Genomic DNA, 118,359 nt, shown 5'->3' with positions numbered 1-118,359 from the left:
GGATTTTTGCGCTCCCCAAGTTAATGTGGATTCAGCTACATGACTCTTATATAGGTGGTTGATGAAACCTTGTACTCCCATGTATTTCCACAGACCTGTGGGCCCTATGTGAATTAAGGGAATTTGGACTGTTTGTGGTTTGGTTCATGCTCAGCTAAAATATTTCTGATTGTTAAGAGGAATCAACAGCCCATTCCTGATGGTCCTACTTGCAGAAACAGCATGAACAGAAGTGAATAAAGATTAAGTAATCATGTTAGTTATTTAGCATATATTAGCTTCATTATTGTGTTGTAGTGAATTCTGCCTTACTTCTTCCAGAACTACTATATTTGAAACATTATTATTTTGATATTTAGGCTTGCCACTCTTAATGTGTTAAGAGTAAGAATGAAAAGAGTGAATGAAACTCATAAGAGAGTGAATGAAAGCCTGACAAATTCCTGCTGACTGTTGGCTAATGATTCTTTGCCTTGGTAACTCAAATAATACTATTTGATGTAGCAAGACCATTGATACTTAACTCTGTCCTTGGTTATTGCAATAATTGTTTTTATAGGTGCAATAAAATAATGTATCTCTTTCTGTAGAAAAATTCTTCTCTCTGTCTTTCTAGTTTTCTCTGTTCTGTAATGTCTAAAATCAATGTTCATTCCACATAACTTCCTAACCAATTTTCTAAAATGTATATCTAGAAAAAAAAAACAAAACAAAAAAAAATTTGGTGTGAAGTACAGGTATGATACACAGTACTACACTGCATTGCCTGTTGCATTAGCAAATAATAGCTATCAGAGCCAAAATCTCCTTTTTCATTTATAATGAGATGTGACTTGAAGCAATTATGCTGATAATTACTGTGACTGCCAATATGGGGTAGTTGGGAGACCTTTGAAAATGAACATCTTCTATCCTTTTCTGTGGCAAATGTAGTTTGTCTGAATTGGGTTCAAGAGTGGAGCAGCTGTGGCACCTGGCATTCTAGTGGATTGGCTGGATTTCCTGCAGTAGGATTTCCCATTTTTAGCACCCACTCGTTTTCCAGTCTCATTTTCCATCTAGTCCATTCAGCATTTGGAGAAGGCTATCACAATAAAGCAGTGTTCCCATCTGTTGGTCATGGCTTGTTTAACGAGCAGTTGATGTCAATTCAGCAATGCCTGCATCTGTTCCTTACTGCAGCTGTGTGTGGCTAAGGGCTCCCCAGCAGCAGCCAGATTTGGCTTTTGTCTCTTCATACCACGATACAGCTCAGCCAGAAACATTCTGTCTTCTCTCAGGGCTGTCTGCTCATGGAAAGAGGAAAGTGTGCTAAACTGTCTGTCTCTTTCCCCATAAAGAATGAAACAGGCAAGGGGGGAAAGTGCAGTTCCATTGGTTTAGGAGGCGTGTTTGGGGGTATCTGAGGGCAGATTTGGAGGACAGTTCAGTCCAGATCCTAAGAGCAAGAGTTGAACAGATTCTTTCAGCATCTTAGAAAGAAACAGAGAGAGCCTGTGGACTGGCTGAAGACAACAAACAGAATGTGAACTGTGTCTGATGGGGAACACTCATTTAATAGTGCAGCTTTCACTTTACTCAGGGAAGCAGTATGGCCACAATACCTTTCAGTATTTCAGTCTGACAATGCTTTTGTACTGCAGGCAGACAGGACACAGTCAAGAAATTTCCTGACCTTTACACATGTGAACTCTAGATTTCTGTCTCTTGGGTGCTGAAGAAGAATCAGAATGTTTCTTTTGTGTATGTAAGTGCTGATGGTGCACATTTATTAGGCAATTTTCAAAGACACACTTTTGATTTTTGAACTGCAGCTTCAGAGTTTCAGTGGTAGCTATGGATGAAAATCACTCCTAAAACGAATCATACTCAAATCTCCTACTCTGTAACTATTCAGTCTGGGCTGCTGCTCCCCCAGCCTGTACATCATATACTTATCCTTCTTAATTCTTTTGATTCCTTCCACAGTTTTTTTTCTACTACACAAGTGTTTTTAATATGATCATTGAAAACAAAAGTCTGAAGCAAAATAGGGTATATGCTTTTGTTTACTTTGTTTCATCCGATTTTATTCTCTTTTGTTTTTCCTCCAGCTTCTGGTCTTTTGTCATTCGTTATGATTGTCATCATTTTGTGCCAGGAGGGTACCCAGTAGTTGGTGGTCTCATTTGATATGACTAAAGAGTGACTTTTTAGTAACCCTTCAAAGAAGGCTTAGACAAAGCTCCATGTAGCCTATTCCCTATCCCTAGCAGTTCCTGGAAGATGATCCCTGAGTAAGAGTGAGATCAAAGATTGGCCTGTGAACACAACAGCTACAAGCTACAGACTTAGAAAATGAGAATACTTAAAAATACCTGAAAAACAGACTGGTTTGAACTTGTGAGGAAGAAAGCAAAAAATCTTTATTCAGAACTACTGCTTTGTTAACACAGTCATTGAGTTATTTGTTTCATGATAAATTCCAGGGAGTGTTTGAACTGTGACATCCAAGCTCATGGTGGGTCAGTGTTTTCTCTCACTAAAGAGTCCTGGTTCTCTCCTAGCATCTTCCCTCTCCATTTCATCATCCTGGTCTTCATTGAGGTGTTAAACTCTGCAGTTGTTAAGAGCTTCACCCTCCACCCCACTGAAGCCTCCCTGAGGCTTGCACAGTCCAGCTGTAGGAGATTCTCCAGAGCCAGGCAAGAGCTGCATCCCCAGGGTTGTTGGAGTGAGCATGGAGCAGTGAGGATGGGCAGGACATTCTCCAGAGCCAGGCAAGAGCTGCATCCCCAGGGTTGTTGGAGTGAGCATGGAGCAGTGAGGATGGGCAGGACAGCCTTGGCACATGCACAGAGCAAAGGAAGCCACAGGAAGGGTGCAGCAGGAAAGAGCATGGGAGGAATGGATGAAGCTGCAGATAAGAAAGGTTTTAACATCTGTAATGGTGAAATTTTGGTTCTCTAAGAAAAAATAGGCTTATGAATGAATATTAAATTATTTATGAGTTTGCTGACTTACTTTGGAGGTTGAAAGTGAAGCAGCAGCAGAGGGTCAGCTGTGCTGTTGAAGAGTTTCAATATCAGAAGAGAAGTGAATGGACATTAAAAAAATTCTCAAGGTTGACTCTGCAATTTCCAGGTAGATGTGTGTATTTTTCTTTACATCTGAAGTAAAGTGGTGTTGAAAAGATACATTTAACCACATAGAAAGAGGTGGAAAATTTAAGCATACACAGGTATACATTGTAACCCAGTGGTGCATTTATATTGGGTGAATTCCAGTTTTTGTGGGAGCCAATTTGATCACAGATCTTTTTTGTGTTCCAGACGCATGATGAATTTATAACTGGGTCTGACTATTTGGATGTTGCTCTGCTTTGACATAGCAATAATATCTCAGGTCTTCTATTTTCCTTTATTACCTCCTCTACATTTTGATTCTTCTATTTTAAATGCCTTTATCAGATGAAGAATATTCTTAGATTAATATCACATTCTGAGCAAATTAGCAAATATTAAATATTGCTGCATGATTAAATAAGGAGTAATGAGACAAAAGTGAGAATAGCTTTGTGCAATCATTTAATAGACAGTATATTAAAAATACATATTTCTATAGTCAATGGAGGCAGAGTCTTTGAGGATATATTTACATATCTTTTGAATGCTTCCTTTAGGCACCTTTCAATTGACTCCTCTAGGTAGCTAGTTCAGGTGTTCGTGGCCAGGAAAATACTACATGGTGGCTGTGCAGATATTTCCCAGGAGAACTGTATTCTATTTCTGAATTTCACCAGAGTAATATTCTGAAAATATTTCACTCAGAACTATTTCACTGGAGATCAGTTTTGGAAAAATCATGAGGGTTGGATATCTGTTTTTGTCTCATTGTGGAGGAAAAAAAAAAAAAGAGAGATTTTTATTTAGGAAAGGAGAAATATAGAGTTTGTGCAACCAAAATAACTATGAAGCCAGGATATTTCGGTGGGGATGTGAGAGAGAGTGTGGAAATTTTTGCCTGGCCTGATTTAAGGAAGACTCAAACCCAGGAGAAACTGAAATGGTCTATCCTGGAGGCTGCAGTTTGCATAGCTCATATTACGTTCTGGTTTTTTCTTCATCATGTCCTAGAGTTTTCTCTTGGAGAATGGAGCTGGCACTCACATGGAGTCCCTGGTTACTGTACTCACTGAGGGTCTTTTATGTACAGGGAAGAGATATCACTATAGCACAGCATTCATGAAATTTTAGGACAAGGCATCTGGAAAGAAATACTTTACTGTGGATATGAACATTTCATTTTGTGAAGGAAATGGCAGCACAAATGGATGGAAATGCCCCATACCTGATGGTACAGAAGATATCTAAATGAAAAGTTTAGATATCTGTTTTATCCCCAAGAATGGCTTTCAGCCACACAGACTTTGGAATCTGCCTGCTCACATTTTTTGAGGAAGATGTGTCCCAATCAAATTAATCATTGACATGATCATCTCACCTATGTCTTTTGTGATTACTGTATGTTTGAGGCTGAGCAGGTGCAATTCCAATGACATGAAGAAAATGGAGTGGGGGCCAATTTTGCATGTAGATACTGTTAAGTATGTGCAGATGGATTATGTGCCGTCCCACTTGACAAAGACTCAGATCCCATTTCAAAAAAATGGCTGAAGAGACTTAGTAATACACTGGGTGCAATACAGACTTGTGAGAAATACAAACATGAATGTTAACCAAGCACAAGACCAAAACTGTCAGCACAGGTAGTCTGAATGGCTAATTCTTCTGCATAAAGGAGGGCCATCAGTCACTGTTGATTATTTTAAAAAAGTTACCTTTAAAATCTGATGTATTATAGAAATATGGATGATGATGGATGAGTTTCCTTTTCACTTGTTATTAAGGATCCATTGCACTGTTCCATTCTGGATGTGCAGTCTGACCTCAAGAAGCCTCTGTCATGGGATAACATTTATTAATTTTTCCTACTGTGGCCACAAGACTTGCCTGAGTTTGGTTAAATGTTTTGTTGCATTGCTTTGCAGTAAGCTTGGGAATTGTTAGGTTGATTTATTCTTTTCATTTAAACATTCCTGTTGGTGAATTTGCACAGGTGAACTCTGCCCTGAGATCCACACCCTGGTGCAGATGTGTGGGAAGTTATGCTTTCATATGCTTGTGTCTGTCCTCCATCCCTTTTAAAAAGAGAAGTAGCATTATGATGATTTGCCATAAACAAGATGAATTTTCCAGATTTTTTGGATTTACCAGATAGTTGAGCCTGACCAGGAAAGCCTAATTTCAGATTCTGCCAAGGGAGCATAAGCAGACCATCAAAAACCCAGGTTGCTACTTCATCACACTGCCTCACACAAGGCTGGCAGGGGTGGGGTTTAGGTTGCCAAGGCTATGCTCAGACTACTTCTTTCTGATTCTTTCCCAGTTACTAAGATGGAACTTCTCCTACTTGCTAAAGAAACATAGCTTACACAGAAAAACAACTAAACCAAAGCCCCAAACAAACAAATAGAAAAGGATATTCACCTGCATATGTATTCATCATTCTGGATATTCACCTGCATATGTATTCATCATTCTGGATCAAGCCTTGGACCCAGGGGTTGGGACTCAGCCCCTGGCATTCAGCTCTACATGAAAGGCATAAGAGAGAACACCTGCTAGCTGTCCTGTTGGTACCAGTTGGTACAGCAGGAAGCTGAGAAGTGTTTGAGCCTGAATTCCTTTAGAAAGTCATCAGTAACTTCCTACTCTGTTGTGAAAATGGGAAATCAGATCATTGTCCTATCTTCTGAGAACAAGGGAAGCTTCATGGAAGTTCACATAACAAACTTTGACTCAATCTGCACAGGTATGCAACGGACCATTCCTTCCAGGGCTGTTTCCTTGCTTGCCTGGGGCTTGGCTGCTGCATAAATACAGCAACACTGTGAGAGAGCACATTGATCCTCTTAATCACACATCCCCATGGCCCTGAGTGCTCCAGGGCCAACTGTAACCCTCTCCTGTTGATAAAATGAGTGTTGGCATCAAAGGTGAGGTTTTCCTCCAGCTGGGAGGTGCTTCTCCTGGGAAAGGGCAGTGCTCAGCAGGAAAGGATGCAGGTTTATGCTGAGTACCCTTGAAAACAGAGAGTTAGTGATGCCAGTCCTCCCCACAGTGGCTCTGGAGCCAGGCCAACAGCATTAAGCAACAGCATTAAGTGCTGTCCCTGCCCAAGCTGTGAGAGAAGGTTTGTGATGCAGCCTTGCTGCTTCTGCGCAGACATACCTCAGCCCGGCCCAGTGGTGCCCAGGTTCCGATTTAACAGTAAACATGCTGAGGGCAAAACTGTGTGAGGGATGATTTCAACACATTGTAAGCTCAGTCTTCTAATTACAGGGCTGTAAGAAAAGGCCAGAAGCAAACAAATACAAACACATCTGTGGCCTAAGCTGAACACCAGCTCTTTTTGCCCAGCTCTTCCACTCCAAAAGCTATTAAGGTTGGGGTCTCAGCACTGGCAGTGTCATCCCATCCTGTGAAAGTTGCCCCATGTCTCAGTCCTTAGCAGGTTTAGAAAAAGTAATTGTCCATCTCCAGTGGCATTCCCTCCTCCAGACAGTTTCCCTGACAGGTAACTCAGGGCTGAGCATCACAGCATCCAAGCAGCTGCCTCTCTGACTCTTTTCCACATGATCTTTGTTTGCTTGTGGGTTTTGAGGAGAGGATGTTGGGAAATTTGTGATACGGGCTTTGGCATGTAGTGACACCGACTGGCATGCATTGATCTAGAGCTCAGATTTGTGACTGTAAGCTGAGCTTTTGCTGCATCAGACTGTGATGAGGAGATTGGAGATCCCTGCACACCTCACCTTTGTTTTATATGGTATGTATGCAGATTTTTTTTGCAAACAGCTCTGTCAGTCCCCTAAATCAACCAGAAGCCACCTGACAGTGGCTGTTGCAGCACTGATGCTACATTGATCGGCCCAGACAGAAGCAGCCTGCACTGGTTTAAGACCCTCTCTACAATACTGATGCTACACAGTTGTTCATAGGCTCAGAGTTATGTAGAGCTTGGGTGCTTCTCCTTGGAAACAGAATCTGGGACAGCAGTAAGTAATAAATATTTGGGGATGTTGACTTTTCAAGCCCAACATTCTCCTCAGACAGATCACTGGCATGCCACCCTCCTTGGAGTGTCCTGTTAGCCCGAGCCTGCAGGCACAGCCGGTGCCACTGTCCCTGCTGCAGCCTCTGGCTCTCCAGGCCTTGGAGCACTGCTCTCCCTGCTGGCTGGGATGTGTGGGACTGGGCTGGAAACATGACAGGGGGAAGATGGTCTCCTGACATGCCAGAAATTCATAGCATCACCATCTCCCCATGCTCTTTCTAATACAGCATGCTGTGAATCTACTCACTTTTCACAGACGAAACGGCAACCGAAGTCTTTAACCAAGAAATGTGTGAGGGAGTACATTCAGGGAATGCAGTGAGTACAGATGGCAAATATAGAAGAATTGGGTTTTATTTTCTTTCTACTATACTTTATATTTTCAACCTTCTCCGCCTGTCTGCAGAGCCTGGTTTTGTTCTGAAAGTCTTCTCATGCATAGTGCATTCATTTACCACAGATGCTGCCTGTTTATTCTCTTCTGTTTTCATTGATCTAACATGAAAGTCACCTTGAACTGAAAGAGCTTTGCCCTCGCTAGGTGTGCAAAGTATTAAAAGGTATAAATACAAGCATACAAATACAAGGACTAAGCAAGTTTTTGTAGGGTTTACTGTTACAGGAAGTCATGGGTACCGAATCTGAATTGCCCATAAAAAGGCAAGATGCTCTTGGATTTAATGGATAGCTCATAGAATGGTAGCAGACTAGACACCAAGGCAGGGTGTGCTATATGTGTTATACCTTTCATTATTTATCGTGATCCTTTTCTTCCTGAACAGAAACATATTTTGGCATTTACTGACCTTTTTTTTTTAAACTTATATATTAATGGGTGACATGGGGTAATTTGCCTGTGGATACATTATAAGACGTATGGCACCAGAGAAAATTTCTTTCACAAGAAAATTCATGCTAGGATTCACTACCAATCTTTATTTTATGCAGCTGCTTTACAGATGAAGGAAACTCAGAGCCTCCCTCAACAAACAAGAGGCAGCACTTCAGCCTAACAGCTTTGTATTGAGGGCCTAAATATCTTTTGCACGTGAATTTAACAATATGTTTCCAGACAATTACATTGTGAGTATGCCTGCAGGGCTGGCAGCTGAGTGTTGGCCTGTTTGTTGCCTTAATTAAATATATGGCTAAATGCACTCAGCCACATTAGTTCTGGCTGGGATGAGCAATGTTGTACTTGCTGATCCCTTCAGTTCTGCCAGCCCTTGTGGTCAGAGAGCAGCAGCACTCTGTCACTGTGTTTTCAGCCCGAGCACAAAAGCTACACACTCCTCCTTTGTGTGCTAAGGACAAAATTTAATTTTCTCTGCCTCTTCTTTCTCATTATGGAATCTTTAGCTGAATTCAGGCTGTAAGAGCAGCAGGAGATTGCAGGTTTTAACTCCACAGAGAAATGGGTTACAATGGAAAGCTTCAGGGGGTGTGTTTTTTAATTGGCACAAAACAGCAAAACCCCAACATTTTCCATGGTTGGTGGCAATTTTGGGAATCCTTTCTCTCATAAATGTGTAACATTTTGTGCAGGGTGTCTGATCCACCAAGAGGAACTTTCCTAGTGACAAACTGGCAGCTGACTAATAGCTTGTGGTCCTTTTTTTCTCCATTTTCCAAGCCTACCCACGTTTGTGTTGCTTTAAGAGATCAATACAATCAAATGACCAGTCTGACCAGTTTTGACCATTACTCTCTCAACTGGGCTGCAGAAGCCTGGAAGTTCTCAGCATGCCAAAGCACTGAACACAAAATTCCTCACCTCCCACCAGTGACTAAACTGTTGTTCCTCCATAAATGTGACCTCGTGTATACGTGGTTTGCAGTGGCAAACACTATTTAACTTCAAAGAAGTCAGGGGGAAGTTGAGAGGACAAGGCCACTCCTGCACAGAAACCAGCAAAGACAGAACTCAGAATATTTATGCACACTTCTGCAAGGGCTTTGGACTTCTTACAAGCTTGTGATGCTGAGCTCAGTGGCACTGCCCTTTTGATCCTCCCAGCAGTGGCCCCAGGTAAGTGTGAGGGCTTCTTGTTACAGGAACGCTGGACACAATGTGACTTTGGTTAATTCCCCACAATACTTACCTGATTATATATGCAGTAAAATACAATACTTCAAAAATGTGTCTCATTTGTGATGTTCATGGGGTTTTATGAATTAAGATGAACATTGAAATATACAAAAATAAAGGTACCCAAGTTTGTGGTAAGGCCTACACTTGACAATTTTCATCTAAGAGTTGAAATCTAAATGCAAGCACTTGGTATGTGTCCAGGACTCAGATTTAGCATCTAAGTGAATGGGAAGGGAGGAAAGTCCCATGATTCAGGATTTCACATGTTAGAACAGCATGTGAATGAGCTACAGCTTGGCTGTAGCCACAAATATGTTTCCTGAGCACCTATAAATAAATAAAGGAATTTTTAAATCTCTCTATATATTCTTCCTCTTCAGACCCACAGAATTGAAACAAACAGGATGAAGTCCAGCTGCCTAAGCATCAGTCCAGAGCCATCTGAGATGTTTACGGGTGTCCAAGACATCCGGTTCAGGCTGGCATATATGACATAATACTTATTAAAGTCTCATTTTTTTTCTGGCTGCTAGATGCCGGGGGAAATAATCCACAGCACCTAAAATAGCACTGAGCCCTGTCAGTAAAGTCACTCCCTCTGGTGAGTAGTGCAGGAGAGGCTTAGGTTTGTCCATTTATATCCATTACCATTTATATCTGCCTAATTATTTGAAGAGAGGAAGAAATTGTTTTGACATTAGGAAACTGCTGAAGACAAAGGCAAATCTAGTGGTACTGAGACATGCTAGAAAAAAAAATCAACTTGAAAACATTTTCTGAGCTGCTGTCCAGAAAGTCATCAAAAGAATAATTATCCAGTCTGCAAGCTACATTGAAAAAGCTTTCAAGTCAATTAATTATTCATGAATGACATAAAAACAGAGAGGCAGTCTCTTCTGCCAGGTAACAAATGACAGAATGAGAGGAAATGGCCTCAAACTGCGCCAGGAGTGGTTCAGATTGGATATCAGGAAAAACTTCTTCCCTGAAAGGATTGTCAAGCCCTGAAACAGGCTGCCCAGGTAATGGTGAAGTCACCATCCCTAGAGGTATTTAAAAGATGTGTAGATGGGACACTTGGGGACATGGTTTAGTGGTGCCAGATTAATAGCTGGACTCAATGATCTTAGAGGTCTTTTCCAACCTAAATAATTCTAAAATTTTATTATTTTAAGAGGGGTTTGTTTGCAATTGTTTTTTTTTCCCTTTACTTTGCTCTTGAGGTGAGGTCATGGACAGGTTCCCTAGTGCCATTTACACCAAGACGCAAGGTACTTCCCAGTAGTACCTGATTTTTTCTTGTTGTGAATTGTATTAAACAGGACATATTCCACAGAGTTAACTCAAGTTTTCCTTTAAGCTAACACCCTCTACTGTTCACTCCTGCATATTATCCATAAACAAAACATAGCCACAATTAAAGGGACTACTGACTTTGGTGTGGTACAGCAATTTCCAAAGTACTGTCCTAATTTTAGTTTTGTTATTCTTTGAAATGAGTGCAGCAGTGACTTAGTCACCTGACCTCCCTACATCTTTCAGAAAAAGAAACAGGCTGCAATGTCCCTTTTCAATAGTTTAGATGTAGTACACATATTTGTGATTTATTTTTGAAAATAACTGTGAGTCCTGCAGTGCCAAGAACAGCCTGATCACAATTTGATGTTGTTGAATGCTGGGGCTTTACTTTAGCAACTAGAAGTTTCTGAAGTTGACTTCTCTCATTTTTATGGTGTATTTTTGACATAGTTATGAAAATTGAATGGAGTTTCCTTGTGAATGATGATAACTCACATTTCAAGGTTTTGATTTTGGAGAGGACAGTCCTCTTCTGTCTTTAGAGTCCATGTGAATGAGTTATCTGAGTCAGAATTGCCATGCAAACCAGATATCTGGCTTGCCTATCTCTGAATAGCAGCCACATGTCAGTCACCAGCTGTTTCTATACTGATCAGTCCCAGAATTAAATATTATTTGTCACTCAAAGAAGGGTTCTAATGCCAAAAGGACTCTTAGCTCTTCTCTAGAAAAGACAGCTGCATGGCAATGGAAGGGGCAGAAGAAACTGCAGAGCTCTCCTTGCCAGTCTCTCAGTAGCGTGACACAAGTGTCTGAAGCTCAGTTTTAATCACCTGCTTTCTGTATAAAACACCTAGCACATCATGCTTTCTAACAATCCCCACCTCCCTTGGCAAGAAAAAGGTTTAAGGATAAACTTTAGGAATGCTGCTTGCTAAGCTCATGAAACTCGTCCTTCAGGCTATTCTTTATATGTAAGGCAATAAATGGGAAGCAAATCTTAATTAATATATTCTGTGAAATCATTCCTTCCCCTTTAACCATTACCAGCATCAAATCAGCCCCAGCCCCTATCTGTTGTTCTGTGCATGGGAAAGTGCAAGCATTGTTAAGTCTTATTAGCCACTCAGAATTTTAGCAGTGTTAATCTCATAAATTCTTCTGTCTTACTGCCAGCCTCTGAAGCTTTTCCCAAAAACTCTCTGGGTCTGTCTATAGCTCTCAGGAAAACCACTCAGAGTATTCTTTGAGTTTCCTCTGTGCTGAAAAGAAGGCACCATTCTGGAAGATCCCGATGGCAGCTGTGCTGCCATGTCTCATTTGACTTTCAAGTGACATCAGAAGGTTAGTTGCAATCTCTTTGCAGGCTGGTAATCCAGACTGCTGCATTACACTGCCTTGATGTCCCTCTGAACCTGACATCATTTGACAAGAAACAGAATAGTGTTCATAGGTGCTACAGAGATATTGGCAAAGACATCTTGATACCCATGAGGTCCCAAAAAATTAGCTGTAACACCCCCCCAGGCAATTCCCCAGGTCTGCCTGGGCAAAGAGGCACAACTTGAGGCTGTTGAGGCTGTTTTGTCTTGTTCTGTCACTAGCTGCCTGGGAGAAGAGGCCACCCCCCACCTGGCTGCACCATCCCCTCAAGTGGCTGTAGACACCAATAAGGTGCCCCCCGAGCTTCCTCTTCTCCAGGCTAAACAACCCCAGCTCCCTCAGCTCCTCCTCAAAAGTCCTCCTCATTCCTCATGCACAGGCAGCACCAACTTTGAAACTTAAGTTTTGCTGGTAGTTACTGCATGGAAGGTCTTTGAGCACTGTAACAGTGCTTTCAAGTGTGTTATTAGTTTGCTGAAATAAAACTCCTGTTGATATGGAACTAGGACAAGCTGGCTTGGAACCAAGATGATTTCACTGTCTGGAGGAATATCTGCATTCTGGTCATCTCTGATGGGCTGTGCCAGGCCATGGTAAGCTATCATGCTGTAGCCATGTGTGTGTGTAAGCCAAAAGGGGACAGGGCATGGATAGCCTGGCACTCACTCTACAAAAGAAGGCATCTCCCCCAAAGAGAGACAAGAGTATCCAGCAGAAACCTGTCCCTGCTGCCAGGATTAGAGTGAGAGCCAGTAACCTGCTCAGATAGATACATCAGCAGGGCAGCACAGCAGTCACTGACCCCAGCCCTCAGACAGCTTGTTTGTTTAAGCAAAGCCTGTATACAGAACGTTCCCATTGGCAAAGATTTCCTGAGTCTTTGCCTTTGTTGTCTGTGGTGTTTCCACTTCATAAGACAACAGTTCTCACCTGTCCCAGCCAGTGATATTTGCTCTTTAAAAGCGGTTTTTATTTCAGCATTTCACCTTTGCGTTATCTAACTTGCATGAGGTGGACTGCTCCTGCCCTGCTTTAATCTCTGGTCCACAGAAACCTTAGAGAGACATTTAACAGTGCCAGATAAATAAAGATTCAGCAGAACTCAGCACTCTACTGCAACATTGAACTTTCTGTCACATTTTCAAATACTTGCTTTTTATGACTACAGAGACATATCTTACACCTTGAGCCTTGTATACAGCAGATGGAAATAAAGAGTGTTGCCTAAAAAACTCCAAGACAAATCATAGAATCATAGAATGGCTTGGGTTGAACCTTACAGGTCATTTAGTTGCAACCCCTAAAATGAAGTTTGGATAGGATAGGATTGTCACTGATATCTGCAAGATAGCAAGAGGCATTTGACTACTCAAACTGCTGTTGAAATGAAGGTCAGAACAAGGACACTTGGAGCTGTTAGCTCCCAGTAGCCCTCCTATACACATTTTTTAGTTCTTTCATTTCTGTAGTTCTAAGTTTACAACTTGACACAGTGCTTACAGACAGCAGTCAAGAGATCTACCACTCATCATTTGTATCCTCTATCTCAGAACAATCCATCACAAAGCCTGTGCAGGCTGCTGTTAGATCCAAGTAAAGATATTTCTGAGTTCATGAAAGGGACGTCTTTAATCTGTGATTACCAACATTTGGCTGCAGACTTGTCAGCTGGCTTTCCTCAGACTCATTAGTGAGGCCCAGCAATGGCAGTGACTGCCATCATACAGCACAATGGGAAAGGTTTTTAAGCCCTAATTTATATTTCACATAAGTGTCTCTCTTTCCTGTGCTTGCTGCTAATGGACCACCATTATGTGAAATGGAATTCACAAAAATGGAAATGTCAATTCATTCTGTTTGCAGGAGCTGGGCTGTCTCCCAGCCTGTGCCTCAGGCCTGACTAGCATTTTGCTGAAATTCCCCTGAGACAGCAGGATAGTTTTATTTTCATTAAGAGATAGGATTGTCCTGAGAACCACAATAACAAAATAAGTGCTATTGTGTATATTAATTATCTGCAGCTAGCCACCTGGGGAACACTAACAAGGCTGCATTTGCAAAGGTGTTTGTTTAAATAAAGGAGCATGAAACTCCACAGGAGAATTCCACAGCTCCCTCCTTGTCTGCAGGAGCTGGTGTCTTCAGGCAGTGTGATTCACACAGGATGGTGAGGGCGCTCACAGCTCGGCTTGCAGTCAGCAGGAATCTCCACACCTCTCCTGGGCCAGGAGCCAGAGTCCCTGCTGACAGGTGACCGTGTGCTCCCCATCCCTCGGGGCTCTCTTGTGACAGAGAGCGGGCTGGGGCGCCTGTGAAACGCCGTGAGACAAAACTGCTCCAGCCGAGCAGGGCTGCTGGGACGGCAGGGGGAAGGATCCTCACCTGTCCCTGCCCTGCTCTGCTCTTGGGCAATGCCTCCGTTTGCTGCGGCAGGAACACCAAGCAAAGTTAGAGGGTTACCATTCATTCTTTGCAGAGCTTGCACTGTGATTTGGCTTGAAAAAATGGCTGGTTTTAGGGGGATGGTCAGGCTTTTGTGTGTGTAACAAGGACCCAACCCTGTTACACCAAAACCTGGGCATGCTTTTCATGGATTTCAAAGGGACACAGCAGCTACTTGCATTCAGCATTTATTTTTACTCAAGCCAGGTAAAAGCTCATTAATTTTGGTCAAAAAAGAATAACAGACTTCTGTCTTGCCCCCTTACTGGACCTCACCTCAGTGGTGCAGAGTAAGGTAAAATAAATAGAGCTTGTTCACTTATACTTAGGACAACATGGAGATTCCAGCGTAGGACACCACACAGGTATGTGGGACCTTTTGCTTTTATTTATCAGGACATCCTTGGCTCTGGTGGGGCTAGTCTATGAAAGAAGCTCGGCTATGTTCAGTTTTCTACAATCGTCAGTTCCTCACAGGATCAGGCTGTTCAAAAACTGTGAAAATACCTATGATGTGGATTTCACATGCCTCATTTGGATGTTTCTATTGTTTGTTTCTATTTATTCTCTCTTTTGAATCTTTTTGTCTTGCATTTGCACATGTTGACGTCACAGTTTTGTTCAGTGGAGCTCCAATCCTGCAGGCTCTCTCCGAATCATAACTCACATTGTTCAAATGAGAATGGCTTTCTAAGGCAGATCTAATCAGTGTTTCTCTTGGGAACAAAACCAAATGAGCTTTTCCAAGGTTGGCAATTCAGTCCAATTATTTCACAGATCTTTGTTCATTTAGTTCCTCTGAAGTGGAACAATCAGAAGAAACAGGGCAGAGCTACAATGCAAACAGGAAATTATGGTTTCTCAATTTGAAGAAAATGAGATTTTATAACACATTCCTCTATTTATTTATTACACCTTACTCTTTTGTCATGCATCCTGGCAGCGCTTCACTGCAGAGCACAGCAGTCTTGAGAGAACTATCAGAGTAATGTCAGAGCTCCTCAAAAGGGAGCTGTGTAGACAAAGCCACAGGTACTGTAATCAACTCAACTCCATTGATTACCTGGGACCTATATCAGTTTACAGCAACTGAGAACTTGCAGTTTACTGCAGTGAAAAGATGCCTTTTTCGCTCCTTTCTGTCATTATACAGAATCATAAAATATCCTGAGCTGGAAGGGACCCACAAGGATCACTGAAGTCCAACTGTGCTGGAACTCCAGATTTTCCTTTTCTTATTAATTATAATTTCCAGTCACAAACTATCATGGAGGGTTTGCTTAATTGCATAAACCATGGTACAAAATTATTCTTTAGTTTGCATATAAAACTGAAAAATGCTTTGTTAAAATTAGACATGGTAATTCATGGTTGTGTTTTAAAGAGGTGTCTATCTAAGACCAATAACTTTAGGCCACTGAGATAAATCATCAGTAGTGCCTTGATGAACATAATAATTTTGATGGATGATACTTGCAGCTGTCAGCAGGCTGAACATACTTGTTGATGGCTCTCAGGGAACTGGCTTAATGATTGTACAAATGAAGCAAGAACTAAACTTGGAAAGAAAATTTCATGGAAATTATGTTGGAAAGAAGCAGCATTTTCTCCCTGAATAAGCATGTTTTAATTTATACTTAACAACTCAGAAAATGGAAAAGGAAAACAGAATTTTTTATTCCTGTCATCTTCAATTCCTAGGCAACTGGTTTAGAGGTACTGTGAAGATGTATTACAACTTTAACACAATCTTTTCTCCAGAATTCCCTTGCAGCAGTACTACCGAATTCAACAACAGACTTTGGACAGTGATGCCATTCTGGATGTGGACATTCATTTTTGTTGGTTCAGCCTGATCCCCTTAATGTCCATATCTGGGACCTTCTGGAAGTCTCCATAGCTTTTCCTGTGCTCTATTCACAGGCTTCCTTCATGTAGCAACCAGAACATAAGAGCAAGATGTAAAACCTTGTCTAAGGAGGAAGCCAGGCCCTGCAAGGCTCTACATGGAACACCTGGGAAGTGCAACCAGTGCTTGAGTCTTCGGAGGGACAACAGCAGCCAGGCACTTGGTGCACACCTGGCTGGTTAGCTGCATTCCCAGTGCTTCCCAAATGCTGCCTGGAGAACTCCTGCGGAGTCAGCCCAGCAGCACAGGACATGAAAAAGGATGCTCTTGAAATGCTTTCTGCCTTCTGCTTTCCTGCCTAGGGTTTATGTTCTAATCTTTAAAAACCCTGTTACTCTGAAGACTGGTGTGACAGCTATAGGAGACAGACACCTCGAGATTCTGATGGGATTTTAAGTTTTAGCCATGGTCTTTTCCTCTCCTCAGTCCTTTTTGTGTGATGTGGTTCATCTTTCTTGACAAGCACGATAATAACCCGAGCACTCAGAATGCTTTTCTAATGTCCCGTTGTGTTCAATGTAGCTCAATTGACATGCAGCAAAGTGCAGCAGCCTTTCAGTTAGGAATGACATGGCTTCTGCTGACATTTCCCAGCTGAAGAATCATTTTATGAATCATACACACTCTTTGTTTCCAGCTCTTCTGAACCCTGTGAAAAGAAGAATCAGAACTAAACAGATGGAGTTCGGGGGAGTGTGAAAGTCTGGAGGTAACTCCAGCAGAGGAAAATGAGGGTCAGCACCCTCAAGGAGGTCAGGCAGCGAGGGCCAGAGAGCTGCAGAAGAAACCTATCCATCGGTACGGCGAGGAGAAGCGCCTCTCACGATGGAGAGGGTGCCGGTCCCAGCAGCAGTGCCGGGAGCGGCTGTGGGGCTCCATCCGTCCCCGCGCGGTTCCCCTCGGGCAGGACCCGCAGGGACGGCGGAGCCAGAGCCCGGGAAATGCACTCCCCGACGGCTGCCGAGAGGGAAGCGCTTCGAGCGGCAGCGGCACGTCCCAAGCCGCCCTCCTGAGCATCCCCGCTGCCTCCGGCCCCTCCGCCGGCGGCAGATGCCGGAGCCGCGGGCGGTGTGTGCGAGGGGAGGGCGGCGGGGAGCTGGCTCTCCGTGCCGGCCCCGAGCTCTCCTGGCTCCCGCTCCGCACGGGCTCTCCCGGCAGCACGGCCCGGCAGGGGCGGATGGCGGCAGCCGGACCCTGCCCGGCCCAGGGGCGCTGGGGCCGCGGCCCCCGCCCCGGCGAGCAGGGGTGAGAGCCCGCCCGGCACGGGGGACAGGGGTGAGGGCCGGCCCGGCGCGGCTCCGCCCCGCCGGGGCACAGCGGCTGCCGCGGCAGAGGGGCGTGTGGCCGCTCCTTACGGCCCCGCCGCTCCTCGTCTCGCCGCCCGGGGTTGCGGCTCCTCGCTCCGCCGGCGGCCCCGGGCCGGCCCTGCCCTGCCCTGCCCGCGCCGGGCTCCCAACTTTCCTCGGCGTGGCACGAAATGTGCCGGGGCGCCGCCGAGCCCCTTTGACGTCTTGATCCTCTCCGAGAACTTAACAGGATCGCAAAGCCCTTCGAGCGGCTTTTCCCGGTGAGCCGGGCTTAGGCGCTCGGGCTGCGGCCGTAATCCGCCCGCGCCGCGCGGAGGGGCGGCTCGGCGGGCCCTGCCCTGCCCCGGCGGGCCCTGCCCTGCGCCGCCGCCCCCGCCGGGCCGGGCGGGCTGCGCTGCCCTGCGCCGCTCCCGGCGCGGCCCCAGCGCGTCCGGGCCGGCCAGGACGGCGCTGCCCGCAGCAAGAGCGCCCCGGGGCCCGCATCCAGGCACACGGACCGACAGACGGACGGACGGACGGACGGAGCTGCAGAGTTCGGATGCTGCGGAGGAGAGCGTGGGCAGGTGAGTGTGAAGCAGGGGGCAGTAAGCCTTCTGTCATGCCTGTGAGAGTGGCGTCATGTCCTGCACCAGACTTCAAGCCTTAGCTCAAAAGCTTGAAATGGAAACGTAAACTTTGTTTATTTGTTTAATTTTAAAGAAAAGTGTTAATTTGATTTATTGATGCAGTGATTTATGTACTTAAAATTAAACTGGGTTCAGGGCACAAATCTGAACCGAAGTGGGGCTGAGGGGACTTATTCCATTCCTGTTGACTGACACTTAATTTTACTAGCTTGATCCATGTGTCTCTTCACTTCTCCAGTGTCTGGTGCCTGTGGTTTAAGCATGAGGCTATCAAACCCTGTATTTAAAAAATGCTAGCAAATACTACAAGCAGTGAAAGAGACTAATTTTCCAGTGATTCCTGGTGCTTCTCATAAATTGACCTTGGTTCTAGAAATATGACATCTCTTGCAAAAATCCTGTACTGTAATCCAGGCCATAGTCTGCCTAAGAATGTGGAAGATACAGTACTAATCAGTGTCTTTCTGTAGTGCAAGGTCCCCTCACTTGCCCAGAGGAAAAGCCTAAAGAAGATAAGGATAAGGGAAAATGACGTGAACATTACTTTAGATCTCTGAAGAAATTATGTTGGTACCTGTTGATCTACCTGTTTTAACTATATTTTGTTTTCCAGATTCATAGTTGCTGCATTCAAAGTAAATAGTTAAAGGATTGTTGTATTTAAAATGTGTAATTTTCATTTTTACTACTGAGTAAAACTACATCTGCAGTTTCAGATGTTACAGATTTTGGAATAGCATAACTGTGTGTCTTCAGTCAGCACAGTCTTTGGTTTTTCCCCTCTGGTATTTTTCATGTTGTTTTCCTTGAGTATGTATGCTAAAACCATCAGATTAGAAAAATACGTGTTGCAAATGAAAATGGGACTGTCAGGATGTTGAATCAGCAAGGGTAATCATGGTGAACAAGTAGTGAATGACTTGAGGGAAGAACACATCAGCTTTAAAAAATTGTACCTCATCCTTCCACCTCAGGTCAGCATGTATCGGCTTTGCTTTCTGTGTATGCCAGCCTTTACCATCCAATTTGCACCCGAGCTCAGTCATTTCGGTTCAGCACGTTGTCCGGCAGCCTTCTGCAGTGTTGCCATCTCTTTTCATTAGCATCTCTTAAATCCTCTTCGGTAGGTTGCCTCCTTACGGCTTGTGAAACGTGACACGATTTACCGACCCCTGTGCTTCCCTTCCCCAGGCAAATGGGGTGGCTCCGATGGTTCGCATAAAGTGGGCAGGGAGGGAATTTAAATGGGTGACAGTCACACGTATGCAAGCATACAGATTTATTTTATACATTCAGGACTGCAAACCTGCTGTGTTCATGCTGTATTCATGCCCCTGCTATGTGCACTTTTAAGAGTTACCTTGAAATATGAATGCACTGACAGGAGACATTGGCAGAACCAGTGACTTTTAGGCAGTGGCTTCAGAAGCCTTGCACAGAGCTTATTTGCTGTATAGAAACATGGACACCTGTGCTGTGTTAACCATAGTGGCAGCAGAAACAACATGATGGGACTTGCTTGTGCTGTCAGCTGTAATTTTTAATTTTCTGTGTTTTAATTTACAATATTAAATTCAATATCCACAGCTAGAATGGATATATAGAATGGATATATAAATGGAACTATATTGCCAATAGTTCATAGTTACAGAAGGAAAACTCAGTCCCAATAATTCAGTTTATTTGAATGATTATTTTGGTACTAAAAGGTACCAGAGACTCAGCCATCAAATAGATCAAAGGTAATCATGTGCATTTCATTGTAAAACTATAAATTATACATACATGAATAATGCAATGCTTTATGAAGTGCATGCACATCTAAAGTACCTGTGAAAGGTAGAGTATTTGAAATCCTTGGTTGGTCCTGAGGCTACTGGGCTATGCATATAAATTATGTGCATTCTCAGGAGATGTCAGTGATCATAGACTGTAGAAAATGCAATACGATGTAGCAGAGAGTAATAAATTTTGAAAAGTGTGCTTTTAAAAGAGGCCCTAGAATTTAAGAATTGTTGATTTAAACTGTAATGAATTCATGAGGGTAAGTTGGTACAGCTGATTGTTTTTTCCAACTCCCTGAGTTTGATCTAATGGCCTTCATACAAAGCTGATTTACAGATGAGTGTGCCAGAGTCCAGTGTGCAGGTGAATTTGCAAACCTCCAAATCCTTGAAGAAAAGGATTTTGTGCCTTGTCTTCAAACCATGTCATCATTTAGAAGTTCCAGTGTGCAGTGTTTGATGTCCATTTGTTGCCATTAGGGGTTGCATCACTGGAGCTGCAGCCTGTCACACAGAACACACACAAGATACATAATGCACAGCTGAGCCACAACTATTAGCAAGTGATATAACAAGGATCATGTAGGTGGAGGTCAAATCCCAGAATAAATCCCAAAGGCTTATCAGGGTTGAACCTGAGAGGCTGTGTGAGGATTTGGAACGTGTCTTAACTAAAATGATGTTAGTGATCCTATGCAGCTTATCACTGCTTCTACAGCAATAACATGCTGAAAGCTTCAAGAGCAACAGTGTTTTAACTACACAAACACACAGGATGCATTATAAAACCATATGTAAAGTCATCTTTTACTTTGTGGCGGTGATATATATTTCACCTTGAAAAGCTCTTCTTTGAATTCTGCCATATTTTCTTTCTGTAGTCCTTTTACTCTAAACAAATAAGCATTAAGAATACTAAGTGGTGGTATAAATAGCTTGATCTGTCATTACTACTTGATGAACAAATACATTTAGTTTGTATCAGGTGTATTAATTCTTGGTTGGTTAACAATTTTGGATTAAGTTAGGTTGTGTTGGCATATTCTGCCCCAGAAGGGAACTGCTGGAGTAGCCCAAACATGAACTCTCTCAGTGCTCTTGAGAGGGAGACTACAGTGATTCAAAGATCCTTCACAGATATTAGACAGGCTGCAGAGCTTGCTTTGATGCCTTAGTGGATAGCTATCAACTTCCTAAATTTGTTATAATTTGTAATATTAAAGTGTGTACCTGTGTGTTGGGTTTTTTCCCTGCTGAGAGGGTGCAAAATTGTCTGAAACTCAGGCCACAAAGCTGCTCAGAGGCCTTGACTGTGTCCAGATTGCAGTGGGTGCTGAAAACAGGTACTGCTGCTGCCATAGGTGTTCTAGAGTGCTGAAAACCCATAAGAAAGCTATTTGGAGCCCATAATCTACAGGTAGCAGGCTCTGGAAAAAGGAGGAAAATTGTTTTTTTTCTTGCTTAATTTGAAGCAGACTTGCAAAGGTTTCTCATTTTTGAGGTGCAGCTGCTCAGCACAATGCCATTTGCTGCAGACAGGTGAATTGACTTGAGAAATAGGGGAGTTGTGGCTGTGAATTGGGTGCCACTGCTTTGGGCTTGAAGTTAGAAGCCCAGTTATTCTCCATATCCCAGTTTGGTTTCAGTCATTTCACATAGGTAGCTTCCTTCTTAGTGCCATGTTCCTGCTCACCTGCATTTCTGCATTCCTGCTTCAGGAAATTCACTGGATGGCAGAGCTCCTAAAATTTAGATACTGCAGCCTTTGTAGCTCTGCTTCTAGGTCTTTAATGATGTAGCCTTAAAGAGACAAGTAGAACTTGATATTCAAAACTAGGAAATACTCAAGTGAATCCAAAATTTTCATATGTTACTTGAACTCATACTTGTTGTAAAAACAACTGGCTGTCTTGTTAAAAATGCTTCTTTTATACCAGAGTGTCTTTGAAATAGTTTGACGCAAAACCTCAGTTGCTATTGAATCCAAAAGGAAGAGAATAAAAGAGCCTGACCACTTCCATTTCAAGTAGGGAGTGCTATCATGTATGTAATAATTACATGTATGTAAATTGTTACATTTTTAGGATAATACATCTGTCTCATTTAGCTGTAGTTTCAGTCTCAGTGATTTAGGCACTTGAGTGTGGGATTATTAATCTCTTTCAGTCCTACCCAATAGGTAGCAAGGAAGAAAAGACTAGGTGAGAAAGCATGTTAAAATTCTGCTTAAGGCATTGGTAAAGATGCCAATCTTTCATGAGCTAGGAGAGATTCAAGTTTTATTTTGCTGGGTGAGGCTGACTGAGGCTCAGAGGACAATGTGTCTGTCTGTCTATCTATGTTTTTGTTAAATTACTTGTAAGCTAAATACCTGTTCTAAGTGCCTAACATGGATTTACCAGACTTGTCAGCCTTTAGGTAATCAAGTTTTACCCTCAGTGTAATTATTAGCATTAAATATTCAGAGCAGAGAGTGTAGTTCCCAGGTAGTTGTTATTTATAAAGGGCAGGTCCCAGGGTGGGTGCAGTGCCAGGGGCTGGCAGGGGTTGAGGGACTGATGTGAGCAGCCAGGGCTGCCTGTGCTGCACACAAATGGCTCCAGCCAGCCCCAGCTCATCCCCTGTGGCCAAGAGGGTGGCACTTCAGGGAAAAAGCACTTAAATAAGGGTAGGATGCCACAAAGGCAGTGTGAGGGGACTGAGGGGGAAAAAATAGTGACAATCATCTCTGCAGAAAGCAAGGTCAGAGAAGAAGGAGCAGAGGTGGTGTTGTGGGCACTGGAGCAGGATTCCCTTGCAAGTCTTGGAGGGCTCCATAATGGAGCAGACATCCACTGTGGAGGACCCTTTGGTGGAGCCATTCCTGAAGCAGACTGCAGCCAGTGAAGAGGAGCCTGTGCAGGAGCAGGCTCTCCTGACAAGGACTGGTCCATGGAGGACCCACAGTGGAGCAGGTTTGTCCTGCAGGACTGCAGCCTGTGGAGCAGGTTGTGAAGGACTGCAGCCTGCAGCAGGGACCCAGACTGGCTCAGGGGCATGGTGTGAGGAGGAAGGAGTGGCAAGGGGGGAACAGGGACTGACTGCAGCCTCCCATTCCCAGCCCCTGTGTTGCTGGGTAGGGTGGAGGAGCTGGAGGAGTTGGGAATGTAGGGGTAAAGTTGAATCTGGGGAACATGAGTGGTAGAGTGTTTTGCCTTTGTTTCCTGCCATCCAACTCCATTTTAATTTGCACGAAATTGAGTTTTCTCCAGTTTGAGCCCATTTTCCTGTGATGACAATTGGTCTTCCAATGTCCTTTTTCTTCCTGTTTTTTCCTCTTGACCCATGGTGAGCTTTCTCCCACTGGGCTGCTGAAGAGGAGAAGTGCAATAGCAGCTGTGTGGGCATCTGGCAGCAAGCCAGGACCAACCTGCCACTCTGCCTGGTTTTAAATATGAAACTGAGCTCTGCTCGCTTCTTAAAACTGCCTTGTGAGAACCAGTGTTTAGTGGCAGTTTTGGGATTGCAGGTCCCAGATGGCTGGAGCTGTCTCTCTGTGTCCTTGCAAAAGAGGTTTGTGGAGCCTCCTGACTCTTCAGGACTTTCCTGCTGGCTGACTCCTGTTAAGCTGCTCCTTAGTTAATTACTTGCCATATTTTGGATCCAATGTTGAAATGTCAATCTCCTCCCTAGACTAGTAAAAACACTTGTCATTAGGGTTCTTAGAGGCCTGTAAGGAACAAATATTTCTTCTTCATCAGATAGTTAGTCATTTGTCAGAACTTTATGGGCTTTATGCAGTGCCAAACCACATTGCTTCAGGAGGTCTCAGCACCTGCACTGTACCCAAATTACCTCGGTATTTATTTGTATCTGTCCTGTGTTCAGTCTCTCTCTACCACAGCTGGGCACAGGTAACACACTTTCATCCACTCCTCCTACCTCCTTCCAAAAATATATTAATGTATTTTTTTGCTTAGTAGTAGAGTTGTATTTCTGTGAAATTTTCCCCCCCTCCTTTCCTCCAGTATAGGGCAGAATAAGAGTTCAGACCCCACTGTATATTGAATGTCAGTTTTACAGCTGAAATGATTGTAAGGGATCTGAAATGTTACCTACATATTTTTATTTTATAACTTTTGAGTCTTCACCTTTTAGGGTGAGCAGGCCCCATTTTCCTTTCTCTCCCTTTTTCAGGTCTTTAATCATTCTTGCCATGCTGTTATTCTGCTTTATCTTTCTGATTAAGAGAAGGACTTGGAGTGTTCCAGATGAGTCTGCACTGTTGCTTCATGGAGCAGTTTTAGTGGTTTTTGTGTCATTAACATGTTCCATGTATACCTTGTCAGTTGTGTCAGCAAGGCTGCCCTGCAGTGAGCACACTGATTCTCTGAGCTGTACCTGTGTCCTAGGCTCATAAATTGGTTTGGTTTGGTTTGGAAGGGACCGTAATGACCATGTAATTCCAACTCCTCTTCCACCAAACCAGTTTACTGAAAGCCTCATCCAACCTGGCCTTGGACACTTGCAGGGTGGGGCAGCCACAGCTTCTCTGGGCAACATGGTCCAGTTTTTCAACACCATCATAGTGAAGAATTTCTCCCTCATATTTAATCGAAAACTAGCCTTTCAGGTTCCCTTTCTGAGTACATATGGTTCATTTGGAAGCATGTAGGGCATTAGTTTCACCTGCTTTTCACCTGTATTCATGGGTTTCCATTTGCCTGTGTTGCACATCACTTACCATCTAACTGAGAAATTGCTGTAGTTGATGTTGGTTACCCTGAGGTTCCCTGCACTCCTTTTCTTTCTCTTGCCTGTACAATTTTTTGCTGTCCTGAGATCTTACTGTATCACCACTTCATCTTTCCATCAGCATCATTAACAACAGGTTTTCCAACAGAGCCCTGAGGAATACTGTTTATAAACATCTGCAGTGGTGAAGGTGACTATTTAGTCCTGTTCTTGCTTTCTGTCTTCTTGTTTTTTTAATTCAATATAGTGTTTGACTTCATATGCTATTATTTTTTTTTCTTTTTTAGTGGCATAGCTTTTGAAAGCCTGAATAAGGTTTTCTGTATTCAGTGCTCCACTGGCATACTCAAGCCTTTCAGGAGGTTTGGAGTATCTAATTCCAATATATGTTAAAAGTGTTTAATTCCAGATTAGTAATATCCAATTTCAGCCATTTCAGTTTTAAGTGTAAAGAAATGCTGTACTTCATGTTTTTTAACCAAACTTTTGGGAACTGATGCACAAATGCACCTGGAAGTCCATGTGCCACACCTACAGCATTTGAAACATAGAAGGGCATTGTTCATTCATCTCCAGTGTCAGAAGCAATGGGTCTTATCAGTGAAGGAATCCCTGGTGTTAGCAGCAAATTATCCACATCACCCCAAGACTTCAGAAGGGTTTCATTATCTCCTGCTTTTATTGTTTTAACAGTTTTACTTTTTAAACAGAGTTGCTTACTTTGTTGGAGGTTATAAACCAGGTGACCCTTGTTTTTAAGAACTGCTGTAGGTAGACATCAATCTGATTGTGAATCACCAGAACTGATAAGTGGAACTAAGTGTCAGAACTAGTCAAGAGCTTCACTCAGTGCTAAATTTGCTCTGAAATTACAACTTTAGAAAAAAGGTTAATGCTTTGTTGCTTATGAATAATTCTTCCCACTATCAAGCTTTTAAAACTGAGTTTTGTTTTTTAACATAAATTATGTGCACTTTAGAAGTTAATTCTTCTGAGTGAACATTCCAATCTGAGAGTGGGTTGAAAGAGTTGAATTTTTTCATATCAATGTGTAATAAAAATGCCCATTTTTTTCCCCAGTTAAACTTCAGTTAATCAGCACGAACAAGGCTCAGTTTAAGGTGAGACACAGACAGTAACTGATTTAAATTAAGGCAAAATTAGCGATGAGGAGTACTAATAAAATTTTTGAATATTAAGTGATGCCCAAGGCTGTTTCTAGAGTAATTTCATTATTTCTGGATTAAAAAAAAAAACACTTTAAAATATATTAAATAATTTTTAAAGTTATGTATTACTTTCTTTAATTGTCTGGGAATTGAGTGGAGGGTAAGTCAGGTATGTTGTTTTCAAGAAAGTGGGTGCATAATATTCTAACCATGGGTAGTAACCTGAATGATTCAAGTCACAGTTTCTGAAAGATCTGTATTTCATTTGGTGTTGAAGGTGGATCTTGTGTGGTCAGTGACACAGAGGATTCCAGGTGAAAAATGGACACGACCTAGTGTGAGGGAGTTGATTGATCCTGAGGGAATTTCATTCTAGTCATATTTCAGACAAAAAAGGTTCCTGAATGGAGTTTCTAAAACTTTTTTTTTCTTGTTGAAAAATTCAAAGCTTTCACTGAAATTCTTTCAGTCCTTCATTTGTAAGACACTTGTCTTAAGTCTTAAAACTCATTTTGTAAGTAGTAGATGTGATATGAATTTGGAAAGGCATTGAAGATCCAATCTGGAAAGGAATTTAGACAAATCTTTTAAAACTTGTAGGAGATAAGCTGCTAAATATCTTAACAGAGACTGTTTTGAAGCATTGTGATAAAACTCCCTAGTGTGTGTTTACTGCAGAGTTTTAATAATACAGAATTATAGCATGGCCTGCATTAAACTAAGGGGTAAATGTCATTAATTATCTGCTTGGTTAATAAGGATTTTTGGAATAAAAGTCTTAATCATAAAATAGATAAAATTAGCACAAGGAAATCAATCTAAAGTGGAATAGGTTGTCCTAGCACATGTATTACCTGGCTTTTTTTAGTTGACTTTCTTACTAACCTTCTTTTAATGAGATTTTTAAATGCAATTTCACTATGGATAATAGGTATGACAGTGTAGGTAGTCCATAAAGCCCAGAGACTAAAAGAATATGATGTCATGTAACCCTTTTGCTTTGGTCATGATGAATTTTTACTAACACTTTTTCTTCTGTCTGCTGCAAATAAATTGAGAAATACATGTCATATGTGCTTGTAAATATCACAGACCGTCTTCAAATGGTTGAAATTGCTTTTTGCTGTTCCACTGTTTTAATAAAGAACTCTTTTTGAGTACTGAGCACATTCCTTTTGAAGCCTTCATAATTTTTTTCCCGTTTCAGCTGTCATTTAGATGTTGATATGTAAAGCAAAATGGCAAAAATCAACACCCAGCACTCCTACCCTGGTGTACACAGCCTGTCTGTCAGAACTGCTGATGAAGATATCGAAAGGATTGAAAATGGCTATATCAGGTAATATTTTCCTTTCATCACAGTCAAGAGAACAGGTTGCTGCATAGTTTGTGGAACTCCTGTAGCTCTGGGAATTATGGGAATATTGTGTTGTGGTATTGTTGGCCCAGTGCACTTTACAGACTTGACAACATCTGTCCAAAGTATAGAAGAGACAGACACAGGGAGGTTGCACTAACTCATCAAAGACAAACCTCTTTCTCAAGTCACCACACAGATAGCACACAGGGTCTATGCTTTCAACAAGGTATGTAGGATATGGGCAAGAAAAAGATCCTTTGAGCACCATGCAGTGAGAAGCCTTGGGAACGTTTGGTTTTCTTAAAGCAGCCTCTGCAAATTGCCTAATTCCCGTGATAGGGAAAATCTGTAGTGAATAAAGAGTATCAGCATTTTTGTGCTGGATTTTTGGAGTGTCCCACTGTACAGAGGAAATGTAATAGTTTCTTTACATTCACCTTTCTCTAGTTTTGATAGTTTTAAAGTGGCTGTTTGAAACATGCCAGTGAGCTTGCACTTAACCTATTGCACAGTAGCAGTCGTTCCTCTAGACTGGGCAAAGCCTGCTGGGCCTGTGGAAACATGCCTGATGATCCATAGCATCTCTAAAGGCTGGAAGTTGTTTTCTGCTTTTGGCTTGTTATGGCCAACCACCTCCTCTATGCGGATCTTGTCAGGCTGTCTCTTGCTGTTAAAATGCACACCCAGACTAGAGCACCCGGAATCCTGATGGGCTGATGGGACTCCCTTTGTTATGGTGATTTTTGGATTGCATGTCACGAGCAGCTGCTATGGATGCTCTGTTTGAATTGGTCCTTTATTTCTTTTTGCTTTGCTTTCATGGTACCTTCTGTCACATAGATGTACCTACAGTAGTGAAAATGGATCTGATTTGTTCTGCACAGTAAGGCTTGCTTGCTGTTGTTGCACTACCCCATGGTCTCCTTAGGGAGATTTAAAAAAGCCCTGTCCTTTTCCCTCCATTAACAGTGATGTGTTAGAAAAAGTGAAAACACAGATTGAAATGAGCCTCTTCCTTTCCTTTTTTTAGTGTCCTATTTGTAGTGGATGTCAGTGATTGGCAGCTCACAGAAGGGAATTACTGGCTGGGATGTGAGGGGGGGTTATAAGGGTTTAAATGTAGAATTAAATCCCTACGGTGATCTGCAATTTCAGAGGCAATGACTTTGACAGATAGAGGGACTGAAATATGAATTGCACTTTATCATCATGGTGATGGTCTTGAAGGGTAATTTTTTTAAAGGAACATTCGATATTATCAGCATTAATTGCAGGACTTCATAGATGGGTAAGATACAGTCTTGCTCTGTAAAAGAGATCTCCTATTTAAGATTTTTGGATTCTTGAAATGAGTGCTGCTAAGTATATACAATAACTTTATAATACCATTAAAATTTTTGTTGTTTTTTTATTTAATTTTTTAAAATTTTTTTTAAACTCTATTACTGGAAGATGAATTTAAATTCAGATTTGCTTTAGAATATGTCTGTACCCAAAGATAGAAGCCATCCATGATTTTAGGTTTTCTCTCTCTTACATCAAAATACGCAACTATAGATGTTGGGAAGAAAAGCACGTTTGCTAGAGTAGCAGCATTTCTTCTTTGCCTTTGCTTTCCTCCAGCTCCTATTTGCTGTAGTTCAACAGAGCAATTAAACACATTACTTAGTTCTTAATAAAGTCTGTGGGTGTTAAATTTATGCTTAATGCTAAGGATGTGCTTAAGCACTTTTCTGCTGTGGAATGAGGTGTCACCAAGAAAAAGCATTCACTGCAACACTTAACAGAAAGCTGCTACTGATTTTTAAAATGCTGTGCTCATTTTTGCTGCAGTGATTCATGTTCCCATAGTCTTACTCTGTAATGTGTTATAAAGTTGGTTCATTTTGTTAAAACAAAAATAAAAAAAACCCCCAAAATAACAAATGAATCTCCATTTTTAAAACCCAGCCTCTGTATAGAAACACCTCGAATAGGAGAGGCAGCACATCAGCTTATATACACAGGTTGGCTGTCTAAAGTTGGAAGTAGGATTCAGCTGTGCTCTGTAGACATCTGGATTTCAGTGTCTCTATGTGAGCAGGTGCCTGCATTCGTGCTGTGGAGTGGAGATGTAGTCAGTACTGGTGGTCAGCAGCACCCAGGGAACTGCTCAGCTTACCCTCAAACTCAGAAACTCTCCAGGCTCCTTTGGCTCTCTTGATTATGAGAGGTATTTAGTTGCCTGAAATAGGCATCTAATGCTATTTGAGATACTACAGAGTATTTGAAGCGTTTAGCTGGCACTAGTGGATGTGAGGAAACAGCTGTGTGCTCTGGAGAAGTCCAATAAAGTATTCTGAGGTGTTACAGATTGTACCAGACTCTATTCTGAAGCAGCTGAATCAAGCCCTGAGATGGCCATTGGTTGTAATGGGAACTTAGATACTTCTTAGGCACTGCCATTAACAATATTAGAATTTATTGCTAAGATCACACAAAATGTATATTACTCGGTAAACGGGAATAAAATACTTAAAGCCAGCCATGGTAGTGCAGTCTAAAACACTAACTAGTCCAGTATCCTTTCTCCAGCAGGTCTGTAAGCAATTTCTCCAGGAAATACTAAAAAAGGTGGACAAACTCTACTATTCTCTCAGCATTCAGCTCAATAGAGTTCTTGGGCTGAGTGTGGGCTCTGTGAATCTGGTAATCTGTGATGAATGCCTGTGCCATGAGTTTGTTAATTGTCCCTTAGAAGGATGTTAACTTTGGCAACCACAATATTCTCAGCACTGGCAACATAAACTAGGTTATAAAAGTTTTTCAATACTAAATGGTGTTTTTTAATGGAGGAGAAGTAGAAAACAGTTAACAAGTTGAGAATCCTGGGACTGTCAGGATCTATTTTTGCATTGTTCTTTGGGTAGAAATAATAATGTTTTAATTCTTTGTTTGTTAGTTTCTGAGCTGTGAGTGTACATAAAATTGAGCTGCTGATTATCCTTTTGTGGGCATTCACAATGCTGCTGCCAACTCTTATGAAGATACTGCAAGTATCATTTTTGTCAGTGTTTTCCTGGCATATAGATTAACAGACCCATATGAGAATTCTTGTTTCCATTACAAAGGGGGAAGAAAGTGATTCTTAATGAATGTAAAAAAGTCTTGTAAAAGTGAATTCTAAAGACTGAAAAACACAGAGAAAACCAAGGAGTACTATAAAAAAATCTGGAGTGAACCCTCATAAAGTCCAGCTTCCAGTGAAGTCAATTTCAAAACTCTGTTTCTGAAAGATGAGGCTAAAATTTAATCTTCTTTTTCCCGAAATGCTGATTTTTTAAGTGCTAATAAGTCATCTTTAGTTTCTGAGCTTGCTATAATGTATGGCAGAGCCTCCACTGACTTCAGTTCATATTGGATGGCCCCAGAAGAATAGGAGCCCAGGCTTAGCAACAAGGTTATCAAATGCTGTATTACTGGGGAGAGGGCAATGTGCTGGACTGTTTCCTGATGCAGTGGTGGAGAGAACCAGAGGGGGGAAAGTCTGGTGAAGGCTGCATGGAATTCTTTAAAAAAAAAATGTTTTTGCAGAGCCCATTCATTGCGTGAGGATGCATCTTCAGAACTTCAGGGAGTCATTTCTGTGGAGGGAGGACATGTACCTGAATCCCAGACGAGCTCCTTCAGTGGCAGGGGAGCAATGGCAAGGTAACATAGTAACTAATAGAATGTTAACTAACTAATAGAATTTCCAGTATTAATTCATTTTGCTGGAAAAGACAGGTCACAATTTGGAGGTAAAGAAAGAAGAGCCATCACTTTCCAAAGAAAGTGGATGGAGTCCAGCTGAAGAATGTCTCTAAGAAGTAACAGAAGTTGCATTTGACCTTGATTCATCACTTACTAATAGAAGTCTTAGAATCTGAGAGAGGCTGAGTAAGCCCAAAGAAATTTTTCAAATATAAAAGAATAAATAATTTTTACATAACTGTATCTGAAAATACACTGAATGCCTGGGAAATGCATGAAGTGAGGCCAGGCTGTAAAATAAATGGGTAAGTGTTTGGTTCAGGCTGATAGCTGATGCTGTGTTTGTTTCCTATCAAATAAAACATAATGATTCTCTCCTTTTGGTAGATGGCTCTGGAAAGGGAGGAGACAGGGAGTCTTTGTGTTTTGAGTGCAAGAATTCCTCTCAGTTTTTAGAATCCAGTTACGTTTATAATGGATTTGGAGCCCTAGTCAGCAAGATTGAAGCTGAACATTGTCTTAAGTTGTTTGTATTACTGGGACTTAAGTGAAAACCTGAAGTGGAGGTTCAAAACCTTATTGTGTCTGCTTTGTGTCTGAGACAGCAGGGCTCTGCCTTCAGATACCATTGTTCCACATAAAACAGACCACAGTTTCTTTAAGCACAGTGTATTTCAAAGAGCAAAGAAAAAAATTACTGTAAAACTATGGTAATTTAAAGAGTATTGTTCACATTTCATCATTTTGGATAGTGGAGAATAAACTGGGATTTTCCTCCTTGGTTTTCAGATAATGACATCATCAGATGTAGATGACAAAGTATTCAAGAAGTTGAGTTTAGATGAGAAAAGATTGTAGTTGTGTGTTTTGTGTAAACATAATGCACATGAATATATAAATTCATACTGAGAGCTTCCTTTTTAATCTTTGTTTATAATTTCTTTACCTTTTTTCAGGATAGATTGGATGATGTGTGTGTAGCTACAGTTATGTATGCTCTGAATATACAGGGAAGTTTGTGATGTAATGTAACCATGAATGCCTAGCAATTTAAATATTAGGGTAACACAGCATGACTCTTGAATGGAAATTCTCAAGGATCTAAAAAACCTGCATCTGATGGACTTCACTGAGTATCTCACTTTGAGATGCAAAGGCCCCCACTCAGCAAGAATATTCTGTTGCTCCTGCAGTGGGGATACAGTAGAATAGGAACTGATATGTGAGGTATTTTCCTGATCCAGTGCAGAAGGTGATCTGCAAAATTGTGGCAAGTGACTGAGTTCATACTGTTACTCCATCAAGTTTAATTTCATCACAGGGGGAGATGTGGGGAAGAATCCTGGCTGGTGTTTGTGGGGACGTTTTAAGGCACCTCCTGTTTCTGCCTGGTTCAGTCCATTTTGTGTGTGTGCTCCCTGCAGGCTGTCACGGTTTGTGTTGTCCGTGAGGTCCTGGGCCACAAGGCACTCGCACCGTGAGGAGCAAAGGCCTGACTCTTTCCTGGAGCGCATCCGGGGCCCGGAGCTCGTGGAGGTGTCCACCAGGCAGAGCAACATCCGCTCCTTCCTGGGTGCCCGGGAGCGGCCCGGGGCAGCCAGCAGGTGAGAGGACTTGTTTGTATTGAAATGGCTGAGGTTATCATGTTTTCTTGGTAATTAGGATGTAAGTTGTATTTTAAGAAGAGAGTAAGGAGCTTAGTGTGGGAGATGAACAGAGTACTAATGCTGCCCAGGAATCTTCACATAACTAAAGTATTGCACTTTCAGCAGATGTTCTTCCTTAAACACACTGTGACCAAAATCTTGACGTAAAGGATTTTTGATCATGCAGAGTGATTTCTCAGAACTGGAATTTTACCATATGCAACTTGACATTGCTAAACTGCTCTCTGCTGAGGAGAATGCAATTTCTATCTCAAGATTCTATGTTTCTACTTTTGGCTTTTCAGGATCTTAATGTGCATAATCTGCAAGTGTTAGGAAACTCTAAAGAAGCAGTTGTGCAAAATTGCTTTGTTATGTTTACTCAGAAGTCTACCTGACCACATTACAGACAGCTTCTGAAATGGCAAAATCATTTGGATGCTGACTTCAGTTACTAGCACATACACAGTCTTTGGTCTGGAAGGCAGGTTCAGTCTTAATTTTTTTTCAGTAAAATGAAAGTGAAACCTTTATATGTTTACAATTCTTTGACTTGATGACTTATTATTACTCTATAAATGTATAATACAGTGTTTTAAATTTAACTCCCGCTAAAATGGGAAAATGAAATCCCAAGACAAAAGCTGTCTTTCTGTTTGGCATTAGGCTTTGAAACAGAGACTCCCGTATTTTTTTGCATAATTAAAGACTGGTAGGTAAGCAGGTAATTAGTTTCAAAAATATCAGCAAGCAATTCAGATTAAAGCAACAACCTTTGAATATCTGTGCATTACACAGGTTGCTTTGATTTGTTGTAGTCCAGCACAGCCTTATTATCTTCACTTGATCTACTTCTTAGAAATTCGTCTCAAGAGCACGTTTTATTGAATTAGCCAGACTGTTGCTGATTTCTCAGGTGTCTGGATCAGTAGCATCTGCAGATGGCAAGTAATTAGAGAGAAAAACATTGATCATAGGCCAACAAACCTCTGCATAAGGCTATTTGAAATTAATTTGAGGGCACCCATCCTTGCCTTCTCACTTTTATGCTGTTGGTCAGGAACTCTCAGTTGTTGGATCATTAAGGCTTAATTCTGCAGCAATGGGTAGGTATGCTAATTACTTATCCACAAGCCTTGACACTGCATCTGTGAAGAGGACTTGAAAGGATTGAAGAAAGCTTGAAATAGAAGCCCAATGAGTACAAGGCTAAAAATAGTGAGGTGCATCTTGCCATGCACTAATACGCCTAAGAACAGGCTTCAGACATCAGATGTGGTCACAAATGTGTATGCCAGGCACATGACAGAAAGGAACTGGTGCCTTGAAGCAGTTATGCAAAGGGGCTTATCACAACAGTCAAAATTGACCTTGCTAATCTTATCAGTGCCTATGTGAGAAGCTCGTGAGTCTGTCTGTCATGTCGGCAAACACGTGTGTGAAACACCAGCAGCCTTTACTGACACTCTTTAATGTGTTTTATTTAACTTGCTTGCAGTCACTGGCCCTTGGCCAGGTTCAATGTCAACTTCAGCAACAACACTAATGAAGAGTAAGTACTGTTAACTCCAAAGACCTTTCTACTACCAGCACCTTCTCTTTTTCCCTATCCAGCTTAGTAACATTTGTAGTATAAACTCCTTAGTTCTTGCTAAGCCTTTCCTAAGAGTATAGTTTTATTATAGAGAAAGGTCTAGTTTTCTTAGTATGAAAAGCATCCTTTGTGCTCCCTGTGAACTTCTTTATTTCTGAAGTTACCCCTTCCTCTCGAGGAGTGAATTTGACTAAGCATTTAGTCCCTACCTTCTGTAGTTCAGCTGGCTGATTTTACTGCATTACCAATTGATGCATTCATTTTTCAGTTTTTAAGTGAGATTCATGTGTAAATTTTCTAATAGTGGTTTCCCTCTTTTAACACACTGGTCCCTTTTTGCAAATCAAGTGTCCCAAAAATTTCAGGTTGTCAAATGAGAAGTGGATACTGATGAGGGCACCAAAACCCATTTATATGTCCATCTTTTAAAAGTGTGTGTTTCAGTTCGGCAGGTACTGTTGTCTTAGAGAGAGTGACAGGCACCATAATAAGGCTGGTATTGCCACAGAGTGTCTGACAGAAGCTGTCCTTTTGAGTTTATTTAATATAATTGACAAGCTATTTCACAGTGTTACACCAAAGATAAATTTATTAAACAATGTGAAGAGCTCCTGTAATTTAAAATCACCCAATATCAATGTTTGTTGCTTGTCTTAGACCACAGCAATCTGAAGACATATTTGCTCTCCAGTATCCAGCAGCAGATATGTTCTCATGCATAATGATAGTAGGTTTTTTTCATTGCTTTCCAGATGAAAACAAAACAAATAAAAGTAATCAGTACATCTTTGATTGTGTCAGAAATACTTCTAGTAAACTCTTGGGTTTTTTTTTCTCCAAATAATTCCATCATAGGCAAGTTTAAACTGTACATTTTAAATGATGCTGCAAAACCTTTTTGCACATAGCTGCACAAGAGATCTTCCTTCTCCTAAAGCAACTTTTTGGTTTGGTTTGCGTAACTTTTATTCAAAAGGAAAATCTGTGTGCAGTGAACAGTGACAGAAATATGCAGGTTTTTCTTTAGACTGATATAAAAGAAGTGCTATAAGCTTGGAGCCAAGCCTGCTAGATGGAGCCCAAAGGACTGGTTAGGACAGAAATACTTCTGCCTTACTCTGTTTCTGACAGTGACTCAGGTACCTTGGGCAGAACTTTCATCCTTTCACTGTTTCATTATTTTTAAATGAAGACAAGACCTGTCTGTCTACCTGCCCAACAGTCTGAAATGTAGTTGATTTGCAAAGTACTTGACAGATGAGAAATGCAAATATTTGAGTCACTCAAAGACTATGACAGTGTTTTTAGGAGGGCTGATGAAGTAGATTTCTAAGTCTAAAGCTGCACACAGCTTAAAAACAGCATGGATTCTGCTGTGTTGGGGTCAAAGAGGACAGACACAAACTGTTTTATTAGTTACTGGATTTCAGTTTACTCAGGGTTACTGGTAAAGAAAAAGAAATGTGGACTTTTAATTATGTTAAAGAGCTAAGTGTGCCGTGTCTTGGGGAACTGTACATAATGCTTTCAAGTCTTTGATTATGGCCAACCTTTTCCACTGAGCAATTTCCAATCAGACTGCAAGTAGATGTGAGTATGATAAATTGGGAGTTACCATAAGAGAAAAATAAACAGAGGCAACATGAATGGAAGAAACTCATTTACAAAAGGTGCCTGTAGTTGACAGATGAGTTTGTAGGAGAACTCAGGCCAGGGAAAAATAGGTGCTATTTAAAAAAAATAGGGAAAAATTAGATACTCTGTGAAATAAAGTTTTTTCATTTTTAATAAATAAAACACAAACATAGGAGGGAGTTGGAATTGTCAAAATTGTCAAATTGTCCCTCCAAAGTTCACCACCACTGAGACTTTTTGGCTGATTCTCAATCTCAGCCTACTTTTCCCTGCATAACAGGATCCAGAAATGTACAGGCAGCTCTAAACCTTTGAAAATTCTACTTAATGGTAATTCTTCCTTTCTGGTAGGAATGCCAGGCATTTGAAGTATTGAGGATCTACATTAATCCTAACAACAGCAACTGAGCATTTCCCTTTAGATCAGACACCATGCATGGTAATCTGAAGTGCAATCCTTACAGGAAGGAGTTTTGGGGGCAGCTTGGAAAATGAAGAAGTAAAGTTCTCGACAGTCAGTCCAGAGAAATAAATTCTTGAGAAGCAGTTCCCACTGCTGTGTAGGAATCATCTTTGGTAAATGAAAAACTCGTTCTTTGATTAGAGATGCAAGTAGAAATAGAAGATCAGTCAAGCCAAAGGTTCTTTTCCCCTCCAGTTCTGCTCCCTTTTACTGTGTAATTTTGAAGGTGTCAGTGGTGCTGGTCAGCTTGGTAGGTATTTCCCTGGATGTGGCAGAGTGTGGGATCTTGGCATTTTTTTAGCAAATGAGTCTTGGCTTTTCCAAAGTACACTGTGGTGGTGCATCACTGTGGAAATGTTTAAGTGTAAGGACTGGAACAGGTGCTCATTGCTGATTGGTGAAAGCCGCTACTCTCTTAAAATTGGTGGCTGTCATCTCCTTTGGAGCACTTCTTTCTCCCTGTATCAAGCTCTTTCCTAGATGTGACTGCCATTCACAGCACAGAGCTTTCTGTCTGAGCAGTATGAGCAGGTGTGCACAGAAAGCACAAGTCCTGCAAGCAGCACTGTTACACACTCTGTCCTTGCTGTGGGGGGTTGCTGTCATTAAACTAATTTATCCTTTCTTGACACCAGTGCAAAGGGAGCCTCAGACCCACTCTTGGCAGTTCAGAGGAGAAAACAGAGCTCCCATGGGAGCAGGAATCCATGGCTTTCAATCAAACCAGACATTACATGTGAGGAGTTTTGTGATCCACATACACTGTAGTGTGAGGAGCACTCTTAGGCTGTTCTGTCTGGGGGGGGATGTTTTCTGCTTCAAGGACTAGAAATGTTCAAATAAAAAAGAAGGAGATCTTGGATCATGGATTTTCTGCTTGTGCAAGTGAGCACCAATCTTCACAACACATTGCATGATTGATGACCAAGGCATGTAGCAGATCTAGCTTTAGGTATTGTCAGAATCTTGTGAAAGATGTTAACTTCCTGTAGGTTTGAAAAGTATTTGTGGGCCTGTCTGCCTAAGTTAACATATTTCAGGACTCTTATGTTCAGACAAACCTAAGAATGGGACAATTGAGATCCTGAGGCAATTAATGAATTAAAATTTTTCTGGTTTTAAAGAACCATGAGAGGAGCTTCATCCTGATTTTTTATAATTACTATGAAAGCTTCAGACAGTCACATTGAGGTTTTAGCTGTGCAAAGAACGCTGACAGTTTGTTAAACCATTTCACATTCTGTCATCATTTGAGAGGTTTCTTTTTAAGTGCCTGGGTTCTTAAGAGTCAATCAAACTGAAAGCATTTGCTTAAAATTAGCCTGGTACACTGATGTCTGAAAAGGTCAAGAAGCTGTGGGTGACTAATGCAGAGAATCAGCCAGCTGGTTACCTGATGTGATGGTGTGGTGGTGTCAGGGTGAGAGGTCTCAGCCTGAGAACCCTTTTTTCCAATTGGATCCCTGTCCTATTCTGTCTGGAGTTTAGAATAGTTCCCAAACCTCCACCCTCTCCCTTTACTGTTCAGTATTGGTAATACTGCTAAGCCTTGCATTATGTTGTACAGCAAAAAGGAAGAAAAGAAAGAGGTTAAAGAGGAGAAAAAAGAGGAAAAGAAGGAGGAGAAAAAAGAGGAGAAAAAAGAGGAAAAGAAAGATGACAAAAAAGATGACAAAAAAGATGATAAAAAAAAGGAAGAGTAAGTATAAAGAATGAATATGTGATTGTAGCACATCTCTTACACTACAAAATATGGTATAGCATTTCATTATAATGTTACAATTGTTCTGTAGACTGCAGATTCTTAGCCTGTCAAATCTTTAATACATTTTCCCCTTTGGGAAGGTTTCAGTTGCTCAGCAAGTTGTATCTTAGAGACCTCTATTTAGGTCTTTGAGAAACAGCTGCCTACATCAGTAAAAGGGAATTGAGCTACCTCTGGTCACTTTGAACTGAAGATCACTTTTCAATTATGACAACACTTTAGGACAGCAGCCTGCTTTGCAGAGCTGCAGACTTTTCATTGTTCCAGAATTTCCATAATGATTCAGAGCAGATGAACCAAAAGTCTGGTTCATCTTACCATGTAGAAATATCTCACATGAAGAAAATTAAAGGTTTGCTAATAAGTTTACTTATTTCAATGACTAGTTATTTAATTACTTAATATAGTCCAGTTCATTGCTAATGATCACTAAATTTGTTTCTGTTAGTTAAGGGATGGTGTATTTCTGCAACAAAATGAGGTAATTTGAATGCTTTTGACATAAATGGATCGTGTTGTTGCTTTGTTCCCCTAAAGCTGACCCAAATACAGTGCAATTTACTATTACCAGTGATTAAAAGTAATGATGATGGCAGATAAAGAGAGAATGCATTTGAGTGCATTTCACAGTTAAGGAGTATGTTACAGGAATATACTCTAGGTTTATATGTATGTATGTGGTGCTATATAGACATGAGGGCATTCCAAATGGAATCTGATTGATTCCAAGATCTTTATTAATCAAAGCTTTTAATTTTTTTTCCAATTACAAAGTCTTTGTTCTAAACAGTGTCTTTTGTCTTTAATTACTATGTAGTGAAAGTGTGAGCTTTGCAGTAGCCAAGAGTGTTTTAATACATTTTCTCAAAGAAAATTGATGTTTTAATGTGTACAAGGTAGTATACTCTGATGTATAATGGCCATATTTCATGGTGACCAGTTTTGAGGTGGTGATCAGTTTTCTAGAAGAAATGGTTTAAAACCAGTAGTGAAGATAGTAAAGTAAATACATTTTAGATTAAAGCTGCTTCTTTTACTCACATTTCTGGGTATTCAGCTGACAGCAATGGCAATGCCAGAAATACACACAGATTTGAAATAAATTACCATTATATTTTAATATATTTGCATTCTTGGAGATTAGGAAAAGTCCCACAAATACGTATTCAAGCATTGCCTTGCCACATATTCTGCACACTATTATACAGGCCACATATCACAGTTTTACAGTTGAATTAATTTTGCAGCTGTGGACCTCAAATCCACTGATTACAAGCCTAATTGCTCTGTATTCCATATTAACCTTTCTCATGCTGGAGGTGGGCATTTCTGAGCATATCCTGTGCCATTAGCCATGCTGTTCTTCAAATCTTTACATTCCAGGCCTGCATGCTTCCTTTAGCATCACTTCCTTGTTGTGAGGCTGAGCCAGGACTGTGAATGTTTGAAATTTGCCTTTGACAAAGACATATTTCAGCTTTAGTCACGCACACTGTATGTGCATATGCACACAGAGTTTCTTACTTGTACAGACATGTATTTGAATACATACATGTTTTACTTGTTCAAATGCGTGCTTATACAGTCATTTCCATAATAGAATTTGCTAAAAATCAATAATTAGCCTGCAAAGGAAGTCTCTTTCTCTAGCAATGAAATGTAACCTTCTAATCTGAGTGGCAATAAGAAATATTTAACAATTAAGGGTTTTTTTCAGTGTGGGGCTTAATATAGAAGGCTGTGGGTTTCAGCCTGGGAGATATGAATGTCTGTGTTTTCTTTCCACTCTTACTTTTTCCAAAGCTGTGTCAAACAAAGTAGAGCTTGTCAGATGGGATGCCTGGTATCTCATCTGCACTGCCTGCATGGATACATTCTCTTCTTGGGCAGCTGTGAGTTCATGGTGAAATGAGCAGCCTCAAGAAGAGGGAAATCCAGCAGGTTGCTTTCTTAAATTTCCAGAATAAATCTGCATGTTTTACTTTCCAGGCAGAAAAAGGAGGTATTTGTGATAGATCCTTCAAGCAATCTGTACTACAACTGGCTGACTGTAATTGCAGCACCTGTGTTCTATAACTGGTGTATGCTAGTGTGCAGGTATGGATTGAAGTTAATAACAATTTTACATTTCAGTCATTATCTTTCCTATGTAAATCACCCTCTTACCTCCCTGCAGTATCTTTTGAGTGACTTGCCTAGAAGATTTACAGTTCATACCCCATTAGGGATGTATGATATGCCGACCACTGGGAATAGATTGCCAGTGTTTGTTTTTTTTCCTTTTTGTCTAAAAGCAGGTGGATGTAGCTTGCAGTGAGTGTCCTCATGAGCGCTGGTGTGGCCTTTGTGTGCCACCTGCCGGCTGAGCTGTGTCCTGGCCGCTGCATCCCAGGGCACTGCCAGGGATGAGGGCTTCCCACCTCCCAGGAGAGAACAGAAAGGAGGGATGTGGGCAGTGGTGGGGCCTCTTAAATTCATATAATACATCTTTTGGATGCTCGAAGGGCAGGGAGATGTAACTCAAGTATTTATTTTCCATGGTACAATATAGAAATCAGTTTCAGTGAAAGTGATGGTGAGCTGAAGAAAGAAAGGGTTTCCCTACACTGTGTAAGATGGTAGGGAGAGATGAGGATGGCTTGCCATTGAGAAACAAATCTTTTATTTGGGAATTATCTTCATGGAGATATGTATCCCGTGAAATCTGGTGCAATTTTAATTGGAGTGATATGTGTAATCCTGCATAACTGGGGCATTTATGTGTTTGAGTTTATTCCTGTCCAGAACACCTTTGAATTCTGAAAGATCTTGGTGTCTGTTTGGACATAGCTCTAGTATGCAGATGTCTGCACACTAGATATTGGAGATGGAGATATTCTGTAATATTTTGGGAACAGAAATGTGCACTAACATGCTGCTGGGGCATGTAATGCAAGTACTCTGCTTATGCAGTTGGTGTAATTATTTTTAAAATTTTTGTTTCTTTAGAGCCTGCTTTGATGAGCTACAAATGGACCATATTAAAATGTGGCTGTTCTTGGATTATCTCTCTGATATTATCTATGTTATTGACATGTTTGTCAGGTTCAGAACAGGTGAGTCTTTCTGGGATTTGCTCTCTAATACTGCATGTATTTAAAGGCTGGAAACAAAATTCCCCTGTGGGGTGTTTCCACTGTAATGTCCTGTCAGAGTGCAACAGTGGAGGCTTTTGGAAGATGAAGTGTCCGATCAGCTTGGATTTTTGAAGGCCATACATTCCAACACTTGCTCTTCACTTGTCTCTGAATTCAGTTCTGTCAGTAATAGGCATGCCAGATGCTGAGTGCATAGCTGTGTGGGGAAGGGACAATAGGGCACCTGGGGCAGGAAACCAACTGCACCTGGCACCTGTCCCAGCCTTCAGTCTGTGCTCCTATGCCTGGAACAGGCAGTGTGGCCCCTCTGCCACCATCTGCCACCCTCCGTGCTTCCTGCAGGCTCTGTGAGGTCCTGCCAGGGTTTCCCACTGCCTGGTGATGGGACAGGGTTAACCCAGGAACCTGTGCTTAGGTCCTGCCTTCCTGGAGGAAGTGTGAGCCCAGAGGATTTGTGAGGGCTGTGCCATGCTATGTGTGAAGTGATTCTCTTCAACTTCTTGTAGTGTTTCTGTAATCCAGCAGGCTGAGATTCCAGCCTTAAAATGGTATCTGTTTTAAACTGAGCAAGGTCATAATATAATATAATATAGGCCTAAGCAATGGCATACAGTGATCCATGTCACCAAGTTACTGAATAGTCCTCAGTGCACTTTGGTGCTTGCTCTTTGGTCCATGCCAGAGAGCACCCAGTGTCTGGGGACAGCGAGGAGGACAGCAGAGGTTGGGTGTTTTTGGAGGGGCCTGGGAAAACTTACACGTGAATAGAAGCTGTCATGGTAGCTGGTCTGGGGCCAGAAAACATCTCCTGTCTCATTCTCTTCACTGGTACAGACACAGCTTCAAAATGTCCCTTCAAAGGGTCCACAACAACTGATAATTTAAAAGTGAGAGTAATTTTAGATCTTTCATTTTAACATCTTACCCATTTTTATCTATTTATTTATTTAAAGTTGTGCTGACAGCTTGATGTTAATTATGGCCTGTGAGAAGTTGTAAACATAATTACAAGATGGGCTAAAAATGCTCTCATGTGGGAAGCACACAACCCATGGCAAGCCAAATTCTTAAACTTAGCAAGTACTTTGTTCAACAGGAAAGTCAGTTTCAGGTACCAGCCAAAATCACAAGAGTGCTGCATTTGGGGCAGGATGGGGAGGGGCGTTCATCTTCTTTATGCAGTTAAAACATCAGCTATGCCAACTAAATTTACCTTCTGCAGTTATGTCTGTTAATGTAATGGGAAAGAACAGAGCAGAAATTATGCATGTCCAGGCAAAGCAAGTTATAAATTTCCGTGGGCTGTCCTGATAATGATTATATGGCTGTTAAAACCTGACTGGAATTCGAATTTTCAGGCCTGGCTTGCAAGTGCAGAATTGCTGGAGCTGTCTCCCAAATGCTTCAGTGCAGGTGTCAGCTGTAGTTCCAGGCACTCCAAGAAAGAAGTTGTTTCTTTTAGGTGGCAAAATCTTTGTCAGCTCTCTTAACAGTTCCTTCTGGCTCTGCCTTTGCCTGCTGCCTTTTCATGTGAGTCCACAAGGCCCATCTTCCCTGGGGACAGAGGTCCTGGAAGCCTTTGGGGTGGAGTGAGACTTTGCTGTCTGAGGGCAGGGTCTGCCTTGGAGCTGAGATCTAGGTAGCCTCACGACTGCTCTGATCAGCAGCTTCTCCATGGTGCATTTCTGTCCAGCTGCAGAGCCAGTTGGACTGCATTTCACCTGTTTGGTGACTGTGCATTGTGAAACAGAAAAGATTCATGTCTCAGCAGCTGGTTGTGTTTAGCATACCCTGTGTTCTAATGCTTTCAGAAGATTTTACTGTAAGACTTCAGTTCTATAAGAGAACAAAAAGCCAAGAGATTTTATCTCCTTTCAGGAGGAAGGTGTTTTCAAAGTTATTTTTCATAACTGTGTATCAGAAATTGATCAGTCTGGCCAGCTTTTCTGTTTAGTTGTACAACCAAAGGGCATATTTGAGCTGCTTTTTCAGCAGTGTTCTGGGAGGCAGCACATGCATGGCACAGGAACTACTTCCATTAGTAATCGCTGTTAGTTTGCAGATCCAAAGCCAGATACACACAAACAGATGTGGCATTTTCAGATGAGCCACACATTCCAGAAATACCGTGCTGTGTAGGGCACAAAGAAATGCAGCTTGGTGTTCCTCAGCAGAGGCTTCCCTGAGAAAGCTATAGGTGCCTTGCAGATTGCTAAGGAGTTAGTAAAATGTGATAATCCAGGATACACCGGGAATGTTTTGTTTTTTCCTCAGTGGACATTTTCTCCGGAGTGGCCCAGTGGGCTGACAGTTGGATATCTTCAATTGCAGCAAGTATTTGATATCTATCAATTATATAGGCTGTTCCTTGTGGAACATTTTTAATGCCCTCAGAGGCACAAAAGAGCTGTGCTCTTGTCTCTCACTGCAGTTTATATCTATTTGTAATTTTTTTAAATCTAATACTTTTCAAAGTCTTTGGAATGAAAAAATTTTGATGTGTGAAAGTCTGCTTAGTAGCTCTCTCACTAGAAATACAAAGTGCAAACCAAGTAAAATCACGTCAGATTTAACACTGGACAGAAGAAGAAAAGCATGACTTAGGGAGGGGGATGACTGCATTTCTTTATCTCAAGGGTATCTATATTGTTTGAAAAAGGTTTCCAACAATCTATTATGCCTACTTATTCTTGGTATTTATTTTAAAATATTCCACTGCTATTTTATAGGCACTTGCTTAACTTTAGTTATGACTCATGCCAATGATTCATGAAAAATTAGACACTTGAATATCCCTCTTTTTTTTGCAAAGATACTTAAAAGAAAAAGATACAGCTGTCGCAGGAAGGAGTAGAAGGCCTCAGGGAGCACTGTGGTGATAATAGAATCATTGTTCTTAGTCATTATATACCAGCTTTGAAAGCTGATTGAAATATTTAAATATGCAATTAAATGACCTCAGTATCTGTAGGCATAACAGTAAAAATTTTAACTTTCACTACTGTTGATGGTATTTTTACTGTAATGAAAAATCTTTTTATTCTCTGAAGGCTTCCTTGAACAAGGCTTGCTAGTTCAGGATGAGAAGAAGTTACGAGAACATTATACCAAAACTGTGCAGTTCAAACTGGACGTGCTGTCTCTTGTGCCAACAGACCTGGCATATTTCAAGCTTGGTTTGAACTACCCCGAGCTCCGGTTTAACCGCCTGCTGAGGATCGCTCGGCTCTTTGAGTTTTTTGATCGTACTGAGACCAGGACAAATTATCCAAACATGTTCCGCATTGGCAATCTGGTGTTGTACATTCTCATCATCATCCACTGGAACGCCTGCATCTACTTTGCGATATCGAAGGTGATCGGGTTCGGAACCGACACCTGGGTGTATCCCAACGTGTCGGTGCCGGAGTACGCGCGCCTGTCCCGGAAGTACATTTACAGTCTGTACTGGTCGACGCTCACGCTGACCACCATCGGGGAGACACCGCCCCCGGTGAAGGATGAGGAGTATCTCTTCGTGGTCATCGACTTCCTGGTGGGCGTGCTCATCTTTGCCACCATTGTCGGGAACGTCGGCTCCATGATTTCCAACATGAACGCTTCCAGGGCAGAGTTCCAGGCCAAAGTGGATTCCATTAAACAGTACATGCAGTTCCGAAAGGTGACTAAGGATTTGGAAGCCAGGGTTATTAAGTGGTTTGATTACCTCTGGACCAACAAGAAAACGGTGGATGAGAAGGAAGTTCTCAAAAATCTGCCTGACAAGTTGAAGGCTGAAATTGCCATCAACGTCCATTTGGACACGCTGAGGAAAGTGCGTATATTCCAGGATTGTGAAGCTGGACTTCTCATTGAGCTGGTGCTGAAACTGAAACCTACGGTCTTCAGTCCTGGTGACTACATTTGCAAAAAAGGAGATATTGGAAGAGAAATGTACATTATTAAAGAGGGAAAATTGGCTGTGGTGGCGGATGATGGCATAACCCAATTTGTAGTCCTAAGCGATGGCAGCTACTTTGGTGAAATCAGCATCCTAAACATCAAAGGTAGCAAATCTGGCAACAGGAGGACAGCCAACATTAGGAGTATTGGTTATTCTGATTTGTTCTGCTTGTCTAAGGATGATTTAATGGAAGCCCTCACAGAATATCCAGATGCCAAAAAGGCTCTGGAAGAGAAAGGACGTCAAATTCTGATGAAAGACAATTTAATAGATGAGGAGGCAGCAAAAGCGGGAGCTGACCCAAAAGACTTGGAAGAAAAAATAGGACGACTTGAAGTAGCTCTGGATACGCTGCAGACTAGGTTTGCAAGGCTCATGGCAGAATACACTGCATCTCAACAAAAGGTGAAACAGAGACTTGCCAGAGTAGAAACCCGAGTAAAAAAATACGGTAGTGGCAGCTTATCAATTGCAGAAGCAGAGGCCGAAAAACCTGAGGAGGAGAAAAAGTAATGGAGTATTTATATTTCCTCATTTATTGGAGAAGGTTGAAGCACTGAAAGCCATAAATGTATGTAAATATGTGTGTGCATACATAGACATAATTATTTTTATATGAACTCAAGAGAATGGTTTTTAGCATTTTTAACTGAAGCAGTATTTTCTTGTAAACAGAACACTGTCACCTTCTTCTTGGGGGGAGATTTGGTCCAGCACTTGGTACTTTTTTGTACTGAGAGTGGGCTTCTTACAAGTCATGCTCAGAATGTCTGCTGTGTTTGGTACCTGTAGGTCTTGACACATTGTCTCTTCCTGCACATCATGCGTTAAGAAGGCATTGTACTTGAAGTAGAAGAGATTAAATTTTTCCTTTTTAAGAGCTTAAAAAATGTTCATAGGGTACCTTGCTCTAACTTGCTACTTTAGTAGCTGATTAAATGCATGGATGGATGTCTGGGTTTCTCAAAATTTTTGTTCTTTCACAGTCTGTGCAGACAGTTGGATGACAGCTAAGCAATGTCAGGTACCTGGCCATTGCAGTGCCCCCTGCATGTGTCTGAAACAGCCGTGTGCTCGATGCTTTAGTGTGATTCTCTCTAATGAGCTGGGCTCTGCACAAAGGACCATGCTGACAGAGTAGCAGTGCTCATTCATGTCCCTTCTGGCAGGGTCTGTGACAGCCTTTGCTGCTCTGCAACTGCTTTGCCAGGGGAGAGAGCAGGGGATGCTCCCTTCTGGATTTTTAGCCCAGTTCCATCAGCACTGCTAAAACCCTTGCTTGGAAAGGAGTCCCCCTAAGGGTAATACAGTTTCACCAAACCTGTGAGGAGAAAAGAGGGCTCTGGTGTGTGCAGCTCCCCTGTGTAGGGTGCTGAGTGAACTCCCTGGCAAGTGGGCAGTCCCGAGGGACTGCCTGAGCTACTGAGAAATCCCATGGGCTGGCAGGGCAGGCTGTCACTGCCTGCCAGGCAACTTGCTCCCACACAGGTTTTCTGCAAGGCAAGGATAACAAGCCCTGTGTTGCAAAGTCATTCTGGTCACTTAGGCCTATGTTTTCTTCCTTTTTATTTCTTCTGAGGATGTCTACTCCATCTCCCTGTGCTGTTTGCTGCCATCTTTTCTCCAAAGTAGTTGTCACACTACCTTGTTTCTATTAGTTAGGGAGAATGCAGAAGGTACTAGCTTTCATTTTTTGCTGTACAGTATTTTGCTGTCATGCAACTTCCCCAATGTTACTTTAATCCTCCTGTATCTCACTGGCTTTTGGAAAGTGTGGAATAGCAGAGGCTGTTCAGCACGTATGGCGTGGGATCCTCCAGTGGCATTAGGTATTACTATGGGCAGTGCTCTGACTTTAGTTGTCCTCAGGCCTGAGTTATGACAGCATCTGGGATCAATGGCCTGTTGGAAAATTGGTGAGGAGCCCGCTGAGAAGAGGGTGGTTTAACTGGGTGACAGCAGAATGAAAAGTGACAGTTTTGCTAAACTGAGTACAACTGCTCAGAGTAAGTCCTCGTCTCCGGGCAAGCAGCTGTTCCCTTCTATTGACACTTTTGAGCCTGGTGAGGGAGACAAATCTGTCAGTGATTAAGGAATGGAGCTTTGCCAACAGCTCTGGCAAAGGGACAACTGGGTGGTAATGTCCACACATGGCCCTTGTCTAAACTCCTGTTAGTGCTAGCCTAGAAGCCAGCTATGCTTATGGATTTTCCCTAGGCTGGGCTTAACCTCTATTATCAATATATCCACTGATTGTAATAAGTAGTTTGGAAAACAGTCAGTATCTCTTTGTGGCCAGTGGCACTCAGGAGTATTGGTTCATCAGCTGAATCTTGGCCTTCTCTTCTTTAAGGGCTTGAGAGAAATGGGGGAGCTCTGAGAGGCTGGTTTTGGCAGGGTGTCGTGCCCTGGTCCCACCCAGGGGCAGGCAGGGCTGAAATGGAGCTGGGCTCACTGCAGGGTGCCCCTGTGAGCACAGACGGGGCTGTCACAGGCTGCTCAACTTCCCCCTTGTGACAGAGCCGGGTACCACACTCGCCTTGGCTGACATTCACTGGTGTGACTCAAACCCACCGTGTGTGGTAGGGGTTTCATGCATATTGACATGTTCTCCATCATTCTCTGTAAATACCCAACAGAGCACAGCTGTTCCAGCCCACTAGGCATGTATGAGTAAAACTGTTCAAAGTACCCTTTATACCAAATTTATACCTGTTTAAAAACCCTAAAAACCACAGGACTGCATCTTTACCTGGTGGATCAGAACAGCCTAATCTATCAGTTAAATACATGTTTGCTCTTCCCTTTCTGTGCCTCTTGATCTGGTTTTCATACACCAGAAAAAGAGCATTTTGATGCTATTGGCTTCAGTCACTCTGAAACATACAGCTTCTGGCATGATGAAATCACATCCTTTGGCATCTTTCATCTCTGTAAGATGTTTTTTTCCTCTTCTTTAATGTGGCTAAAGCATGTACATTAAAATATTTTGAGTAATGTTCAAGCAAATCTGTGTTTTCTCTTACCCATATCCCTCTAGATTTTAGTGTTTCAGACAGACTTTGATCACATCACCATTACATGGCCTGGAAAATTGCTAGCTGGAACAGAGATCTGAAGTGACAGAAAGCTGTGTGGGAATGGTGCCTCCCCTCACTACAGGGCAGCTGGCACACAGCTTTGTTCCTGGGCCAGTTTTGACACCATCCCTGTGTTTGCAGGTACCACACAGGCACAAGAGCCTGACCATTATGCCACTGCCCAAGGGGTTCCAGGTCCCATGGGGCACAGAGCCTGCCAGGCTGCTGCCACCTGTCTCCTGCCTTCCCTTCCCAGCTCCAGGCAGGTGGCACACCAGGGACAGTGGCTTTTCTAGCAGAAATTGTGTGCAGCTTTCTGCTGCTTGCACACAGGTCACACAGGTACCAAGAATTGCCTGGCACAGACGGGGCTGGGCTGGTTCTTTAACCTTGCCACAAGAGAAAGCAAGGCACAGGGCAGTGCTTACAGAGCATTTGAACATTGGCTGAATCTAGAAATAGATTTAATGGCCACAGCACTCACTTCACATGGGCCTAGGCAGGTAGCCATGGGTGGCACTGCTGCTCCAAACTGCCTGTGCTGAGTGAGACACCAGATGGGCAAAGTCTGAGAGGTTTGAACATCTGCTCCACATGCAAAAGGAGAGGAGAGGTGGTGGAGTGGCACACCATGCTCCAGCTGATGCTTGGAGCAAGCTTTTCCCAGGGAAAGGGCCTGAAGCTGTGGACCCTGTACCCTGACAGCAAAAGATTTCAGCCTTGCTCCTCTCTGAAGTTCTCTCAGGGCTTTCCCCATCCTTTTACCCTCATCCCCTATTATTTTAATTTACAGTTTTTACAGCAGAAAACTGCCCTGGAAAATTCAATGAACCGGACTTCAGAAGCAGCAGTAACAGCAAAACAGCTCATGTATTCGTACAGCCAAGGATTGTGGTTTTCTTTACAGTGCAGTTCTTTCTTCAAAAACAGCCCAGGGAAAGTACAATCGTGCTTTTAAAACTCTTTTCTCCAAGGCATTGGCTTCAGAGTTTCATTCCTGCCAAATATTTATTAATGTACACTAAGGGCTCTACTCTACATTAGAAACCAAACTGCTCGATGTCCATGCCCCCACAAAAGCATTGGTGCTTTCTCTGAGCTGCTCCTTGTGTTGGTGGCTTTGAAAGACACACTTGTGTCTGTATCACTGCTGGCACCAAGGATGAGACATTCACAGGCCAAACCTGGCCAGGCTGTCCAGTGAGGTGACACAGGCAGACTAAAGGAAAGCTACTCTTCACCCTCAAGATTTGCAAGATGACAGCATTTGCACTTGGCTTCAAGGTCCCCCAGCTCTTCTATTAATGTTTCCAACCTGTAACAAACAGAATTAATCAAATCCTTCTCTACATAATTCATTATTTGCAAAAACATCTCATGTATCCCTGAGAGCAAAGCGAATTATGCACTAAATGGATCTGGCAACTGTACAGGCAGTTAAAGCACAAGATTTCAGCTGTGGCAGCTTTCCTGAGGGAAGCCATCAATCTGGGACTCCCCTCTCCTCCCCAGTCCCATTCATAGCCCAGAGCATGAGAAGGGTGCCTGAGGGGGGAAAACCACACAAGCTCTGAGGAACAAGCTCTAGGGTGAAGATGGTGAGGCCTTTTGTTTCTGAAATTCAGATTTTGCAATAATTTCCAGCTCACAAGGGCTGAGGCTTGCTCCTGCCAGCTGATCCTGCAGCCTCACTGCAGCAGATACAGTTCTGCTGGTCTGTGTTGGCAATCCTCCCCCTTCCACACCCTAGGAGCAAAGGGAGGAGGAAAGGCTTGCACTCTTAAAGCAGTTATTTATGGACGAACACAAACATTAGCTTTACTCCAGAAGCAGTAGCAGTTCTCACAGATTTCCTTCATCAGAAGCTGGGAGATCACCTGGGCTCCTGCTGGGAGAGCGCAGGTTGCAGTGCCAATGGCTCAGCTTCCATGGGCTGTCTTCCCAAGAGGCTGAGGACACTGGCCAGCTCTAACAGACCTCTCTTATTTGTACAGGTAAGTCAGGGGTAGAGTACTAAAACCAGAAGTGCAGAAACATGGAAGGAATTTACTAATGGATGCTATTCCATTTTTCTTTCCTTAGCATTTATGGTGCCTGGTACCAGCCTTCGTGTAAGAGGGCAACTGAAGAACACTAACGTGGAAAATCAGGGAAAGCATGGCTGTATTCTAAAACAATGGGCAGCTTGATAAAGAACTTATAATTTCTCAGCTTTTAAATATGTAATTTCTTTAGCTTTCTGACAAGTAAAAAACCCCACACCATTCTGTTCTTACAGCCAACAGTAACGTGCCCTCATTGTCCTGGAAGGGGATCCACCTCCACGTGGTCACACGAGCAGCCCCTTCAGGTGAGTAGCATGGGCACTACTTGCCTTTCCAGAGAAGGAGACAGAGAAGCACAAAACCTTTTTTTTTGTGTAGCCTGCCGCCAGGTCTGATGAATCAATCCAACCATGCTGTAAAGATCTACTCTTTTTAGGAGAACCAATTGCCAGTTCCTCATCAAAGTACAAATATTTCACTTGCAGAGTAGTGCAGATGATTAACCCAGCTTCCTGCAGTGGGATTCCCACTGTTATCAGATTATTGTAGATTTAGGCTGTTTTAAGCAAGTCCTTAGGCTGCTTGTTTACAGGTCCAATGTTTGGCATAGGAAACCTTCTCTTACAGCAGCAGCTTTGGGTACTATCAGTGAAGGAAATGATCCAGAGGTGTGAATTTTAAGTTCTGACTGCTGAAAACCCAATGCCTCATCTCCTAGCAATAAAAGCTGCCTCTGACCACACTTGCATCGAGGTTAGGAGAAAAGCTTATGTCTGGCAGCACAAAGCTGCAGAGCTTTTCTAGCAAAGCACCTCATGCCTTTCCAAACACATTGGTTGCCTCCACAGCTCATTTAGCCTGTCAGCCACAGCCAGGCTTGGTTCACAGATGCATGGTTCAGTCTGAGCAGTGACAGAACAAGGAAGGCTCATGGCTCAAGGCAGATTGACAAAGGAGCTGTCCCAGAAACACTTTCAATTCAAGGCTTCAAGGCTGGCAGTTTCATTGCCATAGCCTGGCAGCACCGGCTGTGAGCACTGGCAGCCCAAGAAGGGTAAGTGTGGTGAGGAAGAAGAGGAGCAAGAGCAGAACCATGCAGCACCTCCGGCAGCTGTGCAGTCCAAAACTGCAGCTAGCCTGGAGCAGGGGTGACAGATGTGCTGGACAAGGGAGACACCCCAAACTGCTCAGCTTCCTGCCACCAGGGAAGGGAGGTTAGCACAGAAGGGATGCTGCAATCCTGAGCCAGAGAGAGAAAGCAGACAGGGGAGCCCCTGCAGAGTTTTCTAAACTGATTTACACTTAGGTGGCCAGAAGGGGCCCAAGCCAGACCAATGGGTGACAGGAATGACTCCAGAAGGGCAGGTTCCCTCTCCCCAGCCACTGCCACTGCTGAGGGCAAACCTGCTGTGCAGCATAGCAGTGCTGCCTGCTCCATATAGGATTCAGTCCTACACAGCTTCCCTCTCACTTGGGCAGGGCAAAGGGAAAATTTCAGAACAAACTCAGGAGGTGCTGAGACCAATTGATGTTACCAGCAGCCACTAGGAGACTCCAGAGGCTGCAATCATCCTCAGGACCCAAGGTTCCCAGAGGAAAGGTAAAAACCAGCAGAGTATGGCTGCCCGAGGCCCCCACCTTGCAGACGCTGGGAAGAAACTGCTGGAAGAGCCTGTTTTTACCACCCACAGCCCTGCAGCAGTGGCTTGGAGGCAGCAGGCAAATCATTGCCACCAACTGCCCCAAGGGTCACTGCTGGGCTGCAGCAGGACATGGTATCCAAAAGCACTGGCTCCAGGCCAGCCCTTGTTCTGGAGAAGCCAAGAGCACAAAAGAGAAAGAAGGGACTAAACCATCCTCTGAAGGTGGCAACAGAGGGCAGGTCGCATAGAGAGAGTCCCAAACCCACAAAACTTTTCCTAAGGCTTAAACACTGAGAAATTCTCTCCTCCAAAATCAAAGCTAGCACGCAAGCTGTTTAGGATGACAAAACTTCTTGTCCAAAGTGCTGCAGGTCTGGAGCAGGATTGCTTCTGAAAGGCCTGAGGATATTGTCTGGAACAACTCTTGGCACAGGAGCAGTGCTCTCACCCAGGCTGGCTGCTGGCTACTACAGCTCAGGCAGAAAGCAGAGGCTGGGCTCCAGCCCTTACACCACATGAGCCAGACAAGAATTTTGTTAGAAGGGATATCCTCTTGGGGATTTTAGTTTGGGAATGAGACACTCTCCAGAGAGAGTCAAGGTGTAAAACAAACAGTGCAAGAGCAACCCTTATCAGATGCTCACAAAGAGGTCTGTGTTGTGCTTTTGAAGGAAATACCCATATTGGAGAAACAAAATGTCATGTTTTATTTCAGGTGCCTTGCTAAAAAATTAATAGTATTCTTCATGCATAGATGACAAAAATTAAAATTCTGTGTGCATGGCTCACTGATTTTTCTTTTGGAAACACCCTTTCATCTAGAAAACATTCTTGTGCTGCATTTCCAATTTTTATTACAATCAGTTATATTAGGAAACAAAACCCCTTCAATAGTAATATATTGGCTTACCTGATCTTTATCCCTTGCTGCTCAAACACAGAGTGCTTGAAAAGGGAAATATTAAATCAAAGGTAGTAACACAGGATGTGTGGCAGCTCAACAGGGAAGTTCAGCTAGTTGCCATTCCATGGCCACTTAGTTTTGAGCACTGTTACTCCCTCTGCTGTCCTATACAGGTCTGAAAGCAGGAGGTTGCAGTGGGAAGACAGCTCTAAAGGATTTTCTCTGTACATGACCCCAGTGGAACAGAAGATAGACCAGAACCTTTGGTGATATTAAGAAAGGCTTCACGTCAGCTTTGCATGTAGCAGTTGAGCCACAAATCTCTGCAGTTTTCATCTTCACTTGACATTGATCAGTCCAAGTTGTGAGCCAAGGCTGCAGGAGCAGCAGGATCCCTGCTCATGCAGTTGTTTGCAGTCGAGCTGTGCTGCCTGTCCTTCAAAGGGCAGAAGTCTAACTCCAGCAATTGGCTGGCTGACTTTCACAGTCACCACACTCTTGTCTCAATTTTGAAGTCTCAAAACTATGCACTGACACACCCAGCAAAATAATGTAGGAGTTCCTAATGCAATCTCATTGTCCTAAAATAGAATAATGATTCCCACCCTCCACTTACATCTCCAATGTCTTTGTCTCTTAGACATTTCCCCACACACAAATCCCAACACAGGATCTATATTGAGCAAGACATCCATGAACACAAGCACACTAGGGAAACTTCAGCTATTTATCAGAATCACTCTCCTGATGTATCCTACAACTATATTTGTATATTTGTAATTAAAACCAACTTTCCACACACTTGTTAATTGGGTTAATGAAGAAGAACAATAAGAACCAACAGCTGAAGACATCTTCAGATGGAGCACTAGAGAAAAATACTGACATTTCATGGTTTTCCAAATGAATTCATCTGGGTAGGAAATGACCTAAAGACTAAGGCCAGTATCAGCTCTTATTTCCAAAGCAGCATCCCTTCCATAATTCAGTATAAATCTGAATTTTTAAAAATGAATTTTATTAAGTGCCCAATGGTCTTATGAATTTTATGATACTTTTATTAAATTTTCAGCTATGGACAAGAACTGTAAGTAACTTATCACAAACCCTTGTGACTCAGACTAAGCATAATAAACTCAGCTCTTGTTAGGAAAGGCTTGATTTTGAATAGCTTAACTTGGAAGAAATTGGAAGAATTGCTGCTCCATCTTGCAAGCAGAAATGATGGAGTTTTTCTGCATAATAAATAAAGCATAGCTCAAACATTCCACCTAATTCATAAAAACTCTTGAGGCAACCAGGAAATTCTTAATCCTCTTGTGAGAATAAAAATTTACCTGGAGGTAACTGGCTACGACAGTGCGACGAAAACACCTTAAAGCTGATGATGTGGGGATTGTCCTCTTCCAGAACACCAGCATGGAAATCTGTGTCCAATGCCCTGCTCCACAGAGCAGAAGCCCAGGCAGGCACCTGGGCAGCGCACAGTGCAGCTCCCTGGAGGCTGAGCCCACCAGGTCCATGACACCTGTGTGCTGTCAGATGGGACAGGAAGCTCCTGCTTCAGCAGTGAAGCCACTGTTGGATGAGAGGCATGAACTGACTACTGTAACACAGAGTTCCTTGGAGCCCTGGGCCCATTTCAACATCAGCTCTCCTCAGAATGCAGGGTTGGAGGGGGTCCCCTTGGCTGCCACCATTCTGTCTCAGGCTGCTGCCTGCCAAATGGAAGACAAGCCCAGTGAGAAGTTCACAAAACTATTCCTTAGTTAACTGAACTATCTCACTGCTGACAGCTGTTCCTGAAATCTCTTTAGCAAGAAGCAAAAGCTTTGGTCTTTCAAAAGGTGATGATCTGTTTATGCAGCATTATGTGCTAACATACTTCCAGAGCTAAACAAAACCATTTCTTCACTCCTAATTAAATCTGAACCAGTGCCACATTAAGATGATTCTTTTCAGGGCATTACTTCTCTTGCACTACTATCATTTTTGAAGCATGTGATGGTACAATACACAGAAGCCTGATGGCCCCTTTGCACTGAGGTTGGAAACATCCAGGCAGTCTGTTAGGGTGCAGAAGGAGATATTTCAAGAGGTATTTTTCATTTGCCAAATGACGCAGTGTTGAGATGACCGAAATATTTTCTTGTCAACATATCCTGAAGGCACCCTGTGGAGAGAACACCACCAAACTGGCATCAGACTGCTGCCTTGGAAGAGGGATCTTCTATCTCACTGAAGAGAGGTATTTCCATGGCACATAAGTACACTTAAATCTCCAAGTTTTGTAGATCTAAACTTTGTTAGACACTGTGAAAGACATTCCAGGTGTGCCAGGAGCCCAGGAAAAAACCCCAAACCAAGCCCAACTTAAAACGATACTTTCCCCTTCAAACAGAACACTGGCTGAAACTTCTGCAGGACAGGAATGCAGCCTGCAGCTATAAGACTTCAAGATTTATTTCTTTTAAACCTTATCAACTGGTGCTGCTGAACAACTAGTGCACTTACACCAGTCCTAAGGAGATAAGGTTTCAATAGAGTGGTATTTGGGGAGGCAGTATATATTTACATGAGAAATCAGTCAAATATTAAGTACTTATATCTTACCTGAAAAGGATTCCTTGAAAAACAACTTATGCTTTTGAAGGCAAATGCCATTATGTATTATTTTAATCTTAATGCTAAAGGAAAACAGAAAGAGCATATTTACAATGTCAACAGTTAAGAGAACTTTGTATTGCTATCCAGTTATGCTGTCTGCACAGCTTTTAGACCTATATAAAAAAAACCCAACATGAATCACATACATCTGCCAGCTGGGTGCAACCACAAACCACAGCTAAATTAGTGTAAGAAGAGTTACAGGGATAGAGCTTAACACATCAGACTGTGAACACAGTACATACCACACAGCAGTGTCATGATGTGTTCATGCTTGCAGTGAATAACCTTAAGGCACTTGGCAAACGTTCTTACCACCTACAGTAAGAGTTGCTCCAAACTTGAAGGGCTCAGCAGGCACTGTTGTCACTCTACACTGAGAGGTATCTTGTGTTTTCCTCCTCTGGGACATACAGCAGGGTGGTCACAAGAGGGCCACCTCTGAGATCACAGGCCAGAAGACAGCACCTTTCCCTCCCCAGTACGTTTCAGTCCCGTGTGTCCGGGCCATCTGGCCTTGGCTTGAATTTGAGAGGGGAACATGGCTGGACCCCACATCACTGCAGTTCACTTGTGGAGAGCTTTCCATACCTGCAACCTTCAAATTATTCAGTACTACAACAACGTCTAATCAAACCATTTAATATCTAATTTATCAAAGTAAGAAAGTAACTTGTTTTCTTTTTCACTGAACCATGGTGAAAAAAGGTCATTGTTTTATTCAGCATCATAGTTACATAACAGTTGTCTGTTTCTATTACTAGAAAGAATTTATTAAAATAGTCCTGAAAGACATCTTTTCTTTTTCCAATGATTCCAAAACTAAGCCTTTTAATGCCAATTCCACACAGTCACGGGTTTGATCGGTAGTAGCCAGTTATAGCAACTGTCAAGGCACAAGCTCAGCTCTGCACACCCGCTGCAGCTTGTATTGGAAAAGAGATATGCCAGTTCCATCTGCACTCACAAATGCAGAATCCCTTCATCATATATTGCAACAGGAGAAATTAACATTAAACACAGACTAAGAAAGGTAAAGGATTTATTTCTGATATGATTTGTAGAGTTAAATTAAAAACCTACTGAATACTTTATGTAGTAGATGAACATAACCTTAGTACTTACTTTCTAACAGTTTATTTAATGGTTGGAAGTGTACAACATGAAGTAGGCCTCACGTTTAATATTGTTCAATTTTGCTTATTGTTAGATGAGATTAAAATACAGTAGCCATCCCTTTAGACTATGGTGCAACACTGATCATGTGCCTTGATAGGTAGGAAAAATGATTCATTAAATAAATGATGACATAACATGTAGGGAAGACTTTGGATTGTCTATTTTAAATGTCAACATAATAGGCAATTAAGAATAGAACTTCATTTTAAGTGCACTTCCACATGCTTTGTTTATAATATAGCAAAAACTTCCTATCTTTTTTTCCAGACACTTCACTCCCTACTCTAAAGCTGTTCAGTTGAAAATGCACTTTCCCCAGTAAACTTCTTTTTTTAAAAAAGTAACTAAAATTTCTACCCTTTCATATGCTAAGAAATGTTTCCTAATTAAAAACACAGTTTATTACAAGACATGTGAAGACAACATATAGTGAAATGAATTTTAATTGTTGTGCTGTGACTAAAGTAAAGTTCTCAAGGCTGCAATTTAACATTCCAAGTTCTCCCTTCCATCTTTATTGATTCTTAAGATTTTGAACAGAAACTCTTTGGGGGCTAGAACAGCAGTAATTGCATCACACTGTTTTTCAAGACTTCAAGTTTCAAAAGCAAACTCTTCAAAAAGTACAATTCTTGATTTGATTAGATACAGGGACAAAAATATAGCACATACTTGAAGGTTACATGGTCTACAAATGATGGCAATATTTTCCTTGGGAGAGTACAGTTTGTTTTCTTGTAAATACTCAAAAAGGCTCAACTTCAAGCAGTAATAAACACAAGCAAAAGTGATTTAACCCTTAAAATAAATATTCAGGAAAACCTCTCTGTACATACAAGTGAAAGAATATGTAACACTTTCACGCTAAAAGAAAAAATAAAGATTTTGTTCATATAAGCAGCTGAAATCTGCTGTTCCAGCCCAATGTCCCCAGTAAAGAAGGGAGGCACAAACACAGGTGACTACTGTAGCTCACTATCTTATGGCCTTTTTGGACAGGGACATCATCACCATCATTTTTAAATCCCTTTTGTTATACTTATTACAGCATGCCAAATCCTTTGGCATATGTGATGGCCTTCAATAATCTTTCTTTAAGCTTTTCTTTGCTTGAGTACTCCGGAAGCAAAAGTACATTAAAGCATGTGTGAGATGTAGGTAACCTGTGGGACAAAAAATACAAGAATTCAGATCTTGGAACATGCAAAAGGAATACATCTCTATTTTACAAGTCGAAAAATAATGAATTTGAAGAAAATAAACTTTCCTTATAGATTCAACTTTCAGATTTAACTAGGTTAATAATGTAAAAGCACATAATTAATTTCCATTTATAAAAAAACAAGCAAAACGTAGAATTTATTTTTTTTTTACCTCTCTGTATCTGGGCCATTTTTGGCTATGATCATCTTTAACTTTCCAAGTCCTCCCACAGGGGCTCTGTCTGTGCCTGTTGTAAACTGTAAGAAGAGTCTTTTCTGTTCATCTGTAAATGAATGGACTATTTCCCAGAATTCCCTATTAAAGAAGAAATTAAAAAGTAAATAAACTGTAAACTTTCTTTGGTATAAATAAGAATTTCAAAAGTAATTGACCTTTGAAGGTTTAATAATTCTAATCAGTCTTAACATCAAGTTTACAAATTGCATTCATTAACCAAAACTCTCAGAATGTATTTGCCAATAAATGAGATTCAGAAATAGAAATCAGAAATATTACTAAACACTGCAGTTTAACTGTCTTTAAACATTATTTGGCTGTGTCCTGCAGCTATTTTATTATTCCTATTTCCTAAGGAATTGTACTGATTCAACAATGCTTATACTATCTCCTCTTCTGTAATGACAATACTTGAGAAAAATGAAATTACACATAAGACATTTGCATCTCCAGTACTACAAAAATACTAAATCTTACAATATTAAAATCATTATGAAGAAACAAGCAGATGAAGTGCTTTTTATCTTACAAAATTAGAAAGAATTACCTAATAATAAGAGAGTCTCTTGTATAGCCACCATCATATTCTGTAGTTTCTTCTAGTGCTTGAAAATCTAAATTCTGTAAGAAGATGATATTTTTAAAAATTACCACTAATTATACACTCAGTATCAAAAAAAGCTCCACTCTTTTAGTGTATATTGAAAATTCTTACCCTACTTCCACAAATAAGTAATTCAATTTCCTCTGGTCTAAATAAATATTTCAAAGGAGATTCATTGGTCACCATGTGGAATCCTCTCCGAAAGGCTTTGAACTGCTTTTCTACTGATTTATTGAGTATATAGTCAGCATACAGATTGACAAATTCCTGCAAGGAAATAAACCCCAAAAAACCTTAGTGTTTCAACACATGCCACGTGAAGTACCTCCCAAAAAAACAAGACCCCAAAATACATGTAATTCTGTAATGCTATGTAAATTATCTGAGCTCAGTTTTTATTCAGCGGCACAAAAGAACAAGTTTCAAAAACTGCTCAAACAGGTCAAACATGCCCCCCAGCAGCTATGTATCCATGTATCAATGCTTTCTTTAAGAGAAACCTTTTCTGTTCACAAGCACACTGTGCTATGGCAATTTTGAAAGCCTTTCAAACTTAAAAATTATAAATGAGACAAAACCTTTGTAGGATTCTACATAATTCTGCACACAGTATATCAAAGAACTCCAGATGCTGTTTAAAAAGCTGAATGTACCTTTCTGTTCTCATTTGTAATAGGAATTTTATCACCGTTTTCCTTTAAATCATGCATCATTGGATTGCCAAAGAGATCCGTGTGAGATATTTGAAACGTTATCATCATATCATCTTCCACACTTCCTTCATACTCCAGTAAGTCTCTCAAACTCTGATACAGAACCTAACAGAATAAGAAATACATGTCTATCAAAAATAAGTTTTGATAAATTCCACTGAGTAACACACAAAGACATGAAACCACCCTTCTCAAAAAAGGGTTTGTTATATTCTATGACACAAGTCACCTAAAAATGTCTCCAAACAATTACTTATTAAGCTCAGTATCTGTAAAGAGAAACAACAGAAGATGTTAAGGTAAAAAAGATAAAAAAGAAACATGGTAATCAGTGATAACTCCCTTAAAAGAGCCTTTTAGTACCTACCAATCTTCCAAAATGCAACGGTCAAACCTGCAGCTTAAGAGCCTTTAATAACATCTCAAGTCTTTTGAATCTGTCTTTACTTTAGGCATCTAGAATATGTTACATGAGTAAGGGGAACATTTATGTGTTAAAAATCAAAGAAACCCCAGTATTTTATATCAGATAAAATTCAGACAGCAGACTTTTATCTTCTACTTCTTATTTAAAACTGAAACCAACTAGGAAATAATCCTGAAGCAACACAGATGGGGCAGTTTTAACATAAGTACATTTATGAACCAAAAAATCACAGGTTTGATCAGAATTTACCAAGTGGAATCTGAAATTACCTGTAAGAGTTTGCTCTATGTAAAGGAGCAACCAGGTTTCCTCGCTGCTATGCCTTAGGAAAAGCCCAAGACTCTCTTGGAAACCAAAGCCTATGCAGCAAAGGAACAATTATTTGGCTGCAATAGAGGCAGAGGGGCTAAAGAATACAAAGCAAAGGTGGAAGTGACAACTGTGCGCAACTGTATTTTTATAGTGAAGTAGAAAAAGAAATTTCCCCCAAATGTTCAAACTGAAATATGAAAGTTGGCATGTAAGCCTCAACCTCTCACTATCTGTGTGTTTTTGATTCTTCCACAGAACCTTTACAAAGGATCTTGCACTGAAAATTCACTGGACTTGGAACCATTGGTGATGATGGCTGGTGAACATTCTATTCTCCATGCTTTACAGCATTAGTAAAAACACTGGGAGAAATTCACTATTGTGAATTTTATTTTAGGCTTGAGAAGCTCTGAAGTTTAAGTCATATGAGAATACAAAGAGTTAAAAAAGGATTATTTTAAAATAAATCACCATAGGTATTAGAGGAGAAACATAAGAACAGGGGAGAAAAATTAGGAAAAGCACTGACTGCCCTGTTCCATAGAAATAGATTCACTTTTTTTTGGTCACAAAAAGTTTTGAGTATTTAATAAAAGTTAGAGGAAACTCAGGGCACTATTTCTCAACATTATACAGAGAAACTGGTCAAATCTGGCATGCTGTTGTATGTAGCTATCCAAAGCAGACAAGATAACATATTGATTAAACACACCTCATTTTCAAACATGAAAGCCAAGTTCTTTTTAGACACTATCATTTTACTAATCTTTTTTGAAAAGATGAAGATTTTGTATAACTGCTTATAAAAGGGAAGCATCCCATGGTTTGAAACTGAATGAAGCTTTTTAACAACTCCTACCAGCACCATGAGGAGAAGCCACTGGTGATCTCTGACTGCAGGTGGAGCAGGGCCAAGATCCTGCACACACGTGTGCTCTATCTAAAAAAGCACATGCACAGCTCAGTGCTTGTGTACAGCCACTGGCTGGGAATGGCTGTGTAAAAATGGACACTGATCACTGGATATTCATTAACTGCAGGGATATTCATAAACTGCCTCATCTGTCTCTTGCTTTAGACAAAAACCAGTAAGAACATCACATCTCTGCATATTTATTCTTACTTGCACTTTTTTTGGGGTAGAAATTTACTTCTACAAATAGCTATAAACAGCCTAATTTTACTAGTCTCTTTGGGAAGAGACATGCTTGTTTATGCTTAATAATTCTTAGTAATATTTGGGAGTTTATGTAGCAAAAAAACCCCAAACTTTATTGATACTGAGCCCTATTCATTGATGTTACAATTTTGCCTCCTCCAAACTAAATGTAGCAAGAAGTTTTCTTGCTTATGAATTTATTTTAACAAATACAGACTGGGAATGCAAGTCACTGGTTATTTCACTTTCACTTCTGACAGTGATCCTGTGTTTAACTGAAATACAGATTAAATGGTTGCATGGAAAATGCACTATTTAACTCGAAGAACATAAGGAACTTACAGGATGAGAGTCTGCCAGATCACGGAAAGTTCCTTTTTTGCCCATTAGCTTCCTGTAGACAACCATGGGGAAATGTACATCCAGTATACAGTTGTTGTAAATAGCCAGTCCCAGTACTATGCCAATCAGGGTAAACTGACCCTCAGTTTCAAAAGAGGACGGATTAAACCAAAACAGTTTTGTAGACTCATCATATGTGAACATCCCTGTTAAAAAAAAAATAAATTAAAAACAATTATGGTTACAATTCAATAAAAATGGCACATAAAACATACCATTATAAACCCATTTGCACTAGCCTTTAAGCAATATTTAACTTAACATTATACTGAATTGAATGGCAAAGAGAAATTACTTAGGGTAATGGGAGCTGCTCAAAATACTGTTACATGACCACTAAAAGCCCACAAGAGACCCGTGATACAGTATCTGCAACACTCACTGCAGCTGCAGGTACACAAGCTTTCATCCCCTCCTCTACTGAGGAACCAGCAGCACACTGATAACAGTGATTCTGACTTTGATAAATACAGCAGTACAAGAAAAGAACACAGTTAAAGACATGTGGATGAAACAATCCTGAAGGACTCTAATTACTGAGAAGTGACAGCCTTTCCTCAAAGGCCAGTTCCAGCAAAGGAACAGGACTAGATGCAGCCCTACTTCTTCATTGGAAGCTATGATGATGGAGCAGGGATTGACCATCACCCATGATTTTAGAGTTAGATGCCCAAGAGATTTGTTTGCTTGTTTCAAGGACCATTGTTACTACAGCTATTAAACACATCTTAACTTGAGAGGAAAATGGACCTTGGCATCACAGAAGGGTCTGCAATTTTAACAGCTTGTGACTGTCTAAAGAGAGTGGTTTTGCTTCTCTCATTCACTTCACTATTTCAGGAGACCAATTTCCTGCCTAGCTCATGAGCTGAGCACTGAAGACTTCAACAAACAGTTGACTGGCACACGCCAGAAGTTGCAGGGAGGAAATGCGAAGACAAGAGACAGGCAGAGTGTCCTACCCTTTTGGCTGTAGCAAGACACAAGATAGCTCTTGTTTATGAAACTGGAGTGCACAGGCTATAAATTATTTATATAAATATTATTTATATATGAATATCATCCACAAAATCTTTGGCTGTAGCAGGACACAAGATAGCTCTTGTTTATGAAACTGGATGCACAGGCTATAAATTATTTATATAAATATTATTTATATATAAATAACATCCACAATAAAATCCCTAGCTTACCTGACCAGATAATGAAACAAAATAAATGCAAACCCCATAGACTTAAGGTGAGAGAGAGACCACCCTGGACAGGCACAGTCCCAATAACCTGTTGCTTGTACAGCTGTCACAATTTTCCAGCAGAGCCTAAGAAAAACTGCCCCAGGCTCCTTACTCTTAACACACCATGTCAGATCCATGTGAAGAATATCAACTACATTTGCCACAAATATTTATCTTGTCAGCTCTTAAAAGATACTCTTGTTTACAACCTATGCAGATGTACAAAATGATTACAAAGCCACATGAACACAAAATTATTCTGAAGACTGAAAATATTATCTTCAGCCAAGAGATAAAGACTCTTTCCTCATTCCATGTAAAGCAATAAACTGCAAGCTCATTCAGTCTCTGGGTATTCCCCAGAATGGATTATGTATCTCAGTAAGTGACATGGCCTGGGTCAGCCATTAGGGGAGCACACAAACAGCAGACTGACCCATCAGATAAGGCAACTGGAAACCAGAAATGGATGAGCAACTCAGGCATATATAGGCCAAACATTATATAGAATCCTGTATGCCATTTCCTGAACCAACTGAAGTAACTTCTGGATTACTGGTACATAAAGCAATGACTTGAACCTTTTGGAATATGATGGAAAAGTTAAACTGTCAAAACCAACAACTCCAGCAAACGTCTAATCAGGAAGCATCACCAATTTACTCAGATCTGGAAACCCTTTCAGGTGCAATACAGTATTTTACTCCCTTACCAAAATTAAGACTACAGTACATTAAAATCATAATGAAACACCAGAAGGAACTGGAATCTGCAAGAAGGGCGAAAACAATTGCCCTTGAAGTTACAGGAAGTTATCCCTTATTCCTTTACCAAGATTCTTCTGAGCTATTGCCTCCTTTGAGTAAAATTTTAAGGTAGTTTATTATTAAAATACTCAAAAAGTCAAAGAAACTATAATAACAATATACATCTCTCCAAATATACCTATTGAAGACAGACATTTTAAATTCCACTTAAAGGATCCCCACTGTTTTCTCAGGTAAAGAAAGCATTTATAATCAACAAAAATCACTCATGGCATATCTGGTGCATACATGAACTGCTATACTGCACACATTTCTGCCAAAAGCCACTAAAAAGCTCCCCCCCCCCCCGAATTACTATAAATACAAAATATGTGCATACTTTTTTACATTTTTAATACAGAAGTGAAACTTAACACATGCATACATTTCTAATATATTACCTACCTTTAAATGCAAGGAGTATATACACACTGCTTGGATCTTAGCTTAAGCACACTTTAGCACTACTAAATAAAGAGTAATTCAATACACCCACACAACTTCTATTTAGATAAACTCAAGTTGAAAATGTATTTATTTTGTGTTGAAAATAAAATTTCATCAATCAAAGTACTAAAAGTTCTTTATTTTACCACACTTCAAAGTAAGCTAATTCAGATTACAAATCTCTTTAAGTTAATAGCATTTTTCAGAGGGAGTAAGACTTGTCTATGATTCTGTACCACTTGTTATAAGAACTGGTTTGCATATGGCAAAGAGCAAGTGCCAAGGTTCAGATTTTTGCTACAGATTCTGGGTACTTGATACTGATACCTCCTTTCTAATCCAGTCAAAATAGATTTCTGTGTATTTTCATCAATCTTCTAAGCTACAAAGCCAAGAACAGCAGCTTTATCTTTTAAAATAGTACGGAGAAACCAAATTAACAGCCATGAGCTGTTAGGCTTCTTTAATGGAACCCATTACAGGAAATATAATGTAACATCATATTTCACATAAAATGCAGGATTAGTATAGGAACCTGGCAGATCTCATTGCTGTTCTAACATGAATATAACATTTTCATCTTTTCAGAGTAGCAGACAAGTTGCACACTAAAAGAGGCATGTCCTTGCATAAATGATTGGTGCAGGGAGCAAGAATGTGATGGAAGTATGACTGCCAAAACACAAATGTAAAATTTTGGCTCTAATATATAAAATTACTGTTGGTTCTTTAACTACAATCAAATTTGACACTGCTGTGACACTTTGGATCTGCAGAACTGAGACTATCAGATTTATTAAGCTGGAGGAAGTGAAGGAAGTAACTCAAAAACTCCCACAGTCCGACTCTTGCTTTATTGCAGAAGCTCTTCCTTTTTGGTTTGATTACTAATTCTAGAAGCTAATTACAAAGCAAAGGGAGGAGAAATGTGAGAGAACAAACAAAGGAGCCCAGCAAAGAAACCCTGTACTACTGATTTGTATCCAAACAAGTAATGATGGTTCCCATTAACTATACACAGTTACTCCTTCCATCATTCCTCCTTTAGAAGGATGACTGCTGGCAACACAGTGAGTCTCAGTGTCTGGCAAATACTCTGCTGACCATCAATGAACCTGGAGAGCTTCAGAGAGAAACAGCAGTGGATATAAAAAGCATAAACATAGAACAATCCAGTCTGGAAGATCATCCAGGCCAACCTTTTGTGAGAAAAAATCTATTAAACCAGAAAATTATTAGAACACATACCGATATCTGGATTGAAGATTTCTTCCACAACCAGTTGAAAAAATTCTTTGGAAACACCTCCTTCATCTACCCCTTGCTCTCCTTCAAATTCAACATACAATTGCTTCTTCAAGTCTGCAGGATTTTCCATGGCAATCATCTCTAGCTATTGAGTGAAGAGACAGAAAAATTTAATTAGTAAATCTGTTTACTAGAATAGTATAGTAACAAATAATGAAACCAAAAGTACCCGCCAAATTTAAGAAGAAAGCAAGCACAAATCCCAACAGTAAAATAAGAGAAATCAATAGTAACCCTAAACCACTCCAAACATGTTTTACAATCTAGGGATAAACAGCAAGAAACTTACCACAGAACTGATCTGTCAGCCCATTAAAGCTCACTGGCTGTTAGCATTCTCTATTTCTATTCTTTTAGGCAGTTACTTAAAACAAGCTATCATTGTGCTGCACACAATTCACAGAAAAAAGAAGAAAAGATGTATTACTGGGATAATTAAATTCATCTGACAATGAAGATTCTGTAATATGATCTACATGTTTGACAATAAATGGCTTTGTGAAGGGATTACACAGATATGTTTTCAGAGGGGGAGACAGAAAACAAGCCTTTGATGAGTACTTGCATCTCTCAAACAAAGAGCTGGGGAAAAAAACCTAAGAACAAAAAAGACACTAGTATTACAGTCAAATCAACTCCCTCTTCTTGGTCCTAATGAAGTCTCAAAACTCTCTTGCTTTTATTTCTTCAGCGCCTTTAAACAGATCTACTGCCCTGCTGCTGTGAAATTGAAAATTCAGTTCAGACCAAATTGAAAGTCTGACATTTTACAAGGGTTTCAAGTCTATTTAAAGGCCATTAGAGGCCACAGAATCACAAAATAGTTTGGGTTGGAAGGGACCTGGAAAGATCTTTAGTTCCAACCCTTCTGCCATGGGCTGGGACACGTTCCAGTAAACCAGCTTGCTCAAAGCCCCATCTAGCATGGCCATAAATAGTTCCAGGGATGGGACATTGCCAACCTTCCTGGGCAACCTGCTGCAGTGCCTCTCCACCTTTGCAGCAAGGAATTTCTTCTGAATATCTAATCTAAACCTCTCCTCTATCATACAAGGTCAGTTGCCATTGTCCCATCACTACATGCCTTTGTAAAATTCCTCTCCGGTTCTCATCAGCCCCTTTAGGTGCTGGAAGTTTCTACAGGGTCTCCCAGGAGCCTTCTCTTTGGCTGAGCAACCCCAACTCTCCCAGCCTGTCTTTATAGGAGAGGTGCTGCAGCCCTCTGATCATTTTTGCGTCCCTCCTCTGGACTCAACCCAACAGGTCCACATCCTTCTTATGCTGCGGATCCAGAGCTGGATGCAGCACTCCACGGGGGAGTCTCACAAGTGTAGAGCAGAAGGGAACAGTCACCTCCCTTGACCTGCTGGCCATGCTGCTTTTGATACAGCCCAGGGTATGGTTGGATTTCTGGGCTGTAAGTGCACGTTGCCAGGTCCTTCACTTGCTTACACCAGAAATGTATCCTTTCAGTAAATCAGAAGTTAAGCAAGGATATTTTGCATCTGGTAAGAAATATGCTACTTAAAAGCATAACCACACTGGTTACACATATGCAGCACAATAAACATGCCTATGTGGTAAAGAAAACTCAACAGCAGTAAATTAAGGCACAGATGGACCTGTATACTCCTCTACCAAGACCATATTACCTGTGAGATTTGCCTCTGATAGGGGCTACTGCAAATTGGACTTATCAGTAGGTGTCCTTAACATGATAAATCTTACTTTTTATTTCACTCCCCTACCTTATCCACACATGCCAACTCTCTTTACAGCCCAGAATTTTACTACAGAAGTGTAAAGTAAAAAAGGAACAGAACAGAGAAGGTAAAGGCAGCAGCAATGACACTATGGACTCACAAAATCACACCACCAGCAAGACACATTTTCTCCTGCTAGCTACCAAGTCAGCCAGACGTGATCCAAGCATGCAGCAGGGCAGGATGCCACAGATTTAGGGGGGTTATCATAATGGGCTTGAAGACTTTGAAGCACCCCATGCAAAAGGAGTATGTGAAGAAAAAATTCCGCTACCTGGTATTGACAACTAAATTTGGAAAGAGGGAGTGTACCTTCATAGCATATACATCTCAGTTAAAAAACCACAAAGGCAAGCTATGAAGACCCCAATAATGACAGCAAGTGAGATTAATCTATATTTCAATCAGCAAACCACAACATTTTCAGAAAAACTTAGTTATGTACCACCTGAGCCATTTGTACAAAAATTTCTTTTCCTAAGGCAACAATGGAGCTCAATCCACATTCCAAGTAAAACTTGCAACTTTTGAAAAACAGAGAACCAGCATTTATTTTAAAACTGTAAATACAGGTTAAATGTTCAAGCTGGACAGACAGAAATTCTCTTATTTGGATCCCTTCCACTTACAACCAACAGCAATAAAGCTGTGGTTTTTTCCTCCCCAGCCAAGACTTTGTTGGCTTTGTAGTCTTTACCACCAGTAATTTAATATATTGCATGATTTATGAATTTTCATGAGTTCTGAGAAAGCATATGCTGTCTCTGCATTTCTTCTGGGACAGCAAAACTATGTCATAGTGTGAAGGCTCTATCGTGTCATGGAAATTACACTAAGGAAGGTGTTCATAATTATACATATACAGCAGTTAAAGAAATTTCAAAATTATTTCTTGGCTGACAAAAACAGCCTATAAAAAGAGGAAGGAAACAGTTTTAGTTGAGCAATGCTAGCTAGGCAGATTAAAACAGCGCACTGGATGTCTGCAAGGGAGTCAGATAAAGGATTATCAAAAATCCAGTATTTTGAGCAAAGCCTGATGCTCCTTGAAGTAGGTTCTATAAGCAGGAAAATGCTGCTAAAGCTGCTCAACTCAAAGTTGTGGGTTTAGCTGCTCCTTTGAGTATCTGTGTCAACACTGATGCTTCACAATAAAAACTGAATGCAGTGGGCAACAGCAGCAAACACAACTGTAAGGAGGCACTGAATTCAAGCAGAACTGCAGCCATCTTTCTATAGGAGGGAATTATGAACTTCAATTTTTGCTCTCTGGTTCTTAGATGTTTTGGGGCCTTCCTTTGTTTGGTTTTAATAATCATAACTATCTCAACCTTGTCAACATAGATGCTGTGAGGGAAACACAATCATCTGTGTGAATTACTGAAGTTTTAGAAGTTGTTTTCTGTCATGATGGTTTGATTGGCTACGTCATTGAAATAATCACTACATTTTCCAGGGACTTCCTAAAAAGCAGGGACTGCCTAAAATTCCTAAAAATGTCAAAAGCAGCAGAAGAATGTATGACCTGAAAAGCTGAAAGCTGAGAGATGACGTTATAAAGAGTATCGGTATTTTTGTTTGCTGAAACACAACAATGTCCCACAACTTAAGACACTGGGTGATTTTACTTTGTTTACAGAATAACACTGCTTTCCTGAAAGACAGGAATGACAGAAATATGAAATTTAAAATCTTAATGTAACACCTGTGTGCAGTATTTGGCAATCTGCTTAAAACTGACAGCAATGGAACTAATTTCTATTCAGTTAAAAATGATCACAAGCCACCTTAAGATCTATCATAACATAAAGGTTCTCTTTAAGACAGAGACAGAAATGCTTGCCACACTAGACAGAAAAATGACAGAACACAGCTAATTTAAGCTTGAAAGTACCAGTGACACATTATGACATAAGTTGGTCAACACATTTTTCCAAAAAGCAGCATGGAAAGTAATAGTTACAGGGACAAAGCAGCCTTTGCTCCAGCTGGTTTTTTTTCACAGTTCATGCATTTGGCGTCTGCACACATCAACAGCCACATGCTCTGCGCCCAACCAGCTCATACCAGGGCTGACATTTTCATCTGAACACACAAACTTCAACGTGGTCTGAAACGTCAAATCTCCTGAAGTACTTTGCTGCTAATACAGGAGAGAATCTGCCCACTGGGTTCAGGTGTCACAGAAGAGTTTTGGTCATCAAATCACTCAGCAGAGACATTTTCAAGCAGGAGAGGGTTGCTGCCCACTAGCTGTCTATATTCCATGTGCAATTTGTCAGAGCTTCTAATTTGCAAGCCAAGTACAAGCCTGATTCTGCTGAAGGAATCCACCACGTTTTCACTTGCAGAAGTTGTGTGTCATAACTCACACCCTTTAAATTACTGCTACCTGAGAAGAATGCCACATTTAACCTGGGCCATGGGGGTGGGGGAAGAGTAAACTCTGAAGAAAAGGGCAAAAGGAATAGTTCTTGGGGAATGAAAAGGCAGAAGAGAGGATTTAAGGAGGTACTTCCTTTCATTACTACCACAAGGTGACTCAGCAGTGCAGCTAACCTATTAAATCTGCTAGACAGTAAAAAGCATGCTAACTACCTTCAGGAACTGCAAACTGAGCTACCAAGTCCCAAATACCAGACTTCCTTAAAAAAAGTGGGGACTAAAGTGTTACAAATTCTAACATTCCACCCCTGTCCCCAGGTGACTTTTCAGACTAACATACATGTAAGTAAATATACAATAAGTATACACTACAAAGAAAGAGGTTTCATTAAATCATTTCCAATAAAAAAGAAAAAATAAGTTTCTGAGGCAAGTTTCATATATGCAAAGAAATTGAACAAGAAATTTGTAAATAAATTTTTTCCTTAGATGTATGTGTTTTAGGGAACTAAGATTCTCTCAACAAGCAACTTTAAACAAGATAATGCCTTCAAGGTATTTAAAAAGTATTGCTTCAAGTACTTAGTAGAAGGAAAAAAGTCCTATGTTGTTAACAGTAACAAAAAAATCACTTACCAGTGTTCATATTTGCCTTACTGAACTCCAAGAAGTGAGAATATATACATATTGAATTCTACAAGCTAAAATATTAAGTATTGATAGGAGAAAAATAGCTTGGTAATGACTTTATCAGCTCAACTGATCAGCAGAAAGCCAGTATTTAGTGTGTTTGCAAGAAATTGCAAAGGCTGATCAAAGTATTTGTTTGAAAAATATTCAACATCAATAAGGAAAATATGAATAAAACTATCTCAACCTCATTTTCATCAATATTTTTGAAAATGCATTCATCAGGAAGTTAGCAGTTATTCCACAGATACTCAAAAAAGTTTCACTGACTTTTCTGTCAAGACACAGGTCCAGTGACATAACTAGTAGTTACAAGTCTGTAAATATTCAAACCTTTGAAGTTCAAAACATATTAAATTAGAGGGTAAATATGTTGGTACTCATAATTAATTACCTGTATGTTAAGCATGTTCTTAAACATTTTGTCACTGAACAGATATACTTTCACAAATGAATATTATTGTCTTTGAAAGATCTTTCTGGTATTTTTCAGTGAGACTCTTCCTAAGTTCAATACTGTACACCCAAAACAGCAGCCAACCCTGATGCAAAGTGATCCAGTGCAGCTTTCACTTAGATTTGATGCTGTCAGTACTGCTACAGAAGCCCATGGTACCCATCTCAGATTCCCATCAGAGCCAGAGCAAACTGTTCTAAGGCTTAGGTCATAAGACTGAAGAGCCTCCTCCAGAGCTATTTCAGACCAATTAGGAAGTAATTGTGAAATTTACTAAAATCACTTCTGAACCAATTGCAAAGACTCCCAGTAACAACAGTGTGGAATTCTTGAGCAGATTGGCACTTTCTGACAAAAGACAACAGTGTGGAGCAGTATCTCCCCGGGAATAACTTCCCAGCTACCAGCACATTTGCAGCTTAGAGATTTCCTGACGTTTGTGTGTGGCTCACACCAAAATGCCCATAAAGTCCATTAGCTTTTGATGGATCTTTCCTTCATGAAGAGTTACAAGTCCTGGGCAAAAACACCCACCCTTTTGAGGTACACAGTGGGGAAAACAAAATGTCGTTTTGCTTATATTAAGGCTGCTTCCTGATAATAAAACTAGGGGCTACCAGTTGTAAAAACCAGTATTTCTCATTCAACTCCATCATTGTTTTTACCCTTAAAGGATTTCACATTTTCTTTGAAGAGACTCTGAGCTTTCCAAAATGTATTTCTACTGCATCTTTTCTGATATTAAAATGGATATTAAAATGAGAAGAAACAAATGAAAGAGAATAGGCACACTGTGGCAAACAGCAATATTAGAGCATTCCATTCACTAACACTTCCTGGGGAATATTTAAAATATATTCACTGAGCTACAATACTTTGTATCATCAGTTAAAACATATCAGTAGTTAAAAGGTGGATTCTGTACCCACTTCATACAATACAATAAAATTTTCCCTACTTCCACATCATCCCACAACAGCTACCTTGTAACATCTCTGAAACAGCACATACTCTCTTCCTCCACTCTGGATGTCACCTCTGTGCTTCATCTCCATTTTACTGAATATAACCCATTTTCCACTTCTGAGAAATGCCTGGGCTGCACTTGGTCTTTTTGGCTACCACTACAGTTTAGTTCAGACTACCTGAATTTAGAACAATTTTATCTTTTCCCTTTATTTTCTGTCCCCAAATAAACGGTTTAAAATCCTTCCTTTCCTTGTGGCTCTGACAGTCAGGTCACCATAATTTAGCATGCTCTGACAGCTTAAATTAACAGCCATAGGAGGATCCATGGCAACTGCCCAGGCATGTAACTCAGGCTGCTAGGCTGAGCAAGAGCTGCTGCAAGTGCATCATAATTTAGATTAGTATGTTTGAGCTTAATCTAATTTAAATTTTCTGAACTTCCTACAGGCCAAGAATGTGCACAGCAGTGACTGCTGAGGCCTTGCTGCAACTTGATGTTGCCCACAAACTTTTTAACCTAAACATATTTTTTGTCCTCAAAGATTTCCACTTCTACAACAAGCAGTATGTAAAAGAATGCCTTTTCTCATATTTATGGATTTTCTTTCTTATTATCAGATAAAGAGGAAGGTTTGCTCTTGCTCTGCTTAAATTGACAGTGAAAAGAACATACTAAAACTAGCTTTTATGATTTTTTACCTCTTCATTTCCTAAATAGAATGAATTATCCCTCCCTTTTTTCCAGAATTTATGCGTCCAAAGCTGAACATCCAAGGAATAAACTCCATTGCAGTAATATGACAAAATATAACTGGACAGAACTGTAAGTCTGATAGGTAGAGAAACTACAGAGAGTATTCTTATAAAAAAAACTGGTACACAGTATTTTTATATTTATTTGCCTAATATAAAGTTGAGTTTACAGACAGAAGCCACTTCTACACTGCAATTTCATTTTTTCTTTTGGTACTGAAGACAAATGTTTTCCCTGACAAATCATAATATCAGCAATTCCCATGAAGCAGCTAACTCAGGTGGAAATTCCTAGGCATACAGAAAAATCAAGGTAGCAGGTCATTTAGGGTTCTCACAATTGACTTTCACTGGCAGTTACACTCATTCAATTTAAGTACAAGTAACAGCTGGGCTGAGAGGCAAAATGAGGTAATTTCCCCAAACTCTCTCTAAACACCTCTCTAGGTCTTCAGTAACAAGTTTTAAAGCTGTTGGTAAAGTTAAAAATTTCCTGTGTTTTTATAACAAAACACAGGAAAACGAGTTTTTGAAAATTACCAGCTTTAACAAAAAAAAAAAAAAAAAGGAAGGGTTCTAAAATAAAGAACATATTAAGGTTCCTATATGGACCTATTTACTGTAAAAGTTTGTATCCTGTATGATTCCCCTCTTCAAAAAATGCATAAACAAATGGCATTAAGTTTTAATTGAAGAAGTCAGCAGATTCAGAAACAGGCTGCTCTCACACTTCTTTGGTATTAACAGGTCTTTCTACCTTCGTCAGTCATATCAGTATTTGCACCAAGTTAAAATAATGCTTTATTTCTAGGACTTTTTATGTCCACAAGAAGAGTACACAACTCAAATGTTTTAATTTTAACTTCCACCTGAAAATCCCTACCATCAGAAGACCATTCAGGACAGTGCAGAGGACAAGGAAACAGAAGCTGCTTACTCTCACCATCAAGATCTGTGCCGGATCTGATAATGGGGAATAAGAGCTATTTGATACTTTACGACATCTAAATCTGCAGAAGCAGTTCTGATGAATATAAAAATCTCCAGCACCATGCTTAGAATTCAAACAATAAAGCTATCTGAGATTCTTCTGGAGGAAATCTAGTCTATGTGACTCACACAGAGTCCTTTCCAGTGCCTCCAAGGCCACGCAGTTTGCACGGTCAGAGCCAAGAAGCCCCGCTGCTGCTGACTTACCCGGACGAGCGCGTCGTCGATGATGTGGTCGCGCCGCACCTTGAGCCGCAGGTAGGGGTTGAGCTGCTGCCCCTGAACCAAGCTATAGAGCACAGTTATGCGTCTCTCACTGTACATCCGGATCCTATTGTCATAATACAATCCCAGGTTCTTGGTAACAGCATTCAATATGAAGGGACAGGTCATAAATGAGAATTTATTCTCTGTTTCTACTTTGAAGAAAGTGTAGTCTTTGTCCATTTCTAGAACATCATTCAGTGGTTCATTAATAAATTCTTCAAAAGGGATAAGTGGTTTTCTGCAATCTATAGTTTTAACACCAAGTTCAGTTTCCAGGGGGTCTACTCGAGGACCTTTTTTATTTCTTCTTTCCTCACCCAACAGCTCTTGAAGAGTTAGTTCACTTGATTCTGGGATGGGTTCTTCATCCTCCTCTTCGTTATGATCTGTATCCACATCCCCTCCTACTACATTTGCATAGTAAACCATTTTCAAGCACTTCGAAGCAGCAACAACAGCATCATCATCATTCACTAGGTTACGACTATTGAACTCGTTGCTTATGACTTTGTACGTAATAAGCTGCTGAAATGTTTCCATCATTCTCCGAATTTGATCTGCTCTGTACTTAGACCACAATCTGACCAGTTTTGCTTGAGCTGCAAGGGGCAGTTTGCTCATTGCTTTGCAAAACAATGGTAGAGCCATTTCCAGATATTCTGGGCTATGAAGATTGCCATTCTCCATAACGATAATAAACAAATTCAGATAGTTAGGATCCCGAGAGTACACATTATGGTAAGTCAAGTCACATTCCACATTAGGTGACAAGTACACAAGTGCATTTAAAAAGGCAGTTTCTATTTTTTCATTAGAAAGTAACCTATCATAGACCCGCCTGACTGCTTCAATATCTACAGACACTTCATCTGGGCCTAGTTTTTGGAGGTTATTATCTCCCTGTGTGCTATCACCTATTCTTGATGATGAAGATGATGATGCACCAGAATCCTCTTCCATAGCAGCAGCCGAACAGGCAGCTTTTTCCTTTTCATCTTCATCTTTGTCTTCATCCTTTCCTTGAAGAGACTTGAGCTCCTCCTTGGTGTGCTGCTTGGTTTTTCGGAAACTCTGCACCAGTGCTTCAGCACTAGAAAACACTCTCCCAATCACCCGGATTAAAGGGGAATAATCCTCTTTTTCTCGACATAGTTCAAGAATTTCATATATCTTGTCTTCTGTTAGGAAGGTCACATCTATAAAAAGATAAAGATATTAGTTTTACTAATATAAAAATTAAAAAGATAATATACTTCTGGTTTGCCCTATCTAAGAAACCTGTGTGTCATATCATCACTAAAACTGCAAAAACAGTGTCAGTACTGAATAAATTCAAGACAGATACTTTCTAATTTCATTAGCATGAAAAATCATTACTTCATTCACTGACTTAGTAAAATATTTTATTCATGGATGTCAATCAGAATGTGCACAATAGTGAAACTGTTTTGCAGCCAATTAACTACATTAGGTAGTTAACAGTACTGTATTGTCTAAACAAGTGCAATCAGTAAGAGGTTTAAACTTTAAAAGCCTTAATGAATAAGGCTGTGACAATACAGTCTTCTGGTAAATCTGCATAGTTAATGTGTAAGTCATTAAACTAAACAAACTAGACTGTATCAACCTCTTTTTTCAAAGCAGACCCCGAAGAAAACTTAATCACTTGTTTTGTTGTACGTTAATGGGAATATACGATTTCTTATTTCTCTTTTTAATGCTTTCTGCAACTGTTTTTAGACTAAATTGATGCCTGAAAACCCTCCCAAACCCCTCAATATATGCTCTGAAATTTAGGCTGCCTTCTAAATTACACATACAGCGTGGCATGTAGATTATGTCTTTGTACATTAGGCCTCACTAAGAAAAGCAACTTGGGTATACTAATCAACATGTTATTCAGAGGAACAAGATGGTTTACACACATCATCTGCTCCAAATACCTGTCTGTTCTCCCTCTCCCCAAACTCCTGATACAAAATAAGTCATTCGAAGAGTCCATTTGTTATTTGAAATCCTCCTTTCTCTTTAGAAAAAAGAAAGAAAACATTATTTATAGCTTTCTATGTTACTTCTCAAACAGAACCCACAGATGCTTTCACATCAGGTGATGATTTACAGTAGAATTACTGTAAACATGATCACATCCTAAAAAGATATTCTAGTTTAAGCAGATTCTTCTGAACTGACACATAATTTAGAACTAAAACAGAATCAGTTTAATAGCATCTCTAGAGAAAACATCTCAAAATTGTATTCACCGACCCTGCTAGAACTACCTACCTCTGCAGAAAGAAGTGTATCATTTTAATAGAAACGTTTAATAAACATGCTGTACATCAAAATATTTTGAAATGTGATTACCTACACTGATACTCATTCCAAGAAGTCATTAAATTAAAAATACAAATTAGATGATACAAAGACAGACAACCTATTGACTTTCACAGAACCCCAAGCCACTCTCAGAGCACATGTAACACAGGAAAGGTTGGGCTTATGTCTTCAGCTTAGACTGACTTCCAATCTGAAGACACTGACAAATCTCAAAACTACTATCTGTCCTGTTAAAAAAACAGCTCTACTGAAAACGTTGTGAAAGGATTCAAGCTCAGCACAATATCTATTTTCATCTGCTGCAGTGCATGCTCAGGAAGCAAAACTTGTCTTAAAAGAAGTCTTAATTTTCTTGTGTTAAGACAAATTTACCTGCTGATACAGATGATATTCCATGACATGGCTCCTAAAAATGAGGACCAGAGTCTCAAGTTTATTGACTCTGGACCACAGACATTATTCACAGCATAAAAATTATCAGCACACACTGACAATTCAACAATATTATAAATTTCAGATTTCCATACTTCAACAGGAATTTCCTCATTCACTCTTTTAAAGGTTTTAGTAGTTCAAGAACTCCAGAAAAGTAATTTAATTATTTCTGAAGCATATTTCTTTCAATTTCTTAAGAACTTTTAATCCTATGTCAAGCATAAAAGCAAGCTACACATCCTTTTCCTCGGCTTTGCTAAACTTTGCTGCAGATTTTCCAGCAACTGTTGTAGCAGACCTTAAAAAAATTCAGAGTGCTAGATTCCTTAGACATCACCCAATTCCAAAGGTAACTAAGCCTCAGATGAGCTTTAAGAATGCATTAAAAGCTCTCTGTCTATACAGCTACAAAGGAATGTCAATACTTGGGATGCTCCAAGAGAGGAAGTCTGAGTCACTGCTGTAGCCAACAGACTGTCTCTGGAGCTAGGTTCAGAAGACTCTTAGGTACCTGCCTTGGGGAGAGGGGATGGTTAGATAGAATAAGGAAAATTCTGTATCTGAAAAGCTCCATTAATAATACAAAAAAAAACAAGAGGAAAAACACAAAACAGACTTAATGTGCCTCTTGCTCATCTAATGCTACATTTCCTTCCCTTTCCCCTTCCTAATGTTTGCCTCTCTGCTTATTCAGATCATAAGTAATTTGGGTATAAATTTATCCTTGCATCAGATAAAGAAGAAACTGGTGCTGGAATATCTTGGGTTGCTTATAACACAGTACTATGTTTCATTGCTAATTCTATAGGGTTTTTTAAATCCTTGCTGTACATTAGTAAAAAAATTCACCTTTAGCTAAAATAAATGAATCTGGACTTGTGTTCATATCACTTTTTGGCAAAACACTTAAAGGTGGTCTGCTCAAAGGTTAATGGCTTTAAAAACCATTTGGCCTGGTTTGTGGACGTGTTTGCATCATGGGTTAAGGTGACAACTAACATTATTCTATTAGTATGTATTTACTATTACAGATTGCTTGAAAAGCTAAACAGAAGTTAGAAAACATATGCACAGAACAGTATTTCATTTTACACTGGCTTAATAATAACTGTTCTCAAACATTTTTTAGCTTGGTGAATGTACTGCCTATCACTTACTGCATTATTTATTTGATCTGTTAAGTTTCTCAACATAGGACCTGAAATTAGTTCAAGCACAACTTTTATAATTTATTAACTGCAGAACAGCTATGAAACTAGCAAAACTAAAAGAGTCATAAAACAGCACTTAAAAATTTTCCATATTTGCAAAAATCACTATTCTTGTAAGACAACAAATGCATGCTTATTTTAACAAAGATGTAGTCAAGATCTAGATTGGGAATCAGTGTTCAGCCTTAATCCATGCATTTTTCTGAATCCATAGGAAAATACTCAATTGTCTAATATTCTATTTTACTAAAGTCAGCAGAACACCACCAGAATGAATTCTGTTGGCTTGTACTTGTGCATATGAAATGTGTTTTATTTTATGAAAATTTTAAACATCTTACCTTTAAAGTCATCTCTCGGGCCTTGCATTTCCTTCTTGTTCATTTTTCTGTCAGTGCAGGAATTGTTATGGGCACCTTTGGAATTGTTTTCTAGGTAAGCTGAGCTCGTTCCTTTCTTGGAGGGATGAGGATCACAGAGTTTTGCATTAATCTTATAAAGCTCGAGGGCCTTAATGGCTGCTGCATTGTTATCCATTCGGAGAAAAGTTGGACAGGAAGCACAAAATTCATTCGTGCAGGCTTCATTTCCACAGCCCTCGGTTAACTGGTGGTAGTAGCGCTCTATTAGATGCTTTGCAGCTGCTCGCTTCCTGTAGCAAACATTCAAACAGTAAGTACAAGGATTAGTGGAGCTTTCACATACAAAGCTCATTCAATAGCATCAGCAAGGCAGAGATTAGTCAGGCACTGAAACACAAGATTTCTGTCAGAGAGAACACAGTAGAAGATTTTTTTAAATGCAGGATTCTCATCTTGAAAAATGCAAATATATTTAATGCGCAATTTAATTTTTGGGTTCTATGTAAGTAAAAGATAAATCCTGTTTATGCAGTTTTCAGCTTTACATGTAGTGCTACAGTGGAGACAATCTTGTACAGTTCTGAACAATCTCGACTGTTGCTAAAAAAGAGAGCAATTTGGATGCAAAACAAGGCTGCAACTGAAACAAAACTGAAAGTTGTACAGGTGTTGAATCTAATATATAGTACTGAGGCATGGCTGCCACTGACAGATGAAAGAGGCATGAAACACAAACAATTCAGACATTTATTCAGCAATAAAATCAATACTATTTTACCCATTTTAACAAGATTCCAGATGACTAAATTATCATTTTTAGTCTATTTAAATCTGAACAAAAAATATTCCTTGATTAATTAAACTGATGCTAAAAACACAATTACAGATAACCTCAAGGCTGGATATATTCATCCTCAGCTTAAATAAATTATATGGTTGTCCAAATAAAACAAAAAAACAATCCCAAAAAGTGCTATCTGCCAAATCCTTCTGTTTCTCCTGCCATTATAGTGTCAAGTATGTATTCTGAAAAATCATAGCTGTATTGCTGTACAAGTCCAGGGCTCAGTACTATATATATGCACAAGAGAAAATGTAACTGCCTTATTAATAAGGCCACAGACTTCTACAGAAACATGCAAATAGTAAAGAAATTACTGGAAAGCTGCAGGTAACCAGGACAGAAGCAGCTGCATGCAGCATCAAGAGCACCATGTTTGACCACATTTCAGAAAGAAACCCCTAAACTTTGACTGCATTTAAAATAATAAGTTATTAATGAAAACTACCAACTATGAAAGATTTCAAACATTCTGACTAGGTTTTACATACAGGCTTTTTATGGAACTTCACTGATACAGTACTACTAAGATTAGAGGAGCAGAAATTGTGATATTAACTTAAAATTGCATTTCCTGATGTCAATGTATGTACAGATTCTGCATAGAACAAGTACTACAGAACTGAAGTGCTAGACCCACTGGCACTACTCAGCATTTACTGCACCTTGCTGTTAATAATGGCTGGTTAAATAGCAGTTTCAATGCAGTTACTTCAAAAGGGAAAATGTTCTGACAGTGACTACTGATTACTCAGCAATAAAACCTCTGCTTCTTTCTCTTCACTCTTCAAGATCTCATAATCCCAGAGAAGAAAATACATCTTACAAGGAAAACAATTACTTTGATGTCTACCTGAGCTTTCATTGCCTGGAATGTTTTTGTTCCAGGGAACAGAAAGCAAACAAAAAACCAACTGAGGTGAAAGGCTTCCATGGCACTTTGACATGGATGTGGAAAGAAAAAGCAGCATGAGCAATGTCATTAAAACCATTACTGTGTTACAGGGAATAGCTATACCCTAATCTAAGGGAAGTGTTCTGGTCTCACATTTTTATATCCAGACTTATGAAAATCTGCCTCTCTCCATGTACAACTAAAAATAAGTGGGTTTTTTAATCTTGTCTTTCATACTTCAGCCATTAGTATAGAGGCTTTAAGAAAAACCACCCAAATCCCCTCAAAGCAACAGTGTTTTAGTACAACTTGGAACAATAAATTATTTCAGAGACAACTAGTTCTGAATGCAAAATTTCGTGCTTTGATCATTCCTGACCTTCAATCATTCCAGACCTCCAGATTTAGAGTGTGAAATATTGTAATTTGCAAGCAGGTTAAGTATTTATATATGAAAAAGCTCAATTTTTACACCTGAGATGTGGCAACCAACATGCACACCTTTCCAGCTCACATATCTAGTTTGAATAAAGTTATATCAATGTATAAACACTGATACATTAACAACACATTTTATCATGTTAAACAACACTTCACTTTAACCAGGTTATGTCTGAGATGCCAGTAAATAAAGTTAAGCTTAGACTTGTCTCTAACAGTTAACTTCTGAAGGACTCAACATTTTTTTTGCTTTTGGTTTTTAGCTACTGATCACTTCTCAAACTTTGTCATGCCTACAATAAGTCTGTTTGTACAAACACTTTTATTTTAACTTGTGGCTGGCAACTCACTGACTCAAGTTATCTGAAAGTCTATTAGAGACAGAAGGTTGTATTTTTAATTTTTCTTTTTTAAATCAAGTATGGAAGCGAACAATATGGTGTACAACAGTACTAGAATACAGCAGTGTTAGAATTCCATAGAATTTCCTTAGTTGGAAGTGACCCACAATTTCTGGCCCTGCATAGCATCATCACCAAGAATAACACCATGTGCCTAACAAACAATTCTTGATCTTAGGCCTGGCACTTTGACCACTTCCTTGAGGAGCCTGTTCCAGTGCCCAACCACTCTCTGAGTGAAGAACTTTTTCCTAATATCCAACCTAAATCTTCCCTGACACAGTTTCATGCCATTCCCTCAAATCCTGTCACCACAGAGAAGAGATCAGTGTCTGCTCCCTGCTTCCCCTCACCAGGAAGCTGTAGACCATGATGAGGTCTCCCATCAGTGTCCCTCTCCAGGCTGACTGGCCCAAGTGAACTCAGCCACTCCTCATATGGCTTCTCCTCAAGGTGCTTCATCTTTGTAGCCATCCTTAAGATGCTCTCTAACAGCTTTGTATCTTCCTCATATTGCAATATCCAAAACTGCACACAATATTCAAGGTGAGGCTGTCCCAGGGCAGAGCAGAGTGGGACAATCCCCTCCCTTGCCCAGCTGGCCATGCTGTGCCTGATGCCCCCCAGGGCATGGCTGGCCATCCTGGCTGCCAGGGCACTGCTGGCTCATGTTCAACTTGCCATTGACCAGGGTCCCCAGGGGCCTTTCTGTGATGCAGGTCCCAGGAGCACTTGTATTTGCTGAACTTCATGTGGTTGGTGGTTGCCCAACCCTCTAATTTGATGAGGTCTCTCTGCACAACCTGGCTGCCTTCCAGGGAGTCAACAGCCCCTCCCAATTTAGTATCACTGGCAAACCTGCTCTGTATACCTTGGAGACCTACCTGCAAGTCACTGATGAAGATGTTGAGGAGGGGCAAGGATGGAGCTCTGTGGAACTCCACTAGTGACAGGTCACCAGTCTGATGTCACCCCATTTACTGAAACCCTGTGTGCCTGACCTGTGAGCCAGCTGCTCACCCCTCACATGATGTATTTATCCAGCTGTGTTCTGGACATTGTATCCAGAAGGATACTGTAAAATGACAGTATTGAAAGCTTTATGGAAATCCAAAAAGACAATATCAACTGGCTTCCCTTGCTCAACTAGATGGGTCACCTTATCATAAAAAGAAATTAGGTTTGATATGAACCAGCGGTGGCTATGACTGATGTCTGTGGTGTTCTTCAGGTGTTTTTCAGTAACTCCCAGAATAATCTTCTCCATAATTTTACCAGGCACTGATGTGAGAGTGACAGTCCTGTAGTTTGGAGGGTCATTCTTCCTGCCCTTCTTGAATATTGGGCCAACACTGGCCAGTCTCCAGCTGACTAAGAAGTCTCCAGATTCCCAAGATCACCGAAAAATCCTTGAGAGAGGCCTTGTGATGACATCAGCCATCTCTGAGTATTCTTGTAAGAATTCCTTAAGTCCCCATAGACTTACAGGGATCCAGCTGGATCCTTCCCCTTTCCCTGGCAGCTACTCCACAGACTTTTCACCTTTTCAGACTTTTCATTACCTCAGACAAATTTAGGTAAATAAATAAAATAAATTTCAGTGAGGATACAGACCTCAGAAGGTAGAAGGGAATTTACCAATCCTTCCACAAGAGCTACCCTTACTGAGGTTCACCAACAAAAAGACTTACAGAAAATGCAGTTCTGAGTAAGTCAGTGTGCGATTTTCAGACATTCCATACCACATTCCCACTGGTGTACTTCAGGTATTAGTATCACTGTCCATTGCCAAGAGCCCACATTTCTTATTTCTACATTATTCAGCAAAAGAACTTGTAGCATACTCTCTGTATTGTCCACAAGTGACAACTTGATCTCTTTCTACATTCCCCTGCTCATTTAGTATGCTGAAAACGAAAGTTCTTGGCTTGAGGCTTTAAAACGGGTTCATCAAGCAAAGTAACATAAAACCACTCTCTATTCTTAGCTCATGCTACACTCATGAAGAGCACAGCTCTCTTCAAGTTCCTATAAAGGGATCTGGTCAAGAGCAGCTGGTCCCTTACAAAACTCAAGGCCTGGCTCACTGCTGCCCATGAGCACACACAGTTACTACTGTAGCTCAGGCTGTAGTGACTGACCTGCATAAACATTTCAAAATATCCATTATTGTTGCACATCCAACTATGAAACTGCACTGGTGTGGCTGAAGTTGTAAACATTTCACAGGCATATTCTTATGACTGAAAGAAAACTTCCCACTCAGTGGGCCTTGTATAACCTCCCCAAGCAATGCTTCAGTGAGGAGGAGAGGCACCTAAAACAGACACTCAACTTCCTTCCTTAAAGTCCAACAATTTCACAAGCACACTTTTCTGTTTAAAAAGAAATTAGCATTTATTAGTTTGTAGCAGTTACAGAAAAATAATTGCTTTTAGGCTTTCCATGTGTTCTTTAGCTAATAAAAAGCCAGATAGTAAGTACTTTGCATTTGTAATTTAAATGGTGCCAAAATTGTGGAGTATCATAAGAAACATGTATAACCAAGACAAAGGTGAACTGGGCTGCATTTTCTGTAGTAATTTTGCAATGTCTAAAACCTGTAAAAAACAGGGATTGAGTGTACTGGTTCAAAAGTTCCTATGAAACAGAATGTAATTTGCATTCCTCAAATACCTTAAACTAAATACTGGAGAAATACCATGTAATGGAATCTCTTGCCATAGAAAAAATTAGAAGTTTAAACATTAATGGAATTTTTGAAAGATTTGAAGCATGTAATAATTTAAAATTCACCTACAAAGCACTTACATTCAAGTTTACATTTACATTCAAAATGTGCCTGAAGTTTAAAATATCTGCATAACTGCATCATTTTTGCTTGTAAGTTTACCTAAATTTTAGAAATACAAATGAATGTTTCATACTTGTCTGGAAATAGCAGCACAAAATAACAAGCTTCTGAATGGTTTTTGCTTAGGATACAATAACTATTATATTATTTTTACAAACAAATCTCTCATTGGACAGGGGTGCTGGAGGGCAGAAAGGGATCTGGATAGGATGGATTGATAGGGCCAATAGCATGAAGTTTAACAGGGTGAAGAGTCAGGTCCTGCACTTGGGCTACAACAACCCTGTGCAGTGCCACAGGCTGGAGCAGAGAGGCTGGGAAGCTGCCCAGTGGAAAAGGACCTGGGGGTGCTGGTCACAGCAGCTGAACATGAGCCAGCAGTGCCAGAAGGCCAATGGTGACCTGGCCTGGATCAGCAATAGTGTGGCCAGCAGGATGAGGCTGTGATCTCCCTGTCCTTGGACCCTGAATCCCATCTCCAGTTTTGGGCCACTTAGTGCAAGCAAGTAATTGAAGTGCTGGAGTGTGTCCAGAATAGGGCAATGGAGCTAATGAAGAGTTTGGAGCACAAGTCTTAGGAAGACCAGCTGAGGGAGCTAGGGGTGTTCAGCCTGGACAAAAGGAGGGCGAAAAGTCACCTAATCACTCTCTACAACCACCTGAAAGGAGGCTGTAGCCAGGTGAGGGCTGGTCTCTTTTCCCAGGCAACCAGTGACAGGACAAGAGGAAAATGGCATCAAGCTGTACCAGGGGAAGTTCAGGTTGGACATCAGAAAAAATTTCTTCACTGAAAGGGCTGTCAAACTTTGGAATGGGCAGTTCACAGAGGTAGTGGAGTCACCATCCCTGCCTGGAATTGTTCAAGAAATGCCTGGATGTGGAATGTAATGCAATGGTCTAGTAGATAAGGTGGTCATTGGCCAAAGGCTGGATTCTGTGACCTTGAAGTTCCTTTTCAGTCTTGATGATTCTATGATTGCTCCAAGATAGCTAATTTCATTAAATGGAAATCTACAACAGCCTGTTTTACAATGGCTATTAGGAACTTAGAAGTGCCAAAATGTTCATAAGCAATTTTCTTAATAGAAAAAAATAAAAGCATTAATATTCATAGAAACCCAGGAAACAGTTTTTTTAGTACTAATAGCAAAATAACTTTCAATAGATATGTTTGTGGAATAAAGAGACACATCTACAGCAGTTATACTACACTTTGGAAAGAAGACGACCAGAATGCCAAAAACTGTTAAAGAAGGTGTTGTAGATGGTCATCTTTGTGAAGTTAAATATTGCTTTGTGCAAGTTTCAGCTTCAAACCTTGCATGCTGATTTTCCTGCTTCTGTTTAGCTAGAGTAAGAAGAGCAGTGCTAGAAAAGACAGGCTTCCAGTAATAGCACTGCCCACACAGAGCCTTTAGAAGAGCCCTGCACACCAAACTGCCAAAGAGTCCACCCACAGCTGGAGCCCAGCCCTTTGTTCCAGCAGTGCTGTAACACCTTTTGCCTGCCTCAGCCTCTGGCCTCACAGCAAATGTGGGTCTGGCAAACGTGCCTGTGTATGGAGCTCACATTTTCCAAACCCCACTCTTTCCAGTGCGGCGTATCCCAATAGTAGGGATGGATTGTGAGCTCTGCTTGGACCATACTGGTTTAACCCAAGAGACCTTCCTTCCCACTGTGTATTCTAGATCCAGTGTGCTTCTGGGAATATCATGTGCTGACAAAAGCATGACATTTCCTCAGAAAGGGCAACCCTGAGAACAGAAGGTCTGTCCTGGCTATATGGAGCAATGCAGGAAGACAGGGAAAGGGAGCAAAGAACACAGTCAGCATCTATCTTGCAATCTGGTCTCAGAAAAATTGTCTTGCTACAGTCATATTAAAAAACAGATAAAGGTTTCAAAATTGAAAAGAATCCCATCCTCAAAAGCAGAGAGAAGGAAAGATGAAAGCACAGAAAGCTGTATGAAGACAGTCATACCTTTGCTTGATAAAAAGTCAGAAAACACATGAACATAAAAGAAGTTACTGTTAAATAATCAAATTATGTGATTTAGTGCTAAATCACACAGGTTTTAAAAAAGTTATATGAATTGAAAGGGAAAGTCAATGGAGATGTGTGACAGGAGCAGCCAGAAAATGCTGACCTTAACAATTCTAAGATAAAAGACTTGTAAATCTGAATCAGCATCAAGATGTTCATGTTCATCACATGGAGACCCAGAATTTGAAAAGCCTGGGATAAGCAAGACTTACATATGGAAGATTTTGCTGTGTAAGAATCTGAATATTTTCTTTAAATTTCTTTTCATGCAAACATGTGAAACATATATGACTATGCTCTTGGTATGAAGCTTTGCAATTCAAAACATGGAAATAAATAAAGTAATTACATCAGCCAGCCAGAGCAAAACCAACCATTCATTGTGCAAACAAAAAACCACTTGCTTTAGTCCCTGCATTTACTAATGAATTTTAGGCATGTAAATAACATAGTAACTATTTTTAGCAACACAGCAGGCTTGCAGGTCACAACTCTACCATTCAACCTGCCATTCCACCTTATGTGGCAAGAGCAGCTATGCAGAAGAATTGCAAACATTCTCTGTAACAGGTGTAGTCCATATCACATTGTGATACAGTTCAAAAAACATTTAGTTTTGCAAATATACTGCATAACTACTCATCAAATATGTGAATTCCTACAGCTTGACTGGCTTATATTTATTTTAGACAGATAGCTAAAATTTATGAAGTCAGGGCCACTCTGATCACTGGTGTACATAAAAAAGAAAAAGTATTCAGCTATAACACAGAAAAGCTTACTACTGTAAATTTTTTTTTGTTCGGCTCTTCTTGAAGGCTTCTTGAAGGAAGATAATTCACACACACACACAAGAATTGTTAAACTTCTAAAAGGAAAAACCTTTACTGCCTTTTCCTTCTGATTTATGCTAGGTTGTTAAAGTCTTTGTTTCACACCAGTCTAGGTGAGTGCTGCTGATACATCTTTGCTTTAAATACATAAAAACCATTAATCCAACTGGTAACATCCAGAGTGGACTATAGCCAGCCTGCAGCCCTATTTCCTCTGTTTGGCTAAGACAGGGAAACTAAAGGACATAACTTGCTGCGGGAACAATAAACCACAATGCAGCATGGGCCACTACTGGAGCAGGAATAAGAGATTATGGCAGGGCTTTTACCCTGTGATCTCTAACACTGCAACATACAGAGACCACACACCAACAGGCAGTCACCTTTCAGGTCAGGCTCCCTTGCATTCCTAAGAAAGCAGCTGGACAGCACTTCTGTAGCAGATGGTAAGAGTGAGGGAAAAAAAAAAATCTGTCATACCAGGAGAATTGCTTCTCCTAGTGCAAGAAAAGGCTTCACTGCAGCGAATTGCTCAGAAAAGTCTTCACCGTTTCCTCCTCCTCATTTTTTAGGTATGCAGTCCAACATACAGGGGGGCTCACTGCAGTTTTGCTCCTCCTTAAGTTGGGCAGCTACAGCTGAGAAGTCCTTGAGCAATTCACACTATGCCACTAGGCTGCAAAACATCCTGAAAATGGCATCCAGCTCACGGCATGTACAACGCTAGACCGCTTGGGGGAAGGCGTGAAGGAGACAGTTTAAGGTCAGAGAAGAAGTTCATGGCAGAAGAGAAATGAACCCAGATCCTTTGAAGCCTCAGACAGCACACCAACTACTGGGCTACATTCCCTCTATTATTTTGGGACTTGTGCTGTTATCCAGAAGAGCAGTTTGTGGTGTCTCCCTGTTTGAGTTCTATGACAGTACAGTTTGAATAGCTAGAAAAGAATTTTGTTTGCTAACTCACAGAAGAATAAAGTCTCAAAAAACTTTTTTTGTTTTTAAATAGTCCTCTAAATTCCAGCAACTCCTTTGAATTTTGAATTCAAATGAACGTTTCAATCTACCACAATCTTGGTTTTAGTTCATCCTGGCTTCTAACCTAATGAAGACAGTTAAAAAGGTTCAGACCTGTCACCAAGATGTTCTGTGGTTTAGCAAAAGAGAGCTAGCTTTCTGTTTCTAGAAGTAACTGACATATAAATTCACCAAATTAAGTCACAATTTCTTTTTCTTAGTTCAACAATCCATCTGCCACAAGAGATACCAGCAGGTATTGTGCCTTAATACTGCAGTGTCTTCAAAGCCATGCAAGATGTTAGCGAATGGCAGGTAGCAATTACATCCCTTCTGTGAAGTCTGAATATAGGTTGTGAGATTTTTGACATTGTATTATGCTACCATCTACTGGTTCACGTTAAATTAAACCTCTGAACTTTCCCTCCAACTCATGCACTCTCCAAACAAAAAAAAAAAAAAAAAAAATTAAAAATCAGTTTCTACAGAGGCTTAAAATTGCAAAATATTAATATGAAATTTGCTAAGGTAATTTCACAGTTCTACTCAGCTTTTGTCTTCTTTTTACTAAGCAGATGCAAGAGTGACTGCTCTACATGTTCAGAACATTTTTATCAAGACAAACCAAACTCATCCAGTCATTTACTTACATTCGGCTAGTTTCAATGTTCTCAGAGTGTGGTTCTCCTGGTGATCTGCAAAACCAGACAGAAAACCTTAAGCACTGCTTATTCTTTTAAGTCATTACAATATGAAGTTATGAAAGATGGAATGCAATGAGTGTATTATTGCCACTAAAAGCATCAACATTTTCATACTTGCAGATTTAACTTCTCAAACTCTAGAATACAGTTTATCACATAAAACATGATAGTATAATTAAGCTAAATTTCCCTAAGCAGGAGAGCATTTTTCCCCATGCTTACGCAACAGGAGCCATTAGGGGAGAGCTCTGCTGGCAGTACTTCTGCATTCAGGCTGCACAGTGCTCCAGTTCTGGGCTAATTCTTCATAACCACTTCTGCAACCAAACGTGTACTCAAAGATTATCAGTGATCAACTGCAACCAACAAATTCTCTACAGAGCTGGACTCTTAAGAAATAGCAGCTAAGAAACAGGGTCCAAAAGGATATCAAAACAAATCTCTTATCTCTCTCCACCTGAATTCATGGAGCTAATCTCACAGATTTCTGTTTTCTTCAACCCAGCCAAATTCAGAATTAAGTGTTATTGCCTAGCACAAGCAGCACCTGTGTTTAGCTTGGCAACCCCACTGACTTAATTTACAGACTAATTCAATGGGTATAGCTCCATACCAACTTAAAGTAGACTAAATTATAGTTATTTAGCTCCTCCTTATTCCCATCTTCCTTAAGACAGCACTGATCCAACTGGTAATTTTTTTCAGACAGCATTTTTTTTCTCTTTTTGAGGCAGAACTTCCCCCTAGCCAGTGAGTTTGTAGCCAGACAAGCCAGAAGACAAGACAGTACAAATGCAGCAATTTTGTTTCCCATCATCTTAGGATGCCTTGAAATCAGACCTTATGGAACCTTTGCTTGGGAACAACCTTTGGTACAGTTGCCCAGTACTGCCATGCTGGAAATACTGTGCAAGGAGTGGAAACAAAGCACAGCCATTACAGTAAAACTCTGCAGCTTAGATGAACAAAAATGTCTTTCATGACAGCTCTCTAAAAACAGAAGTGAGCTAAAATCTGCAAACAGAACTAACTTTTTAGGTTTCACCAGAGTCTGCTGAGAGACTTCAGTTAGGACAGCTAAGCAGATTTTCCCACAGCTTTACAGGAAAAAAAAAAATCAATATTTATAGCAATGCAATTTCTAGATTTCTCTATTTATTATAAAACTGTCTATAAGATTCTAAATGCTATTGGAAATCTCCACATGTAGTCTGATGCATTCCTTTTTTCCGGCTTCATTGTGCTATTTTACTGGATGGTCTCTCCTACTAAAGTTTAGAGTGCTCTCCAAACACACTGCTAAAATTTCAGTTACTTTTCTGTAATACCAGATCTTAACAACTTTTTGGATTCTACTAAACAGACCCAGTGCCTAGAAGGCATTTCTGGCAGACAACTTGTAATTCCCAGGTTAGCTGGATACTGTGTGGTGACAGATGATGCAAAACACAGGAAATTATTTGTTTGTATTTCACTAACTTATAAAATTTAACAGACACTAGGGACAGAATTCTGAACTTCCTATCCAACTAATATTACACTCATGCTTAAAATGCAAATACTCTTTAACTGGAAAATAACATAAAAACTGCCCAATCTCAAAATTTGGCCTCTATTTATTATCTCCAAATTACATTTCCCTTACTCATTAAATTCAGGACTGACAAGGCAGTTGCTGACAAAAATACTGCTCAGCAGCAAAACAAGTAAGAATTTCCTTTTAACTCCAGTGACCAAAGCAAGCCTCTAAATGCTTAGTGAAAAGAATCTCAATTTTTTTTCCCACTCATTCACCAGAGCATTTAAGTGTTAGAAGCTGGAATAGAAGAAAGACACATGTTTATATTCATACTGGTTAGCTCCTCTATTTACTTCCAGGACTTTAGAAAATGGTAGCAAAATGTCTGGACATTTAAGGCTTTGCTTTCTTAATTCCAGTATTGGGACATACAACACATTGAGGATTTGGGAAGGAGTAGTGCTTTTAGTTGCTACGAAAATACAAAGGAAATAGTGGTGTTAAAAAAAAAAACCCATCAAGAATACCTAAAGCCTTTCAGCCTTTAAAATAAACAGCAGCATGAAGAATTACAGAAAAAGAGCACACTGGCATCTAAACTGTGCATATAAAAAAAGCAGCCTGGTGATCTGCAATACAGACATGAAAACAGCTAGCAGTATATCCAAAATCTTTTCCTATCCTCACTATTTGTGAGAATATTATTAGGGCTGTAAAGAGACAAAGCAGTTCCGTATATGTTACTCAAAAAAAAAAAAGGTTGTGTCTATAAGATAAACAATATGAGAAAAAAATACCATCTAGTTGGGTCAAAAAAGGTTTAGTCCTCTAAGGTAAGTGGTTCTGCAGAACACAGGATGAAAATTCCTTCAGCTTATTGTTTTCTAAAACATGAACAGACCTACTATAAGTATGATTTGCAGAACAATTAATGGATATATTAATTCGATTTTAGAAGGTTTCAAATGACAACATAAGCACCTCATAAAATGAGCTTTCAATACTCAGTAAAATGAAGTGGAAGATCAATCTCATTACAGGAATTGTACTTGTTTGCTGAGAAGCTATTTATTTTGTAATACCCAATTGTTTACAAACAAGATACCTTGTTATTTCCCGTGAGCAGGCAACAGTATTGAAAAACAACTATATAGTACGGCAAGACGTCCTTTCATCATGCTTAAAATCTGAAACAAGAGTTCTGTTCAGAGAAAATCTCAGAGCAAATGCTCTTAAAAATTTCAGCTTTCAATTAGATTGTAGATACTGATCACAAGACAACAACTAATCTGAATACTGCAGTATGAGCTCGCAAATTCAAACGGTGGCTCATTTCCAATAACACAGGGAGCAACTTCTCCATTCTACAAGCCACTCCTTTAATTTCCAGTGTACCTCTCTAGATGAGAAAAGTAATGGTATGCAAGCTCACACACACTTTAACATTATCAAGCCATCTGGATAAATACTTCAAAACTGCACACATGCTTGGATAAGTATGCTAAACAGTTTATACAGAAATTCAGTATGACAGCAAAATCTACCAGGGACTTTTAAATGATAGCATTGTTCTTAAGAGGGGTATCATGGAGCACCACAGCGTTTGCTTGTATGTTAAAAAGCAGGCAAGGGCAAACTGAGGGAGCGTTGAAATCCCTGTCAGCAAGAGCGTAACTCAACTTTGCCAGCTGACTTATCTAAAACAAACAATGTAACTTAATATTATTTATAAAACTAACTTCAGGCCATACAAATTAAATACCTTAAAATAAACATTATAGTAGAAAAACTCCTGAGAAACAACCTGATATGCTTTTTGCTTACCTTTTACAAGCTGTGGCCATTCGGTGACATCAGGGTGATCACAATTTTGAGTCACTGATCAAAACCGAGTTGTCGCACCAGTCCTGTATCACGCCGAGCTAAGCATAAGCTTAACAATTCTAAATAAGCAAAAATAATATAGTTAAAAGTTCTTAAAAATTATTTTTAGCCAATTCTCTAAATAAAAAAATAATAAAAAGAAGAAAAATATTGATGCTAAGCATTGTTTTATCAGCGAGATTAAGACGTCCTTACATTCATTTATTGTATGGCATTTGAACTTCTAGAGTAACTCACTACAGTACAATCAACTAATAAACTTGAAAATTCAGCAACATATTTTTAGCCTAAAAAGCCAAAAGCCATACCCATCTCTTGGACCAGTGCAAAACATCCAATGTCAAGACAACAAGGATTCAAGGATCTGGAAGTGTGTGCATAAATATGAACTGTAATTTGTAACTACAATAAAATTCTGGTAGAAGTGTTGCTGCTACAACTTGATTAACATTGTTTCTTAGCAAGCAAGGCTCTGTTGCCAGGGGAGCAACAAAGTAACCTGAACTTTGTTGTGTGCCTCTCCCCAAAAAGAATTAAGCTATAGATAAGTAAAAGTTTTAGAGGAGCAACCTTTGCTATCTGTGGTAAATCTTTCAGCTTCTTTGCTCCATTTTTATCATGTGTCCTCTCTCCTCTCCCTTAAATTTTCAAAAGTATATTTTACCTGTCAATTGTTTCCCGTGATCTGGCTCCACTGGTATAAATGGAAGGGTTGGTCCTTTACTTTGTCACGCAGGTGGCAGCCAATGATCACTCAGCAATACTCGTGCCCAGAGCGCCCTGGGACCACCCCAGCTGATTACTTCCATGGCTGAAAAGGAACCAGTTAGTCTCTTACCTACTGCTATTATCTACTCTAAACTAAAGTTAACGGATAAAATATTTCCAAACATAATCCTCAACACTCAATTCATCCCATTCTCTCTCCCCCCCAGGCTCCTAAGTGCACTGGAGAAAGCCAGAAAGGAAAAAAGGTCTCTGAAGGAGAATCGGATGACAAACAGCATTCACTTTCTGCTAACATAAAGTTTTGATAAAAATTGCAATGTTAATATTGTATTTAGTAAATAAAAAGTCATCTTACTTTCTCTTTAAAGTGGTAGCTATGAAGACAGACCTCTATATAGTATACTGAGAAGTTTATTCCTGTGGTAACCCAGATGAAACCCCACATTTGCAGGTTGCCATGCAGCAAAAGCCTCACACAGAATGAAGGTGCACAAAGCTATTGATGGCACAACCACAGCTCTCTGCAACACCTGCAGACATAACAATCTGGTGCAAATACTAAGAGAGCACATCAGACAGCTTGAAATATTTAGTAAAAAACATTTATTTCTTTACTGCACCTTCTTTTGTGCTTCAGTCCAATGTATTACAAGAGTATTACAGTAAGATCTTTGCAAGGCTCATGATTTTCTAAAGTTTGTCAGAAAAGCTGCCCAGTTTTGCCACTCTACTACCATTTGCCATTCTGCCACTAACTCTGACCAAAACAAAATTTGTCTTAGTTTCAGAATTATGCTTATTAGTTTTATCATTCATTGAGATAGGTAAAGTGCCATCTGTTGATTTTAACATCAGCAATATTTAAGTGTTCTCATTGTAACACAAGTGCAGTTGACACAAGGAAAGTAAAAAAAAAAATAGGCTACCAAAAATCTCCAAAACAAAACAGAGGTTCTCCAGTACCTATGTTTCATGGGTGTAAATTGTCAAAGTTCAACTGAGTCAATTCCAGGAACACAGAACAATGATTAAAAGTCACTTGGAAAGGTTCCTCATCTGTCAACATTACAGAGCAGGGTAAAGACTTTCCATTTAATGTTTGTGACCATCAGCTGTACAGAAAGGCAACAACCCAAGATGCTGATGCAAAACTACGAAGCTGTAAAACACTACTCTGCTTATGACATTCTGATTAAGATCTGAAAATTTCCACTTTTAGGCAAGCCTTAGTATTGAGGAACCAGATGCTTATTCTAACACTGCTTCTAGCACTTTGCCCAAGTAACTTTTAGTACACTGATCAGAGGACAGTGGTATAATCACTAAAGCCTCATTGGTTGGGAAAGCTGCATTCTGACTACTCTAAGTATCAGCTCACACTCTGGAGTGTGCCTGGCCAATGACTCCCTACATAGGCTTGGTCCTACACCATCCAGACTATTGACAAAAATGTATTACTGTAGTCTTCCATCAAATGGAAGCATGATAGAACACCAGGCTGCCATCAACCTTAGTAAAACAAAGTTTTGCTGAGGCTCTTTCATATGGGAGAAGTCGTGAACGTGACTGACAACAGTGACAGAGCACATGAAGTGCTGGTGCTGGATTCAAACACCACTACATTTTGGAATGTTAAAAAATATACTGGCAGCTCCAAAGACATAGTCAAGACAAGCTTATGCCAAGGCCTGATCCAGATCCAACTCTGTTAGTCTCATTTACCACACCGCCAAACATAGTATCCAACAGCAGTTCTGTGATGGAAGGAAGGGTCTGAACTGCTGCATATCTCACTGAGCTGAAGTAAACTCATCTAAGTTTTGTTGTGAAACTTGTACCTACAAACTGAATTTGTCATGGGTCAGAGCTTTGAGTCAGGTAGTTTCAGCATTTCTGATTTGTTGCACAATACCTTAAACCTAGACTTACTGAATTGTGATCTAAAATTCTCATGCTCCTCTTCATCAGTCTAGATGCAAAAAACCTTAATGAATAATTTTTCTCTTTTATCTCCTTCTCATCCTACCTTTCCCACCTATCCTTGCCTTCACTCCTATGGGACAGAATATGATTGGCAATGATTCCCTAGCACAGATGAAAGAATTAATTTTTCTAAAACCTTACTCATTCATGCATCAGCAGAGTAGTGTCTGCTGGCAAAGAGACCAGCACGCTGGAACACAAAGTGGGTGGTGGAGGGGACTGCCATCAAAGATTTATTCTGAATATATTTCAAAGGACATTTGGCTACAAACAAGGCCACAAAAACCTCCAACCTGGTTAAGAGAGTCAAAAGACGCTACTTGATTAGGAAAGGAAAACTACACTAATGAATACACTAAGATCCTGGAAAATGGTATTATGAGTTGTGAATTGGTCTAAATCAATGGCTTTTCTGTCACAGGAATTTCTCTACAAAAAACCTCCTCTGTTTGTAACTTACCTTACAGAAGATAGAAACAGCAGCCCCAGAGCAGATATTTATTCATATTATTCAAACAAATTTCTCTGGTCCTAACTGTTATGATCAGCATGGCTTACAGCTTAGGCTTTTACAGACACACTGAGCAGCTGAAGATTTGAAAGGAAGTTTGTGCCTATGGAGTGTGCCCAAAAAACCCAAGATGGCTGCCACGCGCTTTGGGACTGGCACATCTGTGCCTGCCTAGTGACTATTTACTAGAAGGAGAGTCAACTAAGGCTGCAACTACACCGATTACAAATCTGTGCCTGCCTAGTGACTATTTACTAGAAGGAGAGTCAACTAAGGCTGCAACTACACCGATTACAGATAGCAAGACATGAAGATATGTCTTCATGAAATTATGTATCTGAAAAACTTTGTGACTTCAACTAGCCCTCGTCAAAAAGGAACGGGATAAATAATGTTTATGCAGTGATTTAGAACAACATCTATTTCTCCAAGATTGCACAGGTGAATATTTTCTTAGAAGTATGTTCCTCTCAACTCAAGGAGTTAAACAGTGAGTGAAAGAACAAGATGTCAGAAAGTTCAGAAGCATCAAAAGGGGCTAAAAGCAACTTTCTTCCATAGTTTGATGAAAGGTATTGGCACATGTCCATAAACCTTGAAAGTCTACAAGCATGAGGCAAGAACAGGTTCCCAACTTCAACATACAGAACCTAAAGCCACATCCTGGAGATTGTAAGTACTTCTTTGTCAGCAACCAAAAAAAAGGCAAATAACTTTCAGGTTGGAATAATTTATTTGAACATTGTTACCTACATGGCTTCCCTAAATCTGCTACTATCCTTGGGTTATTTGATGGTCACCTTCTGTGAGAGCAATGCAGTCTGGCAGTTGACACACAGTATCTGAGGCCTAGGAAGATCCCCTAGAAGATGAACACTTTCCATATTTAAACTATAACTTCTGATTGCCTCATTGAAAGAGTGGCACTTGTAAGAATTTAAGTTTCCTTTACATAGGAATTTTAACTACCTACCCAAGTAATCTTTGATCCAAATTTAATATTCTCTTTTGATCTATGATGAAAATAGGGGTAATCCACTGTACAATGAAGTACCACAATCTACCTTACCTTTCAGTACCAGAATTTTAGTTGCTTAATTAAATACAACCATCTCTCTCAAGAATATGCCACTAAAGACAGCTTTCCAAAGTCTTCTGAAGAGTCCTTATGAATGCTCCAAGAATGAATTTCAATATTTCCAGAATGACTTTGAGTACCACAACAAAACAATCATCTATACAGTAAGAAACTGACACCTAATAGGAGAGTGGGCCTTTTATAACTTGAGATTGAGTCAAATGTCCTGGAGAATATTCACCAAACCCCTAAATTCAATCTTAATTGTCATATGCAGAAAAGAAAAAATAAAGTAATGCAATAGGCATGTTTGAGCCTATATTTCTTTATAAAGTTGGAAGTACAAATTACTTTTCTTGCCTGTATGCTGCTTCCAATGCAGAAAACATAAAACTTAAGTTTTCTTCATCTAATTAGTAGGCAAAATTATTACTGATTCTACAGTAAATAAAACAGCCACTAATACACAACCTGATCATATAAATCCTAATGGGGCCAAAAAAAGTCCCAACCAAACACTAATAAGGCTTCTATATGATTTTTTTTCCCACTGCCTGGTAAGCTAAGCAATTCAACTAGTAAAAACTAATGCAAAATCACATGAGTTAGAAAACCAAAAGAATTGGGTTGTATCCTGGAAAATGCCAACCTAAAGTGACTAAAGCAGTCACAACTGATGTACAAGTGTACACATGCTCCCATGTATTACAAAAAGAATGACAGATATGGCTTATGAAGGGTCCCTGGCACAAAGCACTTCACATATCTTCCAAACTTAAACCCAGTTCTCCAATTATTCAGTACTCCTCAAAAGTGTTCCAGAAGTAGTAGAAAAGAGCCACAAAAACATCATGAAGATAGAAGAAAATGCCTTGTGATTAGACAATGAAAAGAGTTCAAAGTTAATTAAGCCTATCAATATAGATATTGGAAGAAACTAAGTCTTCTCATAGCACAAAAAGAATACATGAAGATCTTCTAACTGAAAGAATGCATATAAAATCGTCATTAATAGAAACTGAAGGCCCATAAATTCAATTAGAGCAGGAACATAAGTATGAGAACAATTAACATGAATAAATTATTTGGGATGGGAATCTGAATTTGTTACTATCTTCAAATTAAAGTTAGTGCTACTCTGGAATTTAGATTTCAATAAAATCACAAGTTACTGAATTTCATAAAGGCAGAATTTTGTGTATCTCCGTACAAAGAGATCAAACATAGACTTACATAAAAGCTCCATCCTATAATATCTGTATACTTACTTTGCCTTGATTTCAATACTCCCCACTGTACTGGTTTTGGCTGGAATAGAGGTAATTTTCTTTATAGTAGCTAGTGTGGGGCTGTGTTTTTGATTTGTATTAACACAGGGTTGCTTTTGTTATTGCTATTCATGTTACAGCTTTCATAGAGTCAGGGCCTTTTCTGCTCCTCACCCCACAGGGAGGAGGCTGGGGGTGCACAGGGAGTGAGGAGGGTTCACAGCTGGGACAGTTGACCCCAGCTGACCACACAGACATTCCATATTATAAGGCACCATGCTCAGTGTATAAAGCTGGGGGAAGAAGGAAAAAGGGGGAATGTTCAGAGTTATGGCATTTGTCTTCCCAAGTCACTGTTACCTATGATGGAGCCCTGCTTTTCTGGAGAGGACAGAACATGTGCCTGTCCATGAGAAGTGGTGAATGAATTCCTTGTTTTGCTTTGCTTCGTGCACAGCTTTTGCTTTACCTATTAAATTATCTTTATCTCAACCCACGAGTTTTCTCACTTTTACTCCTCCAATTCTCTTCCACATCCCACTGTGTGGGTAGGTGAGAGAGTAGCTGTTGGGTGTTTAGTTGCCAGCTGGGGTTAAACTATGATATCCATAAATCAGGGAGTAACAGAAAAATACCTAATGTTTGCTCCCATTCCCTCCCCTCAGGCCAAAACCTAGAGGCCTGCATGTTATTTCTACTTTCTAAAGCTGCTCCTGCAACTTTGGACTCTAGATTTTGCCTTCAATATCTGGTTTTGGTTTAATATTTCAGTGAGATCATATACATATTTTGTAAAAGTAGGAAAGATCCAAAATTATCTTTAGCTTCTGTGCTTTACACTTAGACCACAGGTGATTTTTTTCTTTCCACTACACACACCCCCCTTTGGTTTTGTTTTTTTTTTTTTTTTGTTTTTTTTTTTTTTTTTTTTGGTTTGGTTTTTTTTTTTCAGCAGAACCATTTGTTTCTATTTCAGTTACATTATACCTGTTACTTTAGGCTGCCTCCAAAATGATACACAGCTATGAACAAAAAGTCCTTTTTACACCAGCAGGTGAAAATCCAATCCACCTATTTAAATGTCTTTTACTAATTCTTTTATTGACTACTCATCATGTTAAGTTATTTTGCAGGTAAGTTTTACAGCTTCACTTCAGCTTTACTACTTAAACTTTTATTCCATCTGTCCTTTTGCTTATCCTCTATTTTGATTTCCTTTGCCACCCATCTTTCATGCTGCCTTCCATGTAAAGCATCTTGCTGCTCACCAAGTTCTTCAGCACGTTTGTTTAAATATAATTGATATTAAAACTGAGCAACCATGCAGTTCTGTAGTACGACATTCAGCTTTTCTGATGTTCCATTAGTATTTATCACTAACAATTTGTGGGGATTAGAGGGCAATTCTTCATCAACTTATGAAGCACATACCACTACAAAGACTCTGCATACATACAGTGGCAAGCAGCTAAACATCCAGAAGAAAAGCAGCCAGCAGGCATAATGGCAATAAAGAAATAATGGCTTAGGTTTGAAGAAGAGCCATCATACACAGAACTGGTATTGACACTGGAGAGCAAGAAGCAGGTGGGTGGTCCCAGTGGTGCTGTGGGTGCAAAAATGAATATACACTACCTGCCAGATGCCTGCTAGAGTAAAGGACCAATCTATACAATTCTCTCAGGAACATCTGGATTGTGACAATGTAACATTGTAGCTTTTTGAGAGACTTACAATTTTTAATCAGTACATACTACAGCTAAAGTTTCAGCTTAGAATTAACAGTTTTATTAGAGCCTGTCTATAGTTTCCTATGAAACAGAACTTAAAAAGACATCAAACAACTGTTTTGCAAATTTGAGATTTCAAAACTTTAAGTATATTTCTAAGTTAATTATCTTGAAAAGAAAAATCCAGACATAAACCCATGGCATAGAAAACTTGGATCAGCTTCCCCACAATTTAAGTGGTTGAAAGAGAAAGTACACACATGGCTTAGGAAGTGTTATTGAAATAACTATATACAATATGCATATGCATTAACAGACCTATTTAATATGGCAGAAAATTTAACTCAATTGTTGTTTTTCTCAATGTAGTGGTGCTAAAAGTTTCAAAAATTCTCAATGTACCAAGTTGCAGAATTACAGAACTTAAAAAGACACTACAGAGTAGTGCAGTAATACCAGGTGTTACTAGAGGACTACACCAAAATTCAGTTAGGAAATGGCAAACAAAATAACTACAAGCTCAAGTCCCAATCTTGCCACATTACACGTACATACTTTTTAGCTGGCTGGACATTTAAGAGCCTAGACAAAAAAAGAGACACCATGTGCCATGGGTTTATGTTAACACTGCTAAAAAAGATTGTATTTCTGTATTTCCCAGCATTCCTATTTGTAAACTTGACTTACACTGATGATCGCATAAATTTTCTGCAAGTTCTAAACTTATTTTTCAAGTCATAGCCTCACTATAAATATGTTCAGTAGCGAATTAAAAAAACCACAGATCTTTCAGAAACACATCAGTTCTTATCCAATCCATGGAGAAATAAATGGATGGTAGCAGCATGATGAGCTTGTTAAATCAAAAGGGAATTCACCAGTGTTATATCATAAGTATTTATTTGCCCCAAGAAAAATCAAATAAGTCAGTTTTCTAGAGAATTATGATTAAGTAATAAATATCATAGTTAAAAAGGGAAAATTTAATGTGTGCTTCTTCCTGAATTAATTTTCAATCTTTTTTTAAATCTCAGTGAAGAAAAGTGTAATTATTTGTTATAACAATTATTAGCATACAAACAATGTAAGTGGAAACATAAACATACCATATCTTTCCAGAGCTGCAGAATCTTGTTCTTTCAAACTCTAAAATGGACTTCTACAGTTCTTGTACCTATAATGCAAAACATTACAATTCAGTTCCTGCACTATGCTTCACACTAATCTGAAGCTCCATACAACTTCAAGACAGTACATTCAGAAGTGTCTATTTGATTAGTCACAAATATGCAACTAAAGGAAACACAGAATCATAGAATATGTCTAGTCAGAAGGGGCCTACAAGGATCATCATATCAAACTCTCCACTTCTCACAGGACTATCTAAACCTAGACCATATAAAAATAAATCACACTTCTCATAGAAAAGCACAACAGAAAATAATTATTATGTTAGATAAGCTACAAAAGTGTGAAGTTCAAACACACATTTTTCCTCTGTAGTGATGCAATAGTTCTACAATTGCATTCATCCAGTTCATTATAAATACCAATTTTCTCTCTCCTTCCCGCCCCTTATTTTGTCCTTTTTTTTTTTTTTCCTTTTCTTTAAGAACTGGCATTTATAATAAGAAAAAAACCCAAACATTCAGGAGAAGTCACAGATAGAACCAAATCTTTGTTCTGGGTGCATCAAACTGCTGGAGTTCAGTATGCTTTTCTACAAAATCATTTTCAGAGAAGTCATATTTAACAAGGGACTAAAACATACTTTTCAACAAACACCTAAAAGCACAACCAGTCTCGAGGGAAAAGGTGACAGAAACAGACACATATGCATATAACTAAAGAAAGATAGGGGTCATGGACTCCCCATCACTGAAGTTGCTCAAAACCAAGCTGGATGGGGCTCTCAGTAACCTGGTCTAGTGAAAGGTTTCCCTGCCCATGGATGAGGCTTGTAGTTAGATTTTTTCTTTAAGGTTCCCTACCAACCCAAACCATTCCCTGATTCCATGAAATCTACTAACTACTTTCTAAAAAAGTTAGTAATTTGGCACAGAATATCACATTTTCAGCACTCTGAAGATGTAATACATAATTTCTTGGCTTAAAACTCTATTAAGAACAAACAATTTCAATGCAGCTGGTTTAGTCTGATCTCCAATATAGATCACGGTTCCCACACAGGAAACCTCAATCTGGTTACCTTAATTACATTTTATTTTAGAAGATGCCAAACCAGCAAGAAATCATTTGGTGTCAGGGGCCAAATTCTTTATCAGGGAACTGTAATGGGGTGATCCTGGACCAGTTTTGCCACTAAAGCTCCAACACTAACACTGTGAGCGCACTCTTTTGTATTTTAAAAAAGTTAGTTACACAGGGCAGCCTACAAGTTTTGTGAAAAAGGACTGCTATTTCAACAAGCCATTCTACTAGTTATGTAGCTTTCTGTACAGTTAGGATTACTGTGTTAACAATACGCAACCGTGTCAATAAAACTTTCCTACCATTCAGAAAAAAAACAGAAGAAAAATTCATCTAAATAACATGAGACAGTAACTGATGATTTTCCTATTTGTAAGCAGCACTTCCACTCCATATCCACAGCAGAAATCCAAAATACCTTCTATTCTACCAAAGAATAATTCTTCATTTCCTGTGGTGCCATTAGACCAACTCAGTTTGAAGTATTCTGACAAATGCAATCAATATTTTCACACCTTGTGTTACAGGACTTCCAGATTCAATGTATGCATTTGCTCCTCTACAGACATAGAGCAGTGTCATCTGTATAAAATTCTCTCATTCTCCTCTAAGATACAGAAGCACAAATTTTCAGTATGCACAGAGTAGGAGGAGAGCACCAAGTACAGCTTGAAAAACTATTGCAAATACATCTACCAGGGTTCTTATGATTATTGCCCAGCAACAGAGACAAAAAAAAAAAAAAAAGGATTCCCAAAAGAACTGAAGCTATGGAGTAAAGTAGGACTGTACAACTGATAGAGGAAACCAGACCACAAAGGAGGAGATGTAGACAGGTTATTTGCATAATAATACACAGAACGGAAGAGCAAATCCAGCAACACAAAACTGACGTTCCTGGACTTCCAGTTCTTCTCCTTCAGTTTCTCCCCAACAGCTACCACTAAGGCAGAACAGAGTTCAGCAGTCTGCTAAGTCTAAAATCTACATTCAAAGGCTACATGACAACACGAAAGGAAATAAGGCTAATAAGTCTCTGTAATGCTTGTCTAAAAGGAATGAAAATTATTTCATGAATAATGTACTTCAACATTCACCTCCAGTATACTTAATTAGCACTAAGCCACATCAGCCTAAAAAAATGCAAATGACAATATGACTTAAAGCTTGGCCAACCATATTGTTTCCACTCCACATTAAAAAAAATCTCAATCCATCATATGACTAGAGCCAAAAAAGCTGCTTGTTTACAACTATGTCATGCATTTTCAATAAGGAGACTTCAAGGCACACTGAATTATATTAAGACAGTAAAACACTGAATTAACCACACTGTTGCATACAGAATAACAATGTATTTAAGAAATTAATTATAAAATACAAAAAATATTTTGCAACTCTCATGTCTGGCCCAGTAAAAAATATCATGAAATAATCTCTATCAGGTGCTTAGATTATGTTTTATGTTTACGTCCTTCTTTCAATCAGATATTCAGGTTAGAGGAATCATGCAAATGGAGTATTTTTCTCATGGAAAGGACTCAATCTTTGCAAGCAAGAAATACCAGTGTTTCACAGAAATGTTACATTCTCTCAGGAGCTCCCTTGTCCTTGAAATCTGATGGGATTCACAGGTTGTGGGGACTCTTAAGTATGTATTTCTATTGGCTACAATAAGCAATTTTCGCTACACCAGCTGAAACACAAGGTGTTGCTACTCAGTCAGTATACACTAGTATACCTTGGACTTTCTAAAAATAAACCTGGGTGTACACACATAGTAAAACACAACATTCATCATCAAGACTTTGGACATGAGATTTCACTATGAAATAATAAGCAAAAATTATCTGAGTATAGCTACACAAATAAGAAAAATGAAAGATTGTATTGGAACCAGAAATTCTGAGGTAGTGACAGACCTCTTCAGGATTATCTAGCTTTACAGAAGTTTTTGATTCCTTTTAAGAAAAAGGCAAGTAACACATTGTAAAATAAAAATATTTAAAGTATTAGTTAGCTCAAACATACAACTAACCATAAAGCAAAAGCAAAACTCTTCTACAGCTATGATAGCCATTCTTGAAGTATGTTGACCTACGTGCCATTTGAGAAGTTGAGTTCCTTTAAGAGCCACTCCACCACCCTGTAACAGCCCAAGCCTGCAGAGCTGCAGCTGCTGCAGCCTGGGTCCCTGGGAGCATACCAGAGCAGGAGCACACAAGCAGTGCCAGAGCTTGGCTGCCTGGACAAGCCTGCCATCTCAGTGCCCTGCAAGCTTTGCAATACAAGAGAGATCACTCTTGTGCCTCCCCTGCACAAAGCTCCTAAGGGTAAGGGAGAGGGTGTCTGTCATCCAGATCTCCTCATTTTATCCATTTCTTAGGTGTAATGATTATCAAGGAAGTAATAAAAAGTCCTAAAAGCAGTCCGCTAAAGGCAGCTATGAACATGGTCTTCTCTATGGAGAGATGAACTAGCTTCACACCTAGAACTCTAGCTTGGTCAGAAGTCCTGTCACAGTCCTCAAACAAGACCAGAATGAAACACAAACTATGTGGACTAATCATTGCCAGACCATTATGCAACAGCCACCAAACCCAAACAGAGGTTCTGTAATTTTTTGCTTGTGATCCTACTGATCTATAGGCCACCAAGATCAAATTTCCTTTGGGTTTCAAACCATTCTTTAGTTTTTGATACTTAAATTTTGTCTTTAGTTGTTTAGGTCACAGCTTTGACATTCTGTCACATAAGGAAGGAACATGAAGGCACATGGAGGACAGGAAGATTTGAAGCAGCCAGCATGGCTTCACTAGGGGCAAGTCTGGCTGGACTAACCTAATGGACTCCTATGACAGAGTGACTGCATCAATGGACAAGAGAACAGCTACTGACGTCATCTATTCGAACTTCTGAGGCCTTTGGTAGGGCCCCCCACAGCACCCTTCATCCCAAGTTGGAGAGAGAATAGATGGGACTCTTTGGTGGATGAGGAATTGGTTGGATGGCTGCACACAGAGGGTAGTGGTCATTGGCTTAATGTTCAGATGGACATCAATGACAAGAGGTGTCCCTCAGGGGTCCATAGTGAGACCAGTTCATCAATGACAGACAGTGGCACCTAATGTACCCTCAGGAAATCTGCAAACAATACTAAGCTGTGTGGTGTGGCTGATATGCCTGAGGAATGGAATGCCATCCAGAGGGACCTGGACAACACTGAAAAGCAGGCTCATGAGAACCTCACCCAATGAGTCCAAGTGCAAAGTCCTGAACCTGGACTGGCAACACCTGATATCAACACAGCCAGGGGACATGGGAATTGGCAGCAGAATTAATTACAGAAGAACTTGGACATCCTGTTGGACGGCCAGCCTTGTCCCAGCAATGTGTCCAGAATGTATCCTTGGCTGCATCAAGAGCAGCATGGCCAGCAGGCCAAGGGAGACCAGTCTGCCCTTCTACTCCTCTGAGATCCCACCTGCAGCGCTGCATCCAGGTCTGGAGTCCGCAGCACACAACAGGCATGGACCTGTTGGAGAAAGTCCAGAGGAGGGCCACAAAAATTATCAGAGGGCTGGAGCAGCTCTCCTATGAAAAAAGGCTGAAAGAGTTAGCATTGTTCACCCTGGAGAAGAGAAGGATCTGAAAAGACCCATTGGCTTTTGTTTAGTACTGAAGAGGAACTTACACGACAGAGAAGGACAAACTTTTTACAAGGCCCTGCTATGACAGGATAAGAGGTAATGGCTTTTAACTAAAAGAGAGCAGATTAATATGATATCAGAAAGTAATTTTTACAGTGAGGGTGGTAAAGCACTGGAACAGATTGCCCAGGGACAGGAGATGCCCCATCCCTGGAAATATACACAGTTAAGCTGGATGGGGCTCTGAGCAATCTGATCTATTTGAAAATGTCCCTGCTTATTGCAGAGGAATTTGGACTAGATGACATTTAAAGGTCCCTTCCAACCCAAACTATTCCAAGTCTGTGGGGAAAAAAAAAGTCATGCACTCCATATCAAGCAGTCAATGGTACATGAGTTAAAGTTGTCCTATACCCACCATCACTGTAACCCCATCTCTGAGTGACAGTCCCACTTCCATCATGCTACATAAGATAAATGTGATTCTCAGGAGCAAGTTATGTTAGTACACAGAGCATGTTTTTAAAGTTATTTGAATGGACGCAAACAGCAATGCTTTTCAATGAAAAGTACTGGGACAGCTACATACTGTGAATGCCCTTTTCAAGCCACCAGATCAGAAAAAAAAAACAAGAATTCAAAGCTCTGCTTCACTAACTAGAAGTTTCTCTAAAAAACCCATATATACTTCTGTCCTAAGGAAATTCAAGTAGCTTCAAAAGAAGCAGATCACCCCTCTTACCTAAGACAGTGAAGTGAGGGTCCAGAAGGAAGCCACCCATTTAGCTCCACTCAGCAGAACAACTGCAGCTTCTCCTAATTCTTCAGCACTCTGTAAAACATGGGTAAAGAACCATGCAGGAAAGAGTATCGGTAAAGACTGACTTCCACCCCCTTCCTCCATTCAGCAGTTTGCATTATACAGGGAAGCAGGCTCAACCTATTAAAGTAAGTAAGAAGTAGTTAATGCTTCCTTTAAGAGATTCATTCATAAGAGTATTTGTTAGACAGAACTATAATAATATTTGATTCATAATGTAATTTTGCACCCAGCAAGTTATTTTGTCAATAAGCTCTATCCCTCCTAACCACAGGAAGGTGCAGCTATTCAAAAATAGCAATTTAAAATGCTATTTAGTCAGATGTTACATTGCCAAACCTGAATCCTGAATCTCAACATTATTTGATTTTCACATTCTTCCTATGAGGTTATTTTCCTGAAGAAATGTGTCACCAGCTGCTGTAGTTACTGAAGTGTTGCTTCATTGCAAAATGTTACCTTTAGACTGTATTTGCTGACTTTCTGCTAACCAACCAGATATCTTACACACATTACTATTCCTGTGAACCAGCTTTTTTCCAAACTTTAATTCATGGGCAACACAGCTTTATGAGTCCAGCAGGCACTGCCTGCTAATACAAGAAGTTACAGCAGTAAATGTTAAGGTCAAAATATTTAAGGTGACAAAATTCACTTAAACACAAGATTTGCCCACTGTTGTTGTCTCTGGGAACCAGCTATTGAGCACAGCTTATAGAACTTCTGGGAGGGGGTATTTTTTTTTTTAAAGTAAACAACATAGTCTAGATTTTTTTCATTACAGACCCTGATAGCAAATGTATTACTCCCCTCCTTCCAGGTACAAACCAGAATTTGATTAGTGACAGAAAACCTTTTAACACTGCTTCTCTAAAAAATTTGCAGTTACCTTAAATACACTGGATATTTCAGAAAACTTGTAAAACACACCTCCTTTGTTTAAAAATCAATAGATATTCATTAATTAGAGTGAAGACTTGGCCCACACTACCAGAAAGAAAGACTGATGCTGGAAATGAGATCTATGGCTAGATACTTTATGAATTATATTCCTTTTTCCCTCAATTGCATGTTCTATTTTTAAGAATTAGTGGCTTTCATCTTCAGGTGTATGAGTACACTTATGCAGGGAGGGAGAAAGAAATTTCCTGCATTTAAAAGAAGATGAATTCTCTATGGACATTCACTAAGTAAACTAAAAGTAACAGAGGGGGGGAAAAAATCATTCCTGCACAGCAAAAATTAGGATGATGCATATTTACAAAAACATAAAAACTGATTAAATTCCGTGGTAAGCGTCATATCATGTACTATGCTAATTACTGTTCATAGAAAATGTTCTATGTTTAAACATGTTTACAATTAAACATGTTTATAACTTAAAACTCAACTCTGGTTAAGCAGAACCTGTGAATTCTGAGAACTAGTGAAGAATATGTCAACAAAGGACATAATCATAGTGAAACAAACATGATTTTATATTGTGTGTGCTGGGTCCTGGTGGTACACATGACATTCTATACTTTCAAAAGAGAAGTTAAATTATATGAAAAAGAACCAGGTTTATTTTCTCAAGTGGATTAAAACAACTGGGGACAATTTCCAGGTGCTCTAACAGGGACTCCAACAGACTGAGAACAACTCTAGGCGTGTTCAACATATACACACAGTTTTCAATTCCATTCATAAAAGAATCATCCTTCCCATGTTTTTAAGCAACAGCAGCAATTACAAAAAAGGAAAAGACCAGAAGTCTGGTTTGTTATTTAAAAAAAAGGATCAAACCCACACAACTTTAGAGCTCTGAAGAGGACTTGGGACTGAAAAATTTAGGCTTTAAAACGCACTGCTGTTCAAGCCTGACTTTTTTTACCAAGCCACAGAAAGATACGCTGAAATAACCTTGAACAAATTAAATACTCATTTTGGTACCTGGTTTTTGTTTCTATATTCTTGGGAGATGCTCAAGACACTCCAATGAGGAGAAACAGTAAACACCTCTGATAAAAAAAAATGAACTTCTTAATTCCAGTAGGAAAGATGCTACATTAAATAGCAAACACTTAGAGTGGAATGGAAGGTATTTGTAAAAGAGAGATGAAACATCTGTAACATTGTACAGAAATAATTTCAATTAAAAGTATCAGCTCTGTAAATGTAACTAGTGGACTAGTCTTTCTTTCACTACTTTTCAGCACTGAGTTGACAGAATGATACTGCACTACAAAGTGTATCTGTTTTAAAAGACAAACACGTGTGATAGTTTTCTCTGCATATCCATATCAATTTAGCAATACACATTTCATACTTTCAATTCAACACACTCAAACTGAGTTTTGCCATATTTTCAAATTTCTAAAAAGTACCTTCAATTGTTTTCACAATGAAAGGGCACAGCTATTCAGAGCCAACTTTAAACCAAGCAGTTTGTGAGAACTGTAAGCCCATTTTCCAACAATTTTCATTCTTATCAAGTAGTACACCTCTCTCCCCCCACCGTAAGTGCCTAACAACACAGTGCAACTCAGAGTTGGCTTCTCCTTAGCAGGTAATCTCTCTAACTGGATGCTATTTGCATGAATTAGGAACTTAATCTTATCTTTTAGACCTCTCCCTTTCAAACCAGTCAGCTAGTCAAAAAAAAAAAAAAAAAAAAAAAGAAGAAAAAGAGAAAGAAGATAAATTGACAATACAATCACGCGGGTCCTACTTTGTTAAGAAATCAAAGCTAAAATCGGGTACAATTTTCCACTGAGAAACTTTCTGCTAGACATGCAAGAAGCATGGTAAAACCTCTCTGAGAAGCTGATTTCTCACAAGGCTTCAGGTTTACAGATTCTTACTGAAGCAGGTAAGTTCCAAGCAGACAGAAGGACCATCCCTGAAGTGATGTGTAAAACACACGCTTAGTCCCAGAATTAGACCAACACATTACACAGAAGGAAACATAAACAAGTATTTCCATTAATTGCAGAAAAAAGAAAAGGAATAACTATAAACCTATAAATTACAGGTTCTTGTCACTTAAAGGAGAATTGTGAAACATTTTTTTTTTCTTAAGCAGTAGTAACTGCTGAATGACCACAACACATCAGCTTACAAATTTACAAATCAGCGGTAAAGTGTAATATCCCTTCACAGAAATACTGTAGGTATGCTTAAAAACTGGAGCCCAAAAAGTCCTGCCGTCAGGAGCGACAGATCACATGTATCAACAAGGCGGCCTGCTCACAGGTTCAGATCCCACTCTTCAGAGGGTAACACGAGCAAAGTGATCAGACCCACTTTGTCAAGCGGGCCTTGGCCACTGGTTAAGAGACCCTCGCACCACTTCCCATTCCCATTGCGACAGCACCGAGCCGTCCCATGCCCACGGCAGCCCCGAAGAGTAGGGACCGAACCGGGGAACTGAGGCAGGGGCAGGCTGGGTTCACCCAAGGTCGCCCAGCGAGCCGGGTCTCACGGGGGGCGGCAGAGGCTCGGAGCCGCCCGCCCGTCCGGCCTTCCCGGCGGCCCCGCACCCGTGCGGCTCACGGCGCGCAAGGCGAGGACCCCCGGGGCTGCCGCCTTCTCCTCCCCGGCGCGGGGGAGCTGCCAGGGCCGCCTCCCTCCCCTCCAGGGCCGGCGTGAGCCGGGCGCCATCCCCGCTCCCGGCCCTGCGCAGCGCTCACACCGACCTGGGCGCCTCGGCTGCTGCTCCCGGGCGCTCCTGCCGCCTCTGCCGCCCGGGCTCATGCGGGGGCCGCGCCGCACTCGGGGCCGGGCCGCGGGCGAGAAGGAGGCGCTGCTGCTGCCGGTGCGGCCGGAGCCGCGGCCTGGCGGGGCGGGGAAGGCGAGGCGGGCGGTCGGGCCGGGCCGGGCGGGCGCGTCTCCTCCTCCTGCTCCTGTGTCGGCCGGGCCGCGCTCAGCGCGAGCCCCGCTCCTCCATCTTGGGACAACGCGGATGTCGGCGCGGCGCAGGCTCGGGGCGCGCGGGGGGGGCGCGCGGGAAGGAGGGAGGGAGAGAAGGAGGGAGGACCGGCCGCGTCCCGGCGTGCAGCGCGGGCGGGGGCGAGGCGAGGCGGCGGCGGCGGCGCGCTACCCGCCGCGGGCAACCATAGAGAGCAGCCGGGCCGCGCCTTCCGGCCGTGTGCACTCGCGGCGGCGCCCGGCGGAAGAGCGGAGCCGCGGCGGCGCCTGCGCGCCCGCGCGCTCGAGGCGAGGGCCGCCATGTTGGAAGAGGGCAGCGCGGGGCCGCGGGGCGGGGGCGCCGGCCAGGCGGGCGCACGGGGCGGGGCGGGGCGGGGCGGGGCGGGGCGGGGCTCGGGGCTGCGCGTGCGCTCGCGCAGGGTGCGGGGCGTGCGGCGCGGGTGGGGCGGTGTGAGGGAGCAGGGGGCCGCCGTCGGGTGTGGCTGGGCACACACATACATGCTACCTACACGTACACGCACATACACGGGCGTACATACACGTGTACACAAGCATCTGCAAATATTAACGCATACACGTGGGTGCACATACACTGACACACACACGGACACACACAGGTGCCTATGGAGGCCGGCGGGCACTGCAGGGACTGGTGGCACAGCAAGGAGCCATCGCTGCCGTGGGCAAGGAGTGGCCGCCACCAGCTCTGAGTCCCTGGGCAGGTCCCCACCGAGCCCCACCGGAGTCCAGCCTGTCCGGCAGGCCCCATGGCAGCCCGCCCAGGGTTTATCGGGTTTAATCTGGGCAGGGAGCCGTGGCCGGCCGGCAGAAGGGAGCAGTGGAAGGGGAGCGGCCGGTGGGTGACCTCTGGAGGGGAGCCCATGTTGGAGCCATGAGTGAGCCCAGGCCCGAGAGGACAGGCGGTGCCAGGCCAGGCCAGCCCTGCCAAGTGTGGCCCCTCCCAGGCAGGGGAGGCGAGGACGGGGACACCGAGGGCTCGGTGACCCAGAGGTGGCAAAGAGTGGGGACAGCCTTGCTGTGCCTGCCTGCCGCGCTGGGCAGAGAGCCAGCACGGTGTAAATTTAGGTCATCAAATGCCTGGTGTTATTCAAACCTAGCAGCCTGGGGGGCACAGAGGGCAGAGCTGGCTGGTGGGGCTGGAAGGGTCAGGGACTGTCAGGGATGGAACCCGAAGGGTGGGCAACACACCCTATGGTCCTGCGCAGCCCTGCCTGACACCTCCTCTCCCCTCTGCCCTGTGCATAATTTGTGTCCTTTTCGGTCATTCTTGCTCCTTCCTCTACGTACACCCGGGCCTATGCATTGCAAGTACACTTTTCGTGTGATGTTAAAAGCGCGAGTAAAAGTTGTGTTTTGGCAAGTGAATGTTAAAAGCAGTTTGATTAAATAATTTTAAAATGGGGCAATGCCTGGAAAATTTTACTCTTTTTTTTGGACATTTACTTTTTAAAACATTAAATATATGGAGCTACAAGCATAGAAGTGGGGAAGGAGTAAGTAGAAAAGAAAAGGAAAATACATCAGACTCTTTTCTACCTTATCCCTTAATAAAGGCAATTAAATAGAGATGCTTCTATCCTCTATTCTTTTTGGTTTTGTTTTGTTTTGTTTTGAAAAGCATAAGCTAGAAATATGAGTAGTTCTCAAATGCCAGAATAAGCTGTTAAAACCATAAACACAAATTCTCAAAAATATGATACTAAAGCCAAGTTCTGGGCTAGGAAATAGGTGTTTAAGAGGACATGTCTTCTTGGGCACAATTTTGTAAGACCTATTGTGTTTGTTGCAGGGTAATAGCTGGTAAGAGCAGTGGACTCAAATGACATTATTACAAACCAGTGCAGAGAGCCCTGGTGCTTGCAGAGGACATGGTGGGCAGATGTATAATTGAAATACTAAGACTGAATGAAGTATTCTTATACTTCAGTGTGGTCAGAAAGCAGGGTAGATTGCTGTGTTGAGATGGGCATTGGTAACCATCTAAAAATAATCACTGGCATGAACACAGCCTTCTGCATCTGGAGGCTCTCTCCCACACAGTAGCAAAACCTGCCAACTTTCATGTATTAAAATTTCAGATTCAGGCCAAAGTTTATTGTGCCATGATTTTTCCTGTTACCTCAGAAGCAGTAATATTGAAAAAACCTGCATCTGGAAAATGCCCTGTCTTGCCACTTTTCCCTTGCTCTGTTGCAGAGCCCACATGTCCAGTCCTTACCTCCTGCTTAACTGTAAGGATGCTATGGGGCAGCATGTCACAAGCTGAGTCCAAGTAAACTTCTGCTCTCTTTTTATCTACAGAACCTTCTCTTCTCAACTCAGGCTGGTCAGGCATTATTTGCTTTTGGTATATTCATGCTGGCTGTTCCCAGGTGGGAAGTTCTTGATCTTATTGTGTCTGGAAATAATCTCCCAGACTCTCAGGTGAAGCTGCTCAGCTGTATCCTCCTTGATCTCCATACCTCAGATCTCCTTGGCTGCAGCCCTTGGGGACCTCTCACAGACTCTGTGATTATTGAGAGATGGCAGGAGGTGGCCTCACTGTGACATTGGCCAGCTCTGTTTGTGTCATCACTTGCCATCTGATCCCATGAGCTCACATATGTCCAGTTTGCCTAAGCAGTCTCTAACTTCATGCTCCTCATCCAAGAACAGCTTCTTTCTCCCTCAAGCTTTGCTCCTCTCCATAAGGATCTGTGAGCTCCAAAACTACACTGCCATGCCAGCAGTGATGGCACTGATGTACTCTTTTCTGTATACCTTACCAGCAGTGCTTTGATCCATTTAGGAGCAGTGCCACAATTTCCTTAGTCCTTTTATTGCTGCTGATGTACCTACTGATGCTCTTACATGTCCTTCACATCCCTCACCTGTTTCAACTCTAGTTTAACTCTGGTCTTCACAACTTTATCCATGCATACTGAGGTGATAGTCCTAACGACCTTCCTGGAATTTATGGCAGTTGATCATTGCATGGGAGCTGTCTCCATAACTTTTATCAAGATATTGGGGCACCTTCTTTTTTCCTTATAGCAGAAAAGACCAGTATACAAGATAGGACACAATTGATTTATATGATGATGGTGTTTTTCAACCCTCAGTGTTTCCAAATAGTAGCTGACACTTGTTTAGGTTTTTTACCCATTGGACACCATCAATTGCATTTTTTCCATGGATTGCAATCCTGAGATCTTGTCCCATGTTAGTAATGAGCAGTTCATAACCCATCTCTGCTCTGAGGTAATATAGTGTAGATGGTTCACACATCTTTTCTTCTGAAGAAACCAACTCAGCTATGAAGAAGGGCGCAGATGACAGCAGATGGAGGAAATGTGCAGGATGGAACGAGCTGCTGTGGACGCTGGTGGTTATTTATTGCACTGGCTAGATGCAGAGGCAGGGGAAGGAGAGTTTTCTGAAAAGGATGTAGGTGTGGAAAGATTCACCTTCTGTTTTGAGATGTGGGAAAAATCACGCTGGCAGTGGACAGGTGAAAAACGATACATTAAGGAACATATCCCAAACTAATTGCAGTACAGCAGTGTTGCACAGATGGCCAAGCTGCATGATGGATTTCGTTTTGATTCTGTTGGGGACAAGTTGCCATTTTGGGGGAAATACTAGATCACTTTTAGATTTTGTAGCACGTGTTGGGGGCTTCTTTTTTTACTTTGAGGTAGTGTGATTAGCAGTAGACTAATTGTGGCCATTGATGTACCTAAGTTGCTCGTGTTACAATGGGGATGATTGTACTTTCCTGCCTCATTTAAGTGTGTTACATATTCTGAAGTGGTGAGATACTAGGGCACAGAAATGCTTTTGCTGCCATGAGTGCTTTCAGCTACTTTACATTGGTATAGCCAGCTGCTGGAAAGCAACTGTATCTGCCTAGCTGAACAGGCTCTGAATTTGTAGAAATGTGACTGGAACTTCCAGTGGAAAGGCCACCACTCCCTCCCTGCTTCCTTGCTAATCCCTGCAACTCTAGGGCCTGGGTATGGACTGCAGCTGAAGGGAACAAATGGTGTCACTGCCTTTTGCAGTGATCCCTTCACAGAGCAGGCTCTGGTGAGATGCTTCAATTACATTATTGAAGTAATTACATTATTGAAGCTTGGTAAAAAAGTAAAAATCAAATTATTATGGCTAATAACTTGGTCATGAAGTGGAAGTCCTGCAGAAAATCTAGTTTTAACATCTGAATATTTGGAAACAACCAGGTTTTTTTCAACTGCTGAAGGAAACAAATACAACTTGTCTCATAGACAGGTTGTATGGAATAGGCAGTGGTTCCCAGCAGGAGGAAAAAGGCTTTAAAAATAGAATCCCAAGCCTCATCCACAATTTACTTATGATGCTGGAGAAATGCCATCGTGAACCAAGTCTACTGCATATTAATTTTAGTAATGTTGATATCTCACTTCAGAACTTTGTAGCAAATAATTTCCTGTGTTTGTAAACACACACAGAGTGCTGTGTTTGTTCTGTTCTCATTTAATTTGAAAACCCCAATATAAATGGTTTGATAATACTTTTTTTGGCATTAATTTCAAATAGTTATGTGAGTGAAAATTAGATAGTGAAGCTCTGTGAGTGTAACCCCTTAGGAGATAGGTGTGCACTGAAGCATACAGAGACTTTGTGAGCCAAGCCAAATGAAGAGGTCCTCAGTGATGGAATAAAATACTGAAGTTTGGAGTTAGAGCTTAGTCTGGGCAACTGGAAGATTCCAGAAATCCCCTTTATACAGGCATTTCTGAAGGGCTATGCATACTTCTGATTCCTGAAAAGCATACTTGTTCTCCCTTTTCTCCACACAAATAGATGATTTGGTTAAGCTGTGATGTGAAGGTTTGTGTCATCTTGAAGTGGCTCCCATTTCTGAAGACTTATCTCAATCGAGTGAGGTTGTTTCAGTTCCTCCCTGTAAGCTGAGGGATGTTTCACAATTCACTTGCTGAAATAAGCTTGTCAGGGAGAGTCTTGTTTCCCTGAATGTTTTGCCCAGCCCAATGGCCTCTGGAAGGAAATAGGGTGAAAGGAGAAGGAGCTCACATGCACCTCTTTTTCTCCAAGTCCAATGTATCATCTTTCTGCAAGCCTTGCACTTAGGTTCTCCAGTCTTCTTGTAGATGGAGCAGAATACAGGCAATTTCAGTTCTTTCCAGGGGCTGAGAGGTTTGTGGTTTGCTGCAGGTTTTCATTAAATTTCCATTGGTCACCTGCGCACGTGAACTGGAAATGCTCCTTTTTTGACCATTCTGTGGTTTTTGGTGAGGTTTTTTTTCCTTTTTACTTGCTGCTGTGCTGTATTACATATTTTTCTGCATTCACAGTCTGGCCCTGGTTCCTGACATATCTGTTTTCAGAAAGAAGTCTTGAGTAGTTGTAGCTGTGAAAGATGCTTAGGAGCAACGCTTTTGTTTCCTCAGAGATTTTGTGGGGACACCTTGGTATGCTTTGCAGCACTCACACAGCTGAAGCTGCCTAACATTACATAGCTGAGCAGGTTTGGGCCAGCCATTGTTTTGGTTGTAGAAGAGGAGCCTGACTGACAGCTGTTTTTCTGACCACATGCCTATTTTTTTTTTTTTCCAAGATATATATAGAAGTCTGATTTGCTGAGCAGAGCAAAATAGCTTTGTGCAGTTAATGTGACATGCTTAATAATGCTTGGAAGGATGCAGGCAACTACATTTATAAACCTGCCATGGCTAAAAAAAATTATAAAAATTACACAAGCAATCCCAGTGCAAATACATGTTTTCCTAAAAAAGGGACCACGTGGTGCCTAGTTGTAATGTTGCTTTTGATACAAAACACTATTTTTCCAAGAGAACTTGTGTCGTGCCAGAAACTCACTTTATCCTTGGATTATCCTACACAGTGACAAATTTAATTTATTACTTTTTTTCTTCTTTGGAATTTTAATGTCATTATTACTTTCCTATTTAAACAGCTCATTCCTTGAATACTGAGTATGGTTTGGTTATTAGTACTGCAGTGGCACCTTGGTGAAATCAGGTTCAACCAGCTCTCCATATTTTTTCCAGTCTATAAATGATTTTTAAAAGGTCATCATGACATAATTGAAAAGCTGAAGGCTCAGGTAATTAGCATCAATATTCAGCTTTCTCCACACAGTATTTTATAAGCTGCTTTACTAATACTGTCGTCTGGGGAGGTTTTAATTTGAAAAGGGCATTCACAGGGGGTGTCTGCATGAAGATGCAATCTTATTTAGCTTGAGAAGAAATAGCACCAGCCACAGCTCAGACATCTCTTGTCTTAGGTGTGAGGGGATGTTAGAAGACAAGCCTATCTCCCCTCCTTTCTTCAGCAGCAGTACTCATTTTACTGTAGATGTTGCCACTGCAGATCACACCAGCTACAGCCACACACCAGGTTCAACCTCCTGTAGCTACAAGGACCTACCCTGCAGTATGACCTTACTCTAAAGGCAGAATGTACAACCCACAGCATTTCTTCAAACATGTATAAACATCAGATGCTTGGCTGGCTGCCCCTTTCAGGAAAAAAAGAGTGATGGGGAGGAAGATGGAGAGCTGAAGCTGCTTCATGTGCCTTGTCACAGTGAATTGTCTGGGTTTAGTATCCAGTGGAAGTTTAATTCCTGCACTTTGTGTCTTGCTGCCTGTCTTCCGAGGAACATCAGAGGAGGAGGAAGAAGGACAAGAGTCTAGGAGGCATTGATCATTGAAGAGTGTAGCTGGAGAGAAGAGGATGAAAATGTTAATTTATTATCAAAGAGGGTATGAACTGTGTTTGAACCCAGAGGTTAAAAGTAGAATAATTTGTTTGTGTCCTGAGGCAACCACTATCCCCAGTGCTGAGCTCTCCACAGAAGCATAGGATTGATAAAGTTTTATGCTTGGGATCCCACTAGAGTGTGTTGGAGGCTGAATCTGACCCATGTGAACTTGGCATGTGACAGTGTCACACCTCTTAACCCCAGAACTGGAACTTATTCTAGACTGGTAATACCCATATTGCAGAAGAGATCACCCAGGCTATTTTGTACCCAGCAAAAGCATTCAATATGTGTTTGATCTGGCAGAGCATTGAATTTCTTTCCCATTCATATTGATCCAACTACTGCCCAAACACAGATCTATGGTAAGGGGTCTTGTTTGCATTTGTTCTTTTGCTTTCAGTTTTGCTTTTTTTAATTTTGAATTTTGTAAGATTAGAAAATAAATCTTTCTGTTTGGCATATTAAAGAAATATAGCTATTTTCACTGAGAAGGTAAAATCCTATGTGACAGAGGAAAAATGGCTTGAAATATGTGTGAGTTTTTCCTCGAATAAGCACTGAAATGTTTCGCCCTTGGGATGGACACAGACCTTGGAGTTTTACCAAGGTGCTTCAGAGATCCCTGCTCCCACTGCTTTTCTCTTTCAATTACGATGACTAGAGCTGTCTGGATGCAGAACTCATTTGAACTAAAAATAAATATCTTTTAAAACAGGATCCTCATTCTCTGGTCTCTCAGAAAAGTATGTTACAGTAATTTTTTTGCCTGGTTTTAAATCTGTGTAAACTGTGAAATGCTGATTTTATTTTATTTACATGGAAAAGACCAAGGTTGTGAGTAAATTATTGATATAAAGATCTGATAGACTTTTTAGTACTAGTTCTTTCCTAACCTTCCGTAGTCATTTATTGCAGGTGCTTTGAATATAACAAGCTACTTCACTTTGTTTGGAGACATTGAAGAACAAATATAAAGCTTTTTATGCACAAGGGAATCAGATTCAAACAGATACAATGAATGTTAATTGTGACTTCTTGTCATGTTTTCCTTTGTAAGCCTTAAAGTTCCTTGACAGCCTTGCAATTGTGGAAAGAAATATTTTTAAAAGCCACAGAGCAGATGTGATTCTGTGCCCTGAAAGGCTGAACTGACACCACTTTGCAGAAGGGAGCAAGGGGGGAGTGCTTCTATGATTCTTCACAAGTAACATCTGATTTAAGAAGTATCCCTCACCATTCCAGACAGGATATTGAAAATTAATATAATCTCATGTTTTCTAAAGTGATCAAAATTGATGTCATTGCAGACTTAAAGGCATAGTAAAGCTGGATGAGCACTCACGAGGCAAGGTAGGGTAAAACACTTAAACGATGCAGGTCCTGTAATGGCGGACATCACAGCGTGGTCTGTTGGGTTGCAGCTCCTTTCATTTGTTGTATGAACAAGACTGGAAGTTTGCCTGTTATTTAGGGTTTCTTACCTGTATTGAGCATAAAGGAGGTGAAAATGAAAAGTTAATTTTCAACTTGTTTGCTGTTGGACCCAAAGTACTTAGAATTGCATCTTTGAAACTCAGTCACAAACTCCTGTGTTGGAATGGAAAATTTTCCTTCAAAGCACAGATTACCCTCTCCAGCTTGGAGTGAACAGCTGAAAATTGCTGAAGAATCTGTCCCTTGGAATAAATGGACATGTGGCAAGATGCATTGTGTAGGATGGGAAGGTTTCCTTTTATTAAAATACCCACACTGAACTGATGTTACTAAGACTTGCATGTTACATTCCAGAAGGAATATCCTTTAGTTTCCAATTTTGGTTCATTCCATGCTTACAAATACTGTTAAGCTCTTCACTCTTAAACCAAATTAATGAGCCCCTAAATGTAGTAAGTAGCACCATACTACTTTTTTTTTTTCCTTATCCATAAAGATACTCCTACTGAACTCAAAAGCAAGATTTGCATGAGAAAGTCTTTCCCTAAGAGTGGATACTGCAGCTTGATTTCCCTGTCAAAGCTGCAGATTTTTCAAAAGCTTGTTAGTAGGGTCCTCAGCTAAGAGTTATATTTATTA

At 40.6% G+C, this 118,359-nt stretch overlaps 2 protein-coding genes across 5 annotated transcripts; one reads left to right on the top strand and one right to left on the bottom strand.

Moving 5' to 3' along the window:
* The first annotated feature begins 18,028 nt into the window (after positions 1-18,028).
* Positions 18,029-48,182, top strand: CNGA3 (cyclic nucleotide gated channel subunit alpha 3). The gene is made up of 7 exons (XM_063149740.1): positions 18,029-18,153; positions 27,111-27,242; positions 30,837-30,953; positions 32,420-32,599; positions 40,088-40,195; positions 41,087-41,193; positions 44,286-48,182. The coding sequence occupies exons 2-7, from the start codon at positions 27,142-27,144 to the stop codon at positions 45,689-45,691; spliced, it is 2,019 nt and encodes a 672-aa protein (XP_063005810.1). The 5' UTR covers positions 18,029-18,153; positions 27,111-27,141; the 3' UTR covers positions 45,692-48,182.
* An 8,029-nt stretch (positions 48,183-56,211) lies between these two features.
* Positions 56,212-109,357, bottom strand: UBE3A (ubiquitin protein ligase E3A). Of its 4 annotated transcripts, XM_063149737.1 has the most exons (16): positions 109,259-109,357; positions 105,504-105,593; positions 100,007-100,074; positions 98,806-98,860; positions 92,266-92,412; positions 91,542-91,660; positions 88,145-88,189; positions 78,148-78,458; positions 73,764-75,019; positions 65,490-65,634; positions 61,694-61,899; positions 59,394-59,558; positions 58,852-59,007; positions 58,684-58,757; positions 58,071-58,214; positions 56,212-57,859 (listed from the first exon to the last, which is right to left on the bottom strand). In XM_063149737.1, exons 6-16 carry the CDS (start codon positions 91,559-91,561, stop codon positions 57,739-57,741), a joined length of 2,643 nt encoding a protein of 880 aa, XP_063005807.1. In that variant the 5' UTR covers positions 91,562-91,660; positions 92,266-92,412; positions 98,806-98,860; positions 100,007-100,074; positions 105,504-105,593; positions 109,259-109,357; the 3' UTR covers positions 56,212-57,738. The 4 variants fall into 4 exon arrangements, with proteins under 4 accessions (XP_063005807.1, XP_063005805.1, XP_063005809.1 ...); XM_063149735.1 differs by lacking the exon at positions 98,806-98,860; XM_063149739.1 differs by lacking the exons at positions 92,266-92,412; positions 98,806-98,860 and adding an exon at positions 90,823-90,904.
* Positions 109,358-118,359: the final 9,002 nt, after the last annotated feature.

The sequence above is a fragment of the Melospiza melodia genome, chromosome 2 (genome assembly GCF_035770615.1).
Source record: "Melospiza melodia melodia isolate bMelMel2 chromosome 2, bMelMel2.pri, whole genome shotgun sequence".
Taxonomy (NCBI): domain Eukaryota; kingdom Metazoa; phylum Chordata; class Aves; order Passeriformes; family Passerellidae; genus Melospiza; species Melospiza melodia.
Note: the sequence above shows the minus strand (reverse complement) of the source record. Positions and strands in the feature narration are given on the sequence as shown.

Excerpts from the sequence above, each read along its gene's own strand:
- UBE3A (XM_063149737.1), bottom strand. The coding sequence starts at position 91,561 with ATGGCCACAGCTTGTAAAAG. Across the intron at positions 61,900-65,489 it reads AATCTTCAATCCAGATATCG|GGATGTTCACATATGATGAG; the intron begins GTATGTGTTCTA and ends TTTTTTTAACAG. Across the intron at positions 58,215-58,683 it reads AGAGACTCTCTTATTATTAG|GGAATTCTGGGAAATAGTCC; the intron begins GTAATTCTTTCT and ends CTTCTTTAATAG.
- CNGA3 (XM_063149740.1), top strand. The coding sequence starts at position 27,142 with ATGGCAAAAATCAACACCCAGCACTCCTACCCTGGTGTACACAGCCTG. Across the intron at positions 27,243-30,836 it reads ATTGAAAATGGCTATATCAG|AGCCCATTCATTGCGTGAGG; the intron begins GTAATATTTTCC and ends ATGTTTTTGCAG. Across the intron at positions 40,196-41,086 it reads TGGTGTATGCTAGTGTGCAG|AGCCTGCTTTGATGAGCTAC; the intron begins GTATGGATTGAA and ends TTGTTTCTTTAG.